This window comes from Aedes albopictus, chromosome 3, assembly GCF_035046485.1.
Source record: "Aedes albopictus strain Foshan chromosome 3, AalbF5, whole genome shotgun sequence".
In the NCBI taxonomy this organism is placed as follows: Eukaryota; Metazoa; Arthropoda; class Insecta; order Diptera; family Culicidae; genus Aedes; species Aedes albopictus.
Window position 1 is genome coordinate 365138584 of NC_085138.1, and position 133811 is coordinate 365272394.

At 40.9% G+C, this 133811-nt stretch overlaps 5 protein-coding genes and 1 long non-coding RNA gene across 11 annotated transcripts in view; 3 read left to right on the forward strand and 3 right to left on the reverse strand.

Annotated features, from left to right (window-relative positions):
* LOC109432242 (IQ motif and SEC7 domain-containing protein 1) overlaps window positions 1–49014 on the forward strand; it is a 417362-nt gene extending 368348 nt beyond the window's left edge. For 3 of the 4 annotated variants that reach the window (XM_062855491.1, XM_029875186.2, XM_029875188.2), the window contains 6 exons: window positions 4545–4940; window positions 38532–38861; window positions 41763–42853; window positions 42982–43785; window positions 46245–46661; window positions 47172–49014. In XM_062855491.1, the coding sequence (XP_062711475.1) occupies window positions 4545–4940; window positions 38532–38861; window positions 41763–42853; window positions 42982–43785; window positions 46245–46661; window positions 47172–47635 (3502 nt within the window). In that variant the 3' untranslated portion in view covers window positions 47636–49014. Of the gene's footprint in view, window positions 1–4544; window positions 4941–22170; window positions 22454–32791; window positions 33379–38531; window positions 38862–41762; window positions 42854–42981; window positions 43786–46244; window positions 46662–47171 lie in introns of those variants that run through there. The other variant, XM_029875187.2, reaches the window with a different exon arrangement.
* Window positions 49015–55466: 6452 nt separating this feature from the next.
* LOC109432246 (zinc finger protein 236) lies at window positions 55467–81090 on the reverse strand. Of its 2 annotated transcripts, none has more exons than XM_029875177.2 (4): window positions 80468–81090; window positions 65458–65581; window positions 59851–61233; window positions 55467–56938 (listed from the first exon to the last, which is right to left on the reverse strand). In XM_029875177.2, exons 1-4 carry the CDS (start codon window positions 80896–80898, stop codon window positions 55979–55981), a joined length of 2898 nt encoding a protein of 965 aa, XP_029731037.1. In that variant the 5' UTR covers window positions 80899–81090; the 3' UTR covers window positions 55467–55978. The 2 variants fall into 2 exon arrangements, with proteins under 2 accessions (XP_029731037.1, XP_029731038.1); XM_029875178.2 differs by lacking the exon at window positions 80468–81090 and adding an exon at window positions 76153–76647.
* Window positions 81091–87243: 6153 nt separating this feature from the next.
* LOC115267811 (BAG domain-containing protein Samui) lies at window positions 87244–101835 on the forward strand. 2 transcript variants are annotated; one of them, XM_029875174.2, is made up of 3 exons: window positions 87244–87753; window positions 99203–100221; window positions 101220–101835. In XM_029875174.2, exons 2-3 carry the CDS (start codon window positions 99215–99217, stop codon window positions 101236–101238), a joined length of 1026 nt encoding a protein of 341 aa, XP_029731034.1. In that variant the 5' UTR covers window positions 87244–87753; window positions 99203–99214; the 3' UTR covers window positions 101239–101835. The 2 variants fall into 2 exon arrangements, with proteins under 2 accessions (XP_029731034.1, XP_029731035.1); XM_029875175.2 differs by having other exon boundaries at window positions 99203–101835.
* A 5496-nt stretch (window positions 101836–107331) lies between these two features.
* Window positions 107332–119648, forward strand: LOC115267810 (zinc finger protein 236-like). Its single transcript, XM_062855486.1, has 4 exons — window positions 107332–107812; window positions 109701–109938; window positions 110000–111811; window positions 117974–119648. Exons 1-4 carry the CDS (start codon window positions 107772–107774, stop codon window positions 118004–118006), a joined length of 2124 nt encoding a protein of 707 aa, XP_062711470.1. The 5' UTR covers window positions 107332–107771; the 3' UTR covers window positions 118007–119648.
* LOC134289540 (uncharacterized) lies at window positions 113056–117965 on the reverse strand. Its single transcript, XR_009998554.1, has 2 exons — window positions 116508–117965; window positions 113056–116258 (listed from the first exon to the last, which is right to left on the reverse strand). It is a non-coding gene; the product is annotated as an uncharacterized LOC134289540 (long non-coding RNA).
* Window positions 119649–128557: 8909 nt separating the features above from the next.
* LOC109397001 (uncharacterized protein DDB_G0283697) lies at window positions 128558–129997 on the reverse strand. The gene has a single exon (XM_019669320.3). The coding sequence runs from the start codon at window positions 129900–129902 to the stop codon at window positions 128607–128609; it is 1296 nt and encodes a 431-aa protein (XP_019524865.2). The 5' UTR covers window positions 129903–129997; the 3' UTR covers window positions 128558–128606.
* Between the last annotated feature and the right edge of the window lie 3814 nt (window positions 129998–133811).

Below are 133811 nucleotides of genomic sequence, written 5' to 3' on the forward strand. Positions count from 1 at the left end.
AGGTGGCACTACTTTTCAAGTAAAGTTATGTACTTCTTTATCACGAGATTAAAAGCAGATAGAAAAATGTTATTTTCGACAAAGTTGTTCACGAAGGCAAGAACCGTAACTGGAAAGTTGATGATTTTGCTCATAGGTGGCGCTAGTTAACAAGTAAAGTTTTAAACTGCTCTATCTCGGAATCAAGAACAGATAGAAAAGTGTCGTTTTCGAAAAGTTTTTCAGATGGAAAAGAACGATTCGGGGATTCAGCAATGCTGGTAATTTCGTTGTTAGGTGGTGTCGTTTTTGAATGTATCATTGATGTGAGTAATCTACCTAGAAGTGAGATAGAAATTCAATACTTTAAGTGAAAAAGCAAAGTTTTAGTTTTATAGTCAATTTCTTTTTTTTTTTCGTAAGAACTTTAAAGCATTTTTATGGTTTGTGTGCATTGCTGAGATATTTTTTTTTACTTTCCAGTTTCCAGTTTAGTTTAGGTTTTTTTTTATTTTGTATTTTAACTATTTAAAAAAAAAAGACACGGACACCGTCTACAGCTAGAGGCTGTACAGACTGAACGAAACATAACACTAGACACACGGGGCATGCACCAGTGGCTACGGAGAAGAAACTATTCTCACAAAAAGTTTCATCGCCCGGAGCGGGAATCGAACCCTCACCCCACAGCATGGTGCGATGAAAAGCTTGGTGACCCTAACTGCACGGCTATGAGGCTCCATTTATTTTTTCATTTAATTTAAAATATAAATGTAAATATTTATTGCTGTGACCCTAATAGATGTTTATGAAAACTTAGGTCTTAAAAAAACAAGACAAAAGCTCTGAAAATATTTGTAACGGCCTAATTATTGAATAAATTTTTAAACGCAGTTCTCAAATTCTCAAAAATGTTTAGAAAAAGGTACAACATAAATACGGATTTCGAAAGGATCCTTTACAGAAAAATATCCAAATCTCTTAAAATTGAGCACATTTTGTGCAACAGGTTTTTTATATTGACATCTACATACCTACTACAACTTTTCTGAAGACACTAACACGCTATCTTCAACAATGGAAAAAAATGAATATCTATCTTTCTTCTATGTGGATTGATCACATAAGTGAAACTTTCATATGAATGGTAGTGTACTACTGATAAGAGTAAGTTTCTAATGTATTTCTTATAAAGTAATGTTATTGTTCGTTGTGATGGCTTACAGCTATAAGCTTTTAATCACTAATTCACAATGCAGATATTTTTTTTTAATTTGATGGTGAGCTCTGTTCATATTGTTTTCAAACTAACAGAAGTGTTTTTGTTTCTTTTACTTTTCACTTTTAAAGTAAGAGGTTGTTGAGAACTTCTGGAGAAAGTTTAAAAGAGATTGCATGTTTCTTGATTAATTTACAAATCTCTGGAGATGTTGAAGATGATTTGAAGGGAACTAATAAAAAAATCTTTGGAATCTTGGAACATATTCAATTGTTGATAAAACTTTTGGATTACTTTAATGAAATTCTAAGAAAATGATTAAAAAAGTTTTCGAATTTTAACGTTAAGGTAAAACTGGATGCATTTCCTCTTTTTTGATTTTTTGTTTTATTTATGAAGTAATGGACCAATATTTTCAAAATCATTTTCATTCACATTCAGAGAAAGGATCAATGTATCACCTGATTTTTACCTGATGAAAAATATTTTTCAGCTTTCCAAAACCTATTTTTTTGAAATTTTATTTGAAAATGGTTTCCGAAAAAATCCAGAATATTTAATTAAAATACAACAATTTATCTAGCAATTTTGTAGGTAAAAAAAAAATATAAAAGAATCACGAACTTTCAGGTGAGTTATAAAATTCTTATGAACTTGATTTTTTTTTTGAGGCTTTAAATTTATTAATTTTAATTCATTCGCCTCCAACTTGAAAAATTTCAATATCAACTTTGGTGGAATTCTAGAAAAATAACCAAAAGGTTTTGAACAGAAAAATAGTAAAATAAACACGCCATTAACGCTTATCTGTTAGACCATTTAGGAGGGACCAAGTTATGCGTCTAGGACGCAAAAATTAGGACCGGAGGAACGTGTCGGAACCGCTGCCGTCTCACACTTGTCAAACTTCCATAATAAATCTTGACACAGCTTTCACACCCGCCTGAGACTGAGACTATCTGAACAATGTGAACCCGAACACATTCCAGCACAGTCACCGTCGTCACCGTGGTTTCCGCATCTCGAAAAGTATATAGGTTCGGAAAGGGGCGACTTCGAACAAAGAGGGATTCTATTTCCGTCGTCGTCGTCGTCGTCGTCCTAGTCGACGACGGACAATGTCGTCTTCATGGAGAGGGCGGAATAAAATGAACTTGCGAGCTTGCGTCACAACGTTAAAAGGATGCTGGGCTCCGCAGCCAGTCATCAACGATGATAAATGATTATCATTTCGATTTTTTCGTCTGTTAACCAAGTTTATAGATTAGGAATTTCAACGGAACCTTTAGCGCCCGCATAGAAGTGGACGGGATGATCAATATCACCTGCCAACTCCAGTCGGTTTTCTCCGTTGATAGCTCCTCAGCTATTACACCACACATTGGGGATGCTTCTCAGCTGGCTGGTCTAACATATTGCAAGTCATTGACATGCTTGCCGGAATATTTCGTTGTACTACAAGCTAGCAGCATGCTTTTCACCGTATCGTCAGGAACAGAAAGTTATGCTAAGGGACGAAATTTGAATACTGCTTGCCAACACACCCCAACTTGTTTTCCACTTGCCATAGTTTTGATACAGGGATGTCTTGATATTATCGTTTGATTTTTTTAAATTTAGATTTCTATTCTCCCACTGTGCGAAGTACTAAGTAGGTGAGCTCGTTCCATATAATTATTTTTTACTGATTCCACGCAACATGTTTAGACGACACAGATTTAAAGAAGTAGGTTTTATAACGATTCTCAAAACCTCATAAAAACTATTAGGTCATTGAAATGTTGCTTGGGAGTATGTTTCCCGTGTTTTTATATGATACAGATAAAAAGCTGTCTTTGATACTATCGTGACCTCTCTGTATCGACACTTCTGGGTGGTTCAATAAATATACCAACTCTAACTCTACTGCTCGTTCAGAAATAGAGCGAACGAGTCATTTTCCACTCTACATCGACTCGACGACGACGACGATGTGGAAATTCGACCGGAAATGGTTTTCCTACACACCATCAGGAGCAGCCAGCAGCGTGTAGGAACGACCGACAAGTGTTTGCGGTGACTAGAGTTGTTCAGACCGGAGCAACGCAGGATGTCCTGATGATGGTAAAGTGGAAAATTATGAAAATGATGTTACCACCACGCTTACCTTTCCGGGTTGAAATGCTGAAATATTTCTATCGTCGTCTTCGAGATGAAGAGAGATATGGTTCAAGACAGAAAGAGAATGTCATTTTGTTCGATGGAAACGCGTTTTTTAAGTAAATTTACATAATAGTTCTTTATATTCACGATGCGAAAAACCGTGAAAACTTCATCTTAGAAGAATTTACCAACGCTGAAAATGTTTTAAATGAAACTACACGTAGGCATCAAACGTAACAACACGTGTGCTTGTGTTATCCTATTATTACTTTCGGTATAACAAGGGAACCCAGCTGAACGAGTGTGTCTATAACCTTATTAGTTTCGTAACGTAGTATTCAATGATTAGCTGTTCGTAAAATATAGAAACAAGAGGTCTTACATGTTTGCTGCATGGGGACATATTGAAATGATGATTATTTAAATTTCAACCATTTTAAGAAATTTATCTCAGAAATGTACACTACATGATTCAGGTGGGAATAGCTGTTGTAGTTTATACACAAGCTACTTCGGAAGTTACTTAACGATTTTATATTCCACTTCGGCTAAAGTTTCTTTCCAACTTTTTACTTCATTAGTCCTGTAAATAAACTGATGAATACAAATCTGCAAATTATTCTAGTTTTGCATCTTTGTTTTTGCAAAATGACCTTAAATTTTTAAAACAGCCTAGTACACTGAACAACTGTTAAGAGTCGTCATATTGTTGAACTATTGCTCTATTTTACCTGCTTGGAAAACTTCAATCCAAATCGTATTCCCATTATACGAGTCTTCTCTACTTCTCTACTACTTCCCCAATTCAATATGAACAGATGTCCCTTTTGGTTGCCACACCATCCGAAGCTATCCGTTGATCATTTGCTTCGGTCGGGCCGGCAGCGATAGACGAAGAAACACCAAACACATTGCCATTCAGTAACAAAACCTGATTTTTTTTCTCCTCCATAATTGCATTCATGTATCAGTTTTCATTTTTTATTTTACTTGCGCTGTTGCTTGCCTCCAGCCTTCTGGTTTTCTTTGCGACGACGACGTTTCAGTTCACGCACTTCGTTCGGTAGTACTACTACTGTAGAAGAAAGGCATCCTTTCAGGCGGGAAACATCTGCTCCTTTGTGTTTTGCTCTCGTTCTGAAATCATGGCCATCAAGTTTTAATCATCCTTTCCCTGTCGCTTCTCTCTCTTCATTCCATCTAGTTTTCCACAAAAGATCGATCGTCCATCCCAGATTTACTCGACACATCATCACCATCCCGGTAGCGGCGGCAGTGCCAGCATCCTCGCCAGTGGTGCCAGCAGTAGCAATGCGAGCAGCCTCTGCGGAGGATCAACCGGTGGTAGCAGCGGGGCCGTGGCCACTGCCACCGGTGGCTACGTGTACCTGCCGCAGACGACGGCCCAAACCCAGCACCAGCATTACGTGTCGCCCCAGCAGCTTGCCTACCACCATCACCATCAGCAGCAGCCCAACAACAGTTACCACAGCCATCAGATGGGCGGCGGTCACCAGACGATCGCCACCCCTACGCTGCACAAGAAGGGCTCGATCCGGAACAACGGCGAGGTGCTCAAGCGGACCCGGGTACAGAATGCGTAAGTACCTATCATTGCAATTTAGCCTTTTCTCGCCTCATTAGTTGACGACCCGCATGCATGGCATACATCAACGATGACGCCTTATAGGCAGAAGTCAGTCAGACACTCAGTCACCGTTCTTATCGAATGCTTGTAGCGAGGTGACATAACCCGTCGTCAAAGACGGCTTAGGTATATGCACCTGCCTAGGTAGTCCGCAGTCGAGCAAGCCCTAGCTGCTCGTCTGTAATCCAATATTGACATTGACAGACCGCAGTTGAAAGCGAGAATCAAGAAAACTCACAGAAACAAGCTGACCCGCAATAAGAACTATGTTCTCTATAATTAGCATAGAATATCACATTTTGTCACGATAGTCGAAATTGATTTCGACTGCTGACTGTCGGTTTTCTGCCCATATTAATTTCGAGTGTCGATTAATTGATGTCTGGTGAGAATCTGTTCCATAAACTTATGTATTCGTGTTAGAATAATTAGTACATCGGCATAGCAGGTGGATATCGCACTTTCATCGTGATTGATCGAATTCGATAGATCTTGAGGCGGGTACATACATGTAGGGGGAACGGCGTAGCCAGCTTTTTCTTTTTTTCTTGCTCACTCTTCTAAGCAAACACGAGAAAGAACGGGATGAAACCAGGGGAGAGTGGCCCCTCTCGGCATCCCTCTCTTTCTCGCATTTGTTTAGGACAGTGAGCAAGAAAAAAGAAAAAGCTGACTACGCCGTTGTGTAGCGGGTATGTATTGTGCGTTGCAAGAAAAACACAATTATGGCGACTACTTTCCAAGGCCTTCAATGATGCAAAACATGGCCCAATACTCTTGATTTGCAAAATCATGAAGTTTGATATGTCGCAAGCTAGGATTCAGAACCGGTCAGAATGTGGCCACTTCCCTGGGGATACCAGGTTTCCGAAACATCCGGAGAAGTGGCCAGTATATCCCAAATTTCTGGAAACATGGTCCAATACTCTTGTTTTGCAAAATCATAAGGTTTGATATGTCGCAAGCTAGGATTCAGAACCGGTCAGTAAGTGGCCACTTCCCTTAGGATACCAGGTTTCCGAAACATTCGGAGAAGTGGCCAGTATATCTAAGATTTCTGGAAACATGGCCCAATACTCTTGTTTTGCAAAATCATAAAGTATGATATGTCGCAAGCTAGGATTCAGAACCGGTCAGTAAGTGGCCACTTCCCTGGGGGCACATGGGTCCGGAACAGCCGGAGAAATGGCCAGTGTATACGAAATCTCTAGAAACATGGTCCAATATTCTTGTTTTGCAAAATCATGAAGTTTGATATGTCGCAAGCTAGGATTCAGAACCGGTCAGAAAGTGGCCACTTCCCTGGGGATACCAGGTTTCCGAAACATTCGGAGAAGTGGCCAGTATATCTAAGATTTCTGGAAACATGGCCCAATACTCTTGTTTTGCAAAATCATAAAGTATGATATGTCGCAAACTAGGATTCAGAACCGGTCAGTAAGTGGCCACTTCCCTGGGGGCACCTGGGTCCGGAACAGGCGGAGAAATGGCCAGTGTATCCGAAATCTCTAGAAACATGGTCCAATACTCTTGTTTTGCAAAATCATGAAGTTTGATATGCCGCAAGCTAGTTTTCGAAGGCAAATTATAGATTGCACCTCTATCTGATAAGGAGGTTACCCCAGTATCCCCGGTCATAAATTCGGAACAACGAAAAAATCCGGAACTATGATACAGGTTACATAAACTAGAAGGATTTTGTGATCAACTGTCAAAATTTCATTAACTTTCGTTGAGAAACAGCTGAGAATCAGCTTTTTGAAGTTTTGAAATTGGGTGCAAAATGAGGCTCATAGGTGTTAATAAGGAATGAAAATAAATAATTCGCTTCTGATCCAAGCTACGAACGAACAGCAACGAATTACATTTAGCAAGGTAACGTCATGAATGAACATTCAGTTCACTCTCGGTTCCCTTCCCACCTACACGAATTTTGACTGTTACCTAGGTTTATTTTGAGTCCCATTAGTTACCGTTCTTTTTTTTAGGTAGAAACTTTTAATGCCAAATTCAATAGCAATACATTATTATCAACTCTTTATTATGGGCAAACTCAGTCCGAGGCTGGTTCATCCCCAGAATGGACTTATCCACCGATGAACCAAATTCATCGCGGTCCGAGAATTTTGACACTAGAGCGGGGTCTGTTCCAATCAGAATCGTCCAATTCTGATTGGAACGGCCCCGCTCTAGTGTCAAAATTGTCGGACCGCGATGAATTCGGTTCATCGGTGGATAAGTCCATGGACTTATCCACCGATGAACCGAATTCATCGCGGTCCGAGAATTTTGACACTAGAGCGGGGCCGTTTCCAATCAGAATTGGACGATTCTGATTGGAACAGACCCCGCTCTAGTGTCAAAATTCTCGGACCGCGATGAATTCGGTTCATCGGTGGATAAGTCCATAGCAATACAAAGCAAATAGACTAGTGCACCGATGAACGGAATTCATCGTGGTCCGAGAATTTTGACACTAGTGCGGAAGCGGCCCCGTGCTAGTGTCAGATTTCTCGGACCGCCATGAATTCAGTTTATCGATGCACTCGTCTATGGCGTATCGCATCGTACTGGCAGTGGGGTTGCGTATTTCATTCCGGATAATCCGTTTATAGCATTTTTCTCGACTCGCTTCAGCCAAATGGAGTGAATATGAGTTGAAAGAGGCGAATATGCGGATCCCTGGATGGAGTCCTCTAAACAAAACTGCTTTCTCTTCACATACGCGACCCGATATATAAGTTTTTTACGAATCGATTTTTTGAATGAAAATTTTGGTGAGGTAGTGTACGTGTTCATTTGTTCATCCGGTGCCGTGTTATTCGCGACTACGAAGTTGGAAAAAAAATTCCAACTCTGTCGTACTAATGAAAAGCTAGAAATCCTCCATAGGATTTCTGTGAAAAACTTAGTGAGGAACGGCCAAAATGTGCGTGAAAAAAAGCAAAAATATTTCCCACTCGTTTTTCTCACGTAAACCATCAGGCATATTTGACAACTTCGGGAATCTAGGTGATCATGGATACGAGCTCATTTTCTTTAAACATGGTATCGCTCAAACGTCAAATTAGTGAACTCGTGCAGACGCCCGTGAACTTACTCATTGATTAACTGAATTCACTTGATACGAGAATTTAATTTTGCATAGAAATCTAGCCTCATCTTTCTCTCTGCGAGAGAGAGAAGAACGGCAACGAATCGGAATCAAAACAAACCACCGGAAAATTTCAAAATTCATGTGGGGGAGAAAAGGAAAGGACGAACAAGAATGGACCTAAGGTTCATTCGTGACGCCACCGTGCAAAACGTAATGGTTGCACTAGAGCGGGGCACACTTCTATTTAATAGAATTTTGTAACGTGATGTCACGAATGAACGGTAGGTTCACTCACGTTCTTCCTGTCCTCTTCTCTCCCACACGAATTTTGACAGTTTCCGGTGGTTTGTTTCGATTCCCGTTCGTTGCCGTTCTCTTCTCTCTCGGGGAGAAAATTGAGGTTAAATGTCTATGCAAAACTCCATGGACTTATCCATCGGTGAACTAAATTCACTCGGTCCGAGAATTTTGACACTAGAGCGGAATCATGTCCAACCAAAATCAGGCCAAACATTTAAATAGGTCCTATCTGCATTTGAGAGGCTCTCTTTGTTCACTTTCTCTTTCAATTATTGCAATGTAATGGTACACTTTTCAACTACTTTTGCAGTACAAATCAAAAGACGATTGTTTTGACCATCGTTCAATGCAAGGAGACAATCATAATACAAATAAACAGCTGAGATATTAACGGAAGAGAGGGAAACCAAAGAGAGCCTCTCTTCTGCAGATAGGACCTTTAGACATGTTTGGCCTGAAATCATCCAATTCTGATTAGTAACGGGCCCGCTCTAGTGTCAAAATTCTCGGACCGAGTGAATTCGGCTCATCGGTGGGTAAATCATAAATGAATCACAGAGAAACCGACGCAAATCTTGGAAGAAATTTCAGTTAAAATGGTTAAAACTTACTTACTTGATACTTGATGGGCTACAACTCTCACGGTAAGTCTACGCTGAATGAAGCATTCGCCTACACTGGTCTCGGTCCTGGGCCAATCGCTTCCAGTCACCCTGAACGTTTAGAGCCCTTAGGTCCTCCTCAACTGCAAAAAGCCACCGCGTGCGCGGCCTACCACAAAGCCGACGACCCCTTCCTGATTCTCTGCTGAATATGGTTTGAGCTTGTCGTTCCTTCGGCATGAGAGCTACATGCCCAGCCCACGGCAGCCTGTCGTGTTTTATTCGCTTCACTATATCCATTTCTTTATATACTTGGTACAATTCGTGGATCATGCGACGCCGCCAGATGCCATCCTCCAGTTTACCGCCGAGTATTGTTCGCAGCACTTTACGTTCGAAGATTCCAAAGGCTCTCCGATCAGCTTCTCTCAACGTCCTCTTTTCATGGCCGTATAAAGCGACCGGTAGAATCAGAGTCTTGTACAACGCGAGTTTTGTCTCCGTTTGCAGCCCACGGGACTGGTTTCGCAGACCGAAAAAGGCCCGATTCGCAAACTTTTCACCACCTAGCACCACTTCGTCACCACGACCACGGCCGGACCGACGATGACCAACAGCAATCATGTACTTGGTGATTGTGGTGTTAATCGTTAGTTCATTCGTCGCAGTCTCTCTTTTAAAAGGTATGAACGCCTCTTCCACGGTTATGAATGCCTCTTCTTAGATCCCGATGATCTCGATATCATCCGCGAAGCCCAGGAGCAGGACGCGTGACAATGGTTCCGCTTCTTTGCACACCAGCTCTCCTTATCGCTTCTTCCAGCGCTATGTTGAATAGTAAGTTTGAAAGAGCATCGCCCTGCTTCAGCCCGTCTAAGGTTACGAACGATGACGAATTTTCATCCGCAACCCGTACACTTGAATTCGAACCGTCAAGCGTTGGATATTTCGAACTGGTTGGATATGACCGCCGCCGCCATTACTGCTCGCGGATAAGTAAATACAGAACAGTTCTTAGTATCAGGCAAAAATATAAAAAAAATATTTTCCACGAAGCAAAAATTACAAAAATGCTCAAACTATACCCCGTCTAAAGGCGGGGTTGGGTATTGGAGGGTTAATTGCAATGCTTTTTAGTTTCATGTCCGGTAAGTGCAAAAAAATGCAGTTATCGCACCGCCAAACGTCAAAATGGTGCGCCATGTTAGCCCATATGAACAGTCGGATGAAGCTTTCGTTCAATTAAAACGTCAATTGTTAACATTTGTTAGGCATTGCAGTTATCGAATTTGGTTCGCTAGGTGAGACGTAAACATGTTGCATTTATCGAACGTCTACTGTACTGTAATCACAGACAAACATACATATCACTTAAAGCAATTTGCGATTACATTGTCACGAAAACAGAATCGTCCAATGCTAATCACGCTGAGCTTCGTAAACAGCAGTCTAGATGTTGGCAAATAGTAAGCACATGTAAAACTGAAGCAAAAAATATACGAGCTCCATGAGCGGTCAGTGGATCACTAAAATAACTAAAATGGCCGATATGAAATGTATACAGATAGCGCCACCGTAGCCTTGTGTTTTTGACATAACTCCACTGCTGTCACAATGTTAATGCCCATATACGGTGGCGCCTCTGTTTACATGCGGTGAAATCTAGAAAAGTTGGCTTCATTGATTAATTTGCGAACTACATAATTATTTGAAGCAACCTTTCAAAAGATGAACAACGGGCAGTGAGATAGTTATTTGTTTTGCAATATTCTCCATCTTAGACTTTTGAGAAGTTGTATGAGAAAAAAACCCTAATTGTCATAACTTGGTTCATTGGATTAAAATGATGTCTTCGAAGATGTTTGAAGATATTTGGAGGGCTTTGAAAAATTATATACACTGAGAGTAATATTCATCACGGCTCTATGTTAGATGTCGTATAATTTCAACTTTCCTAAAACCTTACCTTACGAGTTTTTGCATATTTTTCATATTTCGGGTTGGAAATCCCCTTTCAAATGTGAGAAATTTAAAAAGTTCTGTTTTTTCTGAGATACTGAAGAAATCACTAATACTGAAACAGCCTAACTGATTCGCTCTTTAAGCGAATGCCTGACATGCTGTGCAACTGCACTGCACGCTACCCAAAACGGAAGATATAATATCATCACTCATAAAGAACTCTCCGAGAAATCAAAACAATCGTGGCAATTTACGACCTCAAGCCGTAAATTAAACCATCAGACGCGTGTGTGTGTCTGTGGTGGGCAACAAAATTGAAAATAAAAGCTGTGATTCTTCGCACATATGGTGCGATGCTGTATACCAGCCAACTCTCTTATCAGTGTTCCTTCTTCCGCGAGTTCTGCTTGATTGACAGATGGTCGTACACCTGATTCGAGGTCACCACAATTCGAATCACCTTCAATGTGGTTCTAGATGCCTACCTACAATGACTTCCTCTCCATCCTCTCAAAAGCAGACAAAAAAAACATGTGACTCATCCCATTAGACGCAATTCATCTGCCCGCCACGCGCTTATCAATGAGAATCTTAAATTAAGTGACCGCTTTTTGGAACAAAACAAACCTTCTCTGTTTAGATTCGAACCTGATACAACCACATATGGAGAAAGCCGCGTTGTTGACAATACGGAGTGCAAAGTGTCGTAGTCGTCGTCGCTGGCTTTCGCAAGCGCTCGTACGTAGACTTCGCGAACCATATTTTCCTTCTTGGCCCGCGTCATTTTTGTGTAAACAAGTGGCTCCACTCGCGCCGCCCCATCCTGATAACGACGAGATGAATCCACATGTGCACTAAGGTCTGGTCGGAGATGTTCCCGCAGGCTGTTTTGTTATTTTCGAATATGAACCATCGATACCGCCACGATCACGATGCGACCATAATACAAACTGATAACAGCTAGCAGCGAGACTCGTTTCGCGAATTTACCGCCCAGGCCTACACTCGACTCGCGGGGTGCGAACTCAGTTGAATCTTTACGTTCGCTCGGAACACTTCATCAATAATAGTCACGATTTGGGGTGCGACTGCGCCAGATCTTCCGCCCGAACCTTAAAAGTATACATCAGAAAACTCGCGATAATTGGCCCGGTAGTTAATTGAAAGAGCTGCAGAGCAGATGGTTCCCTGTGCTCCGGTTAATTGAAGGTAATTGAAAGTGAATTCCCATGGCAACGTGTGCACTAGTTGTGCAACTTGATGAGATGCGACATCGCATATCTGACGTGGACCGGCAACTTATGTCGCCCACCCGTCGGCGATAAATGAGTATGGGGGCTATGTGGCACCACTTGAAACGCCACAAACAATAGATCAAGTGTCACCATTCATGTGTCGACCACAGCTGGTTTCTCAACTGTGAATTTCCATAGATTAGCCAACAGTGCTTGGAGTGCTGCTAACCTAAAGGTTCCATCATATGGAACAAAGGATTTCGAAAGATCACCGACGAGATGTGTGAATGGAATAGTAAAAATAAACTCGAACAGATTTCTGATCTAGCCAGAGATAACGTCTTTTTCGACCGACACAATGTCGGATTCCCACGGTGTGGCGTCCGCTTTAGAGGTGAAATTTATTGGCCTACCCTAAATCTAGGACTGAATTTGTGATTCAGCAAGACAGCTCTATCAAATCACAGAACCACACACCACTTCACGTGTCATTGACCCTTGTGGTACAAGCCGGAAAACTGGGAAAACTCCATCTCACTACAGCTCGAACTATTCGCAGAGGTGAAAAATTAATCTTCAGGGGGGTTTCCACCCACTCCCGTGTCATCGCATCCCATCGCTAGACGCTGGTTGGAGTGTGATATTCCGGATATTGGCCCAACTGGATGCCACTTCGGAATTACTCGCTAAGCCACCGCCGCTACCGCACCGTCAAAATCAGTTCTGCGTTTCATCTTGTCGTCAGTATAGTGGCAAGCAGCAGCTGCTCTGCTGTCTTGCCTCGGCCCTGCTGACTGCAATGACTCGACAAGAACACCGGAGGATGTTTACGGAACACGCGCGTTGGAGCAGTAGTAGGTAACGTTCGTCTTCATCGAGCGGCGTGACTTGTGGGAACGAGGTGTATCTTGTGGGGGTGGATGAACTGAGATTTTATATGAAGTGATCTATTACACACGCAGTTCTTCCATGGTCTAACAACGTATGGTGCACGATTAATTGGATGGAACTTAGGGCTAAAGTGGTATAAACAAAACAAAGACCTTACAGTCAGTGTACAGATTATTTTGAATAACAAGTAAAATTTAGGACCGATTCAGCATGCTGATTGACTTGTCCAGAAGTGTATTTCAATTGAAAAGTTATGATGATACGTAGATCGAAGGTGGTTCTCTTGCATTTCTTTCAAGGTTCTAGTGAGAACCACGTTCTTGTTGTATAAACAAAAAACCTTTTCTAAAAAAACCCTTTAGTGATAGTTGTGGAAATGCAGACGTAGGGTTTTAATCTAATTCCCGTCTATTTAAGCACCGACCAAAAATGATCGAATTTATTTTTGCACACCACACCTAACGCCTCATGGTCAATTTGGTATCAATTTCTAATTTATAATTTTCTTCCACATCATTTAAAAACATATTGTGAAAGCACTATAATTTCCTGCAAAAAATAATGTTGAATAGTTGTCCTTCGAATTCTGTTTACGTCTAGTCCACGTCTACGGGCACAACTTGATTTCAATTTCAGGCACACCTTCTACGTGGCACAGGATGGTCAACAATTATGAGCTGACCATACAGGTTATTGGAAAAGTTGGTCAAATGCTTCGCAATCCAATTCAAATCATGTGTTCAAAATACTTTTGAACAGAACGCTTTTAAATTGCCCAAGTAGCAATTTAAATTCCTTTAAGATTTGATCATTTTTATAGAAGCTTTACCATAGCATGACCAATTAATGAAACATTTATACCTGTTTTTATCAAGAGAAAACAATCTCCGTTCGTATGTGGTTTTTAAGTTTTTTTCAAGTTAATTTTGAAAATCGCGCATAAAACAACTTGATTCACTAAGGCATTTAATCTTATAATAAGTTTTAAGACGTATTTGAAGTTATTTTCAACACATAACATCAACAAATTTTATTAAAAGTTTGTTGTTGTTGTTGCGTTTTTCCGTTTATGGCTTGAGGTACAGTGCCTCATATCCGCCAGTAGCTATTAAAAGTTTATGCTTCGTTTATTCAAGTTCAATTCATCTGAGTAAACTTCTTGAAGCTTTCAATTCTTGAGCTAGAGCCACTACTCTGGAACAAGAACTAAGCGGAATAATATAACAACGAACTATCTTATTAACTCAAATAATAAATTATGAAAAAAAATTGGTTGTAAACAGCTTTCTTATGCAAATATAAACACTCAAACATTTATGCTCACTGTTAATTTAGTCGTTTTGGTGCTCAAAAGTAATCATTTCGACGAAACATTCATTTTATAGCCAATCAAAAATGTGAGTAGCTTGCTGCTGTCGTCCAACCTTCAACCAGTTACTCACAAAGGCCACAGCAACTTGAATCGAAAATGAAATGGGTACTTACTATGACTTTTCTCATGCTCATGCTAAATAGTGTAATTTTAATAAGTTGCACTTTAATGCAAAAATACACAAAAATATAATAAAATTGTAGGACGTACGCGAAATGTACAGAAACAACTTTCTAGCTCCAAAAAGGTAAACAAACAATTGTCAAAGGCTGTTACTCTTGAATAAAACGAATAAGTTTCATTTAAGACGAACAAATCCGCTTCACTAGTAAAAACAATATTCAATAAATGCTGTAGATTTCATGCAAAGCAACTTGGTTCCATCATTGTTTTGAGGTGTTTTGGATTAAAGGTAATAACAATTGATTGCGGCTGCATGAGTTTTGTTCGCTTTGAACGGCAGCCATGTTTAGAAAGAATTACCTAGCCTGATTAAGAGGCTAACAATGAGCCTTGCCCGAACTTTTGTGCGAAGTTCCAGCAAGGCTAATTGTTAGCCTCTTAAGCAGCCAGAAAGTTCCATTCGGAACTTTATCTGAACTTCGCGGAACTTGAAAGTGCATTTCGTCATGAGAAGCGGAACTTTTGTTTACTTGAGAAGGGCTGCAGAGTTTTTATTGACTGTGAACCTAGATATGAACTGAAGGTTGGTCCAACAAGTGAATCTGGCGAAGTTAAAACTGAACGGTAATGAAGAACAATCGATGGTGCGATTGCCATCGGTATGCAAAACGAGAAAAAATATCAATTCCTAAGTGGAGTGAAATCGAAACGTGAATTTAGTGTAATTATTCGATTTCCAGTGCTAAAGGGGCTGGTTATCTATAATCTACATCTTTTTGATTCCTTCTAATGAGTCATTGGCAAGGATAAGTTGGAGTATCTGTAATTATTAGCTATTTTCCATCTGATGTGACGGAAATTAGCGTATATGGCGATGTAAATCTTTGCCCTATGTTCAGTTTCAGATGACATACTAGCACCACAGACAAACAGAGGTAACACCTTGAACGATTTTCGTGGAAATCCATCGCCCAGTTCACTCTACCATCACCTGGTGGAAATGTTGCACGAATCACTGTGTTGTACAATACAACAGAAGGCGCTAGTGTGAAACGTCAAATGCATAGAACAACGATGCGCGCACCTCTGGTTGTGAAAGCCACGACTATGAAAATTTAAAATGATCGTTAAAAGCGTGGTCGATGGAAATTTCGCAAGTGTTACGTCTTTTTGTCTGTGCTAGCACGCTCGCTAACACGTTTTACTTTATTTGTAGTTAAGAGGTAACTTCTTATTTGATTTTCGATTTGATTCTCCTTTTCATCTTTTGCTCGTAAATATGAGTTCTGAGCATACCTATTCTATAGAAAGTTCTGAAAAATTCATTTCTAGGAGTGTTTTACATTAGAGAATCGTTGTATGCAGTTTCATTCCACCTTTTCATGAAAAATTGACCAGAAAAAAGAACGTCCTTTAATTACGTCAAGCTTTGAGGGGGGAAGCTAGCATTGGAGCTTGTGCATTAAGTTAAAAAATAAGGACTGTTCATTTTATAAAGAAGACAAGTTTGCAAGGCTATAAAAACGCGATATTTAAATTTGAGCAGCCTTGGTTGGTTGTTCAGTACATTATATTAGCAGATAAAAACCATAATTAAGTTGAGGTGAAATGGTTGAACTTCATATAAATGTGGCAAAGTATTAGGAGAATTAAATTTTGAGATGCCCAAAAACTAAAGATAAAAACAAAATTACTGTAAAACATCGGTAGGGTATGCGTGCCATCAGTAATCTCACGCTCCCATATTCATCCTATTCGAAAACAAATAATTACGGCACCGATTGATTCCGTTCTTTTTGTTTTCATGCGTGCTCACTTCCAACAAAAAATACAAAAATAAGAAACAAAACAAACAGCGCTTCAATCCTTTGTTTTTCGTAGGATGAAAATGGGAGCCACATACTTAATAAGGGAGCCAATACCCTATATCGTTTTTAATTTCATGAAAGTGTTTGCCATACTGCAGCAGCATGAGTGATACATATTCATGCAAATATTCGGCTCGTAAAATGGACTATTGGACAGTATTGCAATCATCAGTAAAGTACACTAACTTAGTACAGTAGATGTTCGATAACTGCAACATCTGACAAACGTAAACAACCATTAATTGATGTTAAATGATCGCAAAATTCATTTGACTGTTCGTTTGGGCTACGAATTATTTTACGCCTCATAATCATAAGTAACGCTAAAATTGGCCTATTCTGACACCAACCCACCCCTTCGTAACACTGTTTGTATGGGTAGAATTTTTTATTTGTTCGGGCTGTAACACCATGAAGGACACCCACCCACCCCCTTCAGCGTTATGACATTTGTGAACAAACCCTAAGAAAAATTATCAGACGATCATAGACCAAGGGAACTGGTCACCCTGGGATCATTGAAACAGATAGAATTTAGGGGAGCCATGGCCACAGAGATCAGACATCCATTCGAGAAGAAAATTCTCTCGAAAGCTGTGTAAGAAATCAAACTTTATAATCGTTGAGAACGCTAGCGTCACCTAAGCAGCATGTTACTACAGTCAGCGGTGAATACGCATATCTTGATAAGTTGTATATTCACCACTGACAGCAGCATGGGAACTTTGCGATAGCAGCGCCATCACGAAGTTGCCACTTGTGTTGTGTTGCCATTTCAAATGATCGTTGAATTCCTTACACGGTTTTGAAACTGGACTTGGATATATGTTCTATGTGCTATGGCCTCGGCCCCCACTTATCAGGGGCCTCAACAAAATTTGACTGCACGAAAAAAAAATGTGAAACAAGCAAATAAAATAATGCGAGAAACATCTCTTGGTTTGATTTTTATTATAGGAAATTCAAATACGAAACTGTCTACTGGTAAGATGTAGACAGTGATTTTTATTGGAAAGGCTGCATCTGTCTAGCAGTCTATGAACTTTCAAACTTTCTTAAAAACTTCTTAGTTGTTAACATGGTTAAATTAACTAGTTAACTGGTCATTTTTATGAAAAGTGCCTGCTGCATCGTGTTCATTAGATTTTTTTTTTTTATTTGCTATGTTCCCGGCTACGGAGGTCCATCTCGCTTTGGTTTGTTTTTTTATCATCTTCTTTTTCTTTGTGTCTCTACGTTCGCATTCCCACTGGAACCTAGCTTGCTTCTATTCAACTTGATGTTCTTTAAGCAGTTCCATAGTTATTAATTGATGGGTTTCTTTGCCTGCTATTGAAATGCACGAAATTGTACATTGTTGGCATAAATGATACACTATGCCCAGGGAAGTTGAGAAAAGTTCCAATTAGCTATCCAAAGCCTTATTCACAAGGCTAACTGGAGGACTGATTTTTATCATAGGAACTTTAAATTCTTGTTGAAGCATTGTCTAGAGGAGCTTACATATGAATTTAATACGGAATCTCATGAATGAATTTCGAGTCGAATTTCTTTAGCGATATATGATTGAGTTGTTGAGCTATTTTATTCCAGAGCGATTATGGTAGAATTCATGAAACAGTTCTAAGATTTCTTAAGGAAATTTCAGAGGAGAATTATGGAGAAATTCTAACAGATGCTGAGGGAACTCATAAAGTTTTGCTAAACAGAAATACTTGAATAAATCAGCTTTAATTTGTTCAGAATTTCCGTCAAAAATTTATTAGAAATCAATGAAGCGGTCAGAAATGAAGTAAAAGATTCAGTTTGCTCTAAAATTTTATTAATAGTTTACATTGTAATTTATACTAGCGTGCTAGCAATATCACAAACGTATTTTCGCTTCTCAGTGAACTTGCGACAGAAAGCAGTGATTGCGCTATAATGTCTCCAGCATCTCTGTCATCAATTCCGATTATAATATCATGATAACACTGGAGTATTATGGACGTTAAATATTTTCCGTATAGACAAACATAGACCAAACATAGAGGTTCCAATACCACGAGCACACTTGCTGAAGGCTTATTCCTCTTCAAGTTACAACTTTTCGGTTAGATATTAGGGTCAATATAGCATTGGCTATATGAGCCCTGTAGTTGTTTGTGTTGCTTTTGAAACACGTCAAATCTACAATTTAAACATCGAGGAGACTGGCACAGCACCAATATTCTATCGCAGGGGTTTTCAGACCTTTTCGGGGTGCACTTTTTGGAAATAAATCTCTACGCGGTGCACCTGGTCATTATTGTCCAAAGAGTGTAATATGGAATTTGTTAAAAATAAAGTCATTTTTTAAATAGTTTCCCACACAGATGTGATTTTTGACATTAGGGGGATTCGTTTAATAGCGTAAACTGCTTATTGGAGATTATTCTGATTAAACGTCGTGATTACCAAGGCAATTTTTGATAATCTTTGATTTCAGAACTTTTGCAAATTTCTGACTAGGTATTTGGTAAATTTCTTCAAGGTGTTCTGGCCAAATCACGAGATCCGAAGAAGATTCATTTGAAATCATTGACATATATTAAATAGAATTCCAGGAAAAATGATTGAAATTATTGATAGATCCCTTCTCAGGTCCTGTACAATACCGTCAACCCCCGTTGGTTTGACCGCTTCTAATCTGAATCTTTTTTAATTAGATCCCCGCTAATCTGCACATCGTCCAAACTAAAAATCGTTCAAACGTCATTCTGCTTATGAAACTGGGTGAAACGGAACGCCGAATCAAAACAAAACAGCCAAAAAGGTTACCAGCAGTGTTTTTCGAATGCACAGGGCTTCCAGAAGTTCAAATTAAAAACGAACTCCGTTGGTTTGCATAAGGTGTCGTTCAAACCGGATGTCGGGGGTAGACGGCACTACTAGTTGGATTACTTTCAAGATTTTTATTGCGAAATTCTTAAAGATACTTTCCTTGTAGGATGTTTGATGATATTCATAGCATTATTTAAAGCAGAATTTTGAAGTGAAGACAGAATTTTTGAACTGCCGCGGTGCACTTGTCATGGCTTCGCGGTGCACCAAGTGCACCGCGGTGCATGATCTGAAAACCGCTGTTCTATCGGAATTCGTTCTCTAACATTAATCTAGAAGTAATCTGGTGTGGTGATTAAGTCATCTGACTATCACGCCGAGGACCTGGGATCGAATCCCATTACCGACAAACTTCTAAAATGTGAGTTTTTCCTTCGGAAGGGAAGTAAAACGTGGGTCCCGAGATGAACTAGCCTAGGGCTAAAAATCACGTTAATACAGATAGAAAAATAATAATCTAGGGTATGTGTGCCATCAGTAATCTCACGCTCCCATATTCATCCTATTCGAAAACAAGCGATTACGGCACCGATTGATTCCGTTCTTTGTGTTTTCATGGGTGCTCACTTCTAACAAAAAATACAAAAATAAGAAACAAAACAAACAGCGCTTCAATCCTTTGTTTTTCGTAGGATGAAAATGGGAGCCACATGCTTAATAAGGGAACCAATACCCTAGGTCAGTGGTCACCAAACTGCGGCCCGCGGGCCGCATGCGGCCCTCGACAAGGTTTTGTGCGGCCCGCGAACTGATTTTGAAATGTAATAGAAAGTGACCCACTCAAAGATTCTATAATGAAAACCACCATATTTCAAAACTTTCATGAGAATGAATATTAACTACTGATTAACTCTGTCAATACCCTGGAAAGATTTTCAAAAGCTATAAGATTTTTGAAAGTTTTACAAACTTTAAAAGAATACTTTCTCGAATTTTGTTCCAAAAATATTCGAAACTGTTGGTAAAAAAGGTGTGTTTCGCCTAAATAATGAGTTTAGGCTAAATTTACAGGTTCTCTGCCATGGATTTTGGACTTGTGGCAGAACTCGTCATTAATAATTTGTTTAATCTCACGAAAATAAAATTAAAATTATATCCATTTTGTTTTTTTTTTTTCATTCCAAATATTCCAAAATATTTTACAGAAATTTTGACCACAAGTTTTTTTTTAAGGAAGTGTTGCCCAAACTTTTGTAATTTCGCTGAAAACTCTTCATTTCCCTTGCAATATTTTTGGGAATTCCTCCAACAAAAAAATATCTAAAATATCTTTTCTCAATCGGTTACAAATACTTGCACACATTGGTCAGGAAATTATGTCTGTAGCAAGGTTGTTAACCGATAAATTATCGACAGTTAACTTAACGCAAACTCGATAACGATAAAGGTTACTCGATAATCTTTCGATAACGATAACCAAACGATAAATCAACGCGAAGATCAACGTACCTTCGATAATTTTGCGATAAATCTAGTTACCCTAGTGACGGCATCAACAACAGTTCAGATCGCGAAGAAAATTTTTCGGAGACGTTATCGAGTCGATAATTTCCACAGTTAACTGTATCGCCGATGACGTTTCCGCCTGAAGACGTTATCGTTATCGACGATAAACGATAACAGACGTTAACTTTATCGCCGATAACGATAATTTATCGATTAACAACCTTGGTCTGTAGGTTTATCTTTTACGCAAGAAAAACTTCAAAAAATCATCAAGGATTTCCACAACAGTATCGCCAGGCAGTTTTTCGGAATTTCTTTCGGGTACCCTAAACCCCTAGTTATCATTCTGAAATTTCTTAAAATCCACGAAAAGTCCTTAAAAAAATTGGATCACAGTTCCGGGTTTTTTTTTTAAAAGGGTTCAATATACTTCTCAGAAAATTCCTAAGCTGCTGTAAAAAACTTCATTCGAAAATTTCTCAAAACTGGATCCAGGGGAATTTCTAGTTACTGTTCGTATCTAGCACTTATGCACTGTAAATTCATCCACAACATTCTTAAAGAGGTCCATATTGTTTTTTGCCTATTTTTCGTATAACTTTCAAGTAGCTTGTCTGAAATAAGTTGCTAAACATTATTTATACTAAGAACTACAAAACCTAAATGTTACTGTCATTGCATCCTGTTTTTAATTTCCTTCGATTTTCAAGATTTTTTCTAGTAAAACAAAATCTGCTGATAACTACAGGTTGTTTAGTTCCTTGCCATTGTTCAATAATTAAAAAAAAAAAAATACAAACGAGTTTTGTATTGAGTCTTGATTTTTTTTAAATAAACTCTTAAGGCGAAACTGGAAGCATTTCCTCACTTTTTGATTTTGGGTTTTTTTATTAAATAACGAAGCAATATTTTCAAAATCGGTTTGCGTACACGTGTAGAGGATGGATCAAGGTATTATCTGATTTTTTTCGTAGTGGAAAATGTTTTTCGTTTTTGCAGAAACCATTTTTGAACGAAATTTCACAAAAAAATGGTTTTAGAAAAAATGGAAAACACCAAAAAAATTCAGAAGATACATTGAGGAAATGCTGCGGCCCGCAGTAGCTTTTCAAAATTCAATTTTGGCCCGCAAAGACAGTTAGGCTGAGGATCACTGCCCTAGGTACTGCACTCGAAAACTAGCCTCGAGCATTCTAAAGCACTCTCTCTCCGCGATGCATCGTTCCTGATGGACCACATTACTCTCGCGTTTTACCACCATGAGTCAGCCAGAGTAGCACGAGACGTTCGGCGTACATATAGTGTCCGACGTGTGATGATGAGCTCTTAATTCTTCGCGCTGCAACTCCGCGGATAACGCCGTTGCTGCCATTATTGATTGCATCGCCGTCGCGCCGCGCTGCCGTCAGTTATTAGCGCGGGTGTATAGTGGGAGAGATAGCGCTCCGAGCGACGAGTGTGCGATATAGGCAGGCGTTAGGAGAAGAGCACACTCGACTCATCATCATCCAATCCAATCGAGGGACCAATCGGCCAAGCAACCAACCAACCGACCGAGTTTGTAGTGCTCCGGCAGCGGTCCGGTCTGTCACAACGGTTTTGCGCATCGCGTCGAGCAGCGGTCCGCGCGCGCGTTCGCGTTTGCTTGCTAGTCGTGTCGGTCGATATCAGTCCGTCCGTCACGGATCGTTGAATCAGGGCACACCGGTAAACCACCTTCTTCCGTCGCCTTCCGCCACAATGCAATGCAGTTGGCCGCCCGAGATTTCCGCACCAGACACGAGCTTTATCGGAGCGAAGGAATTTAATAATTGCTGTTACACCAGCCAGGTCTTAATTATACAATAGGAGCGACGCTAAAATGTGTGTGCATAAATGGTCGTATTAGCCCGAAGAAAACAAGGTTCGTGCGGTTTGAGTGAAGGAAAAGGGCAGTTTCAAGTGAATCAATCGAAGGTTTATCGGGTTGATATGTGTGCACGTGAGGGAAACAATCGCATCAGCAGCGTGGCCGTCGTCAGAGTGCGGATTCTTTGTGTGCCCGATTGGAATTTATGTCTTCCTCGAAATGCACCAGTTGCGGATGTTGTTTTCCATTTTATATCGGATCGCCTCTGGGGTCCTTGAGGACGACTTGAGAAGGTGTGCTGATCCCAACGAGAATAATGCACGATCAGCTCACACACAGAAGAAGAAAGGGGACGACAGGACCGGAAGTATTGCTTCCTTCTTGCAGCGGAACTAATTGTATTGTAATTTGTACGTCTGACAGCGAGCGGTCGTGTCTCAGCATCCAGTCCAGGCGGGTCCTGTGAATCGGAAGTAGGAAATGGACAAGTGTGGGACGAGAAGAACAAAAATTCCCACAGAACAGAAAACACCTGACCGAATAGTGTGGGGGTAAGAACAAGCGAAATATCGGGGCAAGGTACAGGCCATACCGAACATATCATCAAAGCAAAAACCCATGGAGGCGGAATTGTGTGAGAAGAATTCCTCAAACGGAGTGTGAATACGCTGATGAATTCATCTATCAGTGATAGTAACTTTTACGAGAGATGGGAAACACTGTGAATTAGTAACAATGTGCTCTCATTATCTGAAGAAGTGACGAACGTGTTATTAGAATTTTGTCATATGCTTGGTCAATCTACCTTAAAATATACTGAATATGGCCGACGTCTTACATTTTAATGCAAAAAAAACAAAATAGTGATAAGAACACTTAGATTCTATCCGTTATTTACGGACAATGTTCGTTCCTCAATTGGATGTGCTTAAAAATCATTCTCATTAGATTCCATCCCTTAGTTTTAACGGATATGTTGCTCCTCCTATGATGATGAAGCCGTACTTTTGACTCTCTCACAATGACAACAATTAACAAAAATTGACTCCTGTATCACCTTAAAGAAACACATTTTTATCGAGCACCCCTAGAAATGCTCTTGAAAATGAACTTTTTTTTTAAATGAAGTTCATTCGATCTTGGGAAATTAGGGGTGCTCATTTTCGCACGAAGCAATGGATTTATCCACCGATGGACAAACTTCATCGCGGTCCGAGAATTTTGACACTAGAGCGGGGTCATTTCCAATCAGAATAGGAAGCAATCAGTGAAGTACTAGATTGAAAGTAGTGAGCTGGATTTTTGTATGGTGAGATGATCAATTTTCCATTTCTGCAATAAAACGGTGAAAACAGCGTGGGTTATACGATTTCTTGCCTAATTTGATGATGTTTGAGCAAAAGTTTGAGTAACTGTGTTGTTCAAGTTGCAAGAAATCAATAATACAACAACACAGTTACCCAAACTTTTGCTCAAACATCATCAAATTAGGCAAGAAATCGTATAACCTACGCTGTTTGCACCGTTTTATTGCAGAAATGGAGAATTGATCATCTCACCATACAAAAATCCAGCTCACTACTTTCAATTTAGTACTTCACTGATTGCTTCCTATTGTTAAATTCTGATTGGGAATGGCCCCGCGGTGGATAAGTCTATGTTCTTACATTATCTGAAGAAATGACGAGCGTGTTACTGGAGTTTTGTCATACACTGAAATAAATTTTGTTGTGGAAACTACCGATTCCATAGTAAAATTACTAACCGTACCTATGATTCTCAACCGACAACAAAATCTGTTAAGGTAACTGAAATATGCTTGAAATTACAACGCATTGTAGTCAATTCAACTAAAAGCGTAGTCGTCTCAACAACAAAACATTGTTAATTTTTCCTGGACACGCATTTTACAACACAGTGTGGTTAAAAATACAATGCTCATTTGTTAAATTAAGATTATTTTTAGTAATGTTAACTGCACTGCTAGTTAAGTTGACAGTGTTTTACTAGAATTAACTGGAAATTGTTTTCGGTTGAGAATCATAGGTATGGTTAGTAATTTTACTATGGAATCGGTAGTTTCCACAACAAAATTTATTTCAGTGTATGCTTGACTACCACGGCTCTCAGTCTGCGTTAAAACTTTCTGAATTTGGTCAAGGTCTTGCATTCACATGGCTATCTGACGTTTGATCACCTTTCTCTGTTTCGCTCCCGAGGAAGATAGGTTTGTTTTCATCCGTATAGAAATATTAAACTAAAAAAATTCTATCTTCTGTGTCTGAATGAGAGAGAAGGGTGATGAACGCTAGGTTGCCTTATAGTGAGATAAAACACTTCGATTTTATCGGTTATTTAACGGACATTGTTTCTCAGTTCGGATTCATTTAAAATCATTCTCATTGAATTTCATCCCTTATTTAACGGGCATGTTGTTCCTATGATGATGGAACAATACTTTTAACTTTCTCACAATATTGTGAATTTACTTCGAAGATGAATTTCAAGGGAATTTGCTTGTGCTGTTTGGGAATCGCCGTTCAAATCAAGGCATGTTTCCATGCATTCTTGTAAAATTATAGACAATGATTCTTGGGGCAAGACACCATAGACTAATTTTAAGACCTCGATGTACCAAAGAAAACGATCAAATTTTCGGTGTCCAGTCCGGTACCCAATAAATATTCATAACCGTGTATTTTTTTCCGTGTAAATTGCCTTTTGTGTAAATTTTATTTAGCGTGTTACACTGATCTGACAGCTTTGACAGTAAGGGATTAAACATAAATTACGTAAAGTGAGTACCGAGGATTGTTCACAATCTGCGAACTTGACTGCGGAAAAAATTGCGACCATGACGCCGCTGAAGACACTGTGCTGGAGAGTACATTTTCCTTCACAAAGTTACTCAGAATTCCTCCGAATTGCTCCCGTTTTTGCTTGGGTGTTGCCTGATTCATCGCAAAATCAAAACAATATTGCCCGATATTTCGTTTTTCTTGCAGTTTCAGGGGTGTTTTTCAACATATTTCGTCGATCATTGGCGAAAAGAGTTACTCAGAGTTTCTCAGAGTTGCTCTTGTTTGCACAGTGTCTTGCCCCTAGCAATGATTCTATGTAAAATAATATATAAAACACGCATTGAAAAGTTTAATGCTGAACTTTTTTTTTTACAACGAAAACTTTTTACACAGACAAACAGACGTAACACTCTGATAATTCCCATCGTACTTCGATTTAACGATCTTTTTCAAAATTTGATAGTTGGCCAACTACCCACCTGTGGCGCTCACATCATTTTTGTTCGAGTTTGACGTTTGCTCACTACCGCCACCTAGTTGATGGTCGGCCAAACATAGTCATTTTAGCATTGGGCGAATATGTTTCCGTGACTATGATTTGAATCGAGCAATGTTCGAAATGTTACGTCTGTTTGTCTGTGCTTTTTATCTCGACAAACTTTTTTCGAAAATGCATTGGAGCTCCCCTCCGACTATGCTGCTTCATCAGCTGGCAGCATCGGCAGCATGAGCAGCATAAAACAAATGTCAGATTGGATCAAAACAAACCACACCAACCGAGAGAGAGAATCTCACACACGTGTTGCTCCAACGTTAAATATATCATGCTTGCTGTCTCGCTTTTCAATCAAACGACGGTTCGATCGGCGATTCCAAAAACGACGGTTCTGATTCGTCGTGTTCAGTTAGCAAATCCACGTACAATAAAAACAAATTGAAAAAAAAGACTCCTGTTTCACCTTGAAGCAAATCATTTTTATTGAACACCCCTACAAATCCTGTTGAAAATGAACTTTTTTGAGATGAAGTTCATTCGATCTTGAGAATTTAGGAGTGCTTGTTAGCGCACGAAGCAATGCTGTTTTTTTAGTATTATGCGTTGCGCGAAAATTTTTGAGCGCGAGTGCCCGTATACCTCCGCCAGTACGGTAAATCGTGTTGGTGTTTTCGGCGCAGTATTCTTTGGCCCATTCGCGCACTTATTGTAAAAGACACCATAACGATTAAACGTACGAGCGGAGGTCTATTAGCGATTTTGCACCATTTTCGCTCTCTATTTTCTTGCAACGGATAATATTAGAAAACATAATCTTCTGTTATCGATTAGATAAAACAAAATAGAAACGAAAAATTAACTGTTTCACTGTCTGAGCGATTATTCGACATTTTTGAAATAAAAAGTTTGCAAACACCTACAGTACTGGAACCGAACTACTGCAGAAACGAAACCATTTGCCTGTCAAAAAAGACCACTTCTGATTGGTCGATTTGACAAAAGCAGCGTTGCAACCCGTTCCGTTCGTTTTCAAGAGGGCACTTTGTTGTTGAGACAGCAGTGTTGCTAGTAGTCCCTGTTTTTTAAACCGCATTTTGTTAACAGTTTATAACCATCAAAATTTATCATTTGTCTCGTTTCTGTTCCAAAATTGACATGGAAAAGTACAAAGCGATAAATATTGTGCGCGCAGTGAATTGTATCATCCTGAGCTTCATTTTCACTAGTTTCCGAAGAATCCAAAAATTTACCGTCACTGTATGTTTGAAGAGCGCCAAGCGCCAGCGGAGAAGATTATATTGCGAATCTTTTCTGAAATCCGCATACCGGCCAACAACTCGTGCGCCGACAGCCCATGCGCCGGGTTGTGCGCCATACAAAATGTAAATAAACAAGTGTCAAAATGGTTCGCGCCAAGAGCTCTATCTCTCTTAGGGTTCGGTTCCATTTTTTGCCTAAAGTATTGAACTTCCTTATGTCTGGAAATAATGTACAACAAAGATATTATTGACGGTAGCAACGCTTTTACTTCATTAAACCACTGATTAATAGTGATTTGGCTAGTGAAAAACTTTGTCGCATAGGCAATCGGCGCGCAAATTGTGCGCTGGTGTGCGGATTTGAGTTAATCGTCGCAAAGTGCCCAACACACATTATACCCTGGCGCGCAACCTAGAGGTCGAAGAGAAACTTGTCGAAATGCTAAAAATTCTCGAGAAGCTCAATAGTTTGATTTCAAATTAGCTCCTCAAAGCAGAATAGTTAAAGGAAAATTATCAACAAGTGTTGATTGATTTGCATATAAATATCATTGGCAACACTAAAGCAACATCCGTATGAACTCTAACAAAAATAACAGGAGGGCTTGTACCAGTGAGCTGTCACGTCCCGTCCCAGCTAATACTTATGACACACATGTGATACAAGAATCACTGTACAATTGCGCTTGAAATGAGTGCCATACTGAAAATTCTCTCAGTTCAAGTCAGTCTTGTTAAAATTTTCTTGACACTGCGTCCCGTTGTACACGAATCACACTCGTATCACATGTCTGTCCGATCATTAATTTGATAAAAACTAATTGTATAGAATTGTCTAATACTTATGACAGGGATGGGAACGCTCACTTGCAAAGAGTTACACTCACTCGGTATTTTCTCAGCTCAGAAGCGTGCAATCAAGAAACGATGTATGAACGACTTTTGCCTTGTGGTTTTGTCTAAAACTTTGCCGAACAGAGTAGGGGTCGCACACGAATCCCAAAGTCGTGACAGAGCTGTGAAAGCGACTCTCCACGAGGTGAGTGTAATTTACATTCGCCTCGTGGAGAGTTGCCTTCGCAGCTCCCTCACGACTTCGGTATGCGTGAGCGACCCCTACCCTATTCGGCAAACTTTTAGACAAAATCACAAGGCAAAAGTCGTCCATACATCATTTTTTGATTGCACGCTTCTGAGCTAAGAAAACTGCAAGTGAGTGTAACTCTTTGCAAGTGAGTGTTCCCATCCTTGACTTATGACACACATGTGATACAAGAATCACTGTACAATTGCGCTTGAAATGAGTGCCATACTGAAAATTCTCTCAGTTCAAGTCAGTCTTGTTAAAATTTTCTTGACACTGCGTCGCGTTGTACATGAATCACACTCGTATCACATGTCTGTCCGATCATCAATTTGATAAAAACTAATTGTATAGAATTGTCTAATACTTATGACACACATGTGATACAGTTATCACTGTACAATTGCGCTTGAAATAAGTGCCATACTGAAAATTCTCTCAGTTCAAGTCAGTCTTATTAAAATTTTCTTGACACTGCGTACCGTTGTACAGGAATCACACTCGTATCACATGTCTGTCCGGGGTATAAGAGGACCTAAGTTTATTTAACAGTTTTTACACAGGTTTGCCTTTTATCGAACTGGTCTGAAACTAAAACCTTTCATCACAGATATTTAGGCAAAAACGCCAAACAAAAGACAAGCAATCGAATAAACAAAAATGACGTCTGAACACGATGATTGGGGACGAGTGTTGCTTGTGATGTAAACAAAGAAGACACTACACGAGTAGACTAGCGGCGGTAGCCAGCAAAAAAAAAATAGAGCAATGCTTAAAAGATCATTAGTTTTCACGAAAGAGCAAACTCGAAAGAGCACAGCACTCAACGATGGAGGCCGTCCGTATATCTTGTTAAAGAAGAGACGACGCCCTTTTCTCTCTCGTGGCCACGACAAGATGTGTGTACTGTGCACAGTAGTGCAACCGTACTCCAAACAAGACGAACGACCAGACCAGACCAGAACAGAACCCGGAGCATAAAGAACGAATGTTTTAATTAAAATTTGATGATGTGCAATCCCTTTTGACGCCTACCAGTTCTCGGTCGGCGCGATGCGGTAGCGTAGCACCGAAACATGCCGGAGCTGAATTGAAATTGACATAATGAGAGTCAAATTAATACGAATCTCGGGAGTGTGCGCGCGTGAACTGATTTATACGAAGAAGTGTGGGGATTCAATCTCTACACGCTCCAATTAGTGCTCGTTGGGAATGATTAAGCCCCGCGCAGATCGTTGGCAGAGATTAAGATTTTACCGACGTTCTAAGGAAGCATATCTGGCGGGATGGCAGCGACGCGGAGTCGCTTCATAACAATCGGTACGATATGTGTGGAGCACATATCTTATCTCTCCCGCAAAACCCGCCAAACGTTGTCCTACTGCAAATGTAACTTTTGTGTACCGTGAACCGGTTGGCAAAACAAAATTGAACGCTGTTTGTGATCGATGACGTACCTTGGTGATAAGGGTTGCAAACTTACGCCTGTAATCTTCTTTTCGTTTGCGGATATCAAAGGATTTAGTGGAAGAATAGATCGTTCTCGTGACTTCCGCTGGTTAAAAAATATCATGAATTATCCTAATCGCTTACACGTTTCGTTCAAGTAATGTTTACCAACAATTTCTTAAAATTTATTTTCATGCAATTACTAGCATACGAATCTGCAAAAGAATCACAGCAAACTTACGACCTATCCAAATCCAAAGGTCAAACTTGTTAGAATCTCAAAATCGCCACAACAATGGCCGACTTTTGCATCAACTCACGATTTCACAAATCTCACTGAAACAAAACCACTAAACCAGCACCCTTGGTCTTCGTGTTTTAAGCTTTCCATAAGTGATCAAGAACAAAATAAAAGTAACACAGTTGTTTGAAGCTTGCTGCTTGAGACTTGTGCTTTTGAAGTTCTGGTTGACTCGGGATTGCAAGGCGTTTGTCCTTAAGACAACATTAGATAGTAATAAAAAGGCCATGATTTCGTAGAGAGTATATGATAAAATTTATGTAATGTAATGTAATAAAATTCCCAAGGTGGGCCAAAATACATGCCCCGGGCTAAAATACGGCCACTACTCTAGCTGTTGCAAACCAAAAGAAACTAAGAGTAGCGAATGTTATCCGAAAACTTGAATTTTATGTGATTAAATTTAACTGACTAAATTTTCGTATTTTACTCCTTTGTTTTGATAAATAGGAATAAATATTGAAAAACTGTAAAAAAAACTCATCTCATATCGATATGGACTTATCCACCGATGAACCAAATTCATCGCGGTCCGAGAATTTTGACACTAGAGCGGGGTCTGTTCCAATCAGAATCGTCCAATTCTGATTGGAACGGCCCCGCTCTAGTGTCAAAATTCTCGGACCGCGATGAATTCGGTTCATCGGTGGATAAGTCCATTGTATAAAAATTGTATTTTGAGCATCCCTAGTAATGAATTCATCCAAAAATTCCATACTAGGGATGTCCAAAATGCATCTCCTTTCGATTTTTTTTTTCAATTTTTAGATTTGATTAACAATATTTTTTTTTGCCGCGGGAGTTTCGAAAAAAAACGTTCTTTTTGAAACCATAGAAGCTTTTTTGTTTTATTTCTGCGTTTTGTATTCATTTGTTTTCATGCAACATAATGACGTTTGAATCATTTTTAGATTAAGCTATGTGTATACATTAGTGGATTCTAAATTATAAAAAAAATATTAGCCAACGGCAAAACACAGATTTGCAGTGCCATTGTTGAAGTCACCCAGGTAACCACTGAGCATTTAAATAAGCCGTACAGCAGACGGTATTAAGCATTTGAACTGCTTGCTGCCCTACATAAGCAGTTCGAATGCATAGCTATTTTGAATCAGCATAAGCTATGCTATTCAGAAGCTTTCGGTTGTTAATTAGCATTTCAACTGCTTGAGGTATTTTCGGTGGGAAGCACTCAGAATGCTTTTCAACTGCTCTACAAATGCCAAGAGCAAAGAGTGTGGGAGATATGTTATGCATTTGGTAGTACATGCTGCCTCTTTCTTACAGAATCTATGCCTTTGTTGACAAATTGGGCATCTGAGTTGCTTATTCGTTTTTTCCCTCATTTATCCAAAAGCTCCGAAGCAAACGTTGCTGCAGCTGGTTTGGATTGAGAACATTGCCATCGAGAAATTACCACACCTTATTTTGTCAGAAAACTCCGGCGGAGTATACAATAATTCGAAAGAGGGAATCAAATGTTACTGATGGAAGAGGAAATGAAAACGCTTTACACACTATGAAATGTCTCCTTGAAAACATGTTTCGGGTGTGAGAACAGAATCTGTTTTCCAGCCATTCTTTATATTGGGGATGAAATAAGCGCACGTCATCGGACCAACTGTAGCGTATCCTGGAGCGTGGGCAGCAGCTTGAGCAGAAAACATGATTGAATAATCACCGGACCGTGAGTTCAAGTCCCGATAACACCAAAAACAAGCAAAAAAGTACCACCTAAATCAGCTGGAGTGTGGAGGAAGCGGGATCGTCGAGAGAGTGAGAGGAACGCGCAAATCTATTTTTGTTTTGTTTTGCTCGACGAGGCGTTACGCTTATTTGACATTTTGATACGACGTTCCTGAAGGTGCTGCACTCAGGCAGCCCGTTATTTTGCCAAAACCTGCTGTTGGGTAGCACTATAGGCGTATATACGGCCAATTAGCATTAAATGCCTGGTCATAAGGGCAACTATAATGCTGCAGGAATGCTATTTTAAATGCTTACTGGTTACTTGGGCACTTTTGGATTCAGTCAAAAATTCCAAAAGAAAAATCAACAAAACTGCTAAAGATTCCTCTATTTATTGAATTAAGAACGATTGAACTCGATAAAAAATCACCGAAATCGTCTATCATTGCGAAAAAATAGTCTTGTTTACATGACGGCATATTGCCTCTTATCGTGCTTCGAAACGTGACAGGTGAGTCTGGCTGTGTCCCCATATAATCATATTTAGCAAAATTCCTCGCCGTTTATCGTTCGATGATAACGATCGTATCGCGGTGAGCGATATTCCCCATCATTCGTCGTCGCTGCAGTCTTGTTTGGCCTGTTGTTCAGGTCACGTACTCGGCTGCGTTTCTTCCCAGAAGAGCACCACCAATTCACAGATGTGACGGTTTGAAATCGTTTCGGATTACTTCTTCCGATGATCCACGGAAACAGAAAACAGGAATTCTTACAAGTTCAAGTTTGTTTCCAGTCCCACACTCTCAATCTGACGTCGGCAAGTGAGGACGCGTCAACCTTTCGGTGACGCGTAGCGCGCGCGTGCTGTAGCATTAAAAATCAAAAATATGTTCTCTGAGTGTTAAAGAATCAATTTCCTCGATGCGCCCTTCGTTTCCGAAATAACAATATTCATAGGAATTCTACGGCAAACATACTTCCATAAGTAGACCACTCTGATGCGGCAGCGGAAAGCGAAGAAGAACGAGGGCGCCTGATGCGATTGGGAGTAGCATAACGCTCCCTATATGAATGTTGACAAAACTCGAATTAATTCTCGTTTGGACGTCGTCGGAAGTGGTAGTAGCACCAAAACCAGTGATTGTGATCCCGCGTGGTACATTGTTATACGACAAGCCACAAACGGCACCAGCGACGGCGGCGGCATGGTGGTGGCATTATTATTATTCAGAGCCGGTAGCGAAACGAAAGTGCGAATTCCATACAACTGTAGCCAAAAATGTACAATAGCAACAATACCGCCGTAACCGTTGGTGATTCATATGGCGGCGGCGGCAGTGTCAGTGATGGGGCCACTGCCAACAATGGCGACTGTGACAATAATAATCAACCGGAATTCCAGTGTGACTGTGTGTGCTCGTGCTGTTGTCAGTGCTACGAAATCAAACCGCCAACGGAGATCGCACCCATGGCCTCGGCGACGGTGAACAATAACATTGCAAACGACAATACTCACAAAGTAAGCTCTCAGGATCTCGTTGTTCATCGGCGTCGACGGCGCCGGAAACGCCGTGCCAAATCCGGCAACTTTGAGCAACTGCTCAGCCTAAGTGAAAACCCTACCAAAGCATCTAGTCTACCAATCAGCGGATCCCGCCGAAATTCGGCCTACTGCATCTGTAAACTCGAGATCAAATTCGTATGGTAATTATTCACATTTTAGAGCATAAATTATGACACATTGAGTGACCATCGTTTTGGCGGCGGTTTCAAACGAATATTCAAATTTGCCACAGGGCCATCTATCACAAACTAACGCAGAAGTTTCTAAATATAGTACCATCTCGTGAGGTACGGTCTTGAGGTTTCCCCTAATAGTCACGGCATTTTCTTATTAATTTCGTCGTTTGAAAACGCGTATATAGGCACCTATACAGCACATATGAGTGCACTATTAATTTAGAGAGCGCTTGTGAGGTCAACGAATCGTAATTCTACTTGAACTCACTGCTGTGGTGCTCTTTGAAGACGAACAGTAGGTAGATAGGTACCTCGCGGTATCAGGTTTGGCGACATTATGTGGAAGATCACTAGACCAGAACATTTGTTATTTCCCTTCGGCTGTTTGTTACTAAGTATAAGTCTTATGGTGCTGAGTGGTCTGTCTTGAGCAATCTGTTCCACGGCAAGCGCTCCCTAATTGACGATGATTGTTCTTTGCGCTTTTGTCTGCGTCAGAGTTCAAGTGTCTTTCTGATACCATTTCATTGTCAATCAGAATTGAGTCGGAACCATTTTAGTTGAAGAATAATTTATTAAGCCGAAATCGACCTACACTAGTGGCATAAATTGTAACCACATCCTCTATTTATCACACCGAATGACTCCAAGCATCGTCTGTCTGTGTCTACAATCTAAATCAACCACTTAGCAAAACTCAAATAAAGCGAAAGATGTGGCTTTAATTAACTAAACACACTTTTCCAACCTCCATCAGCGGTGGCGGTTCGAAATGCCCCTCATCTAACTCATCCCACACTCAAACCTCGAACCATAGAAAATGCAGTGACTCGGTAGCCCTCTCACTCTATGGGAGTGAGCGTGAAAATCCGGAAAATCAAAACAAATCATCACGCTGACAGGCGGAAGAGTTGTCTTTGGTGAATCGTTCGTTCGTTCGTTCATAGTGCGACGCGAATGCACTTTTCCCATCCTTTTCGTCGCTGATGACTGTCCGGATGAGTTTTGTTTGTGCGGTACTCATCGGCTTCAGCAGAGAGACCTACATTCAAGTTGATGGTAGCGCGGTTCCTCTGCGCGTTGTAGTGGGTGGAGAAAGTTTTTCTCTGGTTTATCCATTTAACCGGATTACATAGAAATTTACATCGTTTGTCATGTTGAATTAAGTAATACATCCTGTTATGTGCTATTCGTCGGTTTTGTTACAACATTTGACATTTTTGATGATGATCCGTCAAATATTGTTTGCGAATCGTTAAATAGATCATTGATAACTAGTCTCAACTAACAATGATAACTGAATAACTGCTTATTCAGTCAAAATTGCTCAAATCAAACTTAAGAACGGTTTAGTCACCTATTATACAGCTATAATGTTTGTTGAAATTTGATCATTTCATTTAAACGTTTTTGAAAGTTTAATATCTGTTTATATGCAATCCACACCTAATGTTATCAAAGCATAATTTTTATCTTTTTAAAGTTAAAAGACAGTTTAATAATAATTGACAACTGTATTACTTTATGGCGTAACGACGCCACTGAAACAGATTGTGTGAACAACTCTAGATTGAGTTTAAATAAGGGCAAAAGTAACATGATCGATTTCTCTTCATTAATTCTCTCTCTTCTTGAATTAAAGTGACAAGACGTAAGTTTTATTGAACTTGTTTACGCTTAAATGAAGGATTGCATCGCAACCTAACGTTTAATGGCCAAAAAGTGCAACCATACTCGCATCTTGTCACTTTTATTAGAAGAAGAAGAAGAAGATAAATCGATCATGTTACTTTCGCCCTTATTTAAACTTAATCTAGAACTATTAGCTTTATTTGTCAATAATCACTTTTGCCTTTGTAGTGCTTTGTATATTAAAGAAAGTCAAAGAAATTTTCAAGAAAAAAAGTTCCTGGGCGACCGAGAATAGAAATATTTCGCATGTACGACCATCGTAGAAAAATTTGGCGACATGGGTATCCCTAGAAATGAACTTTTCTTCAAAAGGTTCATTTGTAGGGGTGTCTAGTTTGCGGTAGTTAGAGACGAGTGCACCGCCCGCTGGAAGTTCACTCGGGCAGCGAATTTTGACACCACAGCGGGGTCGACTCTCAACAACTTCTACCTAGCTAAATATTTGTTTAATTTATTGTAACTAGTTTTCGCGATGAAGTTGCAAATATATGAGCTTGTGCATTAACTATATGCATATGCATCACTTTAAATGGAAATTCTTGCATGAAATCAAAGAAAAAAAATATCAGCGCAATTTGGTGTTGCATCTCTGAGTAGAAGTTGTTGAGAGTCGACCCCGTTGTGCTGTCAAAAATTTTCAGGCTCAGTGAACTCAGTGTTCATCGGTGCACTCGTCTATAGGGCACTGCACTGTTTTGATTTTGTATGGGGCTTTGACGTTTCTTGGCCTTGTTGTTTACAAAATTTCTATAAGAGTGAAAGAGAAGGAAATAATTTCGTGCAGTGCCCTATATATATAGACGAGTGCACCGCCCGCTGAAAGTTCACTCGGGCAGCGAATTTTGGACACCACAGCGGGGTGGACTCTCAACAACTTCTACCCAGCTGAAAATTTGTTTAATTTATTGCATCTAGTTTTCGCGATGAAGTTGTAAAAATATGGGCTAGGGCAGTAACTACATACATAAGCATCAGTTTAAAAGGAAATTCATGTAAGAAATCGAAGAAAAAAATTATTAGCGCATTTTGGTGATGCATCTCTGAGTAGAAGTTGCTGAGAGTCGACCCCGCTGTGCTGTCAAAAAATTTCAGGCTCAGTGAATTCAATGTTCATCGGTGCACTCGTCTATATAGAGACGATAGAGACATGCAAAGACGACTTCTTTTGATTGTTGTTCTTCTTCTTCGCCAGACTTTGTTTTCATAATTTTGCTGGCGTGTTCGATAGGTACACGCTCCCGTCAGAATACCCATTTTTTCATTGCTATCTCTGTCGCTCTTCAAGAGGCTCCATTTAAAAATACCCATTTACAAGTTGGGCCGCCCAACTTGAAAATGGGTATTTTTAAATGGAGCCTTGTGAAGAGCGACAGAGATAGCAATGAAAAAATGGGTATTCTGACGGGAGCGTGTAGCCAATTTGATAGTTCGATAGGTAGATTTGGTTTCACTCTTTGCGGGACTGTGTTATAAACAGACTGTAGCGCTAGTGTTGCTCGTAGATCAAAAGTAGGAGAAAATGCGAAAATAAAAATATTTATTCTAGCATAAGGCTGACACAAATTTCGATTTTCTCTTATGTCACCGCCCCCTCGGAGAATTTTGGTCGGAATTCAACATTTTGAGGGGGGACACCAATAAATTATTCAAGAAATTTTAAATTTTTAAGGTGAAATTAGAGTTTCACAGAAAATTTCTTGACAAATCCGATGAGTTTATAGATTTTGCTGAATTGTTTAGGTATTTCTTCGTCAAATACATTTATTATTTGTTGTCCTCCCCCTTAGCGAGCCAACGAGTATTGTGACAAAAGAAAAAAATGAGATTTGTTCCGGCCTAACTATGTTTTCATTTTTTTACAAACTGCGAGTGCGGGATCATTTGGACAGGGGGTTTGAGCTTTTTGCGCTACTAACTTAGTTCTTGACGTGAGGTCTGATATTTATGTTCAAATTAATTTATACTTTTAGTGGTGATGCTGCTGAAGCAAAAAAAAACAAATTATTCTTTTCAACTACCAATGAATTCACACTTTACACTTGGATTGGTTCGATATATAATAATAGGTTTCCATGCAAGAATTTTCCATGTATCATAACAATTGGCTTCTTAAGCGGTGTTGAGATAATTCCATATTCAGAATCTGCATGCAAAACTGAACCGAAATTAAAATTTTCATGAATTTTGGTGCCCGGGAACCTATTTAAAAATCAGTTTGAAGTTTGTATGGGAGCGATTTGTCGAATCACCCCTCGTCGCATTTTGTACTGGGCGGAGCTGTCAAGCAGTTGACCAGCTGTCAAAAGGTGATTTCGAAAAATCTCTTCGAAAGCGATTTTAGGTACCAAAATGAAGTTCTAAAAATCTGAAAAAAATCATGGTGGTTCAGAAAAAGGTGCTCTTTCATATAAAATCAAAAAATCGACACATTTTTCTTAATTTAAAAACCCAATTGGCTTCTTTATCGGTATTGAGATAATCCCATATTCTGAATCTACACGCAAAAATGAGCCGAAATCCAAATGTTCATGAATTTTGGTGCCCGGGAACTTATTTAAAAATCAATTTGAAGTTTATAGTGGTAATCACGTTCAAAGGTATGCGTGCCTTTTTTGTAGATGTAGTTGTGAAACTGTGAGGAAAACATTTGCACTCCTACCCCGGATGTTAGTTTTATCAATATTTACTCGTTTTACCCAATTTGATTGGGTAATATTTGCATATACAATCTGAATAGCCTTTGAATCGGCGTGCACTTTTGTGTGAGGAAAAATTCGTGCTAGTGTTCGTGTGTTGAAATGTCACTTATCTCTATATGGGAGCGATTTGTCGAATCACCCCTCGTCGCATTTTGTACTGGGCGGAGCTGTCAAACAGTTGCCCAGCTGTCAAAAGGTGATGTGAGAAAATCTCTTTGAAATTCATTTTAGGTATCAAAATAAGGTTCTAAAAATCTGAAAAAATCATAGTGGGTTAGAAATAGGTGCTCTATCGTATAAAACTAAAAAAAATGGGTATTCAACACGACCATGGTGATGGGTTCGTTCCCCGGTCGATTCAGAAACCTTTCGTACAGGAAATTTCCTTGACTTCCTTGGGCATAGACTATCTTTCTGCCTGCTACACGATATACACATGCAAAATGGTCATTGGCAGAGCAGAGGAAGTTCTCAGTTAATAACTGTGGAAGTGCTCATAGAACACTATAAGCTGAGCAGCAGTCTTCGTCCCAGCGGGGACGTTACGCCAGTATGAAGGAGATATTTTACTGAGCAGTCTTGATTTAAATATCATTTAAAAATGTATGCATTCGGTTAAAGTCGTCAACCTTCAAATCTTCTAAAAACATGCTTATTTTAACCCATAATTAACAAAACTATTCTAACATACGTTTTTCGACTTTTCTCTCCCCCGCCGCTCTACAGGTATGAACTGTCGCAGGATCTGTTGGACAAGCAGATCGAACTGTTGGAGCGCAAGTACGGTGGCGTTAAGGCACGCAACGCGGCCCTCACCATCCAGCGGGCGTTCCGGCACTACACCATGGTGAAGAAGTTCGCCTCGATCACGGCCATGGCCAAGGCGGAGAAACGCATGAGCCGACGGGTGCAGCATCAGCACCAGCAGCAACAGCAGGCGGAACTGGAAATGATGCAGCAGCAGCAGCATCAGTTGCACCAGAGCCATCTGGGTGAGGATGGGCAGCAGCAGTACGAGGATGGCAGTCTGGTCGGAGGGCAGCGCGTTTGTGCCACGTGAGTATTGATTTGGATTTCTAATGTAAGCTTGTTTGAAATGATTGACAGGGTGTTTTACATTGCGGTTATCAGAGGATTTTCGATTATTTAGACATTATTTGGAATCGCTTTGCATTTTTCGATCCATAACAGCGCTGGGCTACGTGCCTTCAGCCATCTTATAAGGTCAGGCCTTTGGGGTTGCCAACAGAAATCATTCAGATTTTATATAAATCATCTGCGCGGGCGAGTGCGCGGGCTTTGCCCTTTTTCAAAATGTTTTGTAAAAAAAATTGATCAAACAATAAGAATCATCTGCGAATTTTGTTCAAAAATTATGGCTCTATGGAAATGTAAACTCGCCCCATATAAAAAATGTCAAATTTTGATTAGTTTTGATTTTATTTGTGGCCAACAAAAGTAATATACAAAATGAGCATCTCTATTATTGAATGAACAGAGTTCACAGAGATGAGTGCAACGTGAGTAGCGAATTTACTTGATCTGCAAACTCGAGTGCAAACTTGGACACTAAAGACACTATATGCAAAGACACGAAATGTTCCAATTGGAATTCCAAATTTGCTGTCAATGCCATTCCAATCGAGCAGGAGACCTGTCAAACGCGCTTTGAAAGCATTGCTCGACAGCATCATCGTCATGACGCGACAATCATCATAAACAGCAACAATCATCAGATTTCGTGTCTTTAGCATACAGTGTCTTTATTGGACACCACAGAGGGGTCACAGTTGAAAATTAAATTTTGTTTAAATTATTTCAACTTGTTTTCTCGATGGCATGCGAGATTATGGCGAGTGCATTATTGAGTATTTTACAGCTTATTAGACTATTGTGCAAATATTTTTTGCACAGTGATTATTTGCACACCTCACTGAACACCTACGCTTTCTCACGGTTACCCCGACAACAACTTTTTTTTCTCATTGTTATTATTTTGGAAGAGAATTTGATTGGCATCGTATCAACACAGTTTCGTGAAATGCTGACCAAATCTCTTGTTTTCTGGCATAAGCGTGAATTAAAGTACATAAATCTAAAGCTATGGATAGTATCTGATGGACCAGCGATGAACCTAGAGATTCCAGAAACAATCTGGTGATTAATGGAGTCGGAAGCAATCTGAGTGTATAAGTGAGGCGGTTGTGATACGGAGGATAACGTGTACTGCATGTTGCACTTCTTGAACCGCCGGCCACAGTCAGAAAGATGGAAAATCTACGATAAAGGTGGGGAATCATTCAGTCCATGCGGACAAAGGCACGACAGGGATGAATCAGGGACTCCATGTTTACAAGATGACTCGCGCAGCTAGGAGGGACAACCCAGGTAGAAACCGACGTTTGTGATGGCCGGCGAGAAACTGAGAGCCCCCCAAATCAGACAGTTTTTTGATGACGTTTAAAGTTTTTTTTTTTCAAATTGTCTCCAAAGCACTTTCACATACCCGCCTTGCATCGACCAGTCCCACATATGTTGTTCCTCCCAAAATCCCAGTCTCCACCCTGACGTGTCCCTTAATATTCGACTCTGAACGACTCCTTACCCCAATCACGAACCTAGCAGCTCCCCAACTGCAATCCACCCCGCTGCGACCGTAGGCCATAAAAGCACAACATACAGCACACTATCCATTATTGCATCTCACAACCCGGTCTAGAGCCTGCGCAGCCGATCTACTAATACCCTTAACATATTTTGTGGTCGAACCGTAAATAGTAGATTGCGGAACACGAAGTCTGCCCGAAGAAAACTAGCTCGTTGAAGATGCTAGATATTTTGTGAGTTCGTCTCACTTGTTTTGGTAAAATGTCAAACATTTTGATGCATACGCCTACTAATATTAGTGAGTGTGCAAATTGTATCTCACTAAAGCAAAACTGCACTAGAGTCTAGAAATTCATGAAACCGTCAATAAATGTATGCATATTATGCATTATTTTAAATGAAAAGTTCAAGGAAAAGTTATGTAAAAATAAACAACGCATTTAAGCAGATAATTGTATTGCCCTTTACCGGCTATGCCAGTCGGCTGGTATGTCTGAAATAGACGAAAAAGCTCAAACTTTTTCAAAGACACAGTGTGTGTTTAATTGACAAATTGAGAGACAATAATTGTTTTATTTTTTGAAAAAAAAAACCAATTGTTTTGGTGGGATTTAAGGCTTATTACGGGGCGTCGTCAGAATCATCAATCATTGCTCTTGAACTTTGAAGATTTAAATCTCGAGATCAACAACATAAAATAGGCTGGAAAATTGATCGTTTGTAAGCTTATACTTATGACACACATGTGATACAAGAATCATTGTAAATTTGCGCTTGAAATGAGTGCTACACTGATAATTCTCTCCATTCAAGTCAGTCTTGTTAAAATTTTCTTGACAATGAGTACCGTTGTACGTGTATCACACTCGTATCACATGTCTGTCCGGGGTATTACATATGAAGAGCAATCGACTTAGTTTTGAGTTAGATTAGTCCACTAGAACTAGACATTTGAATCGTCAAAGTTTCGAGGGTAATAATGATGAAAGAAACAGAAGATAGCAAAATTAACATGGTATCCCGTATCACCTTAATGGTTATTCACCGCTGAGTTGCTGGTGTTGACAGGTGAGTGAACCCAAAATTCATCGGCACACTCGCGGTTTTGGATCTCATGAACCCATCAGGTAAATCACGGAGGTAGAAATGCTCTAATCTGTCAAAATTGATGTCATAACAAAGGCGGTTTCCATTAATTCCGTACCATTTCTTGTTTGTTTCGTCCGATTTACATAGTTTGCAAAATTTATTGTTATATATATTACTTATGTTAAACTTATTTCGGTAACTCATCATGTTTGTCTAGTGAGATAAAACAACTAATCAATTTTTGTCCTTTCCCATCACCAGGATCTCAGCCACCCCGCCGGGAACGTTGCACCACCGGATGACGCCCGCCCGGTCGATGTCACTTCGCGAGCGCCGCCTCGACAGCAGTCCAATTCCCCGCAGCCAGTCCGGTAACGCTTCGCCAGCCCCACCTGCCAACAGTTGTTCCTGGTCGCAAAGTCCGATGCCAGTGGCTGTGGCCACCGGATCGCCCCAGCAGTACTCGCATCCGCATGTAAATATCCTGCACCAGCAGCAGCAGCAACAGCACTACTACAGTACCGGAGGAATTCCGTCGTCCTCGCCTCACCAACAACAGCAGCTGCAACAGTACCAAAGTCAATACGGATCACAGGATCTGAACGTGAGCGGCGGAAGTTCCGTACTGGATTCGACCATCTCGTCGATGAATCTATCCTGGAACAGCGGATCCGGGGCGGCCATCGTTGCCACAGCCGGTGGCGCCGTACACCAAAGTCCCTACACGCCCCACTATACGGCCGCGCAGATCTACATGCGCCCCCGCGGAATTGGCATCGGAAGCTCCGGGGGCAGTTCCGGATCCACCGGTAGCTGCAACAGTGCCAGTCGCAAAGTGCCACCGGAAGTACCAAAGAGAACGTCTAGTATCACCTCCCAGCACACGCCCAACCGCTCCCTGAGGCCGAATGGTCTCTGTAAAACGGCCGAAAATGGTTCACTCAGCTCGGTGCAATCTTCCGGCAGCGATTCGTCGGCATCGGCCGAACGGATACAGGGCGTTGGAGACCTGGGCTCGGACCGGTCCAGTTCGCCCCAGTGGAAACGGAAAGGACCGGGAAGCAACAGTGGAAGCGCCACCGGTATCATCATACCCGCTCAAAGTCCGGACCACATGATGGGACCGACGGCCGGTGTGGGAGTGGGTGGAGCCCAGAGCGGAAGCAGTGCCAACGTCACCATCAGCAGCATGGAGAACGAGTGTCTCAGCTCCCATACCAGCGCCGCGCAGTATTCCATGGAGCAGCACGATCATATTGTGCAAACGCCCACCAGCTACAAGGTGTCGGAGACGATTCGGAAGCGGCAGTACCGGGTGGGACTGAATCTGTTCAACAAGAAGCCCGAACGAGGTAAGTGTTTGGAGATTCTCGACTGGAAGTGATATTCTGGTTTTCTCAGAACCAAGACTCTTCGACTTCCCTAATCCCTCAATTGAATTCGAACATTATTTCTAACACTTCATTCTCCCGTCCAACAGGTATCACCTACCTCATCCGGAAGGGCTTCCTGGAGAACACGCCGCAAGGCGTGGCCCGGTTTCTCATCTCGCGCAAGGGCCTCTCCCGGCAGATGATTGGCGAATACCTTGGAAATCTGCAAAACCAATTCAACATGGCGGTGCTGGACTGCTTTGCCGGCGAGCTGGATCTCTCCGGAATGCAGGTGGACGTGGCCCTCCGTAAGTTCCAGGGCTACTTCCGGATGCCGGGCGAGGCGCAGAAGATCGAACGGTTGATGGAGGTCTTCTCGGCGCGGTACTGCCTGTGCAATGCGGACATTGTGGCGCGACTGCGCTCCAACGATACCGTGTTCGTGCTGGCCTTTGCCATCATCATGCTCAACACGGATCTGCACACGCCGAACCTGAAGCCGGAACGGCGGATGCGGTGCGATGACTTCATCAAAAATCTGCGCGGAATCGACGACTGTCACGACATCGACCGGGACATGCTGACCGGCATCTACGAGCGGGTGAAGGCCAACGAATTCAAACCGGGCTCGGACCACGTGACGCAGGTCATGAAGGTTCAGGCGACCATTGTGGGCAAGAAACCGAACCTGGCGCTGCCCCATCGGCGGTTGGTGTGCTATTGTCGGCTGTACGAAATTCCCGACATCAACAAGAAGGAACGCCCCGGGGTGCACCAGCGGGAGGTGTTCCTGTTCAACGATCTGCTAGTGATTACCAAGATCTTCAGCAAGAAGAAGAGCTCGGTTACGTATACCTTCCGGAATAGTTATCCGCTGTGCGGGATGGTGGTTACGCTGCTGGATGTGCCGAGTAAGTTTTTTGAAACATTTGATGTCAAGATTTTTGTCCGTTTTTATTTGCTTTATGAGCGTTAGCGATACTCGATCGAAATATCTGCTTGTTTTTCAAGGGATTCTGATGGGAATCTGTGGAGATTTTCTGAGAAATTATAGATCGGGAATTTACGAAGGAACTATTAGAAGAATTTCCGGAGGAACTCATAGAAGAATTCTTGCAAGAATTCTTAGAGGAGATCCTGGAGGTACTTCTAGAAGAATTCCCGGGGGAACTGCTGAAGGAGTTTTTAGAGGAACTACTAGGAGTATTCCCGGGGTAACTTCTAGAGGAACTCTTAAACGAACTCACGGAGGAACTTCTGGAGAAATTCTTGAAAGAACTCCTTTAGAAATTGTTGGAGTAAGTACTCTTTGGGTACACCACAAATCCCAGTGGAGCTAGGTATGAAACTGTTAAAGGTAAATAATGGTGAAGGAAATTTTTGAATGTTTGTTCCTAAACTGGAGAGGCACTGAGCTGGTTACGAAATCAGTCAGTGCTGGCGGATTGGAACGAAAGCCACGCCTGTCTCATTATTTTTCGTTTCCAACAGAAATTCCTTGAGCAACTTCTTAGAGCAGTTCATTGAGGAATGTCTGGAAGAAATCCTAGAAAAATTCCCAAAGGTACTTCTAACAGAATTTCGGGAGGAACTCTTTGGAGAAATACCCGGAGGAACTCTTAGAGGAATTCCCGGAAGAATTTTAGAGGAAGTCCCGGAGGAACTCTAGAGTGATTTGTGGAGGAACTCCTAGAGGGATTCCTCGAGGAACTCCCAGAAGAATTTCTAGAGAATTGCCTTAGGAACTCCTAGTGTCACTCTGGGCTACATAGGTATCCAAAGCATGAAAAATGGTTCGTATTGTGTTTATCCCAAGCGCTGATAAAAGGGGTAGAACAACTCCAAAAGCCTTCAGATCGACAATGCTTTACAAAGTTCTATTGAAGAAAATGGAACTAAGAGATACCTCTTAGTACATTTTTATTTGCATATTGCGGATTTTTAGAAAAAATTCCACCCTGCGGTAGCCACCGAGTTATACCGCAGCTGTCAAAGTCCTACCGCAGGCTTGAAAATCATCCTATCATCGTAACTGAAGGCCAAATCAAAGCATGCTTGCTAGGTGAATTGAACTGAAAACCAACAACAAACAATGATCATCGGCATCGTATCCAAGGCTATCCAAGGCATCGCTAGGGTAGATCGATGATACTTCAGTGAAAATCAGTAGTCTGACAGCTGCGGTAGCTTTTTGTTCTACCGTAAAACGGAAAGTTTTCTCTAAATTAGCAATATTCATCTGCTTTATCGACAATAACAGGATTTCTGCTGATCTGGGCAGTGTTGGCAATACTCACTTGCGAAAAGTTATGCTCACTTGCTTCTATCTCAGTCCAGAAGCATGCTATCAAAAAATCATTTTTGAAGGACTTTTAGATTGTAGTTTAATCTAAAAGTTTGCTGAATAAAGTAAAGGTTGCAAACGCATACTAAAACCGTGAGGGAGCTTTGAGCACAAGATGAGTATGAATTACACGAATTTTACTTACCTCGAACTCAAAACTCTCTCACAACTTTTGTATGCGTCTGCGATCTTTACTTTATTAGGCAAACTTTTAGATTAAACTACTGTTATATTCTGGAGTTTGGGGTGGCCGTGACACATTGTCGTGTATTTAAACTCCCAGGAGTAAACAAGAACACATTAAAACGTAGACTTTATTTACACTTAAAATACTACATTATAAAGACGCGACACGTTTACAGCACGGCGGTTACAAAACTTCTAATTCTAATTGACTGCTTTGTGCATCAACCGAAAGGCAGACTCGTTGCCTTCGGTGAGCGAGCAGTATAGGGAGAGACTGCTGATCTGCTCAGTGGTTCCCAACAACTACAATCTAAAAGCTCTTCAAATGTCATGTTTTGATAGCATGCTTCTGGACTGAGATAGAAGCAAGTGAGTATCACTCTTGCAAGTGAGTATTCTCAACACTGGATCTGGGTATGCACAATTATCTGGTAGTTAGATCTATGAAGGCTTGTCATCAAGGCGGTGTATCATCGCCCTTACTGAGGCTTTTGGTAGTAGATAAACTCCTTAAAAAGCTAGCAGATAAAGGTTCTTAGATCACTGGATATGCTTTCGGAGATACAACTGGGGTTATGTACTGTTGTAATTCGGCCTTAAGGGAATGGAAAACGCTAGTTTTTGATTATTCTCGACGTTTCGGTCCGTTTGGGACCTTTTTCAAGGGTTCAATGTTTAAGGTTAAAACAGTTTTGCTAAACTTATATTATTATGACTTGGTTTTAGTCTGAGCTAGAGAGACCATCGTGACGCGCACAAACTGTTCTTTCTTCAGCGGTCTGCAATTCGGATTCTATCTTCACGATGTTCCACTAATTTCCACTTTTTTACCCTCCGCAGACTACCCCTACTGTATCCGGTTATCACAGAAGGTCGACAACAAAGTGCTGGTCACGTTCAACGCCCGCAACGAGCACGACCGGTGCAAGTTCGCCGAGGACCTCCGCGAGTCCATCAGCGAGATGGACGAAATGGAAACCCTCCGCATCGAAGCCGAACTGGAACGGCAGAAGTCGGCCCGAGGTCAGCGTGGCGGCGGCAGCAACAGCGAAAACCGGGACTCGGGCGTGGCCGACGTGGAGGTTTGCGCTGGCCAGTACCACCATCTGCACCATCATCAAGGTAGTGGTTCGATTGGCGGCGTCGGAGGCGGCGGCGGCGTTTCACCTAGCGAATGCGGAATTGCACACACACATAGCGATGCACAGTTGAAGCGAAGCGCTCTTAGCAATTCACTCTTAGATATGCACGAACAATGTAAGTCATTCTAGTGGTTTTTCTCTCTCTTCATCAGTGTTGGTTTCTTTGGTTTGGCTCGGAAAATCACGGAGAGGCAAGCTTCGTTTTTTTGTTATATTTATAGGTAATATTATTTCAATTTGTTATACGGCTTGTTCTTGGCTGGGATCCGAGGGAAGGATTTGGAAGTCCGAAAAAGGACACAATCTCTTCCATCGGGTTCAGATTTTTCGTGCTTGATTCGAAACCATGTGATAGATAGTTGTTTAAATAAATGCGAATGTTATACTCACTGATTTTTGTTTCTATTCTTTCTGTTTCGTCTCATATCGCAAATCACAAAATGGGCGAATCCATCAAATCATCATCTTGCACCCACCGACTGATTCAACAATAATCGACCAATGGCATCGTGCGACTTAACAACCATCATCCATCTCGAAAACCATCCACGAACGCACCCACACTCACACACAATGCCCTGCCACAATAAACTTTTGTTTGACGGGTGATCCGTATTGTTTGTAGTTGGAAATGAGAAGCCCCAGCGGCGTGGTAGTGTTGGCTCGCTAGATAGTGGAATGTCAATCTCATTTCAATCCACCTCCGCAAGCACGGGCTCACGTAGTGACATTAAGGTGCGAATGCTGCCTCATAGCAACACATCCGGCCAGATCATAATGCATGCCGGCCAGCATGCGACCGCCCTGATGGGTGCCATCTACCATCAGCAAATCGTGCAACAGCACGTGCCGCCAGCAGCAGCAGTACCACCACCGACGCAGCCCATCAACGGTCAATTGCCGCAGTCGCAGCAGGTGTTAGCGGCAACGCAGCCAAATCAACTGACAGCGGCATCGGCGCAGCCAATGACGCGACGGGAGCGGAAGCTTTCCCGCTCCGAGGACAGTGCCACAATGGCTGCAGCCAACGGAAATGCCTCCGGGCCGGCTGCCGCAGGTCCCACTTATGGACGCTCAACGGAAGTTTAAGCTTCTCGGAATACAAATATCTGTAATTTGTAAATATATTGTGCATCAATCGCCTAGAAACACAAACCAAATCTGTTTCCTAGAGTTTTAGTAGATGTTTTTTCTTGTTCGCGCAAACCACCAAGCTACCAATAACGGTGCGAAAGAGATTCGCATTTCTCTTGTCTCGAACAATAGCCAACCAATTCACACAAACATACAACAGATTCAAAGCAAACATATAGATGTATTGATCCAAACCAATATCGACAAATTCCATAAGCAATAGCAATACGATAAGAACGCAGCCAAAATTTGTTTTTCTAACTCCTTTCCCATAGGTGTGTTGAAACTTCTTCTCTCGGACAGAAAACTATACCAAACTTCAGGAATTGTGCATGTAAATAGTTAGGATCGATGTTCCCATTGTCCAGCTCACCCGTCGCTCCCCCTTCAAGACTTAACCTTTAAACGTAGTAGGCTAATGTAATTATGCGCCGTTTGAGGATTGATAAAAAAAGCAAACAGTAATCTAATTGTGAGAACATATGAAACAATATACAAAACAAGCGTCTCAAACCCAAAAACAAAACAATAATATATATTAACTTAATTTAACAAAATATCGAGGAAACACCGGCGATGCGCGCCAATCTTGAGCGTGTGACAGTAACACGGCGTGGGAATTCAACTCGAAGCGATGTCGGTGGATTTATTTTTGTATTATATTAACCCTAATAAACGGAACAAAACAAAACATGCGTTTACCAATTAATTACAAACAAACAGAAACCCCATGTATATCATTCTCTATTGTGTAAGCCTTTGAACACCCTACTAAATATTCGTCAGTAGACAGACACGTGTGCAGAAGCAAGGAGCGACAAGTTTGAGAACGAACACCGAATGTCGTTACAGAAACAATAGACCCCGTATGCGTCGGACTTATCTTTTTCTGAAAAAATGCTTTCTATGAATTTCTGTGAGTAATTCATTTTACATTATGCTATTTGGCATAACGCCGAATTTCATCATTGGAAAATCATCAATTGTTTTTCTTCTTTCCTTTCTGACGGTCATGAAGGTGGAAAATTACTATATTTGAAGGCACAGGGCAACATTAGGTGTTTTTGTTTGTTTCCCAGAATCGCCCTATTTGTAACGACTCTTGTATCATCCAAGTAAGTGTAAGATGTAGGCTAGCGTCAAAATGTGAACACAGGAAAAGTTATGGGCGAGAAACGAACGAAACCACGTGGAGGGTATACAAAAAATGAAAAATATAAATAATCTAGTCCCGTTCGATAAACGTAGTAACTTTGATTATTGAGAAAACAATAAAATAATTGAGACAAAACAAAAAAAAACTGTGGGAATTAATTGTAATCGTAATTACAAAATGAATTATAATACAAACAAACCACATTCGATAATATTTTGTGTAGAATGAATTACTGAAATACACAATAGTTCTGAAACTACGAAAAAAGAGTTACAAATTAAACCAATACAAAGTTAAAATTCACCCTTTGTCACACATCCCTCCCATGTCAACACTATGGTAATTAAAAAGGCAAAACAAAACGTTACAAGGCTCGATGGATTCAGTAACCTTTATCTACACACACACTCACATTAATCGCGTAAAGCTAAGGAAAAGGTAAACAGGACAAACACTCAACAACCACATCAACCATCCGGCATATGATTCCCATGAAAACCAATTTAACAAGAGGAACAATAAATATTCGAAAAATGCGATCACCGTGTGTTTTCATTGATCGGGAGATATCACAGTTGGTTCACATCTCAAAGCGTAATTTTCGGTGACTTTCATCTAACCCGGAAAATCTGTTTGCTTCAACTCCTCCTCCAGGTGGTGGTAGTTGGTATCTATCCTTGTATCTATCTATAAAAATGCAGTGGCATACGTGGGACCGCGCATAACTTGCGAACGGAAGGTCCGATTTTGATCGTCTTAGTTTTGTTCTGTTAGTTTTTACCCAAGGAAGGTTTATGAGGCAAAAAACATAGAAAAATTAAGAGTTTTTAAAAATCGATCTTACATAAAAGACAGGGGACTTGGTCTTGGATAGAAACTTGAAATATATAAAAAAGGAAGTAGGCAAGACAAAGTTTGCCGGGTAGCTAGTATGATATAAATTCAATCACCTACAGCTCATTTTAGAAGCTGAACCTGAGAATATGATATATGAAAAACTTGTGCGGCTAGACCAGTTCTGCAAGAAAGTCACGGAAAACCCGGTATTTTTCGAATATTTCAGGTAAATATCACGGACTACCTTTGAAAAATGCGAAATGATATTCACCGTGAATATCATTGGTATTTTTCGAAGGTAGTCTGTGACATTTACCTTAAATATTAGAAAAATAGTGATTTTTCCGTGACTTTCTTGCAGAAATGGTCTAGTCGCACAAGTTTTTCATATACAGTGGCGTTTCGGTTTTATCACTAGTCGTTTTAATCACTACTCGCCTAAATTCACGGTTTTCTGTTCGATTATATCACGATTTTTATTTCGTTTTTATCACACTTGTTTTAAAACATTCCGAAATCAATATAAAATAAATACTGCATTGTCCAGTCCACCAAAACAGATAAAAAATATAAACTACGACGTATATATTTTGCAGCGCAACGATTTTCGATAAAAAATTTACATTTCGTTTAACGTAAAATTTACGTTTCGTTGAATTCACGGTTTCGTTTATATCACGGTAAATTTTTTTTTTTACCGTGATAAAACCGAAAAACCACTGTACCATATTCTCAGGTTTAGCTTCTAAAATGAGCTGTAGGTGATTGAATTCAGATATGACGAAATGAATTGTTCAGCACTGGTCTGGAGTAAAACTAAACGGGCTATTTTCTATGTTATTTATATATAGCAGTGTGGCAGCGAGGACATCATCGGGACCCACGTCGGGACCAGTGGATACGGAGATCGGGAGTTCGATTCCAAGTAGCGGCAAGTACTTTCATTATTCAATTTTAAAAGTGATAATTCCAGTTCCACATGTATTGCGTCACGGTATCCATATCCTAATTATATTTAATCGTTTGATTTGGGGATGCCGTATAACTATTATTTAACAACTGCGAAAAGGCTGAAAAAGCGCCTTCTCAAGATGTTATTCAATTAATGGTTAAAGAGCCGAGAAAAGAGCTATGACTTCATGGCATAGAAGCTGCTCGCACAGTATATACACATGTGGATTAAGTTCGCCAGATTCATTGGTATAGGGCTTGCATAGAAGCTTCCGTCCATATGTACAACACAGTAACTCAGCATCAAGCTGTATTGAGGACGCTTTGTTGACGTTTACATTCACAATAAATGTTAGTTGGGCGTTGTGCAGTACTCTGCACGAAAATGCCCTGTATTGTGCTTCAATGAGTCCGATGATTCATTGATTTGCTCCAGAATAATACGAAGCTTGACAATATGGTCCACACAGGATCGTCCGGCACGGAATCCTGCTTGCTGCCGTCGGAGAATTGCGTCAATCTTCTCCTGTACCTATCCGGTTTAGGATCACTTTGCAGAGAACTTTGAGAACGATACACAGTAACATGATGCCCCTCCACCTCCAATTATCGCATACAGTCAGGTCACCCTTTTTTGGTACCTTTACTAAGACGCCTTGCATCCAGTCGGCCAAAAATGTCGCGGTTTCCCATATGTTGCAGAATAATTGATGCAATAGTTGTGCAGATACTACGGGATCAGCTTTGAGCATCTCAGCTGATATGCGATCGACCCCTGGGGCCCTGTTCTTTTTTTTATGCTACGGATGGCTGTTTCTATCTCCTGCACTGATGGAGCTTCGGTGTTGACACGGGCAATGCGTCGAACCCTTGGCGGATCATGCTGAGGTGTTGATGGCGTGACCGACATTTGAAAAAGGTTTCCAAAGTGCTCGAACCAGCGTTTCAACTGGTCAGTAACTGTGTCTTTCACGGGCATCGTAGCATTCATCCGGTGTTTTCGCTTGCTCTATCGCGGCTTTGGCATGGCGTTCCTTCGCTCCTCTATCTTCCTCCAGGTAAATATCATCTGTGATCCACTGCTTTCTGCGGGTGCGTAGCTCACCCAAATTATTCTCGCCGGTGGTGATGAAGGCGTTCTTGATGGCGCTCAATTGATCTTCTACGCTCCCACCTTCTGGGATATTCGCAGTACGGTTCTCTAACTCCTCGACGAAGGATCTTTTCACCGCAGCGTCTTCCAGTCGGCGTGTGTTGAACCGGCGCCCGATTTTCTCCTCCTGTCGATGGATCCTAGCAATGCGCAGTCGGATCTCGCCGATAAGGAGATAATGGTCGGACGCAATGTCGGCGCTATGTTTGTTCCGTACATCAAGAAGGCTCCGTCTCCATTTTCGGCTGATGCAGATGTGGTCGATTTGATTTTCCGTGACGCCATCACGGGAAACTCATGTCACTTTGTGCATTGTTCGATGAGGAAATAGCGATCCCTTGATCATCATGTTATTGTTGCCACAAACTCTGCAAACAGCTCTCCGTTTTCGCTCATTTCTCCGAGACCGTCCCATGACGTGCTCATAGTCCGAGTTGTCGGAACCAACTTTCGCGTTGAAGTCGCCCATGAGGATCTTGATATCGCCTTTCGGAGTCCCCAACAGCATTCAGTTGGCTGTAAAAGTTCTCTTTATCTTGCAATTCGGCAGCATCGGTTAGCGCGTAACATTGGATCATGGTAAGGTTTCGAACCAGTGTTCTGAATCTGGTTACAATTATCCTCTCATTAATAAGTTCCCACTCCATGAGCGCAGCGTGGGCGTGAGCGCTGAGCAGGAAACCAACTCCACGGTGGCGAGGAGTGTGTTCACCTCGTAGGCCAGAGTATAGCAGAATTTGACGCGACGCCAATCTGTGTTCTCCAAAGTTCGGCCAACGGACTTCGCTCAGTCCTAGTGCCTTAAGCTTCATACGGCATGCCTCATTGGCTAGTTGTGCCAGTTTACCCTGCTGGGCTAGGGTTAATACATTGCAGGTTCCGATTCTTGTCCGTTGTTTCGCGCTAAAAGTCGTTGCCGTTGAATCAGTTCGTAATCTTTCATTTTCGGTTTCTGTAACGTTTTTTTGAGTTTCGGAGACAGTAGGTTGTTGCCCTAGGGTCCCCTATCCACCGTGATGGGGCTGCCACCTTATAGGTACCTATAGCTTCCGGTGGAGGAGCATTTCATACTCAGCGACTGGATGCCAGAACAGACGCTATTTGAGCCGCACCTCCTTGGTGAACAGACGCTCGAGACATACCTCCTCACCTCCATCTAGCTGAAGTCAGAAGGACAACAGTGCCCAGGCTGCACTACCAGCTAAGCACACAACTATTAGCTAGCGAGCTTTGTCATCGCTTGACCCGTGCAAGCATGAGGTAGGAACTTGTGAGGACCAGAGCTATGTTGGACGTTCTCCAACATCCAAGTATAGATCAAAGTGGATAATAAAATGATAGATATGATATTACCGTGGGGTGCCCTAATTTCGCGCGGGTCCAAATTTCGCTCACTTGGGGGTGGTTCTGATGTCTCTACAGGGAACGGGAATAAGTTACCTTCTTAACAACTTCACACGACTCTGAAAAGATACCTGATGCTATCTAAAGTGAAATTATGACAATTCAACAATTACCTCTACGATTATGATCTCTTAAAATTATCAGTGAGCGAAATTTGGACCCGCGCGAAATTAGGGCACCCCACGGTATTCGCTAGGTTGCAAACAAGTGTGAAAATTTATAGAAGGTGAAATTAGGCATAGAGGCCATATGTCGAATGCGTGAAACTTCTGCCGTACGATCTGTATTTTTAAACAAATTGGCTAGGTTGGTAGTTCATACCACCATACCAAGACTGGCACCCAACTGCCTATGTATTGTTCTGTTTTCATCGCAAGTTCTATCGATCGGTAGCTTTTTGCGGAATACACACTTCCGTTCATGGGTACATATGCCTATATTGCGGCGTGTTCTTCCAATTAGCTTTATAAGCTTGAATAAGATCAGTCGTCGAGGAGCTATCGGCAAGATCATCGAGCTTACTCTGCACCCGTGGATTGTCGTTAAGCTATTAATACCTACGAAAACTTCTGCTACCATCGCCGCGGTACTGGACAGGGTTCCAGTACCGATAAACATTTTGGAAAGCAGAAATAAGAGAAAATGAAATGTTTGAGTTTCAGGAACATTTTCAAATTGAAGGTTGATGTATACCTTTTGTCGAAGTTCGCTCCGACGGGCGTTTTGCCGGATTGATAGAGGGATTCTTCCGAATTCATAATTTGTATGTTTATTTATACGATAGTCGGTCAGTGTACAAACTTTAAATAATATCAAATAATCGTATGCTCCACAGCAACTTGTAGTCGGGGCTCTTTATTGGGCGTTTATAAATTTCCTGCATTGAATAACGTAATTTGCAAACAGTTTACATAATGAGAGTTCATTATATGATTAAACTAAGTATTCTATTAGGCTAAGTAGAATATGTAATGAGAACCTCTGTCAGTATGAGTACGGTAGCAGGCGGGTTTTAGGAGCAGTACAAGATTGTTAACACGAGAAATTTAATAGGAACTCTAATATTCACCTTTTGTATCTTTCCCGGTTATGTTAGCTCACACACGACCGTTCATCGGTTATTGACAGAGTATTACCAGATAAAGTTGTAAAAGACGTACCTGTTTAGGGTGGCACTTCGAACCCAATTTGACTTTCAATTCCGTAGAATCGTAGTTAACTTGTTCTGTGGTTTAAAGGTTAATGCTAGTGATACGCAGTCGTGAGTCCAAATCCCAGCAAAACAAGTAGTATTTTTTCCGAAAATGTATCTCTCAATTTGTCAATTTAAAGCAACTTGCCTTCAAATGCTTCAAGTTGTTTGTGTCTATATCAAACAGAGCATAGATTTAGGTTCTTATAGGCACCAATGTATAACAAATGGTATGTTACCTTTTGGTTTATATATTAATTTACTAATTTTAGAATAATTCTCGAATAGATAGATAATAAATTCAACATAGTTACTAGCTAATTAAAAATAGCGTTGTTTTTTTCTATGCTGTAGAAATTGTTCTTCGTTGTACTCACGTACAGTGACAAGGAGCAGCTCTGTCACTCCAGTTCGTTACCACCGCAGCAGCAGGGGCAAAGGCGTACTTCTGAAAAGGCCGCGTGTTGTCCACCAATCTGGGAGTCTGGCAGTCAATACCTTTACCTCATAGCGTGGCTCTCATAGTACGATGCATCCTCGACGTCTTCCGAAGAGTTATCCGCTGACCAGACTTTGTAGTGTAATGACTCACTTTTCACAGACAGATTCTGTAACTTACCGGTTTCGATAGCTTCTACTAAATAGTTTGCTGTCGGTCGTATACAAGCTGAGACTGGTTGCGTACATGCGATGCGAACACATCACCAATACAAATCTTTCATCGAACAGCAACCACAGGAAGCACAACAGAAGCCGGAACTGCCGCCCGTTGTTGTTTGTAGAACGACAAGTTGATGCTTCTGCTCTAGGACAGCATTCTTCTGGTATGCACCACCTTACGCTATCTATCTTGGTACTTGTCTAATAATTGCATTTTCTTCAACTTTTTGTACGGCCTATCCTAATAGTAAAGCTGATCTGATTTCTTATTTTGCCAAAAAGTTTTCAGTTATCTACAGAGAGCGTCAGAGGAGAGAATCTCTCAGTGTTAGCTAAGTTAGATATAAGATAGAAATTGAAGTGAAATATTAGTGGCTTTACAATCACGCGACTGTTGTGGGATTGTCATCAAAATGAACTACGCCGGGCATACTTATAGATTGTACTTTTTAATTAAAATATATGTTTCTACAGTTTCATTGTAGGATTGTAAACTGTTTTACAAAAGTTAGAACTTACAATAGAATTTGTAACAGAGGTATATACAAAAAAGGGTCACCTAACCGATTGTTCCATTCATTACATTAGCTTTTTTGTTAGATATAATTTGTAATCGTCCAAGACTAAAAAAATTAAGACTTGACATCAAGGAAGAATTTTGAACAATTAGGTATAAATCTAGCACAAAAAGGAAAAACTTAAAGAAGCAAAACAGTCAAATAGCTGTAAAAAAAGCAAAGACGTAAAAATCAAACAAAATTAGTGAGAACTTTGAAAAGGAAAACGAGTTTGATCGTTAAGCAATTACAATTTTACACGGAGACCGAAAAAAACGCGCACATTTTACATGCAATCATTATAACTTGGGGAAGTAATATTCGCTTTCATAACGCTCATTTTATAATTCTAACCCTAAGCCTAAAACATCCCTCCCCACTCGTCCTCCTACGTCACCGTAACGCTATTTTCCTGTAGATACTTGAGCACACACCGCTTTCGGTGTATCTTTAGCCCGGCGTACAGTTTGAAGGCCGCCGGACAGAGATCGCACTTGAACGGTCGCTCGTTGGAGTGCAACTTTCGGTGGGTGATCAGATTCGACGGATGCACAAAGGCACTGGAGCACATGTCGCACTTGTGCCGCCGCTCGCCGGTGTGCGTCCGGATGTGGATCAGCAGGTAGTCCTTCCGCTTGAACCGCTTATGGCACTCGGTACACTTGTAGGGCCGATCGGCCGATGGCACAAACGCGACCGCTTCGTTGTTCTTGAAGTGGGTCATCACATGCTGTTCCAGCTTGTAGGCACAGTCGAAACTGAGGGCGCAGATTTCGCACTTCCGTTCCGTGGTGGTCGATGAGCTTCCTCCGCCACCACCTTCAGCGGTGTCTACCGATTCGCTCTGCGATTGATTCCCTGCGTCGTTACTACTGCTGTCCGGCGATTGTGGTTTGTCCTCGTCAACGGGCGGCAGTTCCGATTCCTGTTGTGCTTCCAGTTGTTGCTGTTCGATAACGAAAGTTTCATACTCGTGATGTTTCTTCATGTGCGAAACCAGATTCAGTTCGCACTTGAATGTTTTGAAGCACACTTTGCAGCTGCGGGCTTTCGTGACATCGACATCCAATTTGTGGGTTTCAATGTGAACCCGGAGCAGTTCTTCGGTGCGGAAAGCCTTGTCGCACTTGGGGCAGTCATGCTCTGGAAGCGGGGCGTTAGCTAGCTCGGCTATGTCTGCGTCGATCGACGGATGGCGGGGCTTCTTCGATGGAGGCGGTTTTACACCGGAGTCCGCCGCGGTTGGTTTGGGGCCGTTGTGTATCTTCATGTGCACTCGCAGCTCGTACAGGTACTTGAAGATCTTCATGCAGTAATCACACCGGAATAGAATCACCGGAGGACTTTCCTGTTTGTTGGAGAGGAGGAAATAATAAAATCGAGATTTAGAATTACATTTTTTACGTAAAACACTATCATTGTGAAAGCCAACATAGAAAGATACAAACAATCTATCATAAGACCTCGAAGTCGATTGATGTAGACTAGTACAACCCTGCTGTATAACCTATATGGCTTCAATCTAAGAATCTTAGTTTCATATGGTGAATTTTGATCAAGGTAACCGTGTAAACCCGGTGTTTGCTACTCAGTTTTAACGAAATGGCAAACTCACATATCACGCCTCGAGCATGTGTGCTTGTCAAGAAAAAAAAAACAAACTTTTGAATTGAACTTTTTCCACATTAACAGAAGGATTAACATCCCTTAGAGATTGGAAAACATTGATACGGAACTTTGAAGTGATCATTGTGAGAAACTCATTCTCCAGAAATTCCGTCAAAGAACTCTGTCTGAAACTCCATTGAAGACACCTCTTGGAATGCTTTTGAGGATCTCTCACGCGATTTCTTCCGTATTTTTTGTGGTTCTTCCTACTGGTTTTTTTTTTTCAATGGTATGCTCCTAGATCTCCGTAAAATGTTTCTCAGAGTTCTTCCTGCGATTTCTAAAAGAAATTTTCGAAGAATTCCTTCCAAGTAAGGTTTATTCCGGGATCACTTAACCCTCCTAATATGTTCTGCTAGACGCACCACGTCGCACGTTCAGCGAGCCTGTCTGGGTATTAACCCCAACATTTACTAGGATTTTTTTTATCTGTATTAACGAGATTTTTAGCCTTAGGCTAGTTCATCTCGGGCCTACTTAAAGAGTTTCTCCCAAAATATTTCACAGATGTAGAAATATCAAAAGGAATTTTGATGGGACCTCAAGAATCGGAATAACTATTAGAGAAATGCAAAGAGGAAGGAAAAATCGAGAAAACTCTTCTTGTTGGAGTAATAACGGGATGAAATATTCAAGAAATATCTGGAAGAGCAGCGGGAAAAATCCGGGAGGAACTTCAAGAGAAATCCCGGAAGCAATTCTTCAGAAGAAATCTTTGGAAAAACTCTAACAGAGTCCAAAAAAAACAGGAGAAACTGTTGGAAAGCCATCTCGAAAACTAATTATGAAGAAACTTTAGGAAATTTTCAGAAGGATCTCCGGAAGCGGGAACCGGAAAACGAAAAACTCTGGGAGCAATACCCTATGAATGAAAATTCCGGTAGGTACCTCTGCAGAAATCCTAATAAATATTCTAGTAAAAATCCTAGGAACAAGTCTCGGAAATTTCAGAAGGAAAATCGGAATAAATCCCGGAAGGAACTCTAGAAGCAAATTCTGGAAAACCCATGGATAGAATAATTCGAAGCTCCTGGAGTAATACAGACAGTGGCGTCTCGTAACCTCACTTTTTACCTGTTCAACGACCCTAAAAATTGCATATGCGGAAGATTCAGGATCATAATCAAATTGCACATATACGAAAACGGCTAATCTCGTCATCTTCTTCAAACTGCAAGCCAATTTGTTGAGTAAATCCAAGTATTTACATTCGTTGAACAGGTAGATTTGAGGTTAGGGAATCGCCACTGAATACAGAACGAATTTCCTGCAAATTCATAGGAAAAAATCCCTAGATAAGCTCAAAGAAGAACTCCGTAAGAAAATGCGAAAAAAAGGGTTAACAAAATCACGGTCACGATACAAAGCCAAGAAGCGCTCACGAAAGGCATTTAAGGAAGTGTCCTGGAGAGAATTTCGAGAGAAATCCTCAGAGGAATTTTGGAACGAATTCTGGATAGTTTCAAGAAAATTCCTAGAAAATCTCTGAAAAAAGTTCTAAACCCTGGAAAAGTTCTTGAATCTAGAGATCACAGGCATTTTCTAGAGTTGCGCCGCTCGTTTTTATTCTAAATTGTCAATAGGGCAAGAAATCAAACTTTGAACTAGTCAAATTGTAATCTTAATTTGAACCATTTCAAAACTCATTAAAACGACGTACTTTTCAGGCAAATATTGTCCCGAAAAAGATGTTAAACAGCTTTCCGTAATATAACCTGATAACATGGACTTTAAAAGCATTGAAAAAAGCGTTTTTGTCATGGAAAACAGGCAATTGAAAAATCACTGTGATTTCACCCATTTCCCCCAAGAGAAAGCACATTTTCGGTGCACTCGTACAGCTCATGCATTGTATCACACACAATATGTGAACACGTCAAATGAAAGTTTATTTATCGTAGAATCGAGCAACCGAATAATATTCCGCATTATTTGTCATAAAATTATCAAATTTAAGTGATTCTTAATTGGAGAATGTTATCTTAAGTTGAACCATTTGTAATCTAAATTTGAACTAGTAAACGGTGGTGAGCTTCTAGTGTTGGCCTGTAGATTGCGCTAGTGATTGCTTTGTTTACTCTTGGGGGATGAAAAAATCCAAATTTAGCTTCCAAATTCCTAAAGAATTCCGAACATTCTGAGTTGAAATTCCACTACCTAATGAAAAATAGGTATGAGAATTAGCAGATTCATGTGATTTTTCATTGTTTAGCATGGAATTGGCTGTTTTGTGAGTTGCTCGAGCTGCTGCCGCCAGTAGTTCAAATTAAGATTAAAATTGGTTCAAATTATGATTACGATGGTTCAAATTAAGATTAAAATCATTGTTGATGAAAAATCAAATATTTCAATGAAATTCGGTGCAAATACAAACTTTTTACCATTTAACAGAAAACTTATACCCGTGGCTTTCATGTGCATACAATTTTGCCGTAGTAAATTATTCCCATGTGGGAGAAAAAATCACTTAAAGTTTGCACTGCTTCAGAAAGCCGCAATTTGGTTCAAATTTTGATTACCTACCCTATTACATACGTCACGCTAAACTTGGACCTGAGCTAGATTTTTAAAATATCATCACAACAATCTCACCTCTTCGTTCGCCGGAATCAACGCAGTCAGCTGTTGCGACAACCCTTGCGTGCTGCCGGTGCTTCCACCCACCAAGGCACCAAGAGTTTCCTCATCCACCGGTTCCTGTTTGATGGCAATGTCGTCCAGATCGGGTACTTCCTCTTTGATTTTAATCTCATCCATGCTGCTGCCGTGACTGACGGAGGCACCCGCTGCCACAGCCGTCGCACTCGGTGCCGGAATCAACGGTGGAGGCCGTCGAGGAGACGCTTCCGTGCCAGATTCATCGCTTTCGGTATTCATGCCGGCTACGAGCGCCGCCGATAGGGTCGTTTCGTCGGCATCCATTTCGATTTTCAGGAAATCGCCGGCGGCGAAGGCTTCCTCCATGTGCTTGGCATAGTCTTCCACCCGTACATCCGCGTGCTTGGTGGCAAGGTGATCCGACAGGGCCTGGTAGGAACTGGTTGTCTCCACACAGAACTTGCACTCGAACGCTTTTAGCTTCCGGTGGGCTCGCAAATGATACTTCAGCGTTGAAGGCGAAATGAAAGTTTTGAAACAAACTGCACATCGTAGCAGATTATCTCCGGTGTGAGCCCGAAGGTGGATTTTCCAATTCGACCGGTCGTTGAACTTCTTATTACAGTACTCACAAGTGTAAAGATTTTCCTCGGTGTGCAAATTCATGTGACGTCGAAGTGTGTAAGAGTTGCGGAAAGGTCGCGAGCAAATGTGGCACTCATGCCGTCCATCTGTGCTAGCAGTGCCCGGGACGCTAGTACTTTTGTCTGCTTCCTTGGGAGCGGATGATGATTCTAGCGTGTCGGAAGTGGCCGGCTCAACTACCCTGACAGGATTCGCAGCCAGAATAGATAACGGTTTAACGCTGATTGTGGGTTTGACGGTCGGAACAGGTGCCTTTTCTGGAGTCGGGGTTTTAGCTCCAGCGGAAGGCTCCGTTTCAGCTGAAGCTGATTTGGTATTGCTTGTACTAGCGATGGCATCCTTCAGTGCCTTTGGGGCATTCGAGGTCACGCTGGTGATCTTCGGCAATGGAGTAACTGATCCGGCCGTGTCCGAACTGGCAAACTCACTCTGACTGAGAGTATTTTCGTCCGAGGATCCGTACAGTTGCAGCTGGAGATCTTTGATTTCGCTCGATTCGTGGAATTCCACAGGAAGGATGTCCGCCGTTGACACTTCTTCCGATTTAACGAGCTCTTCGGGACTGGGCTCTAACGCCTCTTCGACGCTTTCCTCGTGTTTGTCCTGCTCGTCGAGAATACTCCGTAGCAGTTCATCGTTCTCGATGCACCTATCACGGAATCTACTGTACTCTTTCAGTTTAGTGTCACATATTGCACAAATTGCCGCTGGATATTTTTCTTTTAGCATGACCTGAAATGTGAAAGAAAATGGGGATTATGTAGCATCATATACAAGTGGTTATTCAGGGCAACTTAGTAATAAAGGCTGAGGGCGCAATGGAAAAATGTATGAGCTATTTGATGCTTCAAGTGAGATTTTTGTTCTTGAAACCATCCAGCAGTCGCATGCAAAAACAGCCAGCACCACGCTGATATCGTGTACAACTAGCGAGATGTTTTCAACTTGTAGACTAGAAACTACTGAAGACTAGAAGACTACTGAAGGGTTAAAGAAAGCACAATACTATACAGGGTGTTAGGTTCCTGAGTGCAAACTTTTTAAAAGGTGTTAGAGGACCATAAATGGAGAAAAAAATTGTTCTACGCATATGGTCAAATCTTAACCGTTACGTAGTTATTGAACTTCCCATGTTTTTGACTCTCGTTGCCTTAACTGGCTATAACATGAAAATGGTTAAACTTATCGAAGTTTTTTCACCCTTATTCGAAAGATTATTGAATTTTCTATCAAATAGCATCTTTGAATCGATTGGTTTAGTTAAATAACTAAGTTTTCTATAGCAAATAGCTCAAAAGTAGTGTGCTTTAATTTATTTTTGTCAATCATCTTTGAAAAATGCGTAATAATTTAAAATTCTTTCTTAGACAAAGTTGTGGCCCCTGTTACACTCTACAATTCGTTCTTTGACATCAAACTTCTATCTCTTATCGTTTTGTTGCAATTTCGATTTTAACATCGCATTTCAGATCATAAATTTGCAACTGTCATGGAAAGCACTTTTTTGCGTATTGTGCCGCACATTTAAATCAAAATTGCAAGAAAACGATAAGAGCTAGAAGTTTGGTGTCAAAGAACGAACTGTAGAGTGTAACAGGGGCCACAACTTTGCCAAAAAAAGAATTTTAATTTATTACGCATGTTTCAAAGATAATTGACAAAAACCAATAAAAATACATTATTTTTGGCTATTTTAGTTATTTAACTAAACCAATCGATTCAAAGATGCCATTTGATAGAAAATTCAATAATCTTTCGAATAAGGGTCGAAAAACTTCGATAAGTTTGACCATTTTCAAGTTATTGCCAGTTAAGGCAATAACTGTCAAAAACATGGGAAGTTCAATAACTACGTAACGGTTGAGATTTGACCATATGCGTAGAACAATTTTTTTCATCATTTCCTGTATCCTGTATCGCCCTTTAAAAAGTTTGCACTCAGGAACCTAATACCCTGTATTACCTAGTATTTACAATTGAAGTTAAATTAAAGTAGGAAAGGTCCCCAATATTGTCACACTGTGGTACTTAACTTCAAGTTGGCTTTGTTGGGGCCTTTCTCTCTCTCTCTTCTTGGCGTAACGTCCTCATTGGGACAAAGCCTGCTTCTCAGCTTAGTGTTCTATGGGCACTTCCACAGTTATTAACTGAGAGCTTCCTCTGCCAATGACCATTTTGCATGCGTATACCGTGTGGCAGGCACGAAGATACTCTATGCCCAAGGAAGTCAAGGAAATTTCCTTTACGAAAAGATCCTGGACCGACCGGGAAGCGAACCCGTCACCCTCAGCATGGTCATGCTGAATACCCGTGCGTTTACCGCCTCGGCTATATGGGCCTTATAATGCCGTTATAATTATAGTTATAGCGGGCAAGTGCCCAAAATAGGTACACCTGCCCAAATGGTACAATACCCTAGTTACCACTGCCCGTTTACCCCTAAAACGAGCTTTTGACGTGGCAATATAGTTGCCACTGTCCGTTTAGGCCACCAGTGCTGGTCGCAATATTCTTGCCACTGCCCGTTTAGGGTACTTTTCTTATTTTGACTTCAACAAAAAGCCGGAAAAGAGATTTTAGAGTGGATTAGGGCTTAACCTATAATATAAACAGTGTAGTTCAGCTCATGCCAACCCATAATTTGATTATTTCCTAAGGCTCAAATAATCATCATTCAGTCATCACCAATCATCGAATTATTAAAAAGCAGTTTTCTTGCTAGAGATCCAAAAACCGTCAATGAAAATTATTTCACTGCTATCCGGATGCTGAGTAGAGTACAGTGATAAGTAACTTTTTGACCATAAAAAGTTTGGTTGCGATGAAATCTTGCATCTGAGCGTAAAAACGTTCAAACGAATTTGCATCTTGTCACTTTCTTTTGAAGAAGAGAGAGTCGATGAAGAGAAATCGATCATGTTACTTTCGCCCTTAGGGGCCGTTCATAAACCACGTAGACTTTTGGGGGGTAGATGTTAACAAGTCCAAGGCTTGTGCAGTATCTGCTGTGTGGTCCAATGACCACCCGTATTTATACTACCTTAACGTTGAACAATCCGTCATTGAAATCATCGTCATCATTAAACAGTTGAAAGCAGCTTTTTCGTTCAAAACAAAAGTCTTTGCTATGAAAATATATCCACTGTAGAATGCAGTGAATATATTTTCATGGCCGATGTTGTGGTTTACAGCGAGAAAACTGCTTTTTGTTTTCCGAAAAATGATGACGGATGCTTGAGCCTTAAGTAGACATAATGAATCATACCTACATATTTAGGTACTGTAATGAATAGTATTTCATGTAGGTAGATATCCTATGCGCACAACCATTAGGTAGACACTACAGTCCTTTCCCCTTTAGAAAACTTCAAAAAATAACATTCATCACCAAAATAATGATGGCACAAATAAACTGACTGTCCGTCACTTTCAAAGAACATATCTGTTCGCTAACAAAACTACAAAAACAAAAAAACGATTTCGCTATCCCAACATCGGCAACTTTACCAAAAAAATACAAATAACACAAATCCATTCACCAAAACTAAACATATGACAACTCCGCCACAAAAGAACAATTTCGTTCACCACAAAAAATAACATTTCGTTATTACCAAAACAAAAAGACAATATCGGTCAAAAAGAACATTTTGTTCACAACATAATGGCAATTCTACCATAAAAGAACAATTCCGTTCTCCACAAAAATAACAATTTGTTATTACAATAACCTGAAAACCAAAAGGAAAATAAAAAGAAAATCGGGTTAAGTACGGTTTCTTTGAATTCCACTAAGAATTTGCATCCTTTGACAGATACGTATTTCGACCTCAACTGTAAGGTCGTCTTCAGTGTCTTGTACTTGACTCGACTAGTCGGGGGGGGGGGGGGGGGTGTTGTCTGAGATGGCCAAATTTTGGTCTATGTGATTTATGAACAGCCTCTTATTGAAACTCAATCTAGAGTTATTATTACCATTGGTTTTGATTTCAGCGAAAAAACTGCTTTTGATTTTCTGATAAAAGATGATGGTTTGTTTCCTCTTAAAATATTTACCAAATCTATAATTTTACAATAAGTTTGAGCTTATTTTCATCACGCGGTCAAATTTAGCCATTTTTGAGACTACAAATGGCTCCCAAATTGTTGTTAAAGCTTTGTTTAGTACCAAAAAATATCATGCGTTGTTAGTTGATCCCAATTTTGCGTAAACCAAGAAAAAAAGTTTGAAATAAATTGTTATAAGACAGAAAAAAAATACAAACAGTAGGTGGCAATATTGTTGCCACTGCCTTATAATGGGTGGAAGTGCTCAAAGAACACTAAATTGAAGCGAAGCAGGCCAAGTCCCAGTGGGGACGTCGAGCCATAAAGAAGAAGAAGAAGAACCAAGTTATAGATGAAATGGAAAACAAAAATAAGCATCTTTATCAAAATTAGCCTTGTTGTTAATTTTGAGGAAGATATTTTTTTTCTTTTCATCTGTATCAAATCTTTGATAGATTGGAGATATTTGAAGGATTCTTGGGAAGAATCATATTTTTTTTTGAGAAATTCTGCTACACTAAGACTAAATTGTGAATCACAAATTTTCCAAAACTGAACAAAAATTAAACGAATCATTTTCACTTTTGGAAAATTTGCTATGGGGCCGTTCATAAACCACGTAGACTTTCTGGGTGGGAGGGGTGGGGGTGTCTAGCCAAAGTCTACGCTCTATACAAATTTTAAATTTTTTGTATGGACAAAAGTCTACGAGGAGGAGGGGGGTGTCTGAGATGGGCAAATTTTGGTCTACGTGTTTTATGAACAGCCCCTATTATCAAGTGAGCCTTAAACGGTACAAATTATAATCTACCTCATGCTACTTAAGAGTTTTTTAAGCAAGTTGAACTATATTCGATCCATTGTTCCCAGAAGCAGAATTGTTTCAATTCGCAGTTTGACTAAACTCACCTTCACGGTAGTACATTCGTAGATTCTCTGCAGGAGATCATCGTCCGGACCCCCAGCATTCTCGAACGGCCTAGTCAATCGGACGTCCTTCCCTAAACAGAGTCGGCAGATTTTCTTCGAGTTGCTGGAAAACAAAAGACACAAAAGAACGAAATAGGAATGAGTGATATGATATGGTTTGATTAAACGTTCTACAGTATTGATCTTAATATTTTTCAAAAAATCAAATTTACGACATGGTAAGATTTGTAATTAGACATGATTGATAGAAATAGCATTCAAATAGCAATTTCAAAAAGGTTTCATCAAAATAGATCCTTAATTATGAGATTATTATAACATATTATGTTTAAATATTTGGTATTCGATATAGGGTGACTTTGGGTGTTATAGGCAGGATTGTTTTTTTCGTCATGGGGGGTTTTTGCTGGCCAAATTGCCAGAATCTTGGGTAAGAAGGATTTGAGACCAACTGTGAGTTCAACAGGTTTCAATAAAAAAAATCAAGACGAAGAGAACAAAACTGCCGAAAATAAAATCCCCTAATTCGAAAGTTTCAAAATGTAATCCAAAACTATCTTCAGTAAGTTTTGTACCTTATTATCAACCAATTTCTAAATAGTATTTATTAACCATCTTACAAACATATCGTGTCAAGGAAATCTCAATTCAATAGAATGTTTTACAATGATTTTTACATTCATTGTTAGATGATAAAGCATTGATTGATACTGTAAACACAATATTGTTCAACCGAAACTGCATAAACCAGTTTCTAAAAAGCAACAGTGAAAAAAACGAACTAAGATAAACCAACATTATCGATCCTGCCGTGCTGCATCGACGTCAGAGACCATCAACAATAAAACACAAAATCGGCTTCAATCGCGAACATTCCATCTGCACTGGCTCCCCATTGAAAACTCGCTCAATGGCGAATGAAAATGGCCATTGTTCTGTGCCGTGTACGCGGCTCGGTCTAGCCCTAGTGAGATAAAAGGTGTTTCATACGATCCAATCCAACACAACTTTACAGGTTCACAGTCGTTGGTCGCGTTGGTTGGTTAGCTGACGCAGTATAAATTCGGTTTCATCATCAGTAGTGAGCTCTCCATACGCAGCCCGCTCCAAGGAGAACAATAGATGGCCGTTTTTTGTTCTGCCCTCTCTGTCACTCCCGCGTGGCAAATTGAATTACCATTGCGCGGCTCTGCCACACTCTATCCTCGGTAGCATCAAACTGGGTGGCTATAGCTCAAACAGCTCAAATGAGGAAACTCATAAAAAATAGCCATTCGTTCAAGAGTACACTCGGTCGTCGTCGTCGTCGTCGCTCGTCGTTGATGATATACGCACGTATTGGCCCGTTTACATATTTGCTAATTCTACGCGACAGTTCATTTTCGAGCAGTATTGGCGTCAATTTAGCGCAATGTAAACACTTTTTAGCAGACAATAAATTTAGCATGACAAAATCAGAAGCTTCTGAATTCGGTGCTAAAACTAGTGGACAATAATGAGGATATTAGATTGTCCGACACAATTAGCATCATGTAAACGGTCTGCTAGACGAATTGTCAGCTAATTATGCCATCACGCCAATTTTATTGGCAGATAGGGAAGTGTTTACATTACGATAGTTTGGTACCAACACAGTCGGACAATTTATTGTCCCAGATTTAGCAGCTAAATTTTTAGCGGCAATGTAAACGATACTAGCGTGGAATAAATTGTCCGACAGAATATACCGCATTTAGTTCACTACTGGACTGCGAACTGCGACATTATAAGTGCGAAAACGTAAATAAAAGTGCGCGATTGCATCAAATCAGGTTGATGTCTTCGGCGCACTATTTCTTCAATCTATGGAGAACAAGTGCTCTGAAGACACCGAGTTGATTTGATGCAATCGCGCACTTTTATTAGCGTTTTCGCACTCGTGAAAACAAGTGCGATAGTCCAGTGGTGAACTAAATGCGCTATATTGTCACGTATTATTATCACATATGTAAACGGGCCATATATGGTGGTAGGTAGTTGCCGTAGTTGCAGTGCAGTTGGGCACACTAGCATATTGAACAGCAGGAGAAAAACAAACACAATCACGCACGCACACTAGTGCAGCAGTTCCATTCTGTTCAGCGTACTTGCTGCGGCGATCCGGAGGCAAGGAAGACTCGGTCGCGTGAAGACGAGGATGCGATGGGAGGAGCGGCCGGGGGCCTGATGCGAAAGACAACAACGACGAGCTGGTGGAACATTCATCCATCCATCCATGCCTGCCTACCTATGTGTATACGCAGCAATGTGCTAAGCTAAAGCATGGCGATAGTGTGTGGTTTTTGAACAGGAACATCTCGATTTTCTTCCCATTAGGTAATGTATCTTCGCTGCTTTAGGAAAGTGATCATTATTGGTTACATGTTGGAAGACGGAACAAGGGTGAAACCGTAGTATGCTTACCTTACTTTATCGGTCATGCTGAGGCCTGAGTGTCCTCTGATCTACGCAGGAGTCGTCTCCATTCTACTCGGTCCATAGCTGTGTGTCTACAGTTTCGCACTCTGGTAAGGGTCCACAAATCGTCCTCCACTTGATCGACCCACATAGCTCGATGAGCACTACGTCTTCTTGTACCGGTCGGATGACTCTCGAGAACCATTTTAGTCGAGTTGCTATCCGACACCCTGATGACGTGACCCGCCCACCGTAGCCTCCCAATTTTCGCGGTGTGGATGGTTCTCTCAGCAGCTGATGCAGTTCGTGGTTCATTCGCCTTCTCCAAGTCCCGTCTTCCATCTGCACTTCGCCGTAGATGGTACGCAACACCTTCCGTTCGAAAACGCCAAGGGCCGTTGGTCCTCTGCAGATAGGGTCCATGTTTCGTGCCCATAGAGGACTACCGGTCTATTCAGCTTTTTGTAGATAAATTAACTGCGCGTGACAGCGAACTTTATTCGATCGTAGAATTCTGCGGAGTCCAAAGTAAGCACGATTTCCTGCCACAATGCGCCTCTGAATTTCTCTGTAGGTGTCGTTGTCGGCGGTCGAATTCTTCAACCGCCTCGATTTCATCACCGTCAATATAAATTCAGGATGGCGGACGTGGTGATTCCTCCCTGGAGCCCTTTGCTATCATGTATTTTTTCGTTGACACATGAATGACTAATCCGATTAGCCACTCTTTAGTCGGATGTACGTTTCCGCCATCGTCTGAAATTTTCGAGCTATAGTATCAATATCATCCACGAAACCAAGCAGCTGAACGGACTTCGTGAAAATCGTTCCACTCGTGTTTATCCACGCTCTCCTTATTACAGCTTCTAAGGCGATGGTAGACAGCAAGTACAAAAGACCATCACCTTGCCGTAACTCTCTGCGAGATTCGAAGGGACTCGAGAGGGTCCCTGATACTCGAACTACGCATATCACTCGATCCATCGACGCCTTGATCAACCGTATCAGTTTATCCGGAAATCCGTTATCGTGCATAATCTGCCATAGCTGTTCTCGATCGATTGTATCATACGCCGATTTAAAATCGACGAACAAAGTGATGAGTGAGAACGTTCTATTCGCGGCATTTCTGCAACACCTGGCGGATGGCGGGCATCTGGTCCGTTGTAGCGCGTTCACCAGCCTGATATTTCCCCACGAACTCCTTTGCAATCGGTGATAGACGGCGGCATAGAATTCGGGAGAGTATCTTGTTCTGCTCAGTAGTGTGATCGCGCGATAGTTCCCGCAATCCAACTTATCGCCCTTTTTTATAGATGGGACACACGATAGCTTCCATCGATTCTTCCGGTAATACTTCCTCCTTGCAAATCTTGGTAATGACCCAGTGTAGTGCTGCTCTCACCAGTGCTTCTCCATCGTGTTTTAGTAACTCGCTTGGTAGTTGATCTGCTCCAGCAGCTTTGTTGTTTTTCAACCGGCTAACTTCCTCTGCAATCTCTTGGAGGTTAGGGGCTGGAAATCTTTCGTCCTGCGCACGTACTCCTAGATCTGTTACCGCACCACCTTCGGTGCTTGCAACGTCGCCATTGAGGTGATCATCGTAATGCTGCCGCCACTTCTCGACCACATCACGCTCGCTCGTTAGAAGATTCCCGTGATTGTCTCGGCACATGTCGGCTTATATGCTATGAATGTTATAGTTTTACATTGTTAGAAATAAATTTAATCTAGTTTCAGCCATCAATGAAGACACACGTCTTCAACAGAACGATTTTCATACGAAACTGGAAATCATCTCACGATTGGATCCATCTTTCTACGGTCATATCGCGGATGCGGAATCGGCCAGATTTGCTTGGGATCGTTTGGAGCAAGCATTCGAGGATAAGGGATTTACCAAGCAAGAACGACTACCAGCTAAATCCTTTAGATTTCAAGATTCCATCGTTGGAACCTTGATCAACGGGAAGGCTACGAAGGATTGTTGAATCTGCCCAATGGAAAAGCAGGCTAAGCTACTATTCGGCAAGGGAGAATCTTGAAATTTGAAAGTGCTGCAGTTGGTTGATTCCGACATCAATGGAGCGATGGACCTCTCTTGGGGGTCTAATCGTTACTACATCACCTCCATCGACGACAAAATTCGGCACATCTTCGTATATTTCCTGAAACACAAATCTAAGGATGAAGTACCCGAGCAGGGAATGAAAACTAATTGAAAACAAATTGAGTTATTTAGATATCACGAATCTTGATAACATAGTGAGTTTTCATTTTGTATGACTTAAGTGTTAACATAACAAAAATGATAACAAAATAATGTACTGGAATATCTAATTGAAAACAGAATGAGTTCTCATTGATAACAAATTAATATCTCATTTTGTTATCCACAATTTACGATTTGATATCATACGTAGTTCTCAGGGAGTTATCAAATCTATAGGGTAATAACTAAAAACTAATAACAAATTTAGTATTCATTTTGATATTTTATTAGGCATTGATTTACATGAATAAGTAAAGAATCTCGTGATTGAAAACTTGTTTTGTTTGATACGATATTATCAGAATATGACCCCTATCAATGTCGTAGTATTATCGATTGTAACATTCACATTTCATCAACAGTCATTTCTAACTTGGAGCCTACACGAAGGAAAATTGTAAGGAAATCGGATATGATATCCTCATAGAGTTCCAGCATAAATAATTCAACTAAAAGATTATGGATTATGTACATTTAAGTGACAAAGAAAAGTAAATTTGAAGTCAAAGGACAACTGCACGTAATATTTTTGTATAATTATATTTCAGCTTTTCCTTCTGATTATATACACTGCAGTAAAACAAATGTGGAAGATGTTCACGACATCCCAGAGCCAAAGGCATCGGGACTCAAATTGAATAATATCGAGCAACGAATTGAGTCGCATTCGGCCTCTCAGCTCTTTTTCTCGTTACTCGAGAAAAAATAATGACATTAAATAAGGCATCCGATTGGAAAAATATTTATTACATTATTGCGGATTTTTAGAAAAAATTCCCCTCTGCGGTAGCCGCCGAGTCCTACCGCAGCTGTCAAAGTCCTACCGCAGCCATGAAAATCATCATATCATTGAAACTGAAGGCCAAATCAAAGTATGCTTGCAAGGTGAAATGCTCTGAAAACTCTTGAAAACCAACAACAAACAATGATCATCGGCGTCGTATCCAAGGCGTCGGTTGGGCCGCTTGATCATACCTCAGTGAAAATCAGTAGTCTGACAGCTGCGGTAGCTTTTTGTTCTACCGTAAAACGGAAAGTTTTCTCCAAAATTGCAATAGAATTATGCCAAATGAACAATATGCCAATCGGGTATAATGCCAAATGACTATTATGCCAAATGACTTTATGCCAAACGACCTAAAGTGTGAGACAATTTTGAGTATAGACTATTTCAGAAATTATAAATACACTAACGATTGGATGCCATTTCAATTTGAGCACAATATCCAAAAAAGTTTCTTCTAGCTCTTATATGTAGTATACATTCTAATGAAGCAAATAATACCAATTTTGCTGATGTTTCTTGTAAAAGTTTAAAAATGGGGCTCTGTAAACTAGATGATTAAAATTTGAAGTTGCAGAAAGTGTTGTAGCATAATAGAGAAGAAAAAAATCTCACAAATAAAATATTCCCTTTCCAAACACAACGAAAGTTACAGTTTCGATAAGAAAATATATTTCTCGATTGGATAAAACAATTTTTGCTAGAATATTTGATCAAGAACCATCATTACGGGCCTTCTCGATGCAACAATTGTTGTTTCAAATTTCTCAACAACTCGTGTAGCAACACATGTTTTTATGGTATGACAAGCTATACCATCTGAAGGATCAAATGTGCTGAAAAATAAATTAGTTGAAATTAGATGTGTGGTAGTTATGTTTCGGTGAAAACCTTAAAAAATAAGAAACTTGATGTCAGAAAAAAAAAGTTGTGCAAATGACTTTATCGATTTCTCCCAGGTTGAAGGCATTTCTTTGACAACTTGTTGAGAAAACGAATATGATAAAAAGTTAGATAAAATCTTAAAAAATAACACCTTTGTGCAAATGTTAGAGAGTTAGAGAGTTAATTGTTAGAGAATTCGACTGTTCTTCTAAAAATCATGACAATTGAAAGGGAATACAAAAATGTGGATCACGATATGCTGTGTTCTGAAAGATGTTCGTTGAAATTATCAGAACAATTCATTTTATTTAATAAACAAAGTGTATTTATAATTTCTGAAACAGTCTACATCAACTCTCATTATTCTCTTACGAAAGTGCGAATAGAGCAGTTTAAAAAAAATATTAATAGAATTGGAGAAATAATCACCCTGTAGTTCAAATTTCAAAATATTTGGCAATATGTTTAGCTTGAAATAACTAATATAGGGGAACTTTTGTATTCTGGGCAGTTTTATTCTCTTCATTATGGAAGGCTTTTTGAAACCTGTTAAATTCAACGTTGGCCTCAAATCTTTCCCAACCAATCTGAGCTTTACGACCACGTTTCAGGCAATTTGGCTGATGAAAACCCCCGCATAGCGAAGAGAACAACACTGCCGATAATAACCAGTTACCCTAAAAAGACTTATTGAACCAATTTAAATCAATAGCATGGCCATTACCCAGAATCAGCAATTACCAATTTTGTGTCAATATGAAGTACAATACTCAGGTAGATATAACAAATATTTTGTGAATATAATTAATGTTAATAAAGCATATTAAACCTATTTTTGATTTTTGAAGTCAAATCTTGTTAACATTCAGTTTTTGAAATGATAACAAAATGATATCTCAATTTGATATTAAACAAAAACAATTCGGAACGAAAACTTGTTTTGATTTCATTTTGTTATCAATAACAAAATGAGTTATCAATTTGTTATAGCTTTGTTCTCATTCCCTGCTCGGGTAATGATCGTTTGCCGCAACTTTCATGCTATGGCGGAGTACCAGACCGGGAAGAAGTTGAAGTAAGAAAAAGACAGGAATACACTAGGAAAGACTTTCAATTCTACCTCGGTGCAAAAGTGATACGTCATGAGACCACGTACGACTACACACACTGGGCACAGCATGACGCCCAAGGAAGCATGAATTTGAAGGATGTCAACTCTGTCGCACGTGTGCATTTTCATAACGAACCTTCAACCTGTACCTGAGAGCATTTGCATGTCTGCATAACGGGGAGGACAATTATGAAGTATCAACTGAATATAATGATACATCTACTACACTCTACAGTAACTTTGACTAACCTTGTGCTCTTTTCACGACAAAAATTAGAACAAGTGTGATCCGGCCGCCACAAGTCGCTGGTTTGCAAACTGAATAAAGTCCTGTACGGACTCAAGCGATCAAGTCGAGCCTGCACCAAGCTAATTACATGCAATTCTAAAGAAATTTGGACAGATTTCCACGGAATACGATCTTATCGTGTACTTGAGCAACCCAGGAGGAAAGATGGTCATTGTGGCTATCCACGTGGACGATCTGATTATCATGAGCAACGATGAAGCCATGAAAAACAATCTGAAGAAACAACCACTTTCGTTTGAAGGATCTCAGAACAGCAAATCATTGCGTTGAGAGTCGGATCGAGAAGACGAACGATAGTATCTATCAGGAGACGTACGTCGCGACCGTATTAAAGCGGTTCAACATGAGCGAGTGCAAGCCCGTTAAGATTCCGATGAACCCCCCCAGCGAGAAGCTTTCAACCTAAGTGTCACCAAAGACCAAAGAAGAGACTACAACGATGACAGGCGTCCCATATCAAAGTACTGATTCTGGTCTAGTAAACCCGGCCGGATATTCTGTGCGCGGTCAACGTTCGCAGCAGGTTTAACCGAAACCATGGCCCAGACCACTATATACTCATGAAAAAGCTGAATATAATATCATTCGATCATCATCTAAACTTATTTGTTTACGTCTGATTGATGGAAATTGAGCTATTGATGAGTTTATGAGATGATCTCCTTAAATGCTACCAAATTTGAAAAAAAATAAGGAAATGTGTAATTTTTAAACAAGTACAAGCAATTTAACCCTCTACTTCCCATGGTTGCTTTAGAGCACCATCGATTTTCGACAAACTCGAAACAAACGGAATAAGATGAATATGATGCAATAGTTTCAATGAGTATGAATGTAATCTCATTAGGTAGAGTATTTTATCCAATAGTGGAGCCCTAACCTATAGTGGATCCCTAGTAAGTAGTTAGAAGATAAGTAGAAAAGAATTTCTGCAAGTAATGCATACATTTTTAGTGTTTTGTGATTGAAATGCTAGATTAGAAAGGACAATAATAAACATTTTTTGAAAAACATCAAAAATTCGTATGCACAATATCGCTCGTATCACTCACGAATCTCACTCATCACCGCTCGATCACTTACTAACTAAGATCAGCTCAGTATTTTCTTCATCTTTTTACTGAGTTCTCAACAGCAGATTTAACTTGGTACGCTCAGTTATCCCTTTTGCTGAATAATCTGTAAATGAGTTAACGATTTCTGCAAATGAACTGTCAAAAATATTGATTACCGAGTGTACCGAGTTCAATCTGCTGTTGAGAACTCAGTAGAAAGATGGAAATTATACTGAGCTGGAAAATCAGAATCTAAATGTGTGCGATGTGAATGTGGACGAATGAATAATTTCCAAGTGTGGCTTCCAACCGTTCACCGGAGTTTGCTATCGTCACTGACAATCAACACACAAACTAAATCGACAACCGTTCGTTGCTGACTGATGGCTACGAAAGCGAAAGAAGATACAAAGTGGAAATCAGGAACCCTACATAAGTGTAAGAAGAGTTCTGTTCACCATAGGTAGATTAAATCAGGTTTTTAATCATTAAAAAGCACTTCCCATGGTTGCTCTAGAGCACCGTTGGTTTTCGACGAATTCGAGATAAATGGAACCAGATGAATATGATGCAATAGTTTTCAGAAAATGATTGTAATCTCATAAGGTAAACCTAACTGCCAAATATTTGTTTCAATAATGGAACTATTGACAAACAATAAAAAAAAACATTGATTTACAAGTTTTTCGTTGATTTCGAAAAATTTGGTAATTTCACAAAAACTTTTGTTCAAACATTTTTTTTTTTCGAAAACGTTTCCCTGGTATAGAAATAGTTATTCAAAGTCCTGGGAAGGAAAGGGTTAAGAATCCTTTTCAATGTACATTTGAAATATAAGATGTTAGCGAGTTACAGTAAAAAAAATCAGCTTATTCGGAGCATTGGTTACGGAGAACGAGATGTATGAAGTGTTCAACTTTGCTTAAAAATTGAACAAACATCGTTTTTAATTCAAACCGTCAGCCTTTGTATGGAAAATCGAAAAGCCTTCCGCTCTACTATATGTATATTTTTTTCCTTGCGTTTTCGAACACCAAAAATGCGGCAAACTAGTGATATGAATCCAGTATATATGAAGATGGCCAATGTGTCATTCACATCAAGTTAGTTGGCAATCATTCTCATTCATAAATAGAAACGCTGATAAAATCGAGACAGTTCTGTACTGGCTGACCATGCTGCTTGTTTGCTTGCCTGCCTGCGCCTCTACTATCCCCCGGCCCAATCGAAACCGACCGGACCGATACCAAACGAGAAGCAAATCTCGCGCCGACAATGTGTGTATGGATGGATAGAGTGGAGGCAACAAAACAACGAAGCAATAACCAAACGAACAACACAATACTGCCAACCAACAAGAAGACGAAGAAGAAGAGTAGAACTTCGACCGCCTTTGTGTGTTGTCTTTTGTGTTTTGTATCTTCTCTCAATCGACCCCGCGCCGCATGTTGTTCCCAGGTTCCCCCCACTCATGTGTAGTTCCTTCGCACAAAGCACACCACGAACCAATACCATTGCCATGCCATCATATACACTACAGGCAGGCAGCTTGCTTTGCTGCTGGTTCGACGGAGGTACGTTCTATTGGTGCTACTTGGTGCCATGCTATCGTGCCATCGACGAATATGTGTGTTCGGCATCAATGAGGTAATCTATGCACGATGGGGAACGAATTACTGGTGGAGAAATAAAGGAAGAAGCTACCCTCCGGCGACGATCGGTCCATTCCGCTGATTGATCATTGCTGTTGGTGAAAATCCTGTTTGTTCGCGGAACTACGTACAACACTCTAGAACAGATCCATCTTATGTAGATACTCACTTTGCCAAACTCTTCCTAACTGCTTCTGATTTCACTACCATGCTGGATTATTTATTATTCTGGAACAGTTAACTTCCCCTATTTTTTCACTAATTTTCATCATCGACACTCGCCCGATATCAATTTGTTTACATTTTGCACTTCCTGCACTCGAAACAGAACAATTATTTTCACCAACCAGTGGGAAAAACTCAAAAACTTGCCCCGATAAAACACTCAATCAATGATCTCTAGTCGGTAGTGCTGAATGATTTGCTGCTTCTGCTGCTGCGGCTGGTGCTTCTGTGAACAACTTTTGAATGGAAATGGATTCATCTCTCATTGTGTGCTGCTGCTGGTTTTCTGTCTGCTGTTCTCTATTTAGCTCGCAGTGGCTCTGTGTTGGTGTACCTACAGGGGGCAGTGCTTCAAACACAAGCAAACCGCGAACAAAACCACCGCTTCGATGTGATGGTTTCTTCTTGACAGGACGTCTCGTTTCTGTAAACACGGTAAACACCCCGCCCGCCAGCATCGACTGACAGCATAACCACACAGAGAGTGAGAGGTTTTCATGCGTGTAGTTTGACGAAGCGCCAAATCTTTGGGACAAAAAATCTGCACACAGGCATTAATCTTATTTAATAAATATGTCGCATCCCGGTGATGAAATTGAAGAATTCGTGAATTGTCGGCGTTTTATTAGTTAAAAAAGACACGGACACGTTCAATGTTTCCAGTGAGCTATACGCTCTTTGAAGGAAGCATGACACTAGGCAACGGACTAGCATAGTTAGAAAATGCACTTCACGGAAAATGGATTTTTCGCAAAATCTATGCGAGTTTACCTATCTTCGGAAGCGGTGAAATCGATTCGCATCCGGATGCGCTTTAGAGCACCCGACTTTCGAAATTGGGTTTTTAAATTTTGAAAAATTTATTAATTTTTTGATTTTATACGAAAGACCACCTTTTTCTGAGCCACTATGATTTTTTGAAGATTTTTAGAACTTTATTTTGATGCCTAAAATCAATTTTAGAGATTTTTCGAAATTACCTTTTGACAGCTGGGCAACTGTTTGACAGCTCCGCCCAGTACAAAATGCACTGAGGGGTGATTCGACAAATTGCTCCCATGCAAACTTCTAATTGATATTTAAATAGGTTCCCGGGCACCAAAATTCATGAAAATTTGGATTTTGGCTCAGTTTAGCATGTAGATTTAGAATATAGATTTAGAGAAAATCCATTTTTGGTGAAAACCATTTTCTAACGTTCTTCCGAACCGACAATACTTGGGCTCACTGGTGAGGGAACGTTCAAAAATTACGTCCAACATTTGGGGGAGGGGGGGTCTAGAAAAGTGTGGCAGTACGTGTATTTGGTATAGGAAAAGTGCGTGACAGAGGAGGGAGGGGGGTCTAGAAATCCCGAAAAACGATGGACGTAATATTTGAATCTTCCCTGACCGCCGACAACGATACCAGCAGAGACATTCAGAGACGAATAGGCTCCTAAAGTCCTATCGGGATTTTTGTTTTAAACCACAATATATGGTTCAAGAGTACATATTTACTCATTTTTTGACGTTTTTATTAACCGTAGTTGAAAATATATAATTTTTATTTTATTAGCCTTTTGTCTCGTCCCTAGCTCATAACACATACTTTGAGTGATTTTTTTCACCGTGTATGTCAGATAGGAACATTTTTGAAATCCCAGTGCGAAAAATGTCGAGCTCAGTCACACGAGGTTGACCTCAAATGTCAAAGTAGAACTATTTACCATTTTACTTATTTCGAATTTTCTCATTATTCCTTTGTTTTTCAAGTTCGAGTAAAGTACAATTCCGATTAGAATACCATGCTTGATCGTATTATTCAATATAAGCGAGATTTCGTCTTTAATTTTAGGACCCTATTATGGCAGGAAATCAAGCAAAATTTGGACTCCGCAGAACAAAGTTCGCCGTCATACGCAGTTAACTTAGACCGGCAGTCCTCTATGGGCACTAAACATGAACTCTACGTACAGAGCTACGAATGCAGAGGGCCAACAAGCCCTTGGAGTTTTTGAACGGAAGGTGTTGCGTACCATCTACTGTGAAGAGCAGATGGAAGCCGGGAACTGCATCAGCTGCTGAGAGAACCAACCATCGTTCACATCGCGAAAATCAGCAGGCTATGGTGGGCGGGTCACGTCATCAGGATGTCGGATAGCAACCCGACTTAAATGGTTCGCGAGAGTCATCCGACCGGTACAAGAAGACGTTATGCGCAGCGAGCTAGGTGGGTCGATCAAATGGAGAACGGTATGCGGACCCTTCGCAGAGTGCAGAACTGGTGACGCACAGCCATAAACAGAGTCGAATGGAGACTACTCTTACGTACATAAGAGGACACTCAGCCCTTAGTCGGACTGGCAAGGCAAATTAAGTAAGGGGCCGTTCATAAACCACGTAGACTTTTTGGGGGGAGGGGGGGTCTGGCCAAAGTCTACGCTCCATACAAATTTCAATATTTTTGTATTGACAAAAGTCTACGAGGGGGGAGGGGGGGGGGTCTGAGATGGCCTAATTTTGGTCTACGTGGTTTATGAATAGCCCCTAAAGAAGCACTCAATAAATATAATTCCAGCTCTTTATACGTGAAAAAAGTGCCATAATATTGCGTATTAAACCCTTCATGAAGCGCGCCGTCGTAAAAAGTACAACAGCACCAAAAAAACCTCGCTCGTCGTATACAGCGCGAGCGCAGTGCAGTTCCAGGTTCAAAAAAGTGCGCGTCCCAAAAGGTTAATCCAAATCTAGACTATCGCATGTATGTTTACAAGTACGAAAACGTTAATAAACGTGTGACCTGCAAGCTCTCGAAGTTTTCGAGCGACACGTGCTAAGGACAATCTACGTCGAACCCAACATCCAGAGGCTGACCAAAGCCGGATGAATACGTTGGGTAGGGAACATTGCAAGAATACCAGCATAGAATAAAAATAGAAATAATGCCATCTATTTTCTTTTTTCTATGTAAACGTCAAAAAGACAAGTAGCGCTCTCTAAGTGTATCAAGGTGGAAGCTCTCTGTAACAGTGTTCGTGATTTGAAGAAAGAATCATAAGGCTCAAATGAGAATTGCATGTTATCCAAAATTGAAAAAGCACTTTTCTCCAGAATGACAAAAAAGCGAACAAAACCGTCGTGTCCGATTGTCATAAGTGACTAAATAAACAATCGGCCATTCTTATTTTCTTCGATTTATAGATCATTTTGGGAAAAAGTGCTTTTTTAGTTCTGGAATATTTGCCATTTTCAATTGAGCCATAAGAGAAGGTGGTGTGCGTATGTTTTGGTATCCGCATACAATCAGTAACGCCCACTACCGCATGAAGGTTGAACTTTTATCCGCAGATAGCGCTGCAATAGTGTCCCCCAGCATCAGCGGAGTGCGTATTCTAGATATTATTATGCTGATTGATACCAGACAATAACTTCGCAAAGTCGCTACTGATCCGCTTCGAACAAGATAGCGTGGGGCGCCGAGAACACGATGGAGCGTAATCTGGCGAGCGTTGGGAGCAGTGCTGAAAAATTCATTTCGTCATATCAAAATTCAATCACCTACAGCTCATTTTAGAAGCTGAACCTGAGAATATGGTACCTATATGAAAAACTTGTGCGGCTAGACCTGTTCTGCAAGAAAGTCACAGAAAAACCGCTATTTTTCGAATATTTAAGATAAATGTCATGGACTACCTTCGAAAAATGTCAATGATATTCACGGTGAATATCATTTGGCATTTTTCAAAAAGGTACATTTACCTTAAATATTCGAAAAATAGCGGGTGACAAGATGCAAGTATATGGTTGCACTTTTTGATCATAAATCGCTAAGTTGCGATGCAATCTAGCATTTAAGCAGGCCCGGATTAAGGATTGTGGGGGCCCGGGGCCCGAGCGGATGTGGAGGCCCCTCGGAGAGATGAACATAAATGTTTTTCTTCATTTTCGAACAGTACATGAGCAATATGAAAAATGAAGCTAATGTTAGCAACCAAAAAAGGTTTTTGTGGGGGCCCCTAAAATGTTAGGGCGCGGGGCCCGGGCCCCCCCTTAGATCCGGCCCTGCATTTAAGTTTAAAAAAGTTCGATAGAATTTGCATCTTGTCAGTTTAATTTGCAGAAGAGAGAGTCGATGAAGAAAAATCGATCATGTTATTTTCGCCCTTATTTAAACTCAATCTAGAATTATGATCTCAAAATGCTCCGTCCAAACTTCTGCTAAAAACCCCTAGCTTATTAACAAAATTTCATCGATCTTTGAGATTGAAAAATACTTACCTTCTAATTAGATTCTCCTTCGATTCTCGCTGCTGTGCTGCTTTGGATTTAGCCACCGCCGCTAGAACTACGCTTGATGTCACCAAAGATCCCGGAGCGATTCTAGGTGCTGCTGCTGCTTCATTTTCCCCCACAGCAGTCCGTGTTGTCGCGTTCTGATTCCGTTCAGCCCCGTTCATTTCCAGCGACGGAACCCAATCGACATTGTCTGTTTCGTGCAGTTGCGAGGGTCTGCCGGAATAAAAGTGCTTACCGCAGATCACCGCCAGGTCCCAGTCAATGTTTTTCTTGCCCACGGCTTGGATCCACGCAGCCCGTCGCTCAATCGATGCCTGACGATTTTCGTCCGAGCGAATCACCGGAAAGCGATAGAACGAGAGCCTCCCCCGGAACGAATTTGACGGGCACAAATGAATACAACATTCGATCATTTTGCAGACATGAATTCGCGCGATTTCACATGCACTACACAATTACTGGTTCATTTTACTGTAAAACACCACTTTTCCTCGCGAAAACTCAACTTTTCCGACGGAAAATGCTGACGAAACGCGAACTTCAAACGCAGCTAGAAAAATCTGAAGGCTTCGGCAAGCAAGCACGCACCACTGAGTAAATACTGAAAATGCTGTCAAAAAACATCGCAGAATTGGGGCGAAGTTCTGTAGGGCTGTGCACATTTTGAGATCTAGATTTCCGGAGTAATTGGGTTCTTTAGGGGTATCCAGATTATTGCATAATCGGAATCTCCGTCCAAAAATTAGTCGAAATCCAAAATTTCATCATTTTTGGTGCCCGGGAACTATTTTTAAAAAGCATTTAAAGTTTGTATGGAGGAAATTTTTTGTTTGGGGCGAACTGTCACTTTATCGATTGAACTGTCATTCTAGCCACGGAAATTAAAACTGTTTTGTTTATTTAACCATCAAAACAAAGGAATTGGAACGCAATAAAATCACCTTACACTTAGAAAAATGAGCTCTTTCGATTAGGCTAAAGAAAATGGCAATATTTCATTCACTAAACAACCCAATTTACGCATAGGGCGAACTACGAAGAAAATAAATGCGAAAACAAATGGTTTGTTGTTCTAGATTGAGTTTAAATAAGGACGAAAGTATTGTTCGTACAGTTGAAAATCGGAATTTTTGACACCATTTTTCTCCTAAACCGTGCGTCGGACGTACGTCGGGCATAGTGCGCTGGACAGCGGACCTGGCTCTCTATCCAGCGCACTGTGCCCGACGTACGTCCGACACGCGGTTTAGGAGAAAAATCGATTTTCACGTGTCGAAAAATCCGATTTTTAACTGCACGAACAATAGAAGAATTCGGATGACCCCCATTTGTAGAGGCGCTAGGTGAGATGTGGAGAAAATTGTTTGTTTACATCAAAAATTCATTCAATCAAAATTAACTGATATTTTGCCTTAGTAGTTGCTATTACCAATGGAAAATGGCTTCCATTATCATCTTTCTTGATGCCCACGCCGACAGACACCGGATTGGCCAGCTAAACAAAAAATCCGGAAGATCGCCCGCCGGAGGCATAGCAACCCGCATAGTTGTAAACTGCAAGCGTACTATCTCGCTTATTGTCCAAAACCACTTAAAACTGTGCCTGTACAATTTCACATGTTATCCGGCATCACATCATAAAATAGTGTTCGTATATTGTAGTGTACCATTTGACAATTTGTAATGGGCCAAATCACAATATGGCGAATAGGCTGTTAAGTTAGGTTACAATAAAAAATCGGCCTTTTTCTCGAACAAAATTTTCGCAAAACAACAAGTCATATTGTAGACATATAATCCATTTTTAGCGATAATGACAATAAAGTAAATTGTTACAAATCAGTTAAACTATAAATTTGAGACAACGTTTGAAATATCTATGGAATTGTTCGTTTATTGTTCAATAAGTTTTTATCGACAGTATGCTTTATTGTATAGTTGTACTTTTTTCAACAGTTTGAATATCATTTTCAAGCAATTTGCTGTTTTCAAATATCTGCTTTCGCAAGGACGCAATCTTCATATCGACTTGAAATAAATGTGCCAAACTGCCTCAACCCTCATGTTTTACGAAAATTATTCATTAAATTTGAAATCGTCATGAAAATTACGGAAGCAAATATTCAAAAATAACATAATGCCGAGCAAAATACTTCGGAAATGGTAAATTAAATTACTTTTTTAAAATATTGATAATTACAACTGGAATAATTTATTTAAGAACGGTTTCTGCCCAAAGCAAAAACATGAAACTAGACAAAAAAAAGTTGCTACGCTGCCTTCCGCTGCTCCCCTAGTTGTAGTCTGCGGTTATAGCTTAGATATAGGTCTCTTCTTGAAAGTCGGGAATGCACAACCAAAATCCGGAACCAGGAAGTGGACCGATGCAGTTAGCGTACAAAACAGCACGTAAACTTCCAGGAAGGAGGGCGGCCCTCAGGAATAACAAGCGAGTTACTTACTCTCGAGGCCTGCTTGCGATCGCTTCAGGGCAGGGTTATTTTCAGAAATCGTTTCGACATTCTATTCTTTTCAGCGTCTTGGCCGTACTTCGCAGTCTGAAATTCGAAATCAGAAGACAAACAGTAATAATTTGTGAGTGAGATCAAAGCTTGAAAAAAAAAGATTCACTAAAAACTCACCTTTATACCGCTTCTTCCGATCCGTGGCTAGAAACTTGTCATTTCTTGGAACCTGCATTTGTGTATGATTCCGTTGATACCGGGCGGACGATCTCATACTTTAAGGAGGACAGCACTCTGCCGATTGACTGGTAGCAGCGTATGTACAGAAAGTACAAGGGTTTTTGTTCAACCACCGCCGGTGTTGGGGTATTGATTGGGGCTGCTCCGGCTGCGCTAAAACAGATTTGTTTCACTTTTCTGACATTAAACAATAATTTGGAATGCTTACCTGATTAAACTTTTCGCTCAGAATGGCCAATAAAGCTGGTACTTCGTGAAAGAAAAGTACGATCTTTTCCGCAAAACTTTCGTGCTGCCAAATTAGTTGAAGACCGAATCAAATATGGCTGTTCGCCGCAAAGGCAGGAAAATTAGCAAAAATAAATTATCACACACACACAGTTTATGTTTAACAATATCAGATGTGGTCCTTCGAATGTGATACAATAAAATGTGTCGATGTGTTTGTGACAACATAGTTTTTCCCATTTGATGATAGAAAATTAAATACAATTTCAGCAAGATTTGGCATAGTGTTACATCTTGTGAGATAGTTCTTATAGATTGTTTATTGTCATAAGCAAGTGATATGCAAACTTATGGACAGTAAATAACAACTCAACGACAATACGTTATATTTTTAAAATAAAAGGTATTGTTACTGAAGTGTCATATGTTGTTTCAAGTCAAGAGAATCATTTAGTATTACATTAAGTAAACGATATCACAAGGAGCTACAATATGGTATGAAACATTTTTTATGTTAGAACTACAAGACAAAGTGTTTTTGGCTATGCGGGAAGAGATCCTCAAATTTATCATATAAAATGTTCGTAAGTACCTACCGGATCTAAGCGCATCTGAAAGAGAATTAAATTTTCTTTCCAGAAAGTGCTCGTTTGTTTCTCTACAATGCGGAATTCGATATGAAAAAGTGAGAAAAGTGCACTTTGCCTATGCTGCGCCATGGCAAATTTTGGCGGAGTCACGTTTTTCATATGGTTCTCATTCCTGCCACCAGATGCGGAGGGATCGTTAGCTTCCGTTAGATTTGCCTATAACATTATCGATTTCTCTTCGATTCTCTCTTTAAATTGAAGTCTCAAGGTGCAAGTTCCATTGAACTTCTTGAGTCGATGAAGAGAAATCGAACATGTTATAGCGCATTTAGTTCACCACTGGACTATCGCACGAGTTTTCAAGAGTGCGAAAACGTAAATAAAAGTGCGCGATTGCAGCAAATCAAGTCGTTGTGTTCAGACCACTTATTCAGCATAAATCGAAGAAATAGTGCGCCGAAAACATCAACTGGTTTTGATGCAATCGCGCACTTTTATGAACGTTTTCGCACTTATGAAGACTGAGTGCGCAGTCCAGTGGCGAACTAAATGCGCAATATTATCGCCCTTATTAGCTCATTCTACACTCACCGTAAAAAATAACGAAAGTCATCGATATACCTTATTACGTAACGCTGAAATTGGCAAACTTTGCGTAACTATGCCGTTTAAGTTGCAATAAATGGAGAAAACAACAACACAGCTACCCAAAGTTTTGCTAAAACAGCATCAAATTAGGTAAGGAATCTTAATACCAACGCAGTTTGCACTATTTTATTGCAGAAATGGAGAATTGGGTTGTTTAGTGAATTAAATATTGCCATTTTCTTTAGCCTAATCGAAAGAGCTCATTTTTCTGAGTATAACGTGATTTTATTGCGTTCCACACACTCAATCCTGAATTGCCTGTTCGGTACTTTTTTGACGAAAATAGAACAGCAAAACTTTTTCGGTAGCTACGGTAATCGATTTTACTGAGGCTCAGTACACCAACTGTCAAAAACGGGTGCAAAAGGTAAACAATCCGTTATTGCTGTATTCAGCTGTTCTATTTTCGTCAAAAATTTACCGAACACGGTATTCAAAATTAAGTGTGCAATTCCTTCGTTTTGATGGTTTAACAAACAAAACAGTTTTAATTTCCGTGGATAGAATGACAGTTCAATCGATAAAGTGACAGTTCACCCCGAACAAAGAAATTTCCCCATACAAACTTTAAATGCATTTTAAAAATAGTTCCCGGGCACCAAAAATGATGAAATTTTGGATTTCGACTAATTTTTGGATGGAGATTCCTATTATGCAATAATCTGGATACCCCTAAAGAACCCAAAAAGAACCCAATTGGTCATCTCACCATACAAAAATCCAGCTCACTACTTTCAATCTAATAATTTGCGCTTGGTTCAACATATATAGATAGTAGAGTAAACATAATTTTCAAAAGGGCGACGATTGAATATGACGTCATGGGTCCATTGATGTTGTCCAAATCGTGACGTCATGCTCGTTAAGATACAGTCGGAACCCGCTCGTTGAGCAACAACCTCCACCCAACTAACGAATTCGATTCGTTGGTTGGGCCAAATGACAGCAGCAAAAAAAAATCTTGAGGGGCGTGCGCATTGTTCGTTTTGGTACCGCTTAGATTAAGAATAAAAAGTAAAAATATTTTGAATTTTTCAATTTGTGTCCATTTGCAACATAATTGGAACGTTTTGCAAGATATAGATCATATGCGAGAATTAATTATCTTTACATATTTATACATAGTTGGTAAAAATGGAGATGTTTATGAATTCACCAGGATCAAAATGCAAGGACACAACGCTTTCACAGGTAGACAAAGTCAAGATTGCCGCAGAAGCGGAAAGTGGCGTAAGTCATCATCGTAAGCAAATGACTAATACATGAACCTCCAGATAAGCAACACTTTTGTTTATTGCTGCAGTTCATTGACAATGTTTTCTGACATGTTTTTCGGGTGTGACCTTTTCGAATCACTGCGCAACAAGGTGGTCGACAATGCTTTGCATTTGTTTTTATGTTTTGATTGTATTTACATGTTGAAAATTATTAATCGATTATCAATTATTAATCAAACATATTGGCCAAGATTAAGAAAAACACAAAACCGATTTGCTAACCCCTCGGAAGAGTAACATTGGTTGTCATTTTCAGTTTGACATTGAATTTTGACATCCAGGTGCTTTTTAGTTGGCTGACAACCCAACTAACGGAGCCCCAACTAAAAAGTCACCCAACTATTAAACCCCCAACCAGCGGGTCATAACTGTTCAGATTTTAACAGTTCGTTTGGATACTACGGGTTCATCATCACGGATCTATGTTTACTCTATCTATAGTTCAACATACCCCCTTGAACAGGCCTAATGTCAAATTGCTGAAGTCAAAACTGGAGCTCGATTTGAATAGGTCGTATGTGCTTTTATCGATTAAAAATTCGATCAGTTGGATTCGCTTAATATAGCGAAAACCGTTGAAATTGAGCAAAGTTGATACATACAGCAGAATCCTCACAAAACAGGCTTTCTGTTCCATCATTTAAAGTTTGCAAAATATCTGCCATATTGCTACAATGACTAAAATAAACTGATCGAATTTTATATCGACAAAAGCACATACGACCTATGGGGCTGTCCATAAACCACGTGGTCATTTTTTTGGGACTTTTCAACCCCCCCCCCCCCGCGTGGTCATTTGTCCATACAAATTTTTTTATTTGTCCATACAAAATGGTCATTGGCCGAACCCCCCCCCCCCCCCCCCTCATGACCACGTGGTTTATGGACAGCCCCTATTCAAATCGAGCTCCAGAAAAGTCCTTTTGCCAAACGTCCTTAACGTCAAATACCATGGTCTGCAGTCCTGCTTAAACCGGAACCAACATTTCAAAAGGGCGTAACTGCTTTTGCAACCAATGCCTTTTCGCACAGAGCTGTGGGTCGTATTTCATTCATCTCACGCAATTCACATCCATTAATCGAAAGAGGAGGATTTTATCTTTCTATTTGTGCTAGTGGATTGCTCGAGAGGGATGGGATACGCTCCACAGCTTTGTGAGAAGGCATTGGTTGTAAATGCAGTTACGCCCTATTGAAATGTTGGTGCCGACTGTTTTCGATGTTTTGTTTAGTCCGCCCTCCAACTCACCCCTGCAATTTCGCCTCTGTCAAAAGGAGCAGCTGCTGGCTGTCAAATTTGACAGTCCACCTCCGCTGCTTGCGCTCGCTTCGCTACTCCAGCCAGCAACCGAACTCGCGAAAAAAGTTATTGCGTGCCAGCAGCAGTCCTTTTCCTCAAATTAACCCGGAAAAAAGTCGTGATTTAGCTCGAAACCGTACACCGACGGCAGGGTCCACCGGAAGAAAGCACCAAACGGGTTGCTGGTGCACGGAACCGATCGGAAAGAAGTGAAAAATCGCATTTCAAAAGTTGGAAAATCACAGGTACAGTGAAGAGCTGTGCTCTCTGTTCTAGAACAAACTCGACATCTCCGTCGTCGTCGTCGTCGGTCAGTCGGTCGGTCGCGGGGTTTGTCGGTGTGGGTAGTGCATGCGCGAGAGAGCGGAAGAAGCGTGAGCGGACCGCGAGCAGTTTCAAGCAGCTGGTTGGAGGAGACGGAAGGAAAACATTCGCCGAGTGACAGACAACTTCGGGGGTGCAAATCATCATCCGACAGGAACAGGAAAACGGGAAGTTAATCCGGATCGAGTAAACCAAGGTAAGCTGTTATTGCGGTGGAACCGGGATCGGGAATGCTAGTGGAGTTTCAGTGTTATGAATGACGGCAAGATGATGACGAAAGTATTTGTTTTGCTAGTTGGTATGTGACGATTCTGAATGGAGGAAGAGGGTGACTAATCGTCTAAAATAGGAAATTGGTTGGAAATTTTGTGTAGGAGAATCGAGACAGGAAACAGTGATAATGGAGTGTGACGTAAAGGATTGCTGGTCTTTTGTAGATCAACGGTAAACTATCAGGAAAAACAACTTTAGCCTATGTTGCGGCATGTACTGGGCCCTTTGGGAAAAACACTTGTACTGATGCTTTCATTCCGGGTGAAGCCAATCGATCGAACAGAATCTTGTAAAATTTAATTAGGAACATCCAATTTTATAAAAATCAATTTTCCAATTGAGATTTTATGTTTTGACGATCTTTTTTCTTCAATGTTTATAGGTATACTAGCTGTCCCGGCAAACTTTGTCTTGCCAAGATGTGGTGGTTTGACAACTGTTGAGGTCATCGATGCACCACACTCTAGATTGGTTTCATTTCGATCGTGTTGATTTTCTTCCCAGGTCATAAAAAATCAGCATTTTGTGTATTTTTTTACATATGTTTAGATCATTTTTCTAACTTTTTTACATATAAACACAGCCATCATGAATACGAATCTAACAATGCAAGAGTCATCCAGATCGGTTGACCCGTTCATGAGTTTTGTTGCCTCAAAGGGACTTCAAACTTATTTTTATTTATATAGATAGATAGATTTAAACATTGTTACATAGGTAGTTACGACTGAAGGCATAATTCCACGCCATACATTTCGGTTCGCTACTGCTACTATCTAATCTTAGGCACGCCCTACACTCCGAAATTTTTATCCTGCGCACCGTATCCTTCCGGCTTAGACAACTCTCTGGACTTTTCTGTAGAATTTTCGGTTCGGTAATGATCTGGTTCGCTGTAGACCGGCCATCAATGAAGCTGGCTTGTCAACTTCCTACTAACTCATTCGTTATATAGGTGATAAACGACAGAGGGTGATCTGAAAGAGCACTTTGTAGGCGGCATTCAGAATGGTGATCGCTCAGAAGCTCTCACACTCTAAGTATTGCCGCTTTTCGTGTATCTACACAAGGCAAATTACTCATTCCATCTTCCATCCACTCCTCTGGCAGCTCTTAAGAGTCAGGGTGGCCACCGAACCGGGAAAAAACGGTAAAACCGGGAAAAAGACGGGAATTCGGAACGACCGGGAAAAAGTCGAGAATTTGGAATGATTATTGGGAAAATTGTTTTTAAGAGTAACTAGATGTGCATATTTGAATGTTTACCCCTCATAGAAAATCTGCAAATCCAAAGCCAAACCAAAATACTCCTGGGATACTTCTGCGAAATCCCAAGGAATTCGCCTGTGCAATCACTTGGAATTTCCTTAAAACAAAACTAGGGATTCTTCAAGAAGTTTATTCTAGAATTCCTCTAGGTTTTTGTACCGCTTGATTATCTTTTGGAATTCGATGAGATTTTTTCGAGGAAAGAGTTTCTTACATCTGAGATTTTTTTTCAAAAGTTTATTTTTGGATTAACCCGTGTCCTTTCTTAAATTTATTCTAGATATTTTAATAGATAAGAAAATCATTACCACTAAACTGGGTTTTAATCAAGACAACCTATTGCAATTTATTCAAGAGTTCCTTTTAAGATTCATCAAGATTTTCCTTCCGCAATTGTAACATGAGTTGCTCCAATCTTCAAAATTTTCTACAGGAATTCTTCCCAGATTATTTTTTGAAATCCCTCCAGAAAATTTTTCATTTTCTTCTGGAGCTTCCTCTGGGGTTTCCCTAGAATTTTCTTCTGGAATTCCTCCGAAAGCTTTTTTTTAGAAATCGATCGGGAGTTCTTTCTAAGATTCTTTACAGAGTTTCTTCTGGTATTTCTCCAGGATATCATTCTGTTACTCATCCATCTCCACGAGTTCTGCAGGAGTGCCTTCTGAAACTTTGATTTTGAAAACTTTCAAGAGGTTTTGCTGAATTTTATCTTTATTTTATATTTGCTTTTGGAATTTCTCCAGTGTTTCTTACTGCGTTTCCTTCAAGAGTTTTTCTTGGGCACCCTCCAAGAGTTTGTTCAAAGAAACCTCCAGGAGTTGCTTATGAAAGTTGTTTTTGGAGTTGCTCCAGGAGTTGCTTTTGGGCATCCTTCAGAAGCTCCCTCTGCAAATCACCCAGAAGTTCCTTCTGGATGATCTCCCAAAATTTCTTACAAAAACTTTACGATAGCTATTTCTGGAAATACTCCAGAATCCTGAAAATCAAACTACTGCGGGAGTTTTGTAATCGAGAACTCTTCCAAGAGTTCCTTGGGAAACCTACTAGACATGTGGGAGATTCTTTTGGGAATCCTTCAGGAGTTCCAGGAGAAATCCCTAGATCGAATTCATGATCCCAGACCAAATGTTCTATTCCCTAATTGCCAACAGACTAACTAAAATCCTAAATTCCCTAAAGGAACCTCTTCCAGAATAAATCCATTAACCCTCAAGCGATCGCGCTGTTGTGTTTTGTGCAACACGTTGAAAAAATCTCGCTTTTTGTGTTCAGTATTAGCGTGGTGCTGGCGGTGCTGGCCAACCGCGCTAGTTATGGACGGTTAAGGAATCTAGAGGAATCCACAAAAGATATACAAGGTGTAATCGCTAGCAGAAGTTACTGAAGAAATCCAAGATAGTAGTTTTGGAGTAATCGAAAGATGAAATCTCGGACAAAGCTTTGTAAGAATCTCCAGATGTAAGTTTTTGGGGGAATACTCAGTTGGGCATCCTGGAGGAATCCCCGGAAACAACACCAATGAAGTTGCGTTAGGGCACCTACGCTAATGATTAAAATTAAAAAAAAATATGATTCGATTATTCTCCATGTCCCGGCACATCTTACCTATTATAGATCTATCATAGTTAGCTACCACTTCTACACTTGTTTTTTTTTTTAAGTACAAGAAAATAGGTAAAATTATGAGCGAGGGAAAGCTTGAATTATGCACTATTTGGAGCTGAATGAAAATATGTTGTAAGTTATTGTGTAGCATACGACTTTTATGTCATCATTGGTAGTTACTTCCATTTTTTCCATAGATGCATTACGTCAAGAATAATATTAAACTATAAATATCTAGTACATAGTATTCACAGGATTGCAAGTGTATTTTTACATGGTACTTATCATCCATATGATACGAAAATTGGGCGTTACCTACTAAAAAAATCTGCATTTTAAAAACCGGGAAAATTTCAGAAATCGTACCGGGAAAACCGGGAAAAAGACGGGAATTTCAAAACCGATATTGAGTGGCCACCCTGTAAGAGGAGCATAAACTTCTTCCTGTGCCCTAAGATCGATGCCGATGAGATCAACAACTTCTGCAAAGCCAAGGATCAATGTGTTGATAATAAAGCTTACTGCACATTTTTTTGTTTTACTTAATCATTTATTAAAGGTCCATGCGCCATCAGGCATAACGAAGCCGAATTCATTTTGAAACTTAAAAAAAAGACACTACTCCGTCTTCGGCCAGAGGCCGCACAGACTGAACATTACTAACATTAGACAACGGACAACACATATAACACCCAGTGGAGAATTTTTCTTTTGACGAAAAGTTTTCCCTGACTGCAGCGGGAATCGAACCCACACTCCGAGGCTTACGAGACACCTAAACTACTGACGCCGCTAACCGCTCGGCCACGAAGCCCATACAATTTCATATGTGTCTTTTATTTACTAGGTTAGCTTTGGGGAACCGTAAAACTCACGGTTTGGTCGAGGTGAGAGAGAACAATAATTTTTAAGGAATAGATGGGAGAATGGGGCTTTTCGTTGAAACTCTGCAGCATGGCGTGATGTAGTTGCTGGTCAAGCGTAGGGTGGACAAACAACCTGTAACGATGCAAACAAATGGTTGTCGAAGAGACAAGAGGTGGACAAGTGAAACAACAAGACGGGGATATCAAACGAAGACTTCGACTTGTTTCAAAAAGTCGTACACAAGCTTCATGTACTCAAGATCAAGTTTACCTAACACATTTCTAATGTCTTCCTTTTCTAGTTTCCCTCGGACCCTGAGGGATGCACATAAATCGGATCTGGCAATACCGTATTCGGGGCAATCCCACACAACATGGTTGATATCCTATCCTGATAGCCTGCATCCCAGCTACAGCGATTGCTATCAGTGAGCCCTATTCGATAGAAGTGCGAGCCCAGAGAGTAGTGATTGGACATAAGTCGACACATTATCTAGATAAAATCTCGACCCACGTTAAACCCCTTGAACCACGCCGTCTTCGATACATGTGGGAGAATTGAATGAAACCTCCTGCCCAATTCTCCTACATCCCATTTTTGTTCCCAGGGCATGCTGACGAGCAATCGAAAAAAAAATCATTGAAGGCGATATGATGGTTATACATATCGCCTTCCATAGCACCCACCTTGGCGATCGAGTCCGCTTTCTCATTGCCCGGAATCGACCCAGACCAAGGTGATACCACTGGGGTGAATCTTCGTCACGAAAAGCACTGCCCGTTTGATAGCTCAACACTAGCGAACCTGGTGGTGGAAGTCAAGCTTTAGCCTGCAGCGAGCATAGGGAGGCGGCGTAGCACGCTTTGATGATTTTTTATTTTCCCATGGAAATTCATTCCAATCTCGTTTTCCAAGTGACAATTTCACGACTTCCACCTCGAAACTTCACATGTTCGAAGATACACATCTGTTCTGTGGTGATACTATAGTTGTGGTGTACAATATGAGAACGTACCTCTAAGGGTCTGTCCCAATTGGCGAATTAAAGTTAATTTTTACTTAAATTTGACAGTTCGACGCTCAAACTTGACAGTTCTCCTAAGGAAATAATTATCGAACTGTCAAGTTCAAGTGAAAATTAATTTTAATTCTCCAATTGGAACAGACCCTAAGAGTCAGCTGATTGTGGAGTGTATTCTTACCTTGTATAGTATAAAGTAGAGTGCCTTTAACTTAGAGTGGCGTCAATGTCAAAATTGGAACAAAGATCATGTGTCAAATTGCTGTCAAATCCATACAAACGCGCGTTCCAAACGAGCAGGAGACCTGTCAAAATCGGAACATGACGCAACTCTCCCTTCCAGTTACTCTAGTATAAAGGGCTATTCCCAGTACACCGGGCCGAGACCGTGCCGGGCCCCGGTCATCGATTTCTTATATGCGATTACTATGGCGTGTTTCACATCACACCGTGCCGAGGCTCGGTCGGGCCCCGGCCGGGCTAGTGAGAAGCACGCCTTAGATATCGTTAGAAAGAAATTGATGACCGGGGCACGGCCAGGGCCCGGCACGGTCCCGGCCCGGTAAAGTGAGAAGACCGCTTAACATGACATGGCATGCAACTATTTCAGTGCCGTTCATCGGGAGGAAATCCATTCTATAAAAGGAATGGAGCTTATTGATCCCCAAGATCACCCCTCCATATCCATACCCTCGATCACGACGAATAATATTGTTTTACTAAGGGAAAATATGTTACAACGTGTTCTGCAGGGTATGAAAAATGGATCACGCCGAAAAACAAACGCTTTGTCCTGAGCGGTGCATGTTGGTAACAAAGGCGCTCCGCAACAAACGCATGTCAGGCGATGAGAGCAATAAAACAAACATCGCTTGCCGTGCGTGTGCCGATATTCCGGCTTTTCTATTAAAATTTTCGACCCACATCATCGAATTCATAAGCATTTGGACGAACTAAGACTCTTGCAAACCTCAGAGTCGAGTTTCATTTGTAAAACAATGCGAAAATCACGATATGAATAGAACGAAACAAATAGGGTAGAAGCTTCAGTTTTGGCCAGCCCGGAGTTTTGGCCATAGTGCGGTATTCAGCCTGTTACGATCTAAATCGGCATAAATTTATTTTTTACTAGTAGATTCTAATATAATATGATGATTACAGCTGTGAAAACCATACATTTTGATTAAAAACTGGAAGAAAATAATTTTCCTTAAAAAATCATCTCCCATATATCTATTTTGGCCAGGGTGCTTCTAATTTGGCCACTCCCATGAGAAATGCACGTGATTGACCAAAATAGAAACCAAAACTGAGAATATGGCCAAAACTGCGGCAACGCTTCTATTTTGGCCAGTAACCGCTTCTATTTTGGCTCGTAACCTCACTTTTTACCTGTTCAACGACCCTAAAACTTGTATTTGCGGAGAGTCCAGGACCAGGATCCAATTGAAAAAGGACGGAAACGACTGTTCTCGTCATTTTCTACAAATTACAAACAAATTTGTTAACAAAATTGAAGAATTCACATTCGTTGAACAGGTAGATTTGAGGTTAGGGAATCGCCACTGATACAAAAATCAAGTATCAACTTGATTTATGCATTTTTCTAATGAAGTATAGATCGAAACCTTTCATTTGACACATTGGTGGTTTTCATTGGATTTTTGGTTATTTTCATAAAAATGATTTCCCTTAGACTGGCCAAAACCGGTGCTCGCACCCTATTCCTACCGTTTTTGTTGTAAACATACTCGGGAGCGATCTTTGTCATTATCTGCTAACGAAAAAACAAAGCATTGTTGCCGTGCCTTCTTTGTTGCCTATTTTTCGCTTGTGGTGCCTAGAGTGACTGGAAGGGAGAGTGGCGTCAATGTCAAAATTGGAACTGCGATCATCTGTCAACTCCATACAAATTCCCGTTCCAAACGAGCAGGAGACCTGTCAAAATTGGAACATGACGCCACTCTCCCTTCCAGCCACTCTAGTGGTGCCATATTCTGCGTACACTGGTGTTCTGTGAACTAAAAATTTGAACACACCCATATTTTTAATTAGACTTATACAATTTCACTGTAGGTCTTCAATCATATTCCCGACCTCGCTGGACAAATTCGCCATCGAAAGATATGAAAGATTCAAGAATCGGTCATTTTGAAGCCAGTTGCTTCAGAAAAGGTGTCACAAAGGGAAGTGTCATGATTATCAAACTGCTTATTGCGGGTGAGATATTAAACGTTTCGAAGGTGATATCCATTATCCCAGAAAGAGTCAATTATTTTCCGGAAAGACCAACTGGGCCCATATAGCCGAGGCGGTAAACGCACGGGTATTCAGCATGACCATGCTAAGGGTGACGGGTTCGATTCCCGGTCGGTCCAGGATCTTTTCGTAAAGGAAATTTCCTTGACTTCCTTGGGCATAGAGTATCTTTGTGCCTGCCACACGATATACGCATGCAAAATGGTCATTGGCAGAGGAAGCTCTCAGTTAATAACTGTGGAAGTGCTCATAGAACACTAAGCTGAGATGCAGGCTTTGTCCCAATGAGGACGTTACGCCAAGAAGAGAGAGAGACCAACTGGGTTTTGTCGACGTTTCTGTCGACTAAACTGTTGTCTTTTTGAGCGAAAAATTCGGGCAACTGGGGAACTTACTGCACATGCTGATGAGACACTTCGGCAAGGCTAGTTGGCCTCCTTAAGATAGGTTATGATTTGTGAAATCTCATTTCCTATTGTAGTGATTGAGTCGTTCCACATGATCTTTTTTTGTAAAAACCGGGTAGAAAAAATCGATTTAGCGGCAAATTTATAAAAAAAACCCAGATTAATCCACCTAGTGGTGATAGTGCCTTTCTCGTCGAATATGAACTCATGATCTTTCTGTCAACGTTAGCCAAAATGTTCCTGAATCCTGATAACATTTTATATAGAAAAGCAACAATTTTAACAGAGCTGTTATCGATTTTTCAACAGCAAAATAGAGCTGAGAAATTTCAGACCTCTCAGTTGACTGCTTGATCACCTAAACCCTCGGGTCATTATGAGTCCATTCCATTCGCTACGGCAGCGAGTTGAACATCAGCTAAAGCATGAAGAAGGTTAACTTTATTTACAATCACAGATCACTTTGTGATCTTCGACCATTATTCACTTCATTGGTAACACGACTCATGTAAAATTTGACCTCCCTGCGAGAAAAAATCAGAAAAAGAAAATTTTCCATTAAATTTTAAATCGCAATGAGAAGAGCGATGGCTCAACCAGCCGCACCCAAATTGTGAGCAGTAATTTGAAAGCAAAAGGAGATTGAAGATAGAACTTTATTGAACGTTATTCGGTGTTGTTGCGATTAAATTATAATTTTTCCATAAAATATTGATCCATCTTACTATATATGTGCACCGCAGGAATCTGAAATGGTGTTATTTGATGAGATCGCTTTGGTCACGATTTTGTTTTCTTGCATATATGAAGACTTTGACGATTTATTCACTTATAATCCCACCCAACGTTTCCAGCCAATCAAAAAAGCCACGATTTGATTTATCGCTTTGACATTTATTTTGTTCACTTTTATATTTCCGCTATTTAATATGCTTGCATGGGGTTTTATCAATTTTACGTTTGACCACTTCCGACGGGACACCTGGAACCGATTCCGGTTGTCTCAAATATGGTCTGAGACTATGTTCTTGTCAACTATTCATTGGGTTACCCAAAAAGACGAAAATTAATTGATTCACTTCTATTTAATCACTTCCGATGGAACACCCGCAACTGATTCCGAAATACTATTACAAGTTCTAGATGTGGCCTGAGACTATTTTCTTGTTGACCGTTCATCAGATTATCAAAAACGCCACTATGATTTGATTCCCTTCTATATTTTACCACTTCCGGCGGGTTACTCGTCTCGTCGCCAGTTCTGGAACACTACCGGTTCTCCCAAATATGGTCTTAGATTATTTGCTGGCTAACCGTTTATCATGTTACTGAATAGGTCATTGATATGTCGCATGTACCTATTGGTTCTCTTTTACATTTAACCATTTCTGGTGGGACACCACTGCGTCTATTTTCTTGCAACTGTTCATCATGTTACCTGAAAAGCCATGATTTGAGGTATCGCATGCATGGGTTTGGTTTCACTTCCGGCACGAAACCGGTTGCGGAACACTGCCGGAAGTCTCTTAAATAGTCTGAGCCTATTTGATTGCCGCGCTTTGCTGTGTCGCATGCATGGATTTGGTTCAATTTTATATTTGACCACTTCTAGCGGGACATCCGGAACCGGTTCCGAAACATTACCGGTTTAGATATGGTCTGAGTATTTTTTATGCCAACCTTTCATTGGGTTATCAAAAATGTCGCGCTTTGATATGCCGCATGCATGGATTTGGTTCACTTTTATATTTGGAAACTTCCGGCAGGACATCTAGAACCGGTTCAGGAACACTACCGGTTCCGATATGGTCTGAGAATGTTTTCCTGCTTACTGTTCATCAGGTTATCGAAAAAGCCGCGGTTTGATATGTCGCATGCATGGGTTCAGTTCACTTTTATATTTGGCCACTTCCGGCAGGACACCCGGAACCGGTTCCGAGACATTACCGATTCAGATATGGTCTGAGGCCATTTTTTTGCTTACCGTTCATCAAGTTAACGAAAATGCCGTAGTTTGGTGTGTCGCATGGAAGGGTTTGTAGCGTTTTCATATCTGGCCCCTTCCTGGGGTACCGGTCCGGAACACCTAAATGGCCATAACTCCGGAACGGCCGGACCGATCCGAACCATTTTCAATAGGAAACAATGGGACCAGATTCCGCGTCGAATGAACCGTCGGTCATTAAAATCGGTTGAGGTTTACTGCCAAAAAGTGATGTGAGTTTTTTTGTACACATACACACATACATACACACACACATACACACACACATACACACACACAGACATCACCTCAATTCGTCGAGCTGAGTTGATTGGTATATGTGACTCGACCCTCCGGGCCTTCTATCAAAAAGTCATTTTTGGAGTGAACATATAGCCTTTCCAGTACACTTAGTGTACGAGAAAGGCAAAAAGATGACTAAGCTGATAGGGGAGTGGCATTTCCCTTTCAAACTTCCAAATTTTCACGACATAACCTCTACTTTTAATCGCCAATAGCAGTTCGCATACGACGTCTTCTTTTGTAACACAAAAAAGGTTTTGCGGAGCATTACAAATGTATCATGCCTCAAGTTGGCGACACAATACGAACTGTTAGCAGAATCCTACAAATGTTCATTTTATTTTACGCATTGAGCCCCACATTTGGAAACAAGTATTCAATTGGAAAAGTAAAATGAAACAATACAAATGCACAAAACGCTAACACGCAACACAATAAAATTGTGCCCAGTTATCTAAATAGATAACGATGTCCAATCCCAGGATGACGAGGTTTCGTTATTGTTCTTGGTCCATTAGTCAATCCTGTAATCGTTTTTCTTCTGGCGGATTGCCTTTTCGTACGCAGTGTTGGTTATTTGCGTACATAATTAGAGTTTGGTCTGAGAATTTCTAATCCTAAGGGGGCATCCTGATTTGGGTAACAACACAGCACCACAGACAAACAGACGTAACACTTGCGAAATTTCCATCGACCACGCTTTTAACGATCATTTTAAATTTTCATAGTAGTGGCTTTGACAACCAGAGGCGCGCGCATCGTTTTTCTATGCGTTTGACGTTTCACACTAGTGCTTTCTGTTGACGATATTGCACAACACAGCGAATCGTGCAACTTTTCCACCAGGTGATGGTAGTGTGAACTGGGCGATGGATTTCCATGAAAATCGTTCAAGGTGTTACGTCTGTTTGTCTGTGACAGCACCGTCTGTCGTTTGATGTCTGGAGCGCTACAAATGCGCATTAAAGTTCAGGGACAGATGTACAAACCATACAAAATAAACTGACAAAATGTTCATAACATTTTACAAACGTAACACTCCGCACTCAACACTCAACATTCTGCATTCTCCATACATAGAATTCATGGACAATTCTTAAAACTATTTTACACACATAAAAACTACTATACAAACGTAACACTTTTTCACTTTTTCTCCTTCCTTGAGCCGCAGTCCTAGGAATTGCTTTCGAAGAAACAGCTTGCCAACGATTCCGACCGTATCAAACGCATCCTTAGTGCGTTTATTCTTCACGGAGCTGTTCTTTCGCTATACGGTGTATTAACAGGTTCTTGCATCTTCGGTCTCTTATCATTCGCTCGTCTAGTAGCCACTGCTTCCGCTGCTTCTCCTCAGTAGTGTATTCCGTAGGATTTCTTGCGTACATTAGCCACAGCCGGCAGTTCCCCAAGTTTTCTCGGTTGAACAGCCAAAGTTTCACGTCACTCAGCTTAGCTGAGTCAGCTTTGACATTTTCGATATTATTCCCATGGCTTCGAATTCACTCTGGGTGCATGCATAACCTAAGGATCGTTTGAATAAAACGTTTTGAACGTTGTGTTAAATTTTGTACTGTATTTTTCAAACCTTGTTTACAGCTTCATAAGTACATAAATGTATTCGATATTAATTTTTAAGTTTTTTTTTCTATTGCAGATCAGTGGAAAAATGTCCCAGCAGGAAAAACAATCTCAGCCCACCGTGCGGCACATTCCGATCTTTGTCGAGGGACGTTCGGAGCCTTTGGTGAACAAAGTGCCAGAAACTCAACCAAGCAACAACTCTTCGTCCAGTTCGATTCCGGAGATGCCTCGGATGGATATGCCACGAATGGACATGCCATCGCATAACAACGACTTCTTCAAGCAGTCTATCTTCGATCGCGCGCGTGATTTCCCGGTGCGGACTTTTCCCAATTCTTCATTTTTCAACAAGACCAGTCCGGCCCGTGAAGCATCGCCCGCTAGGCAAGTTCCTGTTTATACAGCAGAAGCTACGTCCACAGTGCCTCCGCCATCGTCGCAGCAGCAGCAACAGAAGCAAGAACAACCCCAACCTCGGGGATCATCTGTGCCGCGGCAAACTCCCTCGCCTCCCACTGCACAGCAACAACAACAGCAATATCAACAGGAGCAAGCCAAACGGTATCAGCAGCACCAGCAAGAACAGCAGCAACAGGCGGCGGCGGCAGCGGCGCATGATCAAACAGATTCGCAGCCCAAGAAAGCTACTCCTCCCCCACAACCTCCGACGGCTAATGATCCGATTAGCAAAATCCAGAAGATCCAGAGGGACGTTCTGCAAATCTTCGACCAGGTGGAAAAGTTCCAGGGCAACAAGGAAGGCAAAAAGGACAAAACCTACATCTACCTAGACGAGATGCTGACGCAGAATCTGCTAAAGTTGGACTCGATCGACGCCGAGGATCAACCACAGATCAAATCCGCCCGAAAGGAAGCCATCAAGAGCATAAACCATTGCATTGCCGTTCTGGAGGCGAAGGCGGAAGCTGCCGCCACGTCAGCGAAAGATTCCAGCGAGCCGTCTTCGAAAGAAGGCGATCAGCAGCAACAGGTGCCTAACGGAACGACCGACCGGACCGGTTCCGGCGCTTCCCTATCGCATTCTTCGTCCAACTCTTCTAGTCAGCAGCCGATGCATTCGGATCAGACGCAGTAAGATTTCCTATCCTATCTATCCCCTTTCTACCAAAAAGATCCGTTCATAATCCAAACACTCAAAAAACTTGTTCTCTTTATAACCCTTTCAAAATCAATTAGTGGGGCCTACCACAAGACACACTTACAGCTATTAGGAAACACGAAAATTGCTATACTCTGCTGCTATTTATGCCTATTGTAATGGCTACTTATATATTATATTCTTACGAGGTTCTCCAGCGACGTGTTCTTTGAATCGAGAAATTTTAAGTGAGATTTATGAACCTTGAAAAACGCTAAAACGACGAACTCTTTTTCTATCACACAAGGAAGTTTTGTATTGATTGAAGGTTTTTTCTTAGCAAGCAACACTTTGTAGATAACGAGCAAACACCTGACTAACCAAATTTTTAGGAATTTTTCTTAAGTTTGCGATAAGTTGTGTTTAAGTTATTTCATTTTCTTTTCACTTACTACGCGGGTAGCTTTTTTAATTCGCATTCAATTCAGGGTGTCTACTCTGAAACTATTAGTATGCTAAAAACCGAATATTTATCTGATCGTGAAGTTTTATAAAATTTCTAATTCTCTTTGAACAACTTCATGCTAGATTCCTTCTATTAAAATTATTACTATACCTGTGTGCCCTATAAAATTCCAAGACTTGAAGCACTTGTGAAGTATCCAGGAGAAATCTAGAAGTTGTTGCTTAGATTTCGTATGTGGCTTAGTAGCTTCGTATGTGGCACATTAACAGATGGTTTTCTATCATTCGGAGTTGTTGAAAAACTTCTTGAGAACTATAGTCAGATATAGTAGACACTCTGTAATTGTTTAAAAATCGTTCAAACCGTCCTAACTTACACTTCATACGGGGAAAACAATTGCTCTAAACTGTAAAATTCGCTAATCTCTACACATTCACTGTTAATCACGTTTAGGCACTACTACCGAACTACCATCTACCATATACGCTTCTAGCTGTTGTAGTTAATAATTGGCTTGCATTGCAGTGCGATCTCTATTAGATAAATTTCATCCAACGGGAATGCCATCGAATTCCCAGTACGCGAGCGCCATCATGACGGGCGCCGTCCTTCGAGATCTTACCATATACTTCATCGCACGCATCGCCGTGCACCACACCTATAGTAGCCTTCTTGTCGCACGTAGCCTTCACAGTTTCGCCAGGCCGAAATGGCCAGCCACATCCCAACTAATGCAGTATAGAAATCGCCCGACTCCAAAAAAAGTTTACAAGAGTTTTATTTATTTGTTTATTTTTTTACTTTGCTTTATGTGTTTTATGTTTTCTGTAGGAATAAACACTAATTTAAAAGATGCATAATTTCTTAGACGTGTAATAAGAACAGAAAATACTGAAACGAAGCGTATAAGAAAATGAAATCGGAAGTGAGTTGATGATACATGTATAAGGAGTAAAATACTATGTGGTATAGTTTATATATAAAGATTAAACTTGTTTAGAGTCGACGAGAGAGAATAAATTAATACAACAAATATAATCAAATTAATTGAAACGCGCTGAAGGAGAAAAGTGAAAACAGGAATAATAATAAAAACTCACACAAACCCACACACATTTCAGTTTTAGTGGACAACTCAAAAGTTTTATGGCAATTTTTAGAGTAGAGTTCTTCGAAATTCCCTCACTTATCACTAGACAGTCCAACCGAAATAGCTCGGGTCTCACAAGTTCATACCTCTTGTTTCCACCACGAATCAATCGACGACAAAGACCGCCAACTAAAAATTGTGTGCTTAGCTGGCGGTCCTGCCTGGATGTTGTCCTTCTGATTTCAGCTAGATTAAGAAGGTAGGTCCCGAGTGTCTGTTCACTAAGGTGGACCGGTTCAGATTGCGTCTAAGCATGTGGCATCCAGCGGTGCGTATGAAATGCTCCTCCACCGGAAGCTATACCTAAGGTGACAGCCCAAACACGGTGGATAGGGGGCCTTAGACCAACAATCTACTGTTCATGAAACCTAAAAACGTTACAGAAATTGCAAGGATCCATCGACAGGAGGAGAAAATCGGGCGCCGATTCATCACACGCTGACTGGAAGACGCTGCGATGCAAAGGTCTTACTCATGCTACACAAAAAATGATCAGACCACCTGACTGTATGCGATAATTGGTGGGGCATTGTGTTACTGTGTATCGTCCTTAAAGTCCTCTGCAACCTGATAAAGGAGGATATTAAAGCAACTCTCCAAATGTGTGGGGAGCCCTCAGGCGCAATGGTGTCCCTGAGAAAATCATGGGCCTCATTAGAGCAAAGTGCAGGTCATTTTCATGAAGAGTACTAAACAACGGTGTCTTCTCTGATCCTATCCGAGTGCTCACTGGAGTAAGGCCACGATGTATACTACATATTACCGCTACTGTTCTTAATCGTAATCGACGAGATCCTGGTTACTGGGCAAGTGCGATTGATCGTGAACCAAATTGTAGGTTGCTGTTGCAGGCTATTATTATGGAACACCTAAAAGTCTTCGAACTGGCTGATGACGTTGCTCTCCTAGCTCAACGGCGCTCTGATATGCAGAGTTAGCTCTTGCCGATCGCTCCTCGGCGACAGGTCTTACCATCAACGTCAAAAATACCAAATCGTTGAATGTTAAACCAGTTAACCCTTCCAGCTTTACGGTAGCTGAGCAAACAGTAGAGAATGTTGAAAGCTTCCAATATCTTGGTAGCCAAATGGCGGCACCAAGATCGACATAGGTGCACGGATCAAGAAGGTGAGGGCAGCCTTTGCGAGTTTAAGAAATGTATGAAAAAAAAACAACCAGTTTAGTCGACGCACCAGAATCCGAATTTTCAACTCCAACGTGAAATCTGTGCTGGCACGGTGAAGGCTGGGTATGCTGCGCAATTCAGATCCGATTGTGATCCACTAGCCTTTGCCCAGCAACTCCTATCCCTACCTCCTCGTGGTACCGCCCGGAAACTATGAGCAACCTTAGGGAAGATCGGGTAACCAATCCCGGTGGGAACTTTGGTCGTAGGCTGACAGGGAAGGGGAAGTTTGCTTCGGCAAACCTGAGCGTCTGTTCTCTTTTATATCCTTCAAAAGAAGAATAATAAAGATGTTTACAAGTCCAAGGCTTGTGTAGTATCTGCTGTGTGGTCCAATGACCACCCGTATTATACTACCTTAGGTAGACATAATGAATCATACCTAGATATTTAGGTACTGTCATGAATAGTATTCCATGTAGGTAGATATCCTATGCACACAACCAATAGGTAGACACTACATTCTCTAGGAGGAGCGGCTCACAACAGCGTCTAATCCCCATGTTAGGGGCGGCGGATCTACGTCCGAGTGCCAGGGAAGGACTCTAAGCTCAACTGTGCACTATGGTCCTCCGGAAAGTATGGGGTTGGTGTCAGGCCCTACGAGCCAGCCGTAAAAAACCATTGTAACGGAAAATCAGCAACAGAATAATACGAACCGACACCAACGGCAACGCCCCACCGAACAAAAAGGACTTGCGATTTGAAACTCGGTACGTGAAACTGCCGATCTTCATTGGGAGCACCCGCATACTCGCCGATCTACTGAAGGACCGCGAGTTCGGCATCGTAGCGCTGCAGGAGGTGTGTTGGACAGGATCCATGGTGCGAACGTTTAGAGGTAATCATACCATCTACCAGAGCTGCGGCAACACACGCGAGCTGGGAACAGCTTTCATCGTGATGGGTGATATGCAGAGGCGCGTGATCGGTTGGTGGCCGATCGACGAAAGAATGTGCAGGTTGAGGATCAAGGGCCGATTCTTCAACTTCAGCATAATAAACGTGCACAGCCCACACTCCGGAAGTACTGATGATGACAAGGACGCATTTTACGCGCAGCTGGAACGCGAGTACGATCGCTGCCCAAGCCACGACGTCAAGAGCATCTTAGGAGATTTAAACGCTCAGGTAGGCCAGGAGAAGGAATTCAGACCGATGATTGGTAAGTTCAACGCCCACCAGCAGACGAACGAAAACGGCCTACGACTCATTGATTTCGCCGCCTCGAAAAATATAGCCATACGTCGCACCTTTTTCAAACACAGCCTCCCTTATCGTTACACCTGAAGATCACCACTGCAGACGGAATCTGGAATCGACCACGTTCTGATTGACGGACGGCACTTCTCCAACATTATCGACGTCAGGACCTATAGTGGCGCCAATATCGACTCCGACCACTATCTGGTGATGGTCAAACTGCGCCCAAAACTCTCCGTCATCAACAATGTACGGTACCGGCGACCGCCACGGTACAACCTAGAGCGATTGAAGCAACCGGATGTCGCCTCAGTATACGCTCAGAATCTCGAGGCCGCGTTGCCAGACGAGGGCGAGCTCGATGAGGCCCCTCTAGAATACTGCTGGAGTACAGTGAAAGCAGCCATCAACGACGCAGCCAAGAGCACCATCGGATACGTGGAACGGAATCGTCGGAACGAATGGTTCGACGAAGAGTGCAGAACAGTTTTGGAGGAGAAGAACGCAGCGAGGGCGGTAATGCTGCAGCAAGGGACTCGACAGAACGTGGAACGTTACAAACAGAAGCGGAAACAGCAGACCCTCCTCTTTTGGGAGAAAAAGCGCCGCCTGGAAGAAGCGGAGTGTGAAGAAATGGAACTGCTGTGCCGTTCCCAAGAAACACGGAAGTTCTATCAGAAACTCAACGCATCCCGTAACGGCTTCGTGCCGCAAGCCGAAATATGCAGGGATAAAGACGGAGGCCTCTTGACGGACGAACGTGAGGTGATCGAACGGTGGAAGCAGTACCTGAATGGCGTGGAGAACGTAGGCACGGGAGACCACGGCAACGGAGGAAACGACGACGCCAGTGCAGCGGAGGACGGAAATGAGCCAACTCCCACGCTGAGGGAAGTTAAGGATGCCATTCACCAGCTCAAAACCAACAAAGCAGCTGGTAAGGATATAATCGCAGCTGAACTCATCAAGATGGGCCCAAAAAAGTTGGCCACCTGTCTGTATCGGCTGATAGTCAGGATCTGGGAAACCGAACAGCTACCGGATGAGTGGAAGGAAGGGGTAATCTGCCCCATTCACAAGAAAGGCGACCATTTGGAATGTGAGAACTTCAGGGCAATCACAATTTTGAATGCTGCCTACAAAGTGCTATCCCAGATCATCTTAAGTCGTCTGTCCTAAAACGAATGAGTTCGTGGAAAGTTATCAAGCCGGCTTCATCGACGGCCGGTCGACAACGGACAAGATCTTTACCGTACGGCAAATCCTCCAGAAATGCCGTGAATACCAGGTCCTAACGCATCACCTGTTCATCGATTTCAAAGCGGCATACGACAGTATCGACCGCGCAAAGCTATGGAGAATCATGGACAAAAACGGCTTTCCTGGGAAGCTGATTAGACTGATTAAAGCAACGATGGACGGTGTGCAAAACTGCGTAAGGGTTTCGGGTTAACTATCCAGTTCGCTCGAATCTCGCCGGGGACTACGACAAGGTGATAGGCTATCATCGCCTACTCTTCAACATCGCTCTGGAAGGTGTGATGCGACGAGCCGGGCTCAACAGCCGGGAAACTATTTTCACAAAATCCGGCCAATTTGTGTGCTTTGCAGACGACATGGACATTATTGTCAGAACATTTGGAACGGTGATAGAGCTATACACCCGCTGAAACGCGAAGCAGCAAAGGTCTAAATGGTGGTGAATGCCTCAAAAACTATGTACATGCTGGTAGGCGGAACCGAACACGACCGGATCCATCTGGGTAGTAATGTTACGATAGACGGGGATACTTTCGATGTGGTGGAGGAATTCGTCTACCTCGGATCCTTACTGACGGCTGACAACAACGTGAGCCGTGAAATTCGGAGGCGCATCATCAGCGAAAGTCGGGCCTACTACGGGCTCCAGAAGAAACTGCGGTCGAAAAAGATTCACCCACGCACCAAATGCTCCATGCACAAAACGCTAATAAGACCGGTGGTCCTCTACGGGCACGAGACATGGACCATGCTCGAGGAGGACCTGCAAGCACTCGGAGTTTTCGAGCGACGCGTGCTAAGGACGATCTTCGGCGGTGTGCAGGAGAACGGTGTGTGGCGGAGAAGGATGAACCACGAGCTCGCTGCACTTTACGGCGAACCCAGCATCTAGAAGGTGGCCAAAGCTGGAAGGATACGGTGGACAGGACATGTTGCAAGAATGCCGAACAACAACCCTGCAAAGCTGGTGTTTGCAACTGATCCGGTTGGCACAAGAAGGCATGGAGCGCAGAGAGCACGATGGGCGGACCAGGTGGAGCGTGATCTGGCGAGCATTGGGCGCGACCGAAGATGGAGAGCGGCAGCCACAAACCTGATTATTGTGGCGTACTATTGATGATTATGTCTTGTCTTAATGATGTTGAACAAATAAATGTATGTATGTATGTGAAATCTGTGCTGCTGTACGCCAGTGAAATTTGGTGTGTATCAGCGGAGAACACGCAACGGCTGTAGGTCATCGATAGATGCCTGCGGTATATAATTTATGCATGGTGGCCTCACAAGTGGATCTTCAACGTGGAGCTTCATCGTCGATGTCATCAAAAGCCGATAGCGACAGAAATTCGGGAGCGAAAGTGGAGGTGGGTCGGCCACACTCTACGCGGGGGCGGAAACGAAATCTGCAAGCAAGCGTTAGACTGGAATCCAGCAGGACATCGCAGCAGAGGCAGACCCAGAGGCTCATGGTGGCGTAGCCTCAACAACGAAATCAAGCAAGTCGACCAAAACTTGACCTGGCCACAGGTCAAGGTGATGGCTGGCAATCGCTCAGGATGGTAATCTTTCAATTCGGCCCTTTGCACCACCGTGAATACAGAATGTTCAGCTAAGTATAGAACGTGCCTCTGGAGCCAACCTACTGAAAGTATACACTTTGATACAAGTGCTGTTTCACACCCACACAGGACTGAAAGTAATAAGACCCCTAGTCGGCTTGAAAATCTCAGAAAACATTTCCAAGGAAAGACCACGGAGTTTCAATTGTGTATTTAACTTTAAAATACAATTCTTTCACTGTAGTGCAGTTCAAAATGACACGGACAGTTATGTAGCATTTTCGCGAAAGTAAGCCACCCTCCTTCAGATCATCACCCTCCCTTCCTCCCACAAACGCATACACATACAAAACCTCTTCCTAGCGCGATAATGGATGAGAGAGAGAAAGAGCACGAGCTTTCAAGGTGGTGGTGGGTGTGATGGTGTGCGCTGTGTTGTGTTGTGCAAATTGCGATTGCGGGCTGCGTTGGTGTCGGTGCGATTACGTTGTGTACATCGTCCACCAACAAGCAGCAACGACGAACAAACGAACAGCAGTCAGTCAGTAACCAGCAAAGCGCAGATTGGGTCGTCGTCGTCGTTGTTTGAGTTCGGTTCGGTACTAGTGGTGTAGTATTTCAGCAAACGCAACAGAAGGAAGAGAACCCCAGTTGGACATTTGCAGGGAAAAGTGCAAATTTTGTCCCGTTTAGCAGCGTTTTTCGCGTCCCAAACCGCGATGGAGGTGGAAGGCAACGTCATCAAGGACGATTCCTCCCGGTAAGTGGGTCGGTGGTGGCGATTTTTCGCGTTCCAAATTTGCTTACTGCGAAAAAATGGATGACAGAAGGAAGAATCCGAAGGAGAGATTTTTTTCCTTCGCTGTGTAACACTGCTTCGATCTTTTTTTTCTGCCTTCCACTCCACTGCTAGCTGCTGCTACTGCTGTGTGTAGGGTACTTTGCTCTACTCTCACTTTGTTGTTTTTGCTGCTGTATGGTGCCATCTAGAGTGACTGGAAGGGAGAGTGGCGTCAATGTCAAAATTGGAACAGCGATCATCTGTCAAACCCATACAAATTCCCGTTCCAAACGAGCAGGAGACCTGTCAAAATTGGAACATGACGCCACTCCCTTCCAGTCACTCTAGTGCCATCATAATAACGAACGATGCACGGCGGACGGATGGACGACGACGATGAGTGATATCAAAATACCATCACTCGCTTGGGAGATTGCATGTGTGTATGTTTGGGGCCCCCAGTTGGGGAGGACAGGGTCGCAGTGCTACCAGTTTGAGTAATGGTATGGTTTGAGCGCTTTGAATCTGGTCCATCAATGTAGTTTTTTGACCTGAAAAAGTGAGAAAGCTTTTCAGTGTATAAGGCGAACAAAATTAGAGTATTAGGAAGAGTTTATAAAGATTCCAGTAATTTAATATTCTAAAACAATGTTTAAGAATCAGCTTCTAATACTGTTCATCTATATGCCAGAATATACTTACAGAACAGTGGCTCTCAGCCTTCCCAAGATGGCAGGCCACTGCTGTCTTCCTTATCGATGCCTCAAAATTTGACATTCATCATTTAATGATGCTTGTAAAAGGAACGTCTGCATAGTTGTTAATCGATCCGGAGTTGAAACGCTGGTTTGAAATTGTTATTGGTTCTTCAGTCAATCCTGTAATCGTATTTTTTCCGACAGGTCACCCTTTTTTTCAGCATATGTTACTTATTCGTTGCTCGAAATGGCCTTAGCGCTACAAATGTTCAGATAACTTAGATATTTGTAGACGAAAGTAGAACATAGAACAAACAATTGCAAACACAACATTTTTTTGTCAAAACTAAATCGACGTAACGTGATTTCAACTATTGATAGCTTAACCGAGTACAAAATTCCTCAGAGGGGAAATCAGAAAACCGTTCCCTTATCAACTTTAAATTGATTCAATAATTAGTTCCCCGGCATCAACAATTATATACCTACATTTAGACTGCAGCCCAGTTTTGTATGCAGATTTGGAATATGTGGTTGTTTTGATATCGCGCAACACCCCAATTGTACGGCTAAGTTCGAGTTTGTTCGAATATTAGCATGTGATCTGTTCTAATGCTATCCTGTAATATTTATGATTCGGATGATTCACAGTTGGCAACCACTGCACTGAGCCCAGGCTTGTAAGAGCTCAGTTGGCTTACATGTATTGCACAGTTTAATATTGAATGGGCTTATTCTACGACAGGCGTGGAATGAAACAGCACGGTTTCGCGTAACATGGGAATAAGTTTTATGTGTCACATCATATGAACATTCGTTTCATACATATGGCGATCATTCAAATCGATAGCCTCGCAACGTTAAAAGAAATGTTTTATCTTACCTCACTCGTAGATTATTGTCCACATATCTGACTTAAAAGCGTTCAGTGAGTGTACTTTAACATGTTTATTCGCAAAGTTTGCGCCTTACTTGCTGGGTATTGGTACTCTCTCATGACAGAGTCCAGCGAAAAGTCAAAAACACATTCTTCGACAGAACAAAAACGATGATCTATCGTTTCAGCTTGAAATGTGATAGGCATTAGGCGGCTTGAAACCCCATCTCGCCCTTAGCATTATAGCGTTATGGCATTTTTCGTACTAACCTATTCCGTTATCGTTCTTCAGAGGTAGAATCAGAGGTATTGCTGGTCAACACCATCATAAAATGGGCACCAAAAGCCATGGAGCGCCGCCTGTCAACACTGGCAATACCGTCACGGTCAAAGTGGGACTCAACATGAACATCTGTAGGTTGTGCCTGACGGAGGGTACGGTCAACTCGCGACTGCAACCGGTTTACTACTCTAAGGATACCCCGGACGAGCCACTGTTGCAGAAGATTCTGGATCTCACTACGATACAGGTATTAAAGCATCCAAAGTTGTGCATTGAAACATCCCTAATCCCAATCCTTAATCTTTCAGGTTCAATACGCCACGGATTTCCCCTCGTCGATTTGCATCAACTGCAAGGCCAAATTAGAAGAGTACAGTCACTTTCGTCGACAGTGTATCGAAAATGATGAGCTCCTTCGGATGAAGTACTACGAAATCAAAGCCGCAGAAGATTACCATCTTCAGCAGCAACAACAGCAGCAGCATCAGCTGCAGCAACAGCAACAACAGCTTCACCGGAGCCAAGCAATCGAACAGGAAATTGTAGAGGAAGTCAAAGCAGAGGAATACATTGACGACGCAGATGATATCACGCTGGCCATTGATGAATCTGCTGACGCGGATGAAGAGTTCCAGGACGAAAGCGATGAACAACACCAGCAACAGCAGCAGGGGCAAGTGGTTGAACAGCAAACGATCCAATACGTGGCGGCGGATGGCACTATGACCGAGTATGTCGAGTCGGGCGATGTAAGGACAGTATCCAGCTCCTCGCAGCAGCAACAAATTCACATCAGCGGATACAGTGAAGGAGAAACTATTCAAGCGGGTGAGGCACACGAAATCTACTACACCGATGGAAATGATACGTATGCAATCCAAACGACGGCCGAGGGCTACGTAAATGCGGCCAACTATGTCCCCCAGGGTTACGATAATCAAACGGAAATCGAATGTACGACTATTGAACACCTCCCGGAAGAGGAAGTCTACATGGATGAGGGAGGCGAAGGCGCAGTTGGAAGCGCCATTACTCCCCGGGGAGCTCATGACCGACCGTTCGTGTGTAAACATTGCAAAACCAGCTTCAAATACGAGTACAATTATGAGAGACACATGAAGAACCACGCAAAAGTTCTGTACAGGTGTGGTAAATGTTCAAAAACTTTCACCAAGCAGAGAAAGTGTCAGCAGCACTTCCTGAAAGCACATTCCTCCCAGCGGTACGAGTGCGACATATGCTTCAGGACGTACAGTCTGCCGACCCGCTTGGAAAATCACGTCATCGAAATGCACTCCGAGAATGGCATCTACAAATGCGATCGATGTACGGATACCTTCACCTCCTATCTAGATTTCAAATCCCACCGTAACAGCCATCACAGTATTAACGGGTCATCGAATGCCGCCGCGACTGTGATTGCCCAGACTGTGGAACAACGACCGCAAACCCTTCAGCAGGTTCAATCTCCTCAACCGCACATAGCGGCACCTCATACGACCACATCCGTCAGTACACGCTCCTCTGTGTCGGATAATTGCGATTTCGAAGTGATGATCGATGAAACCAAGATCCCCAAACCGGCCACCGGCGCTGAATCCGGTGACGAAAAACGACCAACCCAGCAGGAGCAGGATATCATTCTGATCGATGACGAAGCGTCGTCCGCCAACAACAACAATAAACCAGCAACGGCGACGGCGACAGTGGTTGTCAGCACAGCAAGCAACAGCGTCATCAGTGGTGGAAAGATTGTGACCTCAGCGCAAGCTGGTCCCATTGTTAGCAGTGCGATTGCCGTTGCTCCGCAGCCTATTGTCAGTAGTGTTCCGCCACCGCAAGCACCGCCGCCAACGACGATAGCCACCACAACGACAACGGTCATAACGAATGGGATCGACAAGAATAGCATGCACCGGCAGTTGCTGCAGCAGATCGAGGAGAGCGAAGCCAACTCGACTGGACCGAAAATCTACAAGTGCGATAATTGTACGAAAAACTTCGTACACCTGAACAATCTGAAGGCGCACATCTACGCGGAACATGACAACGATAAACCGTTCAAGTGCAAATTGTGCCCCATTTCGTTCAAGACGAAGGAGATTCTGGTGATGCATATGGTGAGTAGAATTTGTCTCATACCGTCAATCGGGGTAACATTGGGCCTGGGGGGTAACTGTGGGTCAAAAATCAAGAAAGCTGTTCCGCTCAAAAAACTAACATTGACCTAAGCGATTCTCAGATGTGGATAGGATATGATGGGTGTAACTTGTGTCAACCATACGGTGTTGAAAAAAGTCACAGGGCTGTTACAGATGGTGCGGATTTTGCGTTTTTCGCGGTTTTTGCGTTTCGCGCGTTTTTGAGAATTTCGGCGCGGATTTTGCGGAAATGGTTTTCAAATGCACTTACATCAAATATTTAGACAAGTAGCTCAACGAAACCAGAAAAAGAACGTTTTTAAAGTAATGTTATGGAATGTTGTGCTTAATTGAAATCAATGTTAATAGTCCCTAGCTTGGAGTGTTAAAGTTACACTAAACTATACGCATTTGTCAAACTGAGAAGATCCTCTTTTGAATTTCTTAGTCAAACTATTAAAGTTATTTCTGTCTTAACCCCGAAATCAATTTTTGGCTAACATTTTGAATAGAGCGGCCAGTGGCGTCTCGTAATCTAACTTTTTACCTGTTCAACGACCCTAAAAGTTGCATTTACGGAGAATTCAGGATCAGAATCACATTGAAAATGGGTGGAAAAGGCTATTATCGCGATTTTCTACAAATTAAAAATCAATTTATTGTGAAAAATCAAAAATTTGCATTCGTTGAACAGGTAGATTTGAGGTTAGGGAATCACCACTGAGAACGGCAAGATTTCTGAAATAGTTGTTTCTTGGTGATTCTGAAATTTTTTTCATGGAATTTGCAAAGAGATGTCTACCGGAAGTTTTAGAGAAACATTTGGTTGATTTTTGTAGTCAAATTTAACAGAATATTGTAAAGAAAATCATTGGTTTGGTAGACTGTGTGTGTCGTAAGAAATCAACATAAAAAAGATACATCTAAGACGTCCTGGAGCTTTTAATGATTACATTCTTAGATAATTCCATGGAAAAAAAATTAAAAACTCTCTCGTGTACAAGCTCTTTCGCTCGAATCTCCATCTCTACCTGGTCAAGATTGTACAATCGTTCCTTTCAAATCGGACTTTCGCGGTTGCCGTAAATGGTGAAAGCTCCAGCGCCCACAACATCCCCTTTGGCGTGCCCCAAGGATCAGTCCTGAGTCCGATTCTCTACAACGTCCTAACCTCCGATAGGAGATTATGGTAGATGGAGTATCGTACGCATTTTTGCGGACGACACGGCTTTTCTGGTATCGGACAAAGATCCACAAATCGTCATTACTCACCTCCAAGCGGCGATGAACAATCTCCAGGAATTCCAACGGAAATGGCGAATCAAATTGAATGCAGGCAAAACGCAGTCGATTTTCTTCACGCGGAGGCGTGCTGCTCAACACCTTCCCCGTAGGTCGATCACTGTCAATGGTCAGCCAACTACATGGGACGATGAAGTCAAATATCTGGGAGTGCTGTTCGACAAGAAGTTGAAGTTCGACAAACATGTGAACTACGTCGCCGGAAAAGTTGATCGGCCTACCAAGGCGCTGTACTCCCTGCTGAATCGACGGTCGAAACTGCACATCAAAAACAAGATGCTGGTGGTCAAGTGCATCATCCGGCCAATATTCACCTATGCATCGGCAGTTTGGGGCAACTGTGCCAAGTCTCATCGAAAGAGGCTGCAAGTTAAGCAGAACAAACTACTCAAAATGGTTCTCAATTTGAATCCCTGGTACCCGATCGACGATCTCCACAAGCTAGCCGGTGTCGACACCATTGATGCCAGCATCGAAAGGGCCACGAGATCCTTCAGGACGTCCTGCGAGATGTCAGAAAACCCGCTCATCGGAGCACTCTCCCCTCAAAATCTGTGATATTAGTTTTAAGACATTCTGAAATCTAGCGTATTTTAACTCTTTTCCCTAAAAAAGCTATATTTAGCTAGTAATTTCTGTTATTTGTATTAATGTATCTTAAATGAATTTGTATTGTTTTCAGCTGAAAGGTAAACCAAATCTCTGAAATGTAAATGTAAATATTAAATGTAGTAACGTTGAAATCCAGAAATAAATTTAATTGAAATTGAATATTAGGGGTACTCACGAAATAGATTAAATTGCTGCGTAAGCCATGATTTTCTGCTTATTTGAAATGTTTCATGATTTTGCGAATGACATGATCAAAGATTGCCTTGGTGATCGCGATGTTTAATCAGTTTACGCTGTTGAGTGAATCCCCCTATTATTCATTAGAAATTGCTAGCGATTTTTTAAACATGCAAGAATTTCTTGATTCATTATGGATGAGTTTCAGAATGATGGAATTGACGAAATTCCTGAATCAATTATTACTACTTGTGAAACAATTTGTTTTGCTAACACTATGATTTCCGATCAGAGCACCCGTTGTAAGGGGCACAGTGATTAAAGGATTTCTTGGTAGATTTTTTTTGCAAAATACTTGAAAAAAATGTTGAAGCTTTTGAAATTCTTAGAATAAGAACATTTTGCTGAAATATCCATCCAATCCTAATTTCCAAAGGTGTGGTGTGACCAGAAACTCTTATCATAAATGATCCAATAAATTTATACTTTTTCAAGTATCTCTTGCTTAATGTTCAGAACATTTTGTAAATATCGCCCTAAGGAATAACATTTAGTGGTAATTCAATCAAAAAATTCACTAGTATTACTCCGTTTGTTTCTGCAAAAAGTAATCCTTGAATTTCTCAAAAAGTTTCTGAAAATTCTTAAATGATCTTTTGGGATTTCAGGATTTCTACCATAAGGTTAATTATAAATTATTTCAAAAGTTTCGTCAAACTGCTGTCTTTTTCTCGTAAAATAGCAAGCACTGATTGATAAGCAGGTTCCCAAACTTTTTGCTATTGCGGCGCCCTTTAAATTTTCCAAAAATGTCGCGGCGCACCAAAGTTTTTAACAAAGTTTTTTAGAACTTTAACTTTAAAATGTAAAAGGCAAAATCTTGAAACACTTCTTATATCATGTTTTTTTTTAGAATTTAGAGAAAATTTGGAAAACTAACTATATTTTTAAATAGATTTCTCAAAGATAATTCCCTGGCCAAGTTCGCAGGGTTTGACGGTATTAAAGTGAAGGAGTTTCATTTTGATTATTGTAATGTAGTGTTCTTTAGTGAAACATATCACCTTATTAACACTTTAATGCGCCTCCAACGGTTCATCACGAATCGGCTGCTGCAGATGGAGTATGGCTGATCATATGCATCAGACATGCTCGATAAACACGGAGGAACCGCCAGGGCTCAGTAGAGTCTATTCCCAAGCAATAGTTCCAAATCGGTTGGATTTGAGAAGGTTTTGATGATCGTTACAAATTCTTATAAAAGTTTTATAGGATTTGTGACTGGTTTTGGAACCTTTTACAGTCAGCTGATTTCAAAATGTTGTTTGGGCTCTATTTCCCACGTTTCTCGGTTGATTTTGATTAGTAATTTTTTAATGTCATAGTCGCTTTTTCGAATTTTTATAATGTTGGGTACTTGATTATATTTTCTTTAAATGAAGCAATTAAAATCAACCGAAATAATTAATAGTGGGAAGGAGATTTGCAGCACTTAATTGTGTTGATAGATTCGAAGCTAACGTGCGAACACTTAAACGCATTGCGTTTGACGTGACAGTTCGGACTGGACAAAAAACTAACTGCTTTTTATTAACTGAACAACGTTAATACATAATAGTTGACAAGCAATTTTTGTTTTATTACAATCAACTGACCAACTTGGCGTATTTTTGTTTATCTCGTAGATGGTGTTATGACACCAACAGCAAAAATATCAGAAGTTCAGTTACATGTTTCTGTAGGTTTTGGACCGATGACAATTTAAGGACACAAGAGATGAACACAGAGAAGTAGAAATCAAGAAAACAATTTGACACAGGATCGGCTATATTTTAACATACAGGTTCGACTGATTCGATGAATCTATCTAGAAGTATCTAGAAGACAATTGACGCTAAGATTGGAAAAAAGCTTGCAGTTGGGGCTAGACTACAATTATGGACGATAGGAAACAATTCGCTAGACAGCATTATTATTCATGTTTTAATATTTACCCGTAGGCTTTTCGCCGGTTGACAGTACAGTATTTAGCTGTGTTTGAAGATACGGGTTAGTTGGTGTACAGATGACGAGTTCTCGCGGACAGTGCATCAAACGAGGCTTGCATAACAACTGACAATAAAGAAACCTATTTTCCTTGACTTTCTACGCAATGGACAGCTGACCGTTAATCTCCTAGGCATTAATAAGACATGACGTATGTGCATGATGGAACAACTAGCAGAATACATTTCTAGACGTCTCTTTTCAATAACGACATTCAGCATATTTCCAATAAAACTACACTTCAATAAAGCAAAGACTAAAGCTGCTATGTCAGAACAGATCAGATTGACTTAAGGAGAAACTTCAGAGAATACAAACATGGCTGCCACAATGGCCGACTTGGTCCCCTACTCACGTTTTCAAGAGCACCAATCTTGAAAATTTGTAAACAAATGCTCTCGATTTGTAAAAGCTGCCTCTTTTTGGAAGTGAGCAACGCCAGGAAAAACAAGTGCGGCTTGGTTCGATGCTTTGTTCGTCAGATTTGTGCCTCTAAAGTTTGTATGAAAAATTGCAATGGGATTTCTTGATGTTTCACCTTAATTTACTATTACCTTGGAGATCTGCTTCGAATAACTGACAAATTGACAAGAACCTAACTAATTACATGGACCATACTACAAAAAAAAAACAATTGACAACAAGAAAAAAGGGGAAACTTTTGTTAAAACTATTTTTGTTCAACGCAGGCCAAAACAGTGTCGACTTGGGCCACGCACGCCTACGTACTTCTGTGTGTTGAAACAAAAATAGAGGCTCCTAGAAGCAAATGTAGGGAAAGGGTGCGGTGTAGAACATAAGCACAGTGTTGCTACCGCCGTAATCACTTTGAAAAAAAAAAAAAAAAAAAATAGATTTCTCAAAGATAATTTAAATATTTGCAAGATTTCAAAAATCATGTTGATTTTATTATAGAAGCTTTATATTATAATAAGAATAAAATAAGAAAAAAAAAAACTCAAAATACAGATAAAACAAGCTGCTGCTTTTAATAATTCAGTCAAAATTTCTAAAGTGTTTGCAAAAATTAAAGAATTCTAATTGAATTAAAATGACTTCACAGAACTTGACCTGTTTAAATTTTTTGCGGAAATGGCAAAGCAACACTTCCAAACACTTTTACTTATTTAGGAAAATTTCAGCAAACTAAGACACATGAAAAGTTTGTAAAGAACCTGCTAGGTGGGCTTTGATTGAACTTTTTATTTTTATAAATTACAACTGTGGCACTTGCATGCCGCTTAACTGTTCCGAAGACCGTGTAATTATTCTGAAAAGAATTAAATAAGGTTCTTGAAATCAAAATTTTGGACAATATAAAAAAATTAAAAGCTAAGCTGAAGCTTAAGAGGTCCAAAAACAATTTCAAAAATTTTAATTTAAAAAGTTAAAAAATCGGTTTCAATTGATATGTTTAAAAAGGATGCCAGAAATCCTATGGAACACTTGAAGACGCAGGGAAAGATGTGAAGCGACACTATTTTTACTAAACAAAAGAAACATAAAGGTGTACCGCAATACAAATAAGAGATTGTTCTTTCGATTTCGTCACAACACAAAAGCCTGCGGCGCACCTGGGAAAGGTTCGCGGCGCACAGTTTGGGAAGTACTGGTGTAGGTCATTTAGCGGAACACATGTATTAGTTATGCTCCCTAAATGTTAAGGCTTTCAAACAGCTATCATATGACACGTTGAAAAAATTACGATTGTTCTTGTTAAAAAAGAGCTCTGGTCTACTTTTTTATGGCGTAGGCCGTTGAACTACTGTAGCAGGTAAACCATATTTGATCGGTTCGGAAGCCCGGATCGAATGAGCGTGGTTCGTACCGAGACACGGTTTACTACCTAATGATAGCCTAACCAACGAATTCGGTTGTAATATGTATTGATGCATGGGTTAATTTTACATTGTAATTGATGTATATCATCCAAAATGCCTAAAACAAAACATTGAATTACTCTTCCCTAAAAGAAGCTATCCTTACTTTTCCCATTTTTTACAGGTATTACATTCTCAGCACAACACGGCAACTTAAGATTGTGCAGACTGCGCATAAGTTGTGCATCAACAATCCAAGATGTTTTTCTTAGAACTAAGGAATACAAACCGAAAATGTTATGTGAAAAAATCTCAAAAGGAAAATTTTCTAATCTTAAATAGGAATTTTTCTCCTTCCTAAAACTAAATATATGTAGCAAATGAACAAAATTCAAAATATTACAAACACACACACACACACACAACATGTAATACAAAAATCCAATAGTACTAGAATATATTACACACGCATAGAATGCTTTCGAACAGAAACAAAACTCACAAGGAAAAAAACAAAACAGGATAGCGAACTAAAATTACAATTCTGTATAAAAACAAAGGTGAAAATAACTATTAGTAGTTAGTAAGAAAGTACTAGAAAATGTGACGATGATTTCCTTGTTTCAGTTTTTTTTATAGATACTTTAATATATTTTTTATTTATGCGAAATTTCATGTTTTCTACGTTTAAGTTTGTCCTCGAATAAAATCGAAAAAAAAAGAAATAAAAAAAAAACGGCTCGCTTGCAATAGTAGTTGCTCATAGGATTATTTTCGTAACGTTAGTATTGTTCTCATACAGATGTAAGTGATCCCCTTCCTAGAGGGCAGGTTGAAAACTTGCTTCGGATGGTGCTTTCTCTCCCGGAGATACCCCCTTCTTTATCATACCACACAAACGAAAAAAAAATCGATTCATAAATCGCAAATCTCGCTCTCATATAAGTAGGTCCTTTTTGATTTGATGAATAGAACTTTCCTATTGTTTGTGGTATGATACGAGTTTGAGTTTAAGATAGGTAATGCATGAATTGGAATCGCAACATTTTCTTGTTCGTAAAACTTTGGAACACGGTTTGGATTTCCTCCAAGTATGTATGTTGCAACAGCGAAGCTAGATGTGTCTGTGTGTGAAGGAGTTTGGAATCGGTTCTTCCAAAAATAAAACTGAATTACCCAGATTGGATGCGGGCGTGAATTTTCCTTATTTTGTTTGAATGCAAAGCAAATGTGAGCAGGAGCAAACCTTCTTTGTATTGTGATTGATGTGATCTGGCTATAGCTTAGAACTGTTAATTTTGTATTATATGATTTTTAAACATTGGTTGCGATAATATTCTTCGTAAATTATTTTTACCTAAAACCCTAAGGTCACTAGAAACACTGTTCGGTTGCAATAGCTGTGAGAGAGTGGAAGTATAGAATACGATTTATATGTAAGTGATGAACGTGTGAAAATGGAGTTGATTTTCGATATATTTTATTGTCACTGTTGAGTGAAGAGATTGGAGTGTTACATGCGAGTTTCATAGCAGTAAGGAGGCGGATTTTACTTCGCTAAAAAGTAGACAATTCCGACTACATTTCGTTACGTTAATGTTGCCTTTTCTTTTTCGCCCCATTTGGATCATTTCGTTTGTCATCATCGTTGAAAACAAAAACCCATTGTTTAGGTAGATTTACGCACTGAGAGAGCTAGTGCTTTAGGAAATTATTAACCGTCAGATGCAGAAGGTTAAATTATGACACAAAACCAGAATGAAACTGATTAAGCTAGGAAAAATTGAAACTAAATTATGAGAATTCTCGAAGTTCTTGAATGTCGCCATGATATATGAATATAAAGTGTTCCAAAAATATGCGGTTTGGGTGAAGTATTTGTTTATGCCGAAATATTTCCTTGGAGGGGTTCATTTTTTACGACTGGTTCACATTCGTGTTTGTTAGACTGTTTCCTATTTTCTTGTGAATAGACGAGTTTGAGGCTTTTTTCTTCTTCCCAACGTAACGTCCTATTTCCACCAAAGCCTGCTTTTCAGCTTAGTGAGCACTTCCACTGCAGTAGGACCTGGGTTTGATCCCTGGCTCGTCTTTTTTTTCTACGTTTGTACCTTTTATCTACTTTTACTTTCATCTCTGTAAATGCGATTGCATGTGAAGCCCTGCATTACTGAAACAGGAGTATTTTTTCATTCCAATTCCACATGAAGGTTGTACCAATTGTCCAACCACAACTTCCTCCGGAACTATTACGGGTTACTTGCAGGAATACATATCCGAATATCCTACAGCAAAAATGTCACAAAGTTTTCTTTACGGAATTATCTCAGAGAAAAAAGTGATCGCTGTGATGGTTAACATATCCTTTTGCTTTGGAAGAACCGACCTTTCGTGTTTCCTCTTTCAGAACCTTCATCGATGATGCTGGTCGAAACGTTGTCTCCTCACTGGCATTCCGGACCATCTGCACCATGAACATTCCAAAGGTATCGAGGGTCGCAAGGAGGGTCGCTACTGGAACCGTTTCTTTGAAGTCCACCCACTTCAGCTTGATCTCTGATGGAAGCTTTTCGACCAATTCGTGTAACATCGTCGGGTGGGAAAGATGTGCTTCTTGCCTCGCTGCCACTAAATGGTTGCAGTAGTTCTGTACCGCCATACTATATGCAATGAGTATATCAAACCTTCCTTCACGGGGAGCTGGCGTATTCCGAATTTGGGCCAAAAAAGCAAGGTAATTACCTGTTTGTTCTGTTTTATATACGCAACAGGGTATCTCTCCTGGCCGGGTTTACTCATCGGTACAGGAAAGGTCGGCATTCCACCTGGGGCGGATTCTTCATCAAGAAAATTCATCGCCCATTCCACCGCGTTCTGCGTTTGCGGCGCTTGCTTTTCCACAAATCCCATCTGCTCCAACATTTTGCGCGATTCTTCTCGACGTTTGTCCTCTTCGTGACGCATCTGATTCAGCCGCTCCCTATCTTTCTGAATTCCTTCCGGAATTCTCAGACCCACCTATTGACTACGTAGTTCTTCGGCACCGCAGTTTCGCGTTCGGCAACACTTTCGTAGTCTTCGACGTACGCACCGAGGAAACGCTGCTTCCCGAACTGGGGCTGATCGATGCACCTTCCAGCTGAGAATTCAGAATCCGGCATTTCTCTGCCAGGTATTTATCCTCCAATTGTCGAAGCAAATCTGCACGAGACTTCTCTTCTTCGAGCTTCTTCTTCACCAGCGCCTACACTTCTTCGAGTTGTCGTCGTTGGCTTTCCAATTTCTTCCGCTCCAGGTCCGCTTCCTTTTCACGGTGCAGTCGTAGTTACTCAATCCGCGACATCTCGAGCTCCGCTTCTTGTTTACGGCGCTCTTCTTCTTCTATAATCCGTTTCATTTCTAGCTGCTTACGTTCTTCGAGCTGCTGCAGCTCTAGGGCGGCTCTTGCCGCAGGGATAGCTGACGATGAGCTTATTCTGGAACGTCGAGACCCAATGGATATCGCAGGTTGTCCCACCGGCGTGCTAGCGGCTAGAATTTCATTCCTACAGCCGGGACACGACCACGACAGATCTGCAACAGAGTCTCCTACATGTACACATGTATTATAATGGTACCATTTATCGCAAAGATCACACGCCACCATTTGATCATTTTTTGGATCCGATCAGAGGCCACAGGTCAGAGGGCGGGACGATTCATTTCTCGACATCTTCGTCGGAACGGTGCAAACTACCGAATCAGCTTGATTCCGTAAATCTTAAAGTATGTTGCCACTGCAACTAGGGTAGGAATCAAAATACCTCTTTTTAGCGTTGAATTAATTAGATTTAAGCTGTAAATTTTAATTCATTAGTTTATTAAAGCTATGTTCACTTAGAATCCGGAATCATGTCACATTTTCTAGTGGCGCTCTCAATGAACATAATCATCATTCTTTTGCAGCACTCTGATCATACACTAATCCTCTTTAAATGGTGAAAATTCCATCGATTTTCTTGCAACGAGTGAAAAGTTATTTCAGATTGAAGACAAGAGGAGGAAAAAAATCTTGCACAAACACGTTGAAAATTTAGCGTAGTCAGGTACGACAGTCGCGAAAAATGTTAATATACTGCATTTAGTTCACTACTGGACTGCGAACTGCGACTTTATAAGTGCGAAAACGTAAATAAAAGTGCGCGATTGCATCAATTTGCGCACTATTTCTTCAATCTATGGAGAACAAGTGCTCTGAAGACACCGAGTTGATTTGATGCAATCGCGCACTTTTATTAGCGTTTTCGCACTCGTGAAAACTAGTGCGATAGTCCAGTGGTGAACTAAATGCGCTATATCGTCAAAACCATTATGTGTTATGTGCACAGATGTTGTTAACCATGGCACAAGGAAGTGTCCTCGGAAGAAAAAAGCTTGGGTTCAATGATAAATCTGCTTTGAATTTGAAGATTTGGCAAGAAGTTCGAACTCTGGGCATGGTTTTTTCGCAACAAGATGATGAGAACCAATTCATACAAGGATGACAGCCTCAAGAATCGCGTGCTGCTTTTCAAAAACGCACACAAGGGATATGTAGAGGTTTTACCTATTTTGATGAGCTGCCATGACAGCCGGAGACGTTCAGTGGTATCGTCACAGATGGGTAGTGTTTATCAACGAAAAAACACTCAAATTTCGCGTTTTCTCAATTTACTGAATTGCCTCTTATTTCGCAATAAAAAAAAAGTTTGGCAATTTTTCTTCGGAATCCTAGTCAGACTAGTCAAGGCACTCAGGACACTGCATAGATGACCTGATTGTTGAACAAATGTGCGGAAGGGGTTGTTGCTAAAATTTACCACCGTTGTGCAGATTTTTAGAGAGGTCAACACTGAAAGAGTGAGAAAGATTCTATAACATTCCCCAGAAAACCATTCCCCAGAATACCAATCCCCAGAATTCCATTCCCCAGAAAACCATTTCCCAGAATGTACCATTCCCCAGAATGTACCATTTCCCAGAAATCCATTCCCCAGAAATCCATTACCCAGAATGCACCATTCCCCAGAAATCCATTCCCCAGAAAAGCTTAATATACTCGTCTAAAAAGTTTAATTCGATACACAAACAGTACAATGTTGATCATAAAAATATGTTATAGGCAAGGATTTTAACATTATAGTGTTATTACGCGCAAACATCTATTTCTTATACGATATATCCATAAAAATATTCCACAATGGTTCAAACGTTTAATTACCATTGTACACAGTTGCATGTTGATCTTTAAACCTATCTTGAAAGTTCACAAACTGTCCATTCCAGTTGCGTTGCTATAAAATGTTTTGTTTTTGACAGATTTGTGAAAATTGTGCAGCACTTGTTTCACGATGAATAAAGTTTTAAAAGTGATGTGCAAAATTTATAGAGAAAATGCATTTTCTTTTGATGTTGTTCAGTGTACAAGATGCTAATGGACCAGTTTATGGTCGGTTTATATTAAAAAGATTTTTCTGTCGAAAACTTTGAGTTACTCGGAAAGACTCAACTGACCACGTTTTTCTACGCAAATGGTTGAAGGAATCCATCCCAATGGATGCTCCTAATTATTCGCTTCAAAGGCCCTTCATTCATGCGGTATGAGAAGGGCTTTTACCATTATTCCAATACTATGGAATAGAAAAAGTGATCATAGGTATAAGCAGTTTTAATGCCAGCAATTCTAAATATTTTTAATGAAGAAGGAAAAAGGTATCATTGTTTTCCTTTTGGCTTTCAAAAACCCAACAATGTTCCTTCTTTTAAAACATTTTTTTTCTTAGAATTAAGGCAATCAGTAATTTTTTTGGAATTATAACTGCTTACATTTTCAACATAGATTCTCCCTTCTTTTCTACATAGGCTGTTCTTTCAAATTGCACTTTTCAGGAAATTATGGGCATTATTGCAACCACCGGTGTTAAATTGATGTTATATTTATTATATTTTTTTTTTCAAATTTCTAAACACCTGTGCTTGTGGTGCCGATAATTACCTAAACATTGCAACTCGAAAGAACAGCCCATGTAGAAAAGAAGGGAAAATCTATGTTGAAAAAGTAAGCAGTTGTGATGCCGATAATTTCCTGAAAAGTGCAATTCGAAAGAACAGCCTATGCAGCAAAGAAGGAAACATCTATGTTGAAAATGAAAGCAGTTATAATTCCTATAATTGTACCAATTGCCTAAATTCTAAAAAAAAGCTTGTTTAAAAAAAGTAACAGTGTTGGGTTTTTGAATGCCGAAAGGAAAACAATGTCACCACAGACAAACAGACGTAACACTTCGAACATTTTTCGATTCAAATTTTAGTCTCGGAAACAGATTCGCTTAATTCTAAAAGGACTGAATTTGGCCAACCATCAACTAGGTGGCAGTAGTGTCAAACTCGAACAAAAACGATGCGAGCGCCGCGGATTGGCAGTTGGTCAACCCTCAAATAAACCGTTAAATCGAAGTACGATGGCAATTATCAGAGTGTTACGTTTCCTTCTTCGTTAAAAAAATGTTTGAGTCGTTATAAGAATTGTTGGCATTACAACTGCTTATATGTTCATCAACAATTTTCCCTTCTTTAGCATAGTCTGTTCTTTCGAGTTGCACTTTTCAGGAAATTATCGGCATCGCAACTGCGTATATACTTTTTTAATATAGATTCTCCTTCTTTTTCGGGAAATTATGGGCATTACAGCCTCCACCGGTGTTAAAATTGCTAAAATATTAAATTTAATATTTTTTTCAAATTTCTAAATACCTGTGCTTGTGGTGCCGATAATTACCTGAATAGTGTAACTCGAAAGAACAGCCTATGCTAAAGAAGGGAAAATTGTTGGAAAAACTACGTAGAAAATGTAAGAAATTTTGATGTCGATAATTTACTGAAAAGTGCAATTCGAAAGAACAACCTATGCAGAAAAGAAGGAAAAATGTATGTTGAAAAAGTAAGCAGTTGCGACGCCAATAATTATACCAATCCAATAATCTAAATTGTAAAGGCAAATCATGCTTACTTCCAAAGTTTTTAAGAATTTTTGGCAGGATGTTTCTTTCGGTGATTTCTTACGATTAAATATTTGATTTTTAGCGATTAATATAATCCATTCAGGGTCTCCAGTTAGCTTAGTGGTTAAGGCTATGGATCGCCAATCCGGAGACGGCGGGTTCGATTCCCGTTCCGGTCGGGAAAATTTTCTCGACTCCCTGGGCATAGAGTATCATTGTACTTGCCTCACAATATACAAATTCATGCAATGGCAGGCAAAGAAAGCCCTTCAATTAATAACTGTGGAATTGCTCAAAGAACACTAAGTTCAAGAGAGGCAGGCCAAGTCCCAGTGCGGACGTAGAACCATAAAGAAGAAGAAGATAAACCATTCAGAAATAAAACAATAGTTTTATTTTCTTTCTGGGGAATGGTACATTCTGGGGAATGGAATTCTGGGGAATGGTACATTCTGGGGAATGGGTTTCTGGGAAATGGTTTTCTGGGGAATGGTACATTCTGGGGAATGGAATTCTGGGGATTGGTTTTCTGGGGAATGGTTTTCTGGGGAATGTAATAGAATCGTGAGAAAATGTGTGAAAAATAAAAATAAATAATTTCAATGATATTTTTCCATGAAAGTACAATAAATAACCTTTGTTTTGAGGGCTTCACCTTTTATGTTTGTTATTCCATTATTATACGTGATTTTGTCATTCCGGATTCTAAATGAACATAGCTATATGCATGTAAATAATAGGTTTAGGTACTCACATTGATTCTATAACATTCCCCAGAAAGCCATTCCCCAGAAAACCAATCCCCAGAATTCCATTCCCCAGAATGTACCTTTCCCCAGAAAGAAAATAAAACTATTGTTTTATTTCTGAATGGTTTATATTGATCGCTAAAAATCAAATATTTAATCGTAAAAAATCATCGGAAGAAACATCCTGCCAAAAAATCTTATTTGACAAGAAAAACTTTGGCATTAAGCATGATTTGCCTTTACAATTTAGGCTATTGGTATAATTATTGGCATCGCAATTGCTTACTTTTTTAACATACATTTTTCCTTCTTTTCTGCATAGGTTGTTCTTTCGAATTGCACTTTTCAGTAAATTATCGTCATCAAAACTTCTTACATTTTCTACGTAGTTTTTTCCTTCTTTTCTGCATAGGCTGTTCTTTCGAGTTACACTATTCCGGTAATTATCGGCACCACAAGCACATGTGTTTAGATATTTAAAAAAAATATAAATAAATATTTTAGCAATTTTAACACCGGTGGAGGCTGTAATGCCCATAATTACCCGAAAAGTGCAATTCAAAAGAACAGCCTATGCAAAAAAGAAGGGAGAATCTATGTTAAAAAAGTAAGCAGTTGCGATGCCGATAATTTCCTGAAAATTGCAACTCGAAAGAACAGCCTATGCAAATGAAGGGAAAATTGTTGATGAACATATAAGCAGTTGTAATGCCAACAATTCTTATAACGACTCAAACATTTTTTTAACGAAGAAGAAAACGTAACACTCTGATAATAGCCGTCGTACATCGATTTAACGGTTTATTTAAGGGTTGACCAACTGCCAATCCGTGGCGCTCGCGTCGTTTTTGTTCGAGTTTGACACTACTGCCAAGTTGATGGTTGGTCAAATTTAGTCCTTTTAGAATTAAGCGAACCTGTTTCCGAGACTAAAATTTGAATCGAAAAATGTTCGAAGTGTTACGTCTGTGGTGACATTGTTTTCCTTTCGGCATTCAAAAACCCAACACTGTTCCTTTTTTTAGAATTTAGGCAATTGGTACAATTATTGGAATTATAACTACTTTCATTTTCAACATTCCTTCTTTACTGCATAGGCTGTTCTTTCGAATTGCACTTTTCAGGAAATTATAGGCATCACAACTGCTTACTTTTTCAACATAGATTTTCCCTTCTTTTCTACATAGGCTGTTCTTTCGAGTTACAATGTTTAGGTAATTATCGGCATCACAAGCACAGGTGTTTAGAAATAAAAAAAAATATATATATAAAAAATATAACAGCAATTTAACACTGGTGGTTGTAATAATGCCCATAATTTCCTGAAAAGTGCAATTAAAAAGAACAGCCTATGCATAACAGAAGGGAGAATGATGAAAATGTAAAGCAGTTGTAATTTCAAAAATTTTACTAGTTGCCTTAATTCTAAGAAAAATATTGTTTAAAAAGAAGGAACATTGTTGGGTTTTTGAATACCAAAAGGTAAACAATGATACTTTTTTCCTTCTTCATTAAAAATATTTAGAATTGTTGGCATTGAAACAGCTTATATGTTCACTTTTTCTATTCCATAGTATTGGAATAATGATAAAAGCCCTGCTCATACCGCATGAATGAAGGGCCTTTGAAGCGAATAGTTAGGAACAGCCATTGGGATGGATTCCTCCAACCATTTGCGTAGAAAAACGTGGTCAGTTGAGTCTTTCAGAGTAACTCAAAGTTTTCGACAGAAAAATATTTTTAATATAAACCGACCATAAACTGGTCCATTAGCATCTTGTACACTGAACAACATCAGAAGAAAATGCGTTTTCTCTGTAAATTTTGCACATCACTTTTAAAACTTTATTCATCGTGAAACAAGTGCTGCACAATTTTCACAAATCTGTCAAAAACAAAACATTTTATAGCAACGCAACTGGAATGATGACAGTTTGTGAAATTTCAAGATAGGTTTAAAGATTAACATGCAACTGTGTACAATGGTAATCAAATGTTTGAACCATTGTAGAATATTTTTATGGATATACCGTATACGAAATAGATGTTTGCGCTTAATAACACTATAATGTTAAAATCCTTGCCTATAACATATCATTATGATCAACATTGTACTGTTTGTGTATCGAATTAAACTTTTTAGCCGAGTATATTAAGCTTTTCTGGGGAATGGAATTCTGGGGATTGGTATTCTGGGGAATGGTTTTCTGGGGAATGTTATAGAATCCTTACATTTAGTGTTTAAGCAAATTCCAATAGTTTTTAAGTAGGTACAATTCAATATTATTTTGCTGCTACGGTACAATATTTGTGAAGCACGTTTTTAATAACTACCAACAATTCTTTTGTTCATTTCCCACTGGCAATTCTGCTATTACACTCTCATTGTTGTGATACGGCGATAGGGTTCTCACTTTCTTCCTCGTCTCTCCGTTACGAGATCAAGGGAACTGTGAACAGTCGAGCGCAGTACCAACACACTTAACCCTTATGTGGCCGGCAGGGTACCCGGAAACCCAGCACCCATTTAAAATACACGGTGTAGAAAAAAGCAAAAAGTTTGCCGACCACATAACGGTTAATAGAAGGTCTACTCACGCCTGTTTGATTTTGGCAATTAATAGCACTGTAAATCAAGTTGCACAAAATACCTATTTTTAACTATTCAATTCGTATACAACGAACGATGATATACATATATTTCAGCTTTGAAGCTGATCGAAATGTGATCTGCTGTCAAAAAGTATTTCATCATTCCGAAAGCCATCCTAACACTGCCTACCCTAATTTGGTAGTTATTTGGAACCTGAAATCTGAGAAAACTTCATATGATAAATTGTGATGGAATTTGCCATTTTCCCATATAACGGATAGCTAAGTTCAGTCCCTACCCACTTCTTAGGAGCTCTAAGGTAAATTACACCATGAATCAGAAAATGAATTCGTCGGACAGCTATCACAGGAGTTCGAAGAAACTCATTGCAAAATTAGATGAAACCATTGAATATCAGAACATAAATGTATTACTCACGGCAATTCTCACCTTACCTTATTCATCCTTGTCGTCGTCTTCCTGGGTAAATTCCTGTATAGGCGCCACCTTCAGGACCTCATGTTCGTCTTCGGAGTCATCGTCTCTAACGGGTGGTCCCTTCCGTTTATCTTCCTTCTTCTCGGGCTTTTCCTTCTTACTGGCCCCGGATGCTGCTTCCAAACCGCTGGCCCAGGTTCCACGCGGAATATCCGAGTACGCGGCTGGATCCATCGGATCCAGTGCCCCGGACGATGATTTACCTCCCCGTCGGTCACCTCGATCTCGGTCGCCTCTGTCTCGATCCCGATCCCGTCTGTCGTCTCGCCGATCGCCACCTCGCCTATCTCGACGGTCACGGTCACGGTCCCGGTCCCTGTCCCGTTCCCGCTCACGATCTCGTTCGTAGTCCCTGTCACTTCCACGATCCGAACGACCACCGGCCATGCGCGGTCGCTTATCCTCATCCCGGAACGATGGATACTTCTGGTTCGGGTGATGGGGTCGTTTCGGAGGATTCACAACCGGCGGTTTGAGAGTCTCGCCCATAGGTCCCATCATCGGTTCGCGACTTGGCTGCATGTGTGGTGGCTTCGGCGGAGGCGGATAGCTCTCCACAATGACCGCCTTCGGTGGACCTTCGCCGGCGTTCTCCTGGTTCTTGGCATTTTCCATCAATTCCTTCCGAAGCACTTTGGCGCTCTTGGTCATTTTGGCGTCCGGGTGTGTAGGAGGCAGCCACGACACAATCCTCGTTTCCTTATTATAGAAGTAGAATGCCTTGCATCCGATGTCGTATTCCTTCCGCCAATGACGCGGAAGTGGATAGCGTTCCAGCAAGCGCTTAACCCTCTTCTCGTACTCCTTCTCGATCTCGAACTCCACCTCGCCGTAACGTTTCACGCAGTACATCGAGCAGTGGTGATACACATTGTACTTGTTCTGGCATCCGTCTACCGATTGGAACCCATATCGTTTGATCATCTTCTGTTTGATCTTTTCCGTCCAATCGACAGCCTGCGGAACCTTCTTCTTCTGCAGCGGATACTCGAACGTTTCCGGGTTCGCCTGCTGATCATCCTCATCGTAATCCTCGGCAATGATTTCTTCATTGTTCATGTTATCGGCATCGCCACCGGCACCACCTCGGTGGTCTTCCATGGAATCATCGTCGTCGTCGTCGTCACTGTCGGAGGATGACTCCGAATGATGCCGGGATTGGGCTGCGGATGGCGGTTGTTGCTGATTCACTTGGCCATCGCTTTGGATGATTCCTCGCTTGGCAAGGCGCTTCAGTAGCGCTTCGGGAAGCATTTTTTCACTAAAATACACTTTTATTTAGCGATTTACACGAATTCTTTCACCACCATCGATTCCACTTTGACAGCTAAACGTTTTGTTTATGCACGGTAAACGAAAGTTGAACAAAATCGTGTAATAAATTATACACGTTAAGTTTACAATTCCCACCAGTAGATGGTTTGTTTCAGTGGCTCTCAACCTCGCCAATGATACACCAAATGACACGGATTATTTGCCCTACAATGAAAAATATTGAAACCCAGCCAGCGAATAAGTCAGGCCAAACATTTCAATAGGTCCTATCTGCATTTGAGAGGCTCTCTTTGTTCACTTTCTCTTCCAGTTAATGGTACACTTTTTAACTGTTTTTGCAGTACGAATCAAAAGACGATTGCTTTGACCATCGTTCAATGCAAAAAGACAATCTTAATTCAAATAAACAGCTGAGTTATTAACGGAAGAGAGGGAAACCAAAGAGAGCCTCTCTTCTGCAGATTGGACCTTTAGACATGTTCCGCCTGAAGTTTTAAAAACTCGGATTTGGCTAAACAGCTTTTAGTTTTTACTCAGCATTGGGTTGTTTTCTCCCTCTCTCCACACGAATGTTATCAAAAAACGAAGAGAGAAGCACCGACACATTCATGCGGCTCCGTGGAAGAAGCCAAAGGGAACGTTCAAAAATTACGTCCAACATTTGGGGGAGGGGGGGGGTCTACAAAAGTGTGACACTACTTGTATTAGGTATAGGGAAAATGCGTGACAGAGGGGGGAGGGGGGGTCTAGAAATCCCAAAAATTGGTGGACGTAATATTTGAATCTTCCCAAAGGTTATCTTGACTAAACCCAAATTTGCGTCAAATAGGGCCTCCGCTGGGTGAAAATAACTTACCACTGGGTGAAAATTAAGAGTGCACAAGCCCTTCAAAGTTTGTATGGGAATTCTTGATGGGAATAGGTGAATTCGGATGACCCCCAAGGGACGATTCAAATATGACGTCCATCATTTTTCGGGGATTTTAGAACCCCCCCGCCCCCCTCTGTCACGCTTTTTCGTACACTGAAAAACAAGAGAACCCAAATTTGAGTATTTTTAAACTCAATTTTGAGTTCTTTTTTGCATCCTATTTCATTCGCTCTCTTTATTGTTGTCAGAGAGTGAATAGCAAAACAACCTAACTTTGAGAGTTCGATGCGGGAAGCCAAAATTGAGTAAGTGGCACAGTACCGAAAGTTGAGTAATTTTAACTGACGGTTGAGTAAAAAGAACATTGACTTTAGGTACTTTGGCTGTATACGCCTAAATGCAAACTATTGCGGATTTTTAGAAAAATTTCCACTCTGCGGTAGCCGCCGAGTTCTACCGCAGCTGTCAAAGTCCTACCGCAGGCTTGAAAATCATCCTATCATTGAAACTGAAGGCCAAATCAAAGCATGCTTGCAAGGTGAATTGAACTGAAAACCAACAACAAACAATGATCATCGGCGTCGTATCCAAGGCTATCCAAGGCATCGCTAGGGCTTGCTAGGGTAGATCGATGATACCTCAATGAAAATCAGTAGTCTGACAGCTGCGGTAGCTTTTCGTTCTACCGTAAAACGGAAAGTTTTCTTTAAATTAGCAATACCTACCTAAACATCGGCTCCAGCAACTCAAAATTGGCTTCCCGCACGCAACCTCGAAGTTGGGTGGAATGAACTCACTTTTGGGTACTTTCGTTTTTCGTGTATACCTAACATACACTGAAATAAATTTTGTTGTGGAAATTACCGATTCCATAGTAAAATTACTAACCGTACCTATGATTCTCAACCGACAACAATTTTCAGTTAATTCTACTAAAACACTGTCAACTTAACTAGCAGTGCAGTTAACATTACTAAAAATAATTTTAATTCAACAAATGAGCATTGTATTTTTAACCACACTGTGTTGTAAAATGCGTGTCCAGGAAAAATTACCAATGTTTTGTTGTTGAGACGACTACGCTTTTAGTTGAATTTACTACAATACATTGTAATTTCAAGCATATTTCAGTTACCTTAACAGATTTTGTTGTCGGTTGAGAATCATAGGTACGGTTAGTAATTTTACTATGGAATCGGTAGTTTCCACAACAAAATTTATTTCAGTGTATGGAGTGTCACACTTTCTCAGACCCCCCCCTAAATGATGGACGTCATATTCGAATGACCCCCAATTGTAGAGGCGCTAAGTGAGATAAGGTGAAAATCGTTTGTTTACATCAAAAATTCAATTTTTCGTTTTCAAAATTAACTCATATTTTGCCTTGGTGGTTGCTATTTTCCATTGGTAATGGCTTCTATTATCATCAATCTCGATGCCCACGGCGACAGACACCGGATTGACCAGCTAACAAAAAATCCGGAAGATTGCCCGCCGGAGGCATAGCAAGAGCTCCTCAAATTAATCACATAAGTTGTTCGTAAGTACCTACCGGATCTAAGCGCATCTGAAAGTAGAGATGGGAACTCTCTAAAATAAAAGCTCTCATTTTTGAGTAGCGCCCATGCCGCACAGGGACTGTGTTGGAAACACACATTTTTTTAAATTGCTTGCACGCTCACATTTTTGCAAAATATCAATATTTTTCGGTATTTGAAGGTGGTTTATAAACCCAGTGAGGTTGCCATGTCGAAATTATTGCAAAATACATGCTCATATGAGCGTACGAGCAATTTTAAAAAAATGTGTGTTTCGAACACAGTCATGTGCGGCATGGATGTTTACTAAAAATGTGCAGGCCGAACACATTTTTGAGCGTAGCCGTTTTTGCGTGAAAACTGATTCAATTTATAGAGCGAATCGCTTCCGATTCAATGAGAGTATATTACAGGTGGGGAAGACGATACTTCGTGTGCGTGAGATCCGTGTCTGGTGCAAAACATGTCACTACTACAAGCAAAGCGAGCTCCCATAAGAACGCGTGTCAAATAGTGACGTCACTATTTGTGTTTACATTTTTCTTTGCTTACTAATACATAGCCATCTCTTCTTCTTCCCCACCTGTAATATACTCTCATTGCTTCCGATTCACTCTCAAAAAAGAGTCGACTCTTTTGATCGATTCAATAACTCATTTCCGGAATTTGATGAAACATTTCGTTTTTCGAGCTGAGTCCTTTCTTATATGTCTAGTTTTTGAGAAAATCTGCTCTCTTGATACGGACGTCGACGTCGAATTAACAATTTTAGCATAACGTGATAAAATGCAAGATAACACAGATTTTTGTTCCTGCCAGTAAAGAATCGAATCACTGGTGCGAGTCAGCCACACAATAAATTAACCAAAAAATGATCTTATGGCAAAGATTGTGGTGTTCTGCGTCTAATTATTATGGAAGTGCGTAACCAGCCAACACTTTTCGGCAGATTGTTGGACCCGTTATGAACTTCACTGAATCGTAACTCTTTTGAAAAGAATCATGGTTCACTCATTCGGTTTCGCGAGTCGATTCTTTGAGTCGATTCGCGACTGAGTTGCCCATGTCTATCTGAAAGAGAATTAGATTTTCTTTTCAAAAAGTGCTCGTTTGTTTCTCTACGATGCGGAATTCAATATAAAAAAGTGAAAAAAGTGCAGTTTGCCTAAAGGGCGAACACGATGAAATTGCCACACAGAAAATATTGTATATCTTTTGATTGCGTTCGTCAAAATAGCTTATTTTTTGACCATGAATAGTATATTATGTGTAGCTAATACTATAAAATTTTCTTCAAAATCGGTTGAGTATTGGCGCATATATTGTCGATATCATAAAATGAGATTTTAGAAAACTTGTACACTAGGGTGGCCCACACTTAGGGAACGTTCAAAAATTACGTCCAACATTTGGGGGAGGGGGGGGGTCTACAAAAGTGTGACACTACTTGTATTAGGTATAGGGAAAATGTGTGACAGA

Coding starts and splice junctions, on each gene's coding strand:
- LOC109432246 (XM_029875177.2), bottom strand. CDS start 80,898: ATGATCGAATGTTGTATTCATTTGTGCCCGTCAAATTCGTTCCGGGGG. Junction 65,582..80,467: donor AAGGAGAATCTAATTAGAAG/GTAAGTATTTTT, acceptor TTTGTTTTCCAG/CAACTCGAAGAAAATCTGCC. Junction 61,234..65,457: donor ACGAATGTACTACCGTGAAG/GTGAGTTTAGTC, acceptor TTCACATTTCAG/GTCATGCTAAAAGAAAAATA.
- LOC115267810 (XM_062855486.1), top strand. CDS start 107,772: ATGGAGGTGGAAGGCAACGTCATCAAGGACGATTCCTCCCG. Junction 107,813..109,700: donor ATCAAGGACGATTCCTCCCG/GTAAGTGGGTCG, acceptor ATCGTTCTTCAG/AGGTAGAATCAGAGGTATTG. Junction 109,939..109,999: donor TGGATCTCACTACGATACAG/GTATTAAAGCAT, acceptor TTAATCTTTCAG/GTTCAATACGCCACGGATTT.
- LOC115267811 (XM_029875174.2), top strand. CDS start 99,215: ATGTCCCAGCAGGAAAAACAATCTCAGCCCACCGTGCGGCACATTCCG.
- LOC109397001 (XM_019669320.3), bottom strand. CDS start 129,902: ATGCTTCCCGAAGCGCTACTGAAGCGCCTTGCCAAGCGAGGAATCATC.